We start from the raw sequence: 144,179 nt of genomic DNA on the forward strand, positions 1-144,179 counted from the left end.
TCAAGGACCCCTAAAAATTAAGAGTATGAGTTCTAAGGACCCTCAAATACAAGACTCCATGTAAATCCCTGCATAGGAGAAGACGACTGGGATGTGTACCCCCTTAATTTGGAATGCTGAGAGTGTCTATATCTTTATTCAGAATTGTGACCTCTGGGTCTAATACCCCGTCTTTTTTCATTTTGAACCCTGTAAATGTGTATCTCTTTATTTATTATGGAAATTTCAGGGTCCCATAACCCCCTTTCATTTTGAACACTGTTAATGTATGTATCTTCATTCAGAATGGCAACTTCTGGAACCAATAACCCCTCTTTTTCTCTGTAAATGTGTGTCTCTTTATTCAGAATGGTGACTCCAGAGTCCCATTATCCCTCTTCATTTTGAACACTGTTAATGTACATATCTTTTTCAGAATGGCAACCAAGTTGCTGCGACTGGTTAATGACAAGAAGAAACTTGATTCAGATGGAGGGGGAGGTAAGACTTTTATGGGTTTTTCGATATTTTCATTACTAGGATCAATTGTGAATGTGTTGATTAACATGATTAAGTAATGTCATTTCAGACTCTTAAGAAGTACAACCCGTGAAGAGCTGGGTTAGAATATTGATCTTCAGTAACCCATGCTTGTCGTAAGAGGCGACTAACGGGATCGGGTGGTCAGGCTCGCTGACTTGGTTGACACAGGTCATCGGTTCCCAATTACGTAGATCGATGCTCAGGGCTTGACATTCATCCAAATTCCCGAACAAGACCACAGGACCAGTAACTTTTAAAAATCACTGGTCCTTACAGTTACAGAATCTTACTGGTCCTTGTATAAGGGACTCTTGTTGACAGCTTAAATATCTACTTGACTGTCGGGATAACACTTATCAAAGTTGCACTGGTCCTGTCAGCATTTTCCTAGTCCCGGGCCAGTGGGATAGCGTGAATGTCGAGCCCTGATGCTCATGCTGATTATCACTGGATTGTCTGGTCCAGACTCAATTTTTTACAGACTGCCGCCATATAGCTCGATTCTTTTTCAGAAGAAGCCCTTCTTGGGGTACATATAAGCATTAAAATGTCCATTTTAAAATACCTACGACAGTTGTAACAATATTTCAATAAAATATTTTACCAAACAAAAACTCGTTATGTTTTGTGAGACCACCCCTACAGGGCCCCTCACAGGGCCCCCTACAGCCAAGAGCAGGTAACTCTGGCTGCTTACCTACTTTTCATGCTGTCGTCCAGAACGGTTGTGCATGGTCCAGTAGAAGACACGTCTTTGCCTTATCTACGAAAAGAGAAATGAGTGAGAAAGAGTCGAATTCTGTATGTATGGTTCCTTCTCTTTCGCAAGGGCGTTAGCTGGAATCTTAGTATGACTTTTTTCATTTATGATTTGTTGTAACCTTGCCGGCGTGTTCGCTGTTTCCTGCCATGATCCCCTTGGACATCACTTTACAAGATCTCTCGAGTCAGACAGACGCCTCCCTCTCAGGTTGGGGAGGCGTTCTGGGCAACCTATCAGTCTCAGGCCTGTGGGCACAGAGCGAGGCGCAACTGCACATCAATGTGCTAGAGTTGAGAGCAGTCCGGCTAGTGTTCGAACGCTTCTGGGAGCAGGTTCGAAGCCGTGTGGTTCGTCTCGAGATGGACAACCTAACGGCAATGACCTATATCCTGAAACAGGGCGGTACAGTTTCCCTGTCTCTCCTGCAAGAGGCGTGGCAGTTTCTGCTCTGGTGCGACCAGTTCAACATACGGGTGATGCCTGTTTATCTCCCCAGGGTGGACGACGTTCTAGCAGACGCGCTCCCTCGACGCATCCTGGCCCCGCACGAGTGGATGCTCAATCAGGAGATTATGTCCCAGTTGTTCGGGTCGTTCCAGGTGGATCTGTTTGCTTCTAGAGGGACGAAACCAGATTCCGGTATTTTGCTATCGGATACTGGATCCGAGAGCCATCGCCTCAGATGCTTTCCAGCTCGATTGGACGGGCAGGGTTCTGTGGGCGTTCCCTTCATTACCCCTGATTCCCAAGGTCCTCTCGCAGCTTGCCACCCAACCAGCTCGACTGCTTGTGCTCCTTGCACCTCTTTGGTCGACTCAAAGCTGGTTTCCCGGTACTACTCAGGTTTCTGGCTCAGCCTCCTTTACTATTACCCTTTCGACCGGACCTACTATCCCAGAAGGGAGCGCCCAGAAGGGAGCACCGCACCCGAGTCCCAGGATTCAGTGGGTGGCCTGGCCACTGTCCGGAATTGCCTCCAAGCAAGTGGAATTCCTGCACCAGTTGCAGACACAATTCTCGCTTTGCGGAGGGATTGGACAAACGTTCAATATGAGGATATATGGGCCTGCTATACGTGCTGGTGTGTCGGCAGAGGGATTCTCGATCCCTTTTCTTCAACTGTAGTTAAAGTGCTTGAGTTTTTACAGTCTTGGTTAGAGGCTGGCTTGGTCGCGTCTACTATCCGGGGCTACTCCACGGCAAGCTCTGCCTTCCATGTACCTGCCGAAGGTGCTCTCTTGGGGCAGCACCCTCTTGTGCAGCGCTTTTTAGCAGGCGTGGACAGAATCCGTCCGACTGTCCGCGCATTAGTCCCCAGTGGGACTTGTCAATCGTTCTTGATTGGATGTCCGGTCCTCTCTTTTACGATCTGTCGTCTCTTTCACTCCAGCTGTTAAGTTGGAAGGCTGCCTTTCTTGTGGCGGTAACATCTGGCCGGTGGGTAGGCGATATCGACACGATGTAAGCGGATCCTGCTCTGACTGTCTCTCACAAAGACAGTCAGTATTCGGTTGCCAGACTCTTACCGTCCTACGATCACAGGCGCCTTTCACATAACGGCGCCTATTGAACTGCCAGCTTTCACTCAGCCTCCATCATCCGGTACCTCTCTTAGACATGCTCACATCTTAGATGTCCGTAAGACTCTCAAGGCTTATATCAAACAAAAAAGAAAGAAACGCTATCAGGAAAGATAAGCAGCTGTTCTGCTGTTATGGCGGTGGTAAGGCTGGTCTTCCGGCGAACAAGCAGACCATATCTAGGTGGCTTGTCTCTGCCATTTGTATGAGTTACACTCACAAAGGGTTAACTATTCCTGAGGTTAAAGGCTCATAAGGTTGGGGCAGTGGCTACATCATAGGCATATGCCGTGGCACTGCCGATTGAGGAGATCTGCTAAGCGGCTATTTGGAGCCGACCGAGTATGTTCATCCGCCATTACCAGCTGGACAAACACTCATGGGAACGTGTTCGGTTTGGCCAGACAGTTCTCACCAGTGGGCAGTGTCGTGACTCTCCGGTCGAATTAGGTTTCAAAGTTTCAATTGTTGTTTGCTTCCTGGTGTCGGTTATAAAAATTCCACAATTTTTATTGGTGGCGGTATCATAATGGTGGTGGTTTTTATTGCTTTTATTGGCTCCAGCGTTGCTTTACGCTATATCCACTGTCTTTTCCCCTGCACCACGCTTCGCTGGTTTGAGATTATGAGTGGAATATTTAGGACTTGCCCATACATTCCTTCCCATTTTGATGGTTGGGGGATGGGACTTACGTCTGTCATTATAATTTTGCCAGTAGCATTTAAGCTAGGCTCCATATACCCCGCCTTGCCACGCCCCCGCTTGATTTACATCAGCGGTCAGGTGACTTGGTAAGTGTGTTTTTCTCTTTCTCTTGGTTTCGGCTGTGCCTTCGATTGAACTGGAAGGTATGTTAGCCAGACAGAATACCGCTCCCGACTCGCCACCTTTGGGAGTCTGTCTTATGCTTACATGTACCCCAAGGAGGACTTCTTCAGAAAAAGAATGATACAAACCTGTAGAGGTTATTAATTCTTTGAATAAAGTTCTCCTTGGGGTACGGCCCGCCCACCTCCCCTCATTCTGTCTGATATGTTCAGCATGAAAAGTGAGGTATGAGGTAAGCAGCCAGAGTTACCTGCTCTTGGCTGTAGGGGGCCCTTTAAGGACCCCTGTAGGGGTGGTCTCACTAAACAAAACGAGTTTTTGTTTGGTAAAATATTTTATTGAAATATCGTTACAACTGTCGTAGGTATTTTAAAATGGACATTTTAATGCTTATATGTACCCCAAGGAGGACTTCTTCTGAAAAAGAATGATACAAACCTGTAGAGGTTATGAATTCTTTGAAGAAAGTCCTCCTTGGGGTACGGCTGCCCACCTCCCCTCATTCTGTCTGATACGTTCAGCATGAAAAGTAAGGTATGAGGTAAGCAGCCAGAGTTACCTGCTCTTGGCTGTAGGGGGCCCTGTGAGGACCCCTGTAGGGGTGGTCTCACTAAACAAAACGAGTTTTTGTTTGGTAAAAGATTTTATTGAAATATTGTTACAACTGTCGTAGGTATTTTAAAATGGACATTTTAATGCTTATATGTACTCCAAGGAGGACTTTCTTTAAAGAATTCATAACCTCTACAGGTTTGCATGAATATTGCTGAGTGCGCCGTAAAACTAAACTCACTCACTCACTCAAGATGTACAATACATGTGAATGCAACATTCACATGTAATCTCATCTATGTGTCATTAGCATCACTAAACCATCTGTTTTGAGCTTATAACCCATTTTGTATTGAAAGGTGGGAAGAAGGTACGCGACATTGAAGCTGAAGAAAGGATGGAAGAGATGCATGAGAGGATGAGAGAATATGAGAAGCAAAATGCTCAGCTTAAAGAAAAGGTAATGCTGTAACATCACATCCATAGAAGTGACCATGATACATGATGTAATTAAGTGAATGTTTGAAATATGAGCTTGGAAGTCAAGGGATCCTTGACATAACCTCAGTGTTAAAGGTTAAGGTGGACCTGAGATGCAAGTACTATAGTAACAACCTGCTCAAAACTCTATGGACCTCCGTTGATTGTTGAAGTGTTGCATCGATCTGTTCATGTATATCACACATAGAAATGGTTCAGAATAAAAAAAATGACCTAAAAAAACCCAGAACAATATTTTGGCAGTATGATGTGTCGTTATGTCACTTTTTCCTGATTCTGTCATGTGTTTCAGTTGATGTTGGCCAAACAACAAGCTAATGCCGCCAGTAAAAGGCCAACAGCTTATGATCACGTTCAGTCAAGAATCAATACGGTATGGCAGACAGTTTTGGACTACAATGTATATGTACCAAAACTTGACTATGAAGTATTTATTTTTACAGGTCAGACCATACAAATGATTTTCTATTAACATAAAGCAGCATTACAGATGTTTGAGAAGATTAAACTTTAGTTAATATCCTTAGTTGGAGTGAGTCATGTTCATTAAACAAGTTCTCAATATTGACATAAATATGTGAACAAACCCTATTTATCCTGATGTAATGAACTCATATTTGTCAGATATTGTTTTCCGTGCCATTAAATTCCATCTAAGAGACTGTGGAATTTCCGTAGCATCACTTATAGTTCCCTTACAGGAAGTGCAGGAATATTCAAACAATCTTTCTGGGGCAGTGGGGTAGCCTAGTGGTTAAAGTGTCCGCTGGTCACTGGGTTTGATTCCCCATATGAGTACAATGTGGGAAGCCCATTTCTGGTGTCACCCGCCATGTGCATTTGATTTTTATTTTATGCACAAGCTTCTAAAATGAAAGGGGTTGTGGGGTACCCTAGGGGTGAAAGCATTTGTCGTCACACCAAAGACCCAGGTTGATTCCCCACATGGGTACAATGTGTGAAGCCCATTTCTGGTGTCCCCCACTGTGCCTAAAAGCGGCATAAAACCAAATTCAGCCACTCACTCATTGTATAATGAAGCAAAGGCCAAAGCTCACATGGTGTATGTCATTCTGCTTTGTAAAACCATACTGTACACCCTGTGTGTGACTCATGTAAACAGCGGAAGGTCGCGGGTTCGATCCCCGACCACGTCATACCAAAAGACGTTAAAATATGGTACTTGTTGGTCCCTGCCTGGCGTTCGGCATTAATGGGTACAAGGACTGGTCGGCTCGGAGTCAGTATACTGTGTCTGAGTGGGTTATTCATGCTTCACTGCGGCATGGTATCTCAGTGGGCTAGCACTATAAAACCAGCTTAAGTCTGGGCTAGTACAAGCAGCCGCACATACACATACACACGCATGCACGTCGTCATATGAGCGAAATATTCTCAAACACGACGTTAAACCCAATTTCACCTCTCCTCATGTAAACAGTTAATCATTCACAATGCACAAACAGGATCAGTTTTATTGTGACAAGCAATTATGTCACATTAAATATGACCTCATTAGACCCATACAAGCCGACTGAGTGGATGGCAGAGTCTTCAATGATAAATATTCCCCTGATCTGTTTAGGGTATTGCCAAACAGCAGACCATTCAGATTGACCCCCGAATAACCAAGAATCTCCGAGTAATGGGACCTCCAATGGAGACTGGCCGAAGGTAAGATATTGATCCCCAGTTGGCTCTCATTATCATTTGATTCCAGATAACTGGAATGATTCAGTAAAAAAAGACAGGAAATAGTTTTATGAAAAATTAGGCTGAAGTTATCACCATAGTTGTATAATCAGGGTGTTCTTATGTTAATAGTTTGTACAATTATTATCAATCACTAAGATTTCTGTGCATTTGTTTCATTTTATGGCAGTGTATTTATACAAATTTATGATGTTTGGATAAAACGATTCGTAAAGTTTTCGTTGTGCTGTGAACTAGTTCTCACGCTAGTTGTCCCTTGGGATTCAGACTTAGAATAGGTCCAACATCCTATGCTGGTCATGATCAGTTGGTCAGACTTATTGACTTGGTTATTACATGTCATCATACCCAACTGAGTGGATTATAGCTCACATTGTCATCACCGGATTGTCTGGTCCATACTGAATTATTTCCACACAAATGTCATACAAGTGGAATATTGCTAAGCACTGTGTTTCAGAACAAACTGTAACCACTTTGAGACAACTATCCCTTTGTCTACTTTCTTGACTTTCTTTCATTTGCTTCTGTAGAGGTCCGCACAGCCCCACTGGTCCCAGATATGGTCACAGTGTGTTAGAAGAAACTAGACATGAGAAGAGGAATCTGTAAGTTCTTCACGTTTCTCTATTGCAGAAAGTCACATACTTTGCCCTAAATTATTGAATTTTTTAAACCTGGAGAGATGAATTATTTTAACATGGATAAAATCATTTTGTTTGTTATATATTTTGATGCTGGTGATGTGACTTGATGAGGTGGGAAGCAGCTGTTTCCACTATGCTTTAACTGGGTGTGATGAGAAGTATATGTTAACTGGGTGTGATGAGAAGTATATGTTAACTGGGTGTGATGAGAAGTATATGTTAACTGGGTGTGATGAGAAGTATATGTTACCTGGGTGTGATGAGAAGTATATGTTACCTGGGTGTGATGTGAAGTATATGTTACCTGTGTGTGATGAGAAGTATATGTTACCTGTGTGTGATGAGAAGTATATGTTACCTGTGTGTGATGTGAAGTAAATGTTACCTGTGTGTGATGAGAAGTATATGTTACCTGTGTGTGATGAGAAGTATATGTTACCTGTGTGTGATGTGAAGTATATGTTACCTGTGTGTGATGTGAAGTAAGTGTTACCTTGGTGTGATGTGAAGTATATGTTACCTGTGTGTGATGAGAAGTATATGTTACCTGGGTGTGATGTGAAGTATATGTTACCTGTGTGTGATGTGAAGTAAGTGTTACCTGTGTGTGATGTGAAGTAATTGTTACCTGTGTGTGACGAAATGTAAATGTTACCTGTGTGTGATGAGATGTAAAGGTTACCTGTGTGTGATGAGATGTATATTTTATCTGTGTGTGGCAAGAAGTAAATGTTAACTGTGTGACGAGAAGTAAATGTTACCTGTGTGTGATGACGAAATGTAAATGTTACCTGTGTGTGACGAAATGTAAATGTTACCTGGGTGTGATGAGATGTAAATGTTACCTGGGTGTGACGAGATGTAAATGTTACCTTTGTGTGACGAGATGTAAATGTTACCTGTGTGTGATGTGAAGTATATGTTACCTGTGTGTGATGTGAAGTAAATGTTACCTGTGTGTGATGTGAAGTAATTGTTACCTGTGTGTAATGAAATGTAAATGTTACCTGTGTGTGATGAGATGTAAAGGTTACCTGTGTGTGATAAGATGTATATTTTATCTGTGTGTGGCAAGAAGTAAATGTTAACTGTGTGACGAGAAGTAAATGTTACCTGTGTGTGATGATGAAATGTAAATGTTACCTGTGTGTGACGAAATGTAAATGTTACCTGGGTGTGACGAGATGTAAATGTTACCTGTGTGTGACGAGATGTAAATGTTACCTGTGTGTGATGAGATGTAAATGTTACCTGTGTGTGATGAGATGTAAATGTTACCTGTGTGTGATGAGATGTAAATGTTACCTGTGTGTGATGAGATGTAAATGTTACCTGTGTGTGATGAAATGTAAATGTTACCTGGGTGTGATGAGATGTAAATGTTACCTGGGTGTGATGAGATGTAAATGTTACCTGTGTGTGATAAGATGTAAATGTTACCTATATGTAATGAGAAGTAAATGTCACCTGTATGTGATGAGAAATAAATGTCACCTGTATGTGATGAGTAATTGTTACATATGTTTGATGAGAAGAAGCTGTTGATTCTTACAATTTTAGATAGTCATTCATAGGCCATACAATGAATCCTACTTCCAATGTCAGATGTAAACCTATATCCTCATTTCATGATTACAGGTTTACTGATGCTTCAGAACATTTGTTGTGCTCTTGCTAATGGCAAGGACGATTGTAAAACATGTCGCTAACATACAGTGATGCTACAAACTTTGTTACAGTATATGTAACACTGGCGTCGCCGAAAAATATGACGTCCGAAAACACATAATCTGACTATACTTATTACTGTACTTACAACAGCCATGACTCCAGTCACCATCTTTGCCTCTTCATTTTATTTCAGACAACACTACGTGAATGAGCTACAAGAACGAATCAATGTTTATGAACTTGAAATAGAAAGTCTGAAAGAACAGGTTAGTGGTGTTAACTAGACCAGGAACATGTTGTGACTTGACTAGTTGTGTGTTTGACTGTGCCATTTAGATTAAGTAACAATGGGTTTAACATTATAATGAGATCATTCCATATATGGAATCATTTTTTTGTTGATTTATCATCTAGTATTGTTTGTTTTCTTCAGAATCGTATGAGGGAATCAGAATTCGAAGAAGATATTCTGAAGATCAAACAGCAAATTACTGCTGAACAAAAGTAAGATATGTTTTCCTATCATTGTTAAATATCTTAAAGAACATCCATGGAGCACAGGGGTGAAGTGGTTAGTGTGCTTGCCTCTCACGCCAAAAGCCTGGGTTCAAATCCCGGTGGAGACACCAAAAATTTGTGACCTGGGTCAAGGCACTGTGTCCACATTGCACTCAGTCCACCCAATTGTTTAAAATGGGTACCTGAGAAGCGGATGTACGGACCTATACGGTCACGCGAAGCACTTAGTAGTGGCTATGAAAGTACAATTCAGTCAGGGTAATAATGTAACGCCAGAGAACAGCATTGTGTTGGATCCTAGGTGCAAAAATTAGCATTATTATCATTATTATTAAATGTAGTTATTTTTCCTTATCCTGACTCATGCTTATTGCTTGTCTTCTTCTTCTTGCGAACATAGTGGAACACGTGTATCTCCCAATTGAAGTTCCCTTCAATTAAAAAATCACTAATCAGTACTCACCACGAGTTACCTCCCTTCCACAAGCGCGGGAACGAGGGTGCCACCCGAACCCATGTGCCTCACTCTCTCCTTCTTCGCCCAATGAGCTGGACGTGAGAGAGCCTGTGTCTCCCAACACACTATATCCTTTATTTATATTTAGTTTAGTACCTCTCATATTCAGTTATAGAGGTGTAACTAGTATCCTTATTCAACTTGCATTGATTATTAGTCGTGTTTCTGCTGTTTTATTCACGGTTCGCCGTGTTTGTTCAGCAGTTTACGTTCATGAGAATCTGCACGGGTTGTAAACTACGTTATTCTGATACCGATCCACATTTAAAATGCCCTAGTTGCATTACTCCATGTTCTATTGTTTCTCGTTGTAAATTGTGTATTAATTTACCAATCTCTGCCTTTGATAAATATTTATGTTCCGTTTTGAGACGGAAGGCAGATAAATCTTGCAAACAATCTTCAGTCATGGCTAATAGATTGGAAGCTATTATACCCTGTCAACTGTTGACTGACGACCCGCCACCGGCTGGTGGCATGCCGGAGTTTCCCTCGGGGGATAAGCGTGGGACGCAGTCCGCTATGTCCAAGAAGCGACCTGCATCTCAAGACATTCCGTCTTCTCAGTCTAAGACTAGGAAAGCGTCCACATCATCTCAACGTACGCTTCGAACCCCCAGGTCCACAGCTTCGTCAAAAGGGAAATCTACAAAAACTACAAATAATTTTGCCTCCGATATTCTACCTGTCTCAGAATTATGTTTATATGATGATGACATTCCGATTATCATTCCAGATGTACGTCATAAGAAACGTCCAGTATCTGCTACCGTCACAACAGCGCAGATAAACACGCAACCAGAGATGCCTACGCTGACGCCTGAGTTTACGATTGAGGGTCCGTCACTTTCACAGAGAGGCCACCCTCAGCGCCAGCAGACTGTCCCAGACGACCTGGTTAACCAAATCATGAGACTGATGGAGGACCGTTCACGGTTTACAGAGGCCCCAGAGCCACGGGCCCCAGAGCCCAACACTTAATAAGTCATCACGGGCCCCAGAGCCCGCTTAGCAGCCGTAGTAGGCCCCAGAGCCCACAAACGCAGCGCCTCTGCGAAGGGCAACCCAGCCCGTAGCGATCACTTCGCAAAGGAAGTCCCAGGCCGCCTCTGCGAAGGAGCTAGAGCCTATCCAGTTGCGAGGGACATCGCGGAGAAGGAGCGCTTCGCCGAGCCCACACCCTGTAGAACACAGAGGTCGTTCGCGAGGCAAGCACTCATATGTCGATTCGGACACTGACTCGATACATTCGCGAAGGTCGCGAAGGCTAAGTGGCTCCATATCTACCTCGCCCAGAAGATTTAGAAGAGCTTCGCGAAGTCCCCAGCGTTCGCCGAGCATGTCTCCTCCAAGGTCTCCTTACACTAGCCACTCGTCAGTCCGTTCACCACAGTCCTCTCATAGATCTTCCTACAGATCTAGGACTCCGACATGTGACCCTACATCAGAGATGCTGAGATCAGATACTGGATGGTGAATGAGTTACAACTTGCTTCCCCATCGAAGAACGAGAATTCAACTCAGACTTACCTGATGAAGGATGATGATGTAGACAATATCACCTTACGTCCTATTGATCCGATTGCAGCGGTACCAGCTAATTTGGATACAGCCTGTTCCAAATCTTCAAAAGTCCAATCTACACATTTCCCGGTCTTCAATGCCAAGAAATTTGCTGGACACAATATGGACCCCTTTTTCAAGGCCCAGGATATTGATGACAACTTTAAATTAATCAGCGATGCCAAGTCCAGAAGTTACAAAGTAGACGATCGCAAATTCGCTCAACTAGATACCATCGCCAGGAGGATGTTCTTTGGATTGAATAGATCTAGAACGATTAATGAAACTCTCATCACCAAGTTCAAGAATTCTACAGAGGAGGAAGATAGAATGATCTACTCAGCTCTACTCATGCAGAAAAGAGACCACCAATTTCTTACAGAGCACCTATCAGCACTTACTGAAACTACTACCATGGCTCAAATCCGGCAAGGCTTACTAGCCTCCTGCTCTTGGGATAAGCAATTTACAGAATCTCTATACACTGCTCCATGGTCATCGCCTTACTGTTTGGTGGCAACATAGACAAGGTCTCCAAAGAAGTATCTAAAGACTCGAGAGAGGTTCTTATGATCAGATCCATGGACACCTTAGCTTAAGCGTCATTAAACAGTCAACACAGAGATACTCAGGCAAGTCTAAGTTTTAGGGGCTAAAAAGCACGGGACAAGAAATTAGCTGCAGCTAAAGATCCCAAGGATTCTTTTAAAATTAAGCCCATACAACAAATTTAGGGAGGATCAGCTAGAGCGGATCATCCAGAGGTGCCGATGGATTTAGGACGATGAAATTCAGGTTCGGAGCGACTGGAGTCTTCCACCCCCAGCCGTTCCAGTACAACCGTCTCAAGTGGGTGGACGCCTTCAGCTACACTGGGAAAACTGGGGAATACTACAAGATCCATATGTATCCAACATCCTACAGCACGGATATCTAATACAACTCAAGGCCAAGCCTCCGTTAACAGTCAACCCCAGGGTTCAACGTTCAACCGCACAACTACCTATGTTAAGAGAAACAGTACTTACTCTACTAAACAAACAGGCCTTAGAAGTTCTGGATCAACGAAACATCGTACCAGGTTTCTACTCCCCAGTTTTCCTAGTGCCGAAGAAAAATTCCAAGGAGAAGTTTAAGGTCTCATATACAACATGAGCATCTTCAACAGAGAATATCTATGCAAACCTCCAACGCTTCACATGATACACTTACCTTAACTTCGCAATTAATTCGTCCCAAAAGATTACATGGCCAGCATAGATTTGCAAGACGATATCTACACATTCGATTCATCCCAACTCAAGGAAATATCTAAGATTTATCCTAGATGGGAAACATTACCAATGGAAGGTTCTTCCCTTCGGAATCACATCGGCCCCTTGGGTATTCACAAGAGTGACCAAGCCTATTGTCTCATACCTACATCGTCAAGGTTTTCGCAGCGCTTTTTACCTAGACGACGGTATACAAGTGGATCCAGATCCACAGCGTCTCAGACTACAGCTGAAATTTATAATCAAGCTACTAACACAATTAGGATGGTTAGTAAATCTACTCAAGTAAACCTAGAACCAACGCAAGTTCTGCAATTTCTAGGTATACGATTTCTAACAGCTCAGAATCGTATTGTAGTCCCGGAGGACAGATGGATCAAGATCCAACAACTTATTCCTCAAGCCCTACTCTCTCGTTACCACTACTGACAGTGGCAGAGCCTATTGGGACTACTCACATCAGCTCAAGACTTGACAGTCAGAGGCAGGCTTCACCACGCCCGTTACAAGTCCTCATCAATGCTCATCTCAAGGACCCTCTACCATTCAGTCTACCAGATTATGTCAAACCACATCTACTCTGGTGGACCAAGAGATTGAATGTTTGCGTAGGCGTCTCCTTAGTAGAGGCGGAATCGAACTCACATCTCTACGTAAACGCGTCACTACAAGGTTGGGGAGCCCACCTTGCTGGCAGGACAGCGTCAGGCCTATGGAGCAATCAAGAGAGCAAATGTCACATAAATCTGCTAGAGATGCAAGCAGTCATAAACGCCATAAGTCACTGGAGCAACATACTACAGAGCGCTCAGTTGATGGTTCACAGACAATTCAACAGTGGCGTTTTATGTGAACAAACAAGGTTCAACAAGGTCACAGAACCTACTGACTCGATGTTTCAGACTGTTGATTTAATCGACAATCTAAACATACACGCGTCAGAGCTTGCCACATTCCAGGAGCAAAGAATGTATTAGCAGGCGGCTCTCTCGGCCACCACGTACCGTCGCCGACAGAATGGATGCTCCACACAGAGATATTCAATCAAATAATCATGGAAATAGGATCTCCACTGATAGACCTATTCGCCACTTTCGATTCAACAAGCAACTGACAACACGTGTATCGCCAGTGCCAGACCCACTAGCATGGGCAGCGGGCGCCTAAGCATATCGTGGGAGAGACTCAAGCGTCGCACGCTTTCCACCTCCAGCGTTGATCCCACAAGTCTTACAGAAAATCAGTCAAACGCAGAGCCTCCATCTGATTTTAGTCGCGCCCTACTGGCCAGCAAGAACTTGGTTTCCAGATCTCATTCAAGTAATGGGAAAACCAATTCTTCAGCTCCCACAGCGCCAATCTATTGATACATCTGCACACCAAACAAGTGCGCGAAACACCAGAAGCATTCCAACTTCGCGTTATGGATTGTATCAAGGCATGTCTGAATAAAGAGGTTATTCTGCCAGAGCTGTTAAAGCGGTCACGCTTTCGTAACTCAACTTCGTGGCAATGCGATGACAAATGGCACAGTTTTGTCAATTACGCTGCTAAGAAAGGATTTACAGCCAGATATGCTACACATCCTCAAGTGGCAGATTTCTTATGTTATCTACGGCAAACTAAGAATCTAAAAGGCTCAACCTTGTCCACTTATCTTGCAGCCATAAGTTCTGTCATAACTATGCGAACGGGCGTCAAGTTAACAAAACACCAGAGTTACTTCGCTTTGTTATGGCGTTCGATTGGAGGATCAGAAGCGGAAGTTTCAAGCTCCAGCCTGGGATCTAAATATAGTGCTCCAACACCTCACTAGTGAGGCTTATGAACCATTGCTATCTACATCGTTTGAATCACTGACCCACAAAACCTTATTCCTGTTAGCTAGCTCACGGCGCCAGGATGTCAGAGATTCAGCTTTGGATTCTGAGAGAATGCGGCTTTGATGATATTCATAACATCGCTCATCTGGGACTTCGCTGGGATTTTATAGCGAAAAACCAACTGCCAGGTCAACCAGACAGATTATTTCACGTCCCAGCTCTCTCATCCATACTTGGACCGCATGATACGATGGATCTATCACTATGCCCAGTGAGGGCACTGAAAATATATCTCCAACGATCCAAACAGAGCAGAGGGAAATTCAAGAGATTATTTATCCCTATATCTACAGCTACGCATGAGCGGAAGTCTCGCGTACTCACGATCTCTATCTGGATCAGAACTGTCATACTCACGTGCCTACAAGGCTGCAGGACTCGACCCTCCAAGAGCTTCTAATCCTTACGAAATTAGAGCTGCTAGCCTCAACCTCGCTCTACATGGGAATTGCTTTCGTTGAATACCATAATGGAGGGATGTTTCTGGAGATCCGATATGGTGTTTGCCAACCACTATCTGAGAGATATCACCACCGAGGGCGTCTCAGGTATCCACCATTTCGGTCCCATGGTCCTCTCAAGCTCAACAGTTGACAGTTCCACGGAGAAGATAAGTCTATCTTACAGATTTTATACTTATCTGATAACAGTACTAATAGCTACATGCTATCTATATATTTTGCTTAAGTTTAATTTATTATCTTAAGCTCAGTATTATGGTTTTTATATCATACTATATATAAGCTTACAACTCTTAGGAGTTTTGCTACTATATATATATAGGTTCAGCTTAAGTTTCATCAATCCTTAAGCTCAGTCATATGGTCATATGCATAAATGTATTAGTTAACAAACTCTAAGGAGTTGGTTACTATTATACAGCTTAAGTTATAATTATATCTTAAGCACTATACTATACTATTATAGCTTAAATATATGCATATCTTAAGCTTAATACTTTGGTTAATTTATAAAAGTATCCACTATAAACTCACAGAAGTTTATATTATCACATTAATAGCTTCAGCTTACATTAATGTTGTATATACTTTATCATATTCTATAAATTGTAATAACCTTTATATGGCAGCTGATAAGTTAAACAGCAGGAATTCATCAGTTCAGTGCCTTTATGAAGTTCCCATAGGGTTATTACAATCATCACAGTTCAAATCACTAATTGTTAAAATCCAAAGTATATATATTCCCACCTCCTTTTCATTCATCGGATTCTACAAGCAATAAGCATGAGTCAGGATAAGGAAAAATATGAAATTTTTAGAGTAAAATTAATATTTTATACTTATCCTGACTCATGAGGTAAGCCCTCCCGTCCTCCCCACTTAACACTTTGGATTTCTTCGGAAAAATAAAGTGTCGGGCTCGAAACAAAAGGAGAGAGTGAGGCACATGGGTTCGGGTGGCGCCCTCGTTCCCGAGCTTGTGGAAGGGAGGTAACTCGTGGTGAGTACTGATTAGTGATTTTTTAATTGAAGGGAACTTCAATTGGGAGATACACGTGTTCCACTATGTTCGCAAGAAGAAGAAGACAAGCAATAAGCATGAGTCAGGATAAGTATAAAATATTAATTTTACTCTAAAAATTTCATTTATTTCTATTAGTTCTGAATACTTCTATGACAATGAATTGTTTTTCAGAGTTAACCTACAAGAGAACATTGATATGATCCGACTCCAGCGGCAAGTGAAGGAGAAGTCCACTCGTCTGACGGCCATCCAAGACAAATACTCATCACTGGAGGAGGTGAGGTCTTGTTATACATAGTGTTTAACATTAATAACTTGTGGCAATGGGTAATATTGAAGAACGAGGGATTGCCTGTTTCATATGTAAGCAATAATAATGTTCCTCTTTTCCTCAGAACACTCGCGTGATAAAGATGAACCATGACCAGGTGCTGATGAAAATGGAGGAGCTGAACATGAAGCTAAAGGATGAAGAAAACAAGAGCCTTACTCTGCAGAACGAACTCAAGTACAACTCGGCCAATCAGAGGAAGGTGGTGGAGGTAGGAGGACTCTCGATGTCTGCTGATTACTATTTACATCAGCATACATGACCATGCCAAGTACAGAATTGTACAGAATTGTACAGAATTATATAACATCAGGGGATGGGGTTCCAGTAGTTGCATCTCTTGGGCATGACAGCAACTTATGATTGTGGGTTTGAATCCTGATTGATCTGATTTTGTTTCTAGGTTTGTCTGCACCATGTCATGCCAATGCTTCTGGACTGGGTGAGAATTGATCTTCAGTAACCCATGCTTGTTGTATGAGGCGACTAACGGAATCGAGTGGTCATGCTCACTGACTTGGTTGACACATGTCATCAGTTCCCAATTGTGTAGAACGATGCTCATGCTGTTGATCACTTGATTGTCTGATAAAGACTTGATTATTTACAGACCGCTGCCATATAGCTGGCATTTTGCTGAGTGTGGCGTAAAACTAAACTCACTCACTCACTCAATGCTTCTGGGTTACACATCCGAGACCTGCATCACTCTGGCTTTCATCCCACAAAAAATGATCTGTCGTGGTGCCTTAATGGTGTAGTTTGTTGCTAATACTATTACTCACTGGTTTGCCCCATCCAGACTTTCTCATTTACAGGCCATCATGATATAACTGGAATGTTGCTGAGTGTCGTGGTAGACGGCATCTACTTATGCACTGATAACTTGCATAAGGAATATTCCTTGTTTCTTTGAACAGCTTGAAGAGCAGGTGTCTGACCTGCAGAAGGAAAGCCAAATCTTGAAAGAAGCAAACGAAAAGCTTGTTAGCAGGTAAGGTCATTTACAAACAATCAAGAATACTGACTTTTCTTTCAAAGACATATGCATTGATATCTTTTTGTCGGAAGATTTTGTAATATATGTGTTAGGATAATCTTTAGTCAGATGAAAGCACGAAGATGATTACAACTCCAGTACATTAACATAGACTAGTAGTCATAATGCTAAGATATGGAATGGGGGCCTGCAAGATAAATGATCGTGAAACTCAAACATTACCACAACTGTGATGGATCAAATCTGAGGCCCATTTGACGTTTTGTAACAAAATTTATTATATACCCATGTAAACTTAGGATAGCAATACAGGGGTGCAATACGGATGGCGTGGTCAAATTCCGTATTGCACCCCAGATTCCGTATTGAACCCCTGCTGGTTCTACTTATTAAATAACAGATTAATGAAAGATAAGAGGGTATATAAAAAATATAGAAAGTCATTCTAGTGCATTTGGATGTTTTGTATTGAACTTGAAGATGTCATGGGAGCAGAGAAACGAGTTCGAAGAAACGAACATCTCATTCAATGCAGAACATCCAAATGCACTAGTATGACGTTCTATGTATATAATAAAACCCATATTCTGGCTTAAAGAATGCTTTCTAAAAGAGTCTTAAGGCTATGTTAAGCTGGTATTGTATGTACATTGTTACAGTGCATTTGATCTTGAGAGAGAGCGTGAATGGAGGCAGCGGGAGAACGCCCTTAAAGTGCAGATAGCACAGCTGGAGGCCACACTCAAGGCCGACCTTGGAGAGAAGGGGGGCATCATTGATAAATATGCAATGGAGAGGGGTAAGTTGTTTGTTGTGATTATTTTAGTCAAATCCTGTGCACAAGTATTTCTTAATTAACATACAGTGCTCCTTTGTTTCTGGTTTTTATTGACACATATTTTGAAATGATATGATTAGCATATGAAATATTTCCAAAAGTTAAATAGTGTATGATATAGGAATATGAGGTCTAGCATTTTTTCAGGTTTTATAGAACATGTTTAAGATTGTTGTCTCAACTATCAATCTTTTGCAAAAGTTCTTTACCACTAGCTTCATGTCATACAACATGTGGTTTGTGTGAGGTCCCATCATCATGTTGAGAGGCACCAGGGACATATTTCAACCATGCCATCTGGACCTGAATTACAAGTATATTCTATCTCTGGTATCTACTGAGTTTATTCCTCACAGCAGTAAGCAGTGCCTGTACATGTGTTCCAGATGAGAACGAGAAGCTAGCGCGTGACTTCCAGGAGCTGCAGGTCAAGTACTTCCAGATCAAGGAGCAGTATGATGACCTGGAGGAAAAAATGAAGTTCTTCACCAAGGTATGCAGCCATCTTCAGCAGTTTAGGGACAGTGGCCTGGTGGTTTCAGCTTCACCTTGTCGTACTGAATGGTACTATTGTCCATATGGGTACAATGTGTGAAGCCTAGTTCCGTGGCTAAATTTTACTGAAAGAAGTGTAAAGTCCTACTAACTCAAAGTGCAGGAATTTACTGTGCAGAGTTGCATCTCTTACCCATCTCAGGATCCATCCCAAATCTGTCCCCATGTTGATCCTTTGTCTTGTCAGCACTAGGTCCTTGCTAGTGGCTTCACTTAAATACGTAATGTCTAAGATCACTTTCATCTGTGGGCGGTGGGGTAGCCTAGTTGTTTAAGTGAAGACCCAGATTCGATTCTCCACATGGGTACAATGTGTGAAGCCCTAGCAATATCACAATGGGGGACACCACTAATATATTGCTAAAAGCGGCATAAAACCATGCTCACTCACTCACTCACTCTTTCATCTATTTCTGCAACCAAACCTTCCACATTAATCTGGCATGCAGGAACACATTGTCAGGAAATGACAGCCTAGTACTCTTGCCTCAGGAAGACAGCTGTGACTTGGCCCAACTTATTCACTTATAGTCTGAAATTGTATCTGCCTTGTTTAAGGATTATGTAGAACTTGGACATCAGTAAGCACAATATGTTATACATAGTACCAACTAAGTGAGTTGCTCCATCCTGTGCAGGGAAGTGCTGTAGATTTCACGGAGATGGAGGAGGCCCTGGTATTGGTCAAGCAGAAGAAACAGAAGGCCATGCCACAGCCGGACTTCCTGCAGCAGGTCGACAACGAGATGACCAAAGGTCAGGAACTTACTTTTTATACCTATTGCTAATATGGTGCTTTGGTGGTTTTAGAAATGTTACTATTACATCTATCGAATGTTTGCGTTTCTTTGACGCACTGCGACTTGATTTGCCCATGATTGAACACACAATCAAATTCACTGAAAGAAGCACACGTCTACACAACGTGGCAACAAGTAAGAGAATGACAAGGGCAGGCTGTCAGGTGATCATCAGATCAATCTGCACGCTTATTGAGATGATTGACAGGTCCTGCTATGGAGTGGGGCAGAGGTCAGGGGTCAGAGGCCAGAAAGTTTGATTCAACTTAGCCTACAGCATGTTTCCATACATGGTCGTACAAGAAAAAGGAGAGGTTTATACTGTGAGATAGGATAAAGTATGTAAATATACAATTTATGTTACAATTTCCAATTGTGTCAACACAATGTAATTGTCTATGGTGTATTCTCCAGACTACCACAAGCAGCTGCTGGACCTCCAGGCTGAGTATGCAGAGACAGTCCATGAGCTGGAGAAGACCCGCAACATGCTGATGGTCCAACACAAGATAAACAAGGACTACCAGACAGAGGTAATGATTGGATGCCATCCTGTTGTCAGGGGTTCTATTCGTCGTTTGAACCCCTCTGCTTACATGGCTCAAACAGCACTGTTTCTTGATTGGCAACATGTACCTTGTTTGACAGCTTGTACCTTACTTGAAAACTTGTACTTTGTGTGACAACTTGTTTGTTGTTTGAAAACATGCACTTTGCTTGACAACATGTACCTTGCTTGACAACTTATACCTTGTCTGACAGCATATTCCCAGCTTGGCAATATGTACATTGTTTGACAACATATTCACCACTTGACAACATGTTCCTTGCTTGACAACATGTTCCTCACTTGACAACCTGTACCTTGTTTGACATGTTTCTCACTTGACAACATGTACCTTGCTTGACAACATGTTCCTCACTTGACAACATGTACCTTGCTTGACAACATGTTCCTCACTTGACAACATGTGCCTTGCTTGACAACATGTTCCTCACTTGACAACATGTACCTTGCTTGACATGTTCCTCACTTGACAATATGTTCCTCACTTGACAACATGATGCTCACGTGACAACACGTTGCTCACTTGACAACATGTTGCTCACTTGACAACATGTTCCTCACTTGACAACATGTTCCTCACTTGACAATATGTTCCTAAGCTCACTTGACAACATATTGCTCGCTTGATAACATGTTCCTGATTTGACAACATGTTGCTCACTTGACAACATGTGCCTTGCTTGACATGTTCCTCACCTGACAACATGTTCCTTACTTGACAACATGTTCCTCGCTTGACAACATGTACCTCACTTGACAACATGTGCCCTGCTTGACAACATGTTCCTCACTTGAGAACATGTACCTTGCTTGACAACATGTTCCTCACTTGACAACCTGTACCTTGCTTGACAACATGTTCCTCACTTGACAGCATGTACCTTGCTTGACAACATGTTCCTCACTTTGATAACATGTTCCTCTCTTGACAACATGTTTCTCAATTGACATGTTCCTCACTTGACAACATGTTCCTCACTTGACAACATGTACCTTGCTTGACAACATGTTCCTCACTTGACAACATGTACCTAGCTTGACACCTGTACCTTGCTTGACAACATGCTCTTCGCTTGGTAACATGTACTTTACTAGACAACATGTACCTTGCTTGACAACATGTACCTTGCTTGACAACATGTGCCTCACTTGACAACATGTTCCTGATTTGACAACATGTTCCTCACTTGACAACATGTTCCTTCCTTGACAACATGTACCTTGCTTGACAACATGTGCCTCACTTGACAACATGTTTCTCACTTGACAACATGTTCCTCACTTGACAACATGTACCTTGCTTGACAACATGTTCCTCACTTGACAACATGTGCCTTGCTTGACAACATGTTCCTCACTTGACAACATGTTCCTCACTTGACAACATGTTCCTGATTTGACAACATGTTCCTCACTTGACAACATGTACCTTGCTTGACAACATGTTCCTCACTTGACAACATGTTTCTCACTTGACAACATGTTCCTCACTTGACAACATGTACCTTGCTTGACAACATGTTCCTCACTTGACAACATGTGCCTTGCTTGACAACATGTTCCTCACTTGACAACATGTTCCTCACTTGACAACATGTACCTTGCTTGACAACATGTTCCTCATGTACTTGACAAACATGTTCCCTCACTTGACAACATGTTCATTGCTCACATGTTGACAACATGTCACTTGACAACATCACTTACCTTGCTTGACAACATGTTCCTCACTTGACAACATGTACCTTGCTTGACAACCTGTAACTTGTAACTCTTGACAACATGCTCTTCGCTTGGTAACATACTTTACTAGACAACATGTACCTTGCTTGACAACATGTACCTTACTTGACAACACGCTTGACCATTGGAACCTTGCTTGAAAGCTGTTACCTTGTTTGACAACAAGTACCTCTTACTTCACAACTCTGTACCTTGCTTGACAACATGAACTTTGTTTGACAACTATTACTTTGCTACTGAGAACACAAACTTGGCTTGACAGCTATTACTTTTGCTTCCATAACTTGTAACCTTGCTTGACAACACAAACTCTTTGCTTGACAACTTTCATAACTTGTACCTTGCTTGACAACACAAACTTTGCTTGACAGCTATTACTTTGCTTCTTAACTTGTACCTTGCTTGACTATTCAAACTTTGCTTGACAGCTATTTCTTTGCTTCATAACTTGTACCTTGCTTGACAACACAAACTTTGCTTGACAGCTATTACTTTACTAGACAACATGTTCCTTGCTTGACAACATGTTCCTCACTTGACAACCAGCTATTACACAGCTCGAAGCAGTAACATGTACTTCTAGACGCAATACCTTGCTTGACAACATGTACCTTGCTTGACAACATGTTCCTCATACTTGACAACATGTACCTCGCTTGACACCTGTACCTTGCTTGACAACATGCTCTTCGCTTGGTAACATGTACTTTACTAGACAACATGTACCTTGCTTGACAACATGTACCTTGCTTGACAACATGTTCCTCACTTGACATCATGTTCCTGATTTGACAACATGTTCCTCACTTGACAACATGTTCCTTCCTTGACAACATGTACCTTGCTTGACAACATGTGCCTCACTTGACAACATGTTTCTCACTTGACAACATGTTCCTCACTTGACAACATGTACCTTGCTTGACAACATGTTCCCTCACTTGACAACATGTGCCTTTGATGTAACATGTTCCTCACTTGACAACATGTTCCTCACTTGACAACATGTTCCTTGATTTGACAACATGTTCCTCACTTGACAACATGTTCCTGGATTTGACAACATGTTCCTCACTTGACAACATGTTGTTCTCACCTTGCATGTTCCTGACATGACAACATGTTCCTCAGCCTTGACAACATGTTCCTCACTTGACAACATGTTCCTCCTTGACAACATGTTCCTCGCCCGACAACATGTCTCCTTGGACATGTTCTCACTTGACAACATGTTCCTCACTTGACAACATGTGCCTTGCTTGACAACATGTTCCTCACTTGACAACATGTTCCTCACTTGACAACATGTACCTTGCTTGACAACATGTTCCTCACTTGACAACATGTTTCTCACTTGACAACATGTTGCTCATTTGACAACATGTTCCTCACTTGACACCTGTACCTTGCTTGACAACATGTACCTTGCTTGACAACATGTTCCTCACTTGACAACATGTACCTCGTTTGACACCTGTACCTTGCTTGACAACATGCTCTTCTAGACAAACATGTACCTTGCTTGACAACATGTACCTGACAACATGTACCTTGCTTGACAACATGTACCTTGCTTGACAACATGTTCCTCACTTGACAACATGTACCTTGCTTGACAACATGCTCTTCGCTTGGTAACATGTACTTTTCTAGACAACATGTACCTTGCTTGACAACATGTACCTTGCTTGACAACATGTTCCTCACTTGACAACATGTACCTCGCTTGACACCTGTACCTTGCTTGACAACATGCTCTTCGCTTGGTAACATGTACTTTACTAGACAACATGTACCTTGCTTGACAACATGTACCTTGCTAACATGTACCTTGCTTGACAACATGTACCTTGCTTGACAACATGCTCTTCGCTTGGTAACGTACTATAATTTTTACTAGACAACATGTACCTTGCTTGACAACATGTACCTTACTTGACAACACGCTTGACCATTGGAACCTTGCTTGAAAGCTGTTACCTTGTTTGACAACAAGTACCTCTTACTTCACAACTTGTACCTTGCTTGACAACATGAACTTTGCTTGACAACTAGTACTTTGCTTGAGAACACAAACTTTGCTTGACAGCTATTACTTTGCTTCATAACTTGTACCTTGCTTGACAACACAAACTTTGCTTGACAGTACTATTACTTTGCTTCATAACTTGTACCTTGCTTGACAACACAAACTTTGCTTGACAGCTATTACTTTACTAGACAACATGTTCCTTGCTTGACAACATGTTCCTCACTTGACAACCTGTACCTTGCTTGACAACATGCTCTTCGCTTGGTAACATGTACTTTTCTAGACAACATGTACCTTGCTTGACAACATGTACCTTGCTTGACAACATGTACTTTGCTTGACAACATGCTCTTCGCTTGGTAACATGTACTTTTCTAGACAACATGTACCTTGCTTGACAACATGTACCTTGCTTGACAACATGTACCTTGCTTGACAACCTGTAACTTGCTTGACAACATGCTCTTCGCTTGGTAACGTACTTTACTAGACAACATGTACCTTGCTTGACAACATGTACCTTACTTGACAACACGCTTGACCATTGGAACCTTGCTTGAAAGCTGTTACCTTGTTTGACAACAAGTACCTCTTACTTCACAACTTGTACCTTGCTTGACAACATGAACTTTGCTTGACAACTAGTACTTTGCTTGAGAACACAAACTTTGCTTGACAGCTAACTCTTTGCTTCATAACTTGTACCTTGCTTGACAACACAAACTTTGCTTGACAGCTATTACTTTGCTTCATAACTTGTACCTTGCTTGACAACACAAACTTTGCTTGACAGCTATTACTTTGCTTCTTAACTTGTACCTTGCTTGACTATTCAAACTTTGCTTGACAGCTATTTCTTTGCTTCATAACTTGTACCTTGCTTGACAACACAAACTTTGCTTGACAGCTATTACTTTACTAGACAACATGTTCCTTGCTTGACAACATGTTCCTCACTTGACAACCTGTACCTTGCCTGACAACATGCTCTTCGCTTGGTAACATGTACTTTTCTAGACATGTACCTTGCTTGACAACATGTACCTTGCTTGACAACATGTTCCTCACTTGACAACATGTACCTCGCTTGACACCTGTACCTTGCTTGACAACATGCTCTTCGCTTGGTAACATGTACTTTACTAGACAACATGTACCTTGCTTGACAACATGTACCTTGCTTGACAACATGTACCTTGCTTGACAACCTGTACCTTGCTTGACAACATGCTCTTCGATTGGTAACGTACTTTACTAGACATGTACCTTGCTTGACAACATGTACCTTACTTGACAACACGCTTGACCATTGGAACCTTGCTTGAAAGCTGTTACCTTGTTTGACAACAAGTACCTCTTACTTCACAACTTGTACCTTGCTTGACAACATGAACTTTGCTTGACAACTAGTACTTTGCTTGAGAACACAAACCTTTTGACAACAAAGTGACAGCTATTTCTTTGCTTGACAACATAACTTGTACCTTTGCTTGACAACACAAACTTTGCTTGACAGCTATTACTTTGCTTCATAACTTGTACCTTGCTTGACAACACAAACTTTGCTTGACAGCTATTACTTTGCTTCTTAACTTGTACCTTGCTTGACTATTCAAACTTTGCTTGACAGCTATTACTTTGCTTCATAACTTGTACCTTGCTTGACAACACAAACTTTGCTTGACAGCTATTACTTTGCTTGACAACTTGTACCTTGCTTGACAGCACAAACTTTGCTTGACAGCTATTACTTTGCTTCATAACTTGTACCTTGCTTGACAGCATGATCTTTGCTTGATAACTTGTCAAGGCCATCGACACATGGTTTCAGTGTCAAGTGATCACAAGTTCATAATAGTGTCTGTTTGACTTCTTTCACTTAGAAACTGTTTGCTTGATAAAGACACCCCTGACACAATTACACTGGATATTGTTTTATGTTTTTTCTGTGAAGGCATGTACAGTGACTCTTAAAGCATTATAATGGACTGTATGTCACTTTGTATTTCACTATGTACTCATTGGTCCAAAGTTTCAGTAAGGCTTTTGTATGAATATTGTTATGATTTTCAGGTGGAGATGTCTGCTGGCAAGATGGCAGACGTGAAGAAGGAGTATGAGATGAAACTGGATGAGTATGCTCGACTTCTAGATATACGGCAGGCTAGAATAAAGGTAATGACAGTGATAAGTAACAAGTTTTGTTTCGTACTTCTGGCCTCGCAGGCTGTGGTACTAGATGTAATGAGACTTTAAATGATGTGGAATGTAAGCAAGATCTATTTTAAGTAGCCATGTTAGAATGATCAATCACTATGCAAGGATGCATATAACGTCATTCTCTCCAATCATAGCAATGTGGGGTGGTCTACAATGGTTCCTGCTGATGTCGACCAGAGGTTCCGTGACACAAACTGCACTGATAGACACTGCCACTGGTCTGTTTGTCCACAACCAATGAAAACCCTTGGGAACATGTTTTCTCTCCAACCTATTTCAGTTAAATCATTAGTCCGAATCTAGCTGTTCACTGGTTGGATATTTCAATGGTGAAAATATTTTGATGAATGGTGAACAATTGAGACTTTGTTTAGGCTTTTGTGGATTGTGTGGTAGTGGTGTAAATCAAGGTCAATAGGAATATAGAATGTCATACTAGTGCATTTAGTAATAGTAATAGTCCGCTTATATGGCGCTCATATCCAGGCAAATTGCCTGCTCACGGCGCTACGTACATTACTATCCCCGGTCATAGGACACTATAGTACTTTCCGATACTTTTTTAACTCCCTTGGGAGCATACAGCCATGCTGCCTGTTAGGCGCAATGAACTAAATACTCACATTGCCAGCACATCCTCACGGGTACCCATTTTACAGCTGGGTGAACTGAGACAATGTGGATCTAAGTATCTTGTCCAAGGATGCTACGCAAATGTGCCCACCTCAGGACCAGAACCTAGGTGCCTACACCGGGGATCGAACCTGTACCTTCAGCGTTATAGGCATACGCCTTACCACTGCACTATTGCGCTCCACATTTGGACCTTATGTAATGAACGTGATGTCATGATATCAATTGATGAAATGGAAGGTATCAGTCCTGAATCGGGATCCGAACCATATTTCACCCATTGTATCGGGATACATATTGTGTCGTGAATGAGTGAGTATGGGTTTATGCCACTCTTAGCAATATTCCAGCAATATCACTGCGGAGGACACCAGAAATGGGGCTTTACACATCGTACCCGGGTCTTCAGCGTGACGCACGAATGCTTTAACCACTAGGCTACCCCTCCGCCCTATTGTATTGTTACACCTCTATGTATTGTTACACTTCTATTGTATGTTTTACACGAAATGATTGCTCTTGATTTTACAAGAAATACCGCTCTTTTGACTTTGTTATATGTCATTTCTTTCTGTTTTGAGGTTTTGTGTATAGCATCTTCATGGTTTGTGGATGTATTTCAGAAACTGGAAGCTCAGCTTCGGGATGTAGCTTATGGAACCCGACAATACAAGATTATGCCGCCAACTGAAGATGTGAGTCTTTGCCAACCTATTGCCTTGTAGAAACTCCCAGTCAGAGCTACAACAGACATTGTTTCTTTTGTTGTTGTTGTGCCATATGCCAGGGTGATGTGGTACAAAGCGTTCTCAACAGTAAGGTAACTGTACCTCAACGTACACCTACGACTGTCGTAGCGCGCTAAGGTGGCTTTGTATAACAGCACCCAGGTCCATTGTCAAACTGAAAAATCAAGAAGTTAATGAACAGTGTGCCTTGGTGGCAGGAAACTGAATGTTGTAGTGGTCAAATGTGGCTGTTGATGATTATATGCATTAGTTCATGGCTTTTGTTCTTGTTCAGGAGGAGTCAACAATAGAATTTGATGAGACGATTCATCTGGAGAGGGGACAGAATCTCTTTGAAATACATATCAACAAGGTGAGTCACATGTTTAAACTCTGTAAGTACTGAGACCAGGAATACATACTTGTTTTGTCATGTTACCAACAAACATGTCACAGTGAAACCTTTTGTGGTCAAGCTTATTTAATTTAATCCAGGTTGATGTAACTTTATGGTGCTAGCGGAATCATTTATCAGTACTATGGTTAAGTGATATAATGTAAAAACGTGAACAAAATATAATCAAATCGGGGAAAGTATTTTAATACGAATCTGGAAATATACCTGATATATCCTGACACCGTTTATTTGCCTTCAAGTGGGAAAGGTTCATGATTATATTTCTACATGACAAACTTGAAAGTTGTTTTCTGAAGAGATTTGTTTAAGATTTTGCTTCCTCACTGTATCAGGTGAACCTGTCTAATGATGCGATACGTGCCCTTGGGGATGAAGAACCTTCGATATTCTGCACATGGGAGTTCTTCGAGTTTGAGATTCAGTCCACGCCAGTCGTCAGGGGTCCAAGGTAAGATTTGTTTGTTTGTTGTTTAACATACATAGCAGCGGTCTGTAAATAATCGAGTCTGACCAGACAATCCAGTGATTGACAGCATGAGCATCAATCTACACAACTGGGAAACCAACCAAGTCAGTGAGCTTGACCACCCTATCGTGTGAGTCGCCTCTTCCGTCTAGAATGGGTTGCTGAAGATCAATTCGAACCCGGATCTTCATGGGTCTCGATCATTTGTTATGTATGCTGCAAGCCTGTGGCATTAGTTGACTAACGAATATCTTTCCAATTGGTCCTGATCGGTTGTTTGGTGAACAACTCATGATAATACAATGACTTTCTGTTACAGATCTGAGTACAACTTCACCTCCCAGTATGTTGTCAAAGTGGATGACTTCTTCTTACATTATTTACAAAAGGTAATATTTGATAGTCAGCAATTATGTACCCTTGACTTCAATGCATCATTAACTGCTTGAAAGAGCTGGCAATCACCGTTGTCTGTTCTGTTTAGACAACCATGCCAATAACCAATCTTCACATTGGTACCTCCAGTTTCTATGGAAGAGTAAATGCTGTAAGAAATATAGAGAATTCTTTTTCAGAAGAAGTCTTCCTTGGGGTACATATAAGCATTTAAATGTCCATTTTAGAACCTACGACAGTTGTCACTATATTTTAATAAAAATATTTACAAAACAAAAAACACGTTTTTGTCTTGTGAGACCACCCCTACAGGCAAGAGCAGGTAACTCTAGCCATCAACCTGGCACCTCACTGGGACATGGGCTAAGGACCCACCCTCCAAAACTTCTAAGGGCAAGAAGAGTTCTTCCCTTCGGTAAGCGGGCCAAAACCCTTCTTCCCCTATCCCCTCTACATCTGCACAAACCTATTCTGCATCTGCACCTATAACGTTAACAGATTTGTCCTCCATATTGCAGCAGCAGATGACTTCGGTTCGGTAACTTATCTCGGACGAGATGTCCGGTCTACGGCAAGAGATCGGTATCCGTTCGGTGGTTAGTGTCTGTCCGGGGTCGTCTGCTGGAGGCACCCCTACCTCAGGCCTAGGCACCGGTATGGGTTCTGTCTCCGGGTGGTGCCTAATCCGAGCTTCGGCTCTGGTGACAGCCTCTCTGTCGGTGCAGTTGTGTCTGACCCGAGCCTCGGTTCTGGTACAGTCCAGCTCACTGGCGCCGGTTCTTCAGGTCTCGTACCGTTGGCAACAGGCACCCAAGCTGTGGGTACTCGAGTGCTGGCGCCGCCGGTTACCTCGGTGCCTTCCAGTTTTCCGGGGAATCCTGTTACGGCAGGCACTTCCCTGGGTCCAGGCACCTCGGCTCACATTGATCCGTTGTCCTTGTCTGTGGATCCTGCTTCCATGTCTTCGGAGGTGAATCTTGACACCGAGAGCTCACTCCTGGAGGAGCAGGAGGAGGAAGCCATGGATGAGAACGGGGGTCAGGAGAAGTCGGGGGAAGGTAGCTTCTCGCTTGGCCCGTCCCTGCGGCAGGTACACGATTGTATCGCTACTGTTTTGCCACAGGTGGTCGTCCCCTGAGTCCTGTCCACACTCAGGGATGGCCATATGCCGCAGTGGTAGCGAGGCCTTCCTCCTTTCTCTTGGATTCGTTGCACTCCGGTGCCGACATCTCAGGACTCCGTGCCAAGGTCCAGTCGTTGCTGGACATGGCAGCCATCGAGGTGGTTCCAACAGGCCAGGAAAACCTGGGGTTTTACTCCCCCTTATTTCCTGGTTACCAAGGACTGAGGGTTCAGACCCATTCTCAATCTAAAGGGTCTGAATGACATGATCGAGGTGCTGTCTTTCAAGATGGAGACACTGTGATCTCCCAGTGATCTCGTCTGTAGAGGCAGGAGATTGGCTCACATCAATCGACCTCAAAGACGCATACCCGATGCACCCCGAGATCAGGAAATACCTCCGGAATTCCTGCACCAGTTGCAGACACAATTCTGGCTCCGCGGAGGGATTCGACTAACGTACAGTACGAGGATAGATGGGCCTGTCATGCGCACTGGTGTGGAAACAGAGGGATCCTTGATCCTTTTTCTTCGACTGTAGTCGAGGTGTTGGAGTTTTTACAGTCTCGGCTAGAAGCCGGCCTAGCCGCGTCTACTATCCGAGGCTACTCCACGGCTATTTCAGCCTTCCACATTCCCGCCGAGGGTGCTCTTTTAGGGCAACACCCCTGGTACAGCGTTTCTTAGCAGGCATGTCCATTGTTTTAGATTGGATGTCCAGTCCTCTCTTTTACGATCTGTCGGATTTGTCTCTCCAGCTTTTAAGTTGGAAAACTGCATTTTTGGTGGCGTCACATCATGCTATGTCATCGGATCCGGAACTTAACATTTTTCATAAGGATAGGATAAGCATTCGCTTACCTGACTCCTACCTGACTATGTAATGGCGCCTATCGATCTTCCCGCCTTTACGCTTCCTGCTTCGTCTGGTAACACAAAATGCCAAGTTTACGTGTTAGACGTACGCAAGACACTTAAAGCGTATATTAAGAGAACGGCGTCTCTCCACAAGGAGAAACAGCTGTTTTGCTGCTACCGCAGTGGCAAGGCTGGTCATTCGGCTACTGCACAAACCCTATCGAGATGGATTGTGTCAGCAGTTTGTATGGCTTACTAACATAAAGGCTTATCTCCCCCCGAGGGGTCGAAGGCTTATTAAGTTCGAGCAGTAGCCAACTCCAAGGCGTATGCTGCTGCTCTGCCCATTGAGGAGATCTGCCCTGCTGCTATATGAAGCCGACCGAGTACGTTCATCCGCCATTACCAGTTGGACAAACCCTTGCGTGAGCGTGCTCGGTTTGGCCAGACGGTTCTCTGCATTCGACAGAGTAGCACCTCTCAAGCCGATTGAGCTTTCTAGATGATGTACTCTGTTTTGCACTTGGTGTCGGGTTTTATTCCTTTCCCCCACTTTATGGGTGACGGTATGTGGTGGTGGTTTTTATTCCCGCTCTACTTTGGTATATCGGTGCCTTACTTTTACTCTCCATTTTCCCACGCTTGGCTAGCTGTGTGCTATGGACAGTAGTTTGTTTTGGCGAGTCCCCCGTATTTACACACCTCCAACCCTTTGGTTTGGGGGGTGGGGTTTGTTACTGTGGGTGTGACACCGATAAGCCAATCAGCATGTAGGCTTACACATCCAGGGTCCTCACCCCTAGCCACATCCCCTGCCTTGATTGACATCGGCGGTCATGTGACTAGGTAAGTGTAATTCTCTTTTTCTGTGCGGTTGTAGATTGTTATTTTGATTGGATCACTATGTCAGACAGAATACCACTCCCGGCTCAATTGTCTTTGGGAGTCTGTCTTATGCTTATATGTACTCCAAGGAGGACTTCCTCTGAAAAAGAATTATACAGACCTGTAGAGGTTATGAATTCTTTGAAGAAAGTCCTCCTTGGGGTACATATAAGCATTAAAATGTCATTTTTAAAACCTACGACAGTTGTAACTATATTTTAATAAAAATATTTACAAAACACAAAAACACGTTTTTGTCTTGTGAGACCAACCCTACAGGGCCGCTCAGGGCCCCCTACAGGCAAGAGCAGGTAACTCTAGCAGTCAACCTTGCACTTAACTTTTCATGCTAAATGGCTCAGACAGAATGAGGGGAGACGGGTGGCCGTACCCCAAGGAGGACTTTCTTCAAAGAATTCATAACCTCTACAGGTTTGTATGAATATAATGTAAAGCCATTCAGGGAACAAAACAACAACTAACCCTTTCACCAAAGTATAAATAAATATTTGTGTGTTAATTTATGTCATCAAAGAAAAGGAAAACAACATGCCACCTCAATACCCTCCTATACCTTCCTCAACTCTCCCACAGACCCCTCTACATCACAATAATAACAGGTCTGGTATAGTGTAAGATTGGTCGTCCACAATATTACAGCTGTATGGCTCGTATAGAGTAAGAGGCCATAATGCTTAGTTCCACAATATTGAATGTTATTGCATGTTAAAGTGTAATGTTATAACATCTCTGAATTTTGCAAAATCTAACTTACATTACAAAATCCCAATTGTGCACAAAACAATGAGTTTATTTAATTTGTCTGCCAATGACATTTTGGAATCATAGATAAATCCACAATGTTGATGGTGTGTGTGGAAGAGGGTGTTGTCCTGTCCCCCAAGTAACCCTGCAGGTGTTGTATTGCAGGACTCTTGTACTCTGGAGCTGCACCAATCATTTGGCCAGGACTTCCAGACACTGGCAGTCTGTCAGCTTGTCTTCAGAGACATATTTGACAAGCCCCATGGGCGAATACATGGCACTGCCACATTTACAGGTAAGTGATATTACAGTAAGGTCATGTATTATCTTTATGGATTACATCGGGGGTCGAGTGTTGCTGAAGACCAATTCTAACCAAGATCTTAATGGGTTTAACTGAACCATGGAGCTCAGCTTTCAGTGGAAGCTCCATTAAAAAGTTGTTGGTATGCCACGAAGTGGGAGGGGGATATTGGTTTGAGCTCCGTCCGCCCGAGATGACGGGGACAGATTTTCTCAAAAACTGGTATAGATAGTGAAACCAAGTTTGGTATGTGTTACAATTTGTTTACAGAGATATGGCCCTTGCCATGCGTTTCTTGACTTAGTGCACCGTATCCCCAATGGGAACAGATTTTCTCAGTAACCGTTAAAGATAGAGCAAACAAATATGGTATGTGTTTTCAGGAAATGAATTTCATGGTGGAGTAAAATAACTAGAACCAAATAGGAACAGAACACTGGCGGGGGATATTGATGACCATGTCTTCTTGTTCTGTCGCCATTCATTTGTCTACCTTGTGTAATGTGATGGATAATTGGTCCCAAGTACAGCCTGACTTCAGCAACAGACAATGAAACAATGTGAATATTAAACCAAAACATTTACCCAGGGGTCACCTTAGAAGACACTGCACTTGAACAACCAGATTTCTAACTCTCCTCAATCGTGCCATCAGCAGTGTTATTACTGGTACATAAACAACCATTCGGTCATCACGTAATGTTTAGAGTAATGTAACATTTAAGTCCTCCTCTTTTCCACCAGGTGTTGGTGAAGGTATCAATGGAATTGGGTTCGGAACTGTAGACTACTGGGTGAGACTACGGGTCCCCATGGACCAAGCTCTCCGGCTCTACAAGGTAGGTTCTCAACGACGTCTGAGTGCCATTTGCAGCATCTCTATGCAGTAATGTCATGTAGAATGACATCAACAGACAATGGTTTAAAGGATTGTTTTGGTCTGAAAATTATTAAAGAATTGAAGGAACCTGATTGTAAGATTTATGCCTGCCATACTTCATTTTTCTGAGTATATAGTAGTGTTGGGAATTGGTTGAAATCTCACAATTGATGATTGCTTCATTACCAACGAACAATCATCGAAAAGAATTGGTTAGCATCATTTTTCAGGTTTTCATATCCAGGTTGTTACTGCAGATATGTATGAGATTATGCAACTTGCTACTTTAAAGTGATGACTAATATACCATGACCGTAAACTTCCTGGAGTCTTAGAGAAATATTCAGTCATGACTTTTCAGTTAGTGAAGTGAGTTTTCTAAGAATTAAACAAGTTTGCAGGCCCCGACAACTTCGAAGATATGTTCCATCGTCAAGTGTTTCAAAGACTAAAACAGCAGTTCCAAAATCGTTTGTGTTCGATTATGAGAAAAATGTGATCGATTGCTTGGTCGTTCGTTCGGTCACTGCGACCAATCTTCGATTATTTCAATTAATCGGAACACCACTAGTATATAGCAATTCTGACCCTGTCATCTAAGGCTCCAACATTCATTATGCAGAGTTTCTTCCCTTAGGTGTACAACGATCCTATGATCTTAGTTTATCAGTAATATACTCTTACCCCAGGATTTTTACCGTAGCGGTTAACATCTAGAATCTACAGTAATTTGTGCTTCACACTGACTTAAAACTGTAACATGTAGCATTAATCCCAACTCACCTGCTCACATGTTCCAGGAGAGGACCAAGGCACTTGGTTATATCACCACCAACCAGCACGCTACACAGCACGCTCTACAGGCCCTGGATGAACAGGCAGCTCAACGACCCATGGATAATGTCAATGAGCTGCATATCAAGATATCCAAATGTACTGGTATCAAGTCACGCAGGAAGAGTAAGTTTTGCAAACTTTGTAAAACCATGGCTGTCTCTGTTCAGTTTTGGTTATGAACAGAACTCTTCTTGTTTGTATTGGTTTTATGGTTGAACCAAGTTGTATAGATGAGGAATTTCTGTGAGGTGTAAGCATCGTTGTATTGCTCATCAGTATAATATCCTCAGGGACAAAGATATAGTTGCAGTTGGTTATAGAATAGCCTTGTGGTTAAAGTGTTCACTCATCACGCCAAAGGCCCAGGTTCGATTCACCACATGGGTACAGTGTGTGAAACCCATTTTTGATGTCCCCTGCCATGATATTGCTGGAACATTGCTAAAAGCAGCATAAAACCATACTCACTCACTCACTATACCGTGTGGATTATGTTGATTATATAATTTTGACTATTTGATTAACAGTAAATTGGTAATGACAATCGAAAAGGTAATGATCTGTAGTTTCTCATAGCTTGTCAGTTATTCTCTTGATTCTCTTCTGGGATTATGAATGGAATAGGTCCCCAGAGCAAATGCTTGTTAAAGAAATGACATAAGTGGGGATCTGAAGGTTTTATCTGGACGTGTTGTTTGAACCTTGAAGACATAGACTGGAGATTTCAACCAGTTGTTTGTCTGGTTGAGTAGCCCTTACTGTGGAACTATTAAGTGGTAATTCATGATTTGTTTTAATTGTTTGGTCAAAAGTATTGATATTGACGGCTGAAAAGGTTTTAGTGTGCTATGTAAGGGTAAAATTGTTTCACGAAGACCTTGTTATTTCAGATGTGCAGCCCTCTCCCTACTGTGTGTACAAGTTTTTCGATTTCGATGATCATGACTCAGTGATTCTACCCAGCACAAACAACCCTGAGTTCAATGACCACAAGACATACCCTGTACCCATGACCAGTGATCTGGACCAGTATCTCAGAACTGTGGTATGTTAAGTACCAAGAATGATTATAGTTGTTATTCTTTCATTTCTTCTTTCTCTAGTTCATGGATATTCAGATCTTCAGTACATAATGTCTTGCCACCCATTGGGATTTGGGGTAAGAATAAAGATTCCCAACACTTGACACTTGTTCCAAGAGGTGATTAAATGAATTAGGTGATCTTGTACACGGTGATTTGGTTTATTATGTCATGGTATCCAAATGCGAAATGCGGTATTATACAACAAATGAATCATTGTATTGTTTACACTGTTTTTTTATATGGTAGGTATTCATGATAACATATCTCGTGTCATCACCTTTTCAGGGCATTTATTTTGACATATCTTACAGTATGTACAGCTTGGGGAATTTTGTAAAAGCTCTCATATAAACTCAGAAATCTGTGAAGCTGTCAAATACATGACTGAACTAACTGCCGTTTCATTATTGTATGATGCTGGTTGGATGATATGGTAAGGTAACTGTTATCCATCTTGGGTTGTATGGTCCTCAAAGAGCTGAGAATGAAAGTCGTGTGAACAGGGATCCATTGATTGTAGTGATAATGATGAAGGACTGTGAAGTTGCATTGATGTGTACAATCATGTGACCAGTCATGTGACTTTGTAGCGACAGGGGTCGCTACATTCAGTCTTGTTGTGTCATGACTGGTCACAAATGATGTCGACCGCCTCCGTGGTGTAGTGGTTAGAGCGTCCGCCCAGAGGGCAGAAGGTCGCGGGTTCGATCCCCGACCGCGTCATACCAAAAGACGTTAAAATATGGTTGGTCCCTGCCTTGTGCTCGGCATTAATGGGTACAACAAGGACTGGTCGGCTCGGAGTCAGTATAATGTGTCTGAGTGGGGTATTCATGCTTCACTGCGGCATGGTATCTCAGTGGGCTAGCACTATAAAACCAGCTTAAGTCTGGGCAAGTACAAGCAGCCGCAAGTACACATACACACGCATGCACGTCATCATATGAGCGAAATATTCTCAAGCACGACGTAAAACCCAATTTCACCTCACCTCACCTTACAAATGATGTAAGTTTAAGTAAAGTGAATTTGGACATTACAGATTCCCATTGTTGTTGTTACTGTTGTTGTCCAGAGTTTGATAAATGTTGTTCTCCCCACAGCACCTGTCGGTGTATGTGTTTGACGACACTGACCCCGATGACACAGCCTACATGGGCGTCGCTCAGATCCCCCTCATTCCTCTGGCTCATGACAAGGGTGTATCAGGAGTGTTTGAACTGAAGCGGCCTGACGGCAAGACTAACGGCTGCATCAACATGGAACTACGCTGGCAGTACACCTACATTCCCCCCAAGATGCCCGTCAGGTCACCACGAGCGGTATGCTGGATAATTTGCTTTTACTGATTGGCAAATCATTGGCTTTATCTATTTATGTGATCAAGGGAGGCAGATTACCATGAGCAATGTGCTGGCATAGGTTTTTAATTATTTCACAAATGATTGTTTTTTTCTCTTTATGTGACTCACCAAGTGAGTGAGTGAGTGCTTAAAGATACATCAGCAGCTAGTGCAGCTAGTCGCAATCACTTTTTATAACAAAGCTTCACTATTAAAACAATCACCCTTTATAACAAAGCTTCACTATTAAAACAAGTTGAGGACAATCCAATCCTTTCATACTGCCATAATCTATCTGTCATGCCATGACAGATTAACTATATCATAATATGTAGGAATCATGTCCTTAATGTCTTTAAGTGGTAAATAAGAATATTGTTATCATATCTGCAAGAAGGATTACAATGCCTATACTCTGGTTCTGTCGGGACTGAATCCACTGCTGACTCATGGGTGTCAGATGGTTAGATTGTGGGACCTGGCCACTGCACCCTCCATTGTAGGTTGTTTGCTCATGATATCGACCACATGTCAGGAATATGGCTGACTGCAGAGTAAAACAACGTTCATTTTCTTGTTCACTTCAATGTCTAATTATCTGCAAGCTTCTGGATTGGCATCCTCATGTTCTTTATTGAAATGCATCAGTTACCTCCCTTTGACACGACACACTATGTTTGCATGTTTGTAGCCGGACTACGCTCCTGATGATCCTCCAGAGAAACTTGTGTCTTCCCCTGTCCCCAAGAACCGCATGGCTGCCAAGTTTTCCAAACAAGGCCCTTCAGCCACATCAACTCCCATGCCAAAAGATCGGTTGATGGCGGTGGAATCTCAGATTGTGGAAACTGAACTCTCTACTGTAGCGGCATCACAGGTGAAAACAGACTAGGGTTTTTAATGGAGAACATTTGTCAGTTGTTTTTTATCTCAAGCAGGAGCTAGACATGTGATAATGAAGGACATCCTGTTGATTATTGTCAATACTAAATGAGTATTATACACTACATTCCACCATAATCCCTAAATACAGATAGTAGCTTACTGATGCCGTCACTATTTTAAATGAGGGAATCTCATGAAAGCCATGATCATTAAGAAGGAAACTGATTAGTACTCAGATCAGTCAGTGCTCACTTAATATCTCAGTAAAAGCTACGTTTTTTGCTGGTTTAACACATTCACAGTTTGTGGTATCTGTTAAACACATTACTTCAGTGTCATATGGTTTGCACAAAGTTTTGACTTGGAGTAGGGCTCATTTGACGTATTTGAGCTCTACATGGCCCCATTTAAAAATCCATTTTCATTAAACATGGATACATGCCACCATTACATTGTTTATAAGCCCAATTCAATGGCATGTGTTTATTCCTTGCAAAGTTCTATTCTGTGTATGGCAACATTAGCACTGATTTTGGTTCAGCCCTAGCATGTATTAATACTGTGTAGTGGAATCATTTTACCGTGAAGAGAGTAGGGACAAAGATCTTTATTGTGCTTAATTTCAAACACTGCTCTGTGTTATTTTCTGCCTTGTTAACTAAAGATTTAGGGGATAAGACAAGGACTGATCTATGTACTAATTATGTCATGATATTGCAGTGGGCTGACATGATAAAACTGGCATTCATTCGGGCCTCCACAAACCTTTTTACTCCCATGTGTCAGTTGTTTGATTTGCTGGATACTCAAATGTCACATTTACTCAAGTATCAGTTATTTGGTCATCAGTCAAAATCTTAACAAGTTTTTCCCTGGTTCTTCTGACAGCGAAGCCAGCCGACGCGTGAAGGTCCAGATGAGCATTACCCTCCGTTTCTGTGTCGATGGAGGACCAGGAGCAGGAGACGATGATCCAAGATGCAGTTTCCCAGGCGGTCTCCGGCTTCTTGCCGGGAGTGTCTGAGTCCATCTCCTCCGTACAGGAGCAAACCGGAGGTGAGACTATCATTACATTACCTATTACCCTTGTGGTTGCTGACTATAGAACCATCATGTCGGTCTGGTTTAGCTGATTGAAATGATGCTATATGTCAGAAGTTAAATCACATGTGTAAAACTTAGATCAATAGTGTGGCGCAGGTCCATGGCAGATTGTAGGCTGGTGTGTCTACGAGATGTCAGCAAACATACAAAATGATGAAATGTTTTGATTTTGTATAAATTACACCACCTTATTCCATTCACAATCACCAACCCTATTTTTAAAATAACCCTTCAGTTGGGAACGTCTTAAAGGGGAAAACAAGAACCAACGCAAAATTGATGGAGACAGGTGGATATAAAATTTGCTTGTTAGAGTAGATGGCATAGGGCAATCCCCTTTTGTCTTGAAAGTTTATTAAATGACCAGTGAAACTCTTGAGAGCGGGTGAAATTGAAGTGTGCACCCCCACCCCTGCTCAAGAGTGTGACACCCCACACACACCACACACCCCTTTCTCAAAAAGCTGTATCCGCCCCTGGATGGCATTATAATATGTCTTTCCAGACATGACATCATGTGACAGAGACATCCTACATTTCTGCCATGGATTAGACAATCTGCCACAGATTAGAGTCTGATAAGACCAGGGTGCTGTTGTACAAAACAACCTTAGCGCTAAGACTACCTTAAGTCTATGTTAAGGTATGGGAGTTACGATCACCTTAGAGCTAAGACTACCTTAAATCTATGTTAAGGTATGGGAGTTACAGTCACCTTAGAGCTAAGACTACCTTAAGTCTATGTTAAGGTATGGGAGTTACAGTCACCTTAGCGCTAAGACTACCTTAAGTCTATGTTAAGGTATGGGAGTTACAGTCACCTTAGAGCTAAGACTACCTTAAGTCTATGTTAAGGTATGGGAGCTACAGTCACCTTAGAGCTAAGATCGCTTTGTACAATGACACCCTGAATTCTAAATATGTTTCATCAAGAGAATTCACGTTTGTATCTGTACATCTCTAGTCCTCTGAGTCTGATATAATTCAGCCTGTTGTTGTGATCTATCATTTAGATGTAGAGTAACTTACCGGCATGCTGTGGAAGCTAGTGTTGGAATAGTTGACCAACTTCTGTATGCTAGCTGGTGTTGCCTGTGATGGTTGGAGCATGTAGATATTGTGCCAGGAGAGTTTGTGCTGTAGTGTGTGGCTAGCAAACACTCTGGTCTTGAGCTTTCAGAATATCAAAAACACTCCATTGTCATTCTACCAACATTATTTGACCTGAAACACTTGTCAATGATGCTGTGATATTTCAGCATCTCTTGACTGTCACTTACAAAAAGTATCAACACCTTATTTGGTAGATAATTTAACATTTCAACCAAAATCTGTAAAAGTTTCTATTGACCTCTGCTATTTAACAAATTTGAAACAAGTAACAGGGTATCTAATATGTCCATTTTCTTGGACATTGAATGGATATCATCAAAAGAGAAATTTTCAAAATCTGGTACTTGGGAAAAAAACAATTGTCATAATGTCCATCCTCTCTAGTTCAGTCTATGACTAGATTGTCTAATCTAATTTAAATCAGATCTTAGTTCTCGCTACTGTTTAAACAAATATTTGAGGACATCCATTAAAAGTCACATCATAAGAACTTTTGTCCAACCAATCAGCTGAGTAAACACCAGATCGAAAAAGTGACAGTCTGATCGTGTTGAATGGGTCTTGAAAGGGATTTTGAGTGGGTAACATGGTATATTTCATTGTCTTTCTCTTGCTTCACCCAAATAAGCAGGTGAAATGAAAGAGACTTTCCATAGTCCTTAGGGAGTATTGCCGTACAGTCTGGGCAATCTATTAGACCGTCTAGAATTATTTTTTAATCAAGAACTTTGTCAAAATATTATTCAAAGCTTAGTCTGGAGTCGAAAACCATTTTGAAACTAGTGCTGTAAATGTAAAGCTCAAGAAAGCTGCTTTTGTGAAGTAATTTCATTGGTCAGTCAAAGTTAAGTTAAAGGTCATTCTGATATGACCAGGGCCTGCTTGCACAAAGCGATCTTAGCGCTACGATGATCGTAACTCTCATACTTATGTTTACAATTGTTGTAGCGCTGAGATCGCTTTGTGGAAGTGGATGCAGTAATGGATGACCTCAGATTCTTGTATCAGTGAGGCGCACTAAGATCTGATTTCCAAGATCTATTGATGAGCTGTCAGAACATCTCTACATAAATTTCATCCTTCTTTGAGTCCAGTTATTGAATGCTGAAGAAAATGCATTTGGTCCACAAACATTTGAATATTTGGGAAGTGTGAAGTTCTATGTTGATACTTAATGATATTACTAACAAGACTGTGTAACCATGGTAACAGAGGTAGAGTCTAGAGGTGGTGAGGAGGAGGAAGTGCCACCCACTGAGGTACCGGCACCCAGTGAGGAGGATCTTGAGAGTAAGTTAGGTGTGTTGTGTGTCGTGGTAACTCTCTCCGCCAAGTCTCTCAAGCACATCCATTTTGAGGTGCTGTGTAATTTGACCTTGCATTCTGTGTAATTTGAACTTGCATTCTCTTTTGGAAATGAATAATCTCAAAAATGCTAAAAATGCATGTTGCATGATCTGTTAATACCCTTTCATCCTCAGAAACCAGGCAAACTTCATACAGGCTTGAACGGCCTTTAAGGTCCCTCTTGAAAAGCGTATTTCTTTTAGTGTAACCTTGAAAATAAGCAAATGCATGAAAGACCTTGTATTTGTACAAAATAACATATGTATTAAAAAGTTTGAGTGTGATTTATAGATTGGTCTGCCAAAGACCATGATTAATGTATTTTTTTATGGTGAAAATATTTTTCATTTTCGGTCTTACAACTAATGTATGTATTGACAGACAGGGGCTAATAACCCAGTTAAAAAGGCCTTCAAAATGACATGTGAAAACCATGAGAAATCTTGAAAAGTCCTTGAATGAAGTTGTTTTGTATCTGTACAAACCTTGCCAGCGAAGGTGACATAAAAGGGAGGACCAGATAAAATAGTACTTTATTATCCAAAGAGACCATTACAATCTCTATCTTCTGAGCAGAAAACTACCAACACTGAATATGCATCATGTTGACTACATCATGCAGAATTTCTGTTAATGTTATCAATTTTTGTTTGGAATATTGTTTTGTAAATGATACTAATTTTTAAAAATTGCGACCAGAATCTATGTTTTTGTTTCCAATATATTCAGTTATCTAAAATGTAAATGATCATGAAAAAGGTTCCTGAAAATGTAATCAGTTTTTATTAACACTTGAAAGATACAAGGTATACAGAATCCTAATTTCTTGGTATAATTTTTCTTTCCAAAATTTTAGACTAGTCACATTTAGGCACAGTAGACTAATTTATATATTACTAACTAGAATGATTTTAATATTTTTCATCTCTAAGCATATTGAAGACACATCTACTTCCTCATCTTAATTTGTGTATACAATTATTACCATGGATACTGTTTCATTGTTAATGTCCACCGTGACCTGGTTTTTGAGGATGTATCATCTGCATGATAAAATGATACCCTGTGTGTGAAACCTGTATGAATATAGTTCCTAATGTTTGTGTTTCGGGATTACTTTGAATTCTTAAATCCTAGTGATACCTTCAAAGACGTTGCTGTGCTGTGATGCTTTTAATGCTTAACATTCACTTGATATGGGATACTAGATGTTATCAATGATGATATTTTGTATAACTAATAAGCTCTAAAGTTACGTCCCTTCACGTCTTATAGTCCCCCTAGACTCACAGGATCATCGTGGAGGTCATGTGACCACAGAGGATGACACGAGGGGAGGAGCTTCAGCGAAACCCTCCCCTCCCCATGTCGTCACATGATGATTGGTCGAGTCGGAGGAAGGTAACCAACTGTAGCTGCTTACGTCCCCCGCTTGAGTTAGCAGAAGTCTCATAGTTATCTGCACGCTCAGCCCGTACTCCACCCTCGACTATCCAGGGTATTATCATCATTCTACATTGATTATTATCCACATTGATTATTATCCTGGACCCATTTGCAACTAAAGCGTTTTACCGAAGTATCTTCCCAATATCCATCTTAGTACAAAATGCATCCAGCTAATAAGGACAAATAAAAAAAATGTTGTGGTTCCGATTACACCTCTTTAAGGTAGGATTTTTTACATTTATTTTTTTAAAAACTAATAACACATTTATCAAAGTGTAATTGTTTATTCAATCAAGCTTTCGGACATCATGTTGACTTTCTCTATCAGAATGACTAAAGTCTCTCGGTGCTGGGAACAAACAATGGCATCTGATAGCTTATTTTATTCATATCGCTTAAAAAAAATAGGGTCGGCACCAGAATTCAAGGGTCGGTCGGGTAATGGGAACCACAACATTTTTTTTTTTTAAGGCCTAAGAGGTTTTTAACAGGATGGTTGTTTTTAGTTGCCTTTCAAATTAAACTCAGTATGTAGCTATGGTAATGAATGGGGCCAGGTATCTATCATGATAGAATGAAGGTAATACAATGGATTACTGAGGTTTCACACTCTGCACTCGACCTATAGTTCCCTAGAAGGTCTTTGTCCTTACATTCACCTTTACAGAGTTTTATTTCAGGTTGTCTCAGATTTCAGTGTTCATTGTAGTTTCATCTGGTTTAGTTTGATATAGGTACTGTGTACAGAGAAGATGCTATCAAAATGGGAAACATGTTTGATCAAATGTAATCAGTTTTCACATCTTATTAACAGAATTTTTATACCTTAGTTATTTTTCATCTGTCATTCTTTTGCAGTTTTTAGAATGATTGAATTAAATAAATTGTTTCCCATTTTGCATAACTTCTCAAAGCATTATTTTTTGCAAAGCTGAGGCTGACTTGCTGACTTTGGTTCAGGTTTCGAAATTAATTGGAATATTTCCATCTTTGAATTTGTGTTGATTCCTGAAAACAGAGCACAACAAATTTCTGCTCTGGCACCCGATAAACTCAGCTGTTGACATTTTTATAAAAGTTGCCACATGGTTTTGAAAATTAAATTTCTAACCCTGAATTTTTATTAGGCATTGTCAGGTATACCAATATGACCAGTTCAGCAATATTGTTATTGGGTCCAATATTTTTCATTTGAAATAAGCAACATTTTTAATATTTATCTGATTTGTACCTTATATATATCACTTTAGTTTTGTTGTTCCTCTATTGCTTTTGAAGAAGAATGGGGGTAGTTATATTCATGCTGAGTCATGAATTTTTCTTTTTCTATTTTATTTTTCAGATTATTTCTTCTCTTTCTTGACAATGACATAAATATATCATATTCACTTATCATTTGCACTGCAGTATATTATTTCAAAGGTATCATCTACACACTACTATTGATATCTGATGGTTTAAGTCAGATTATGTTGAGCATCATATCTTCATTCTTGGTGTGATTCCCCACATGGGTACAATGTGTGAAGCCCATTTCTGGTGTCCCCTGCCGGGATATTGCTGGAATATTGCTATAAGCGGCATAAACCATACTCACTCACTCACTCATTCTTGGTGTTGTCACTTTTGTAAAATTTACCTCAGGTCAGACTTTTTTAAATATTTGTGTATCAATCTGCCAATTCCCACATGAAATGTGAAAATACAATTTAGAAAATGAAAAGCTGAGGGTTTTCATACCAATAACCATGAATTATAAAAATGTGTATAAGAAAATATATAATTTCAACTTTATTAATATTCAAGCTCTAAACAGGGCAGTCTATGACAAATTGCAAGAGTAAATTAGAAAAGAAAAAAGTTGTATTTTTCTGACCTGCAGAACTGAATTTTGGGGCCAAAATTAGAAATATTCAAAAAGCAAGTTAAAGCTCTGGCCTCAAATTGTTGAGAAGTGAGTTCATTTTCTCTGTCTCGGGCTTCTTTTATTAACATCCAGGGACTAGATCAATCGGAGGATATGAGCCTTCTATAAGGTTAACTCAGGAATTAGTTTGTGACTAGTACTTGTGTCAAGCTGTGTTATCGATGAATTTTATATCATACAAATTCAAGTCTCTGTGATATCTGTATTTGTGAGTGTTACCATGGCAAATTGCCATGAATGATTCTGTGAATTGCCTGTGGATCTCACGAACTAATTCCTCTAAAATCAGCATCATGCATTGATCTGTATTGATGAAAGAAAGAGGGATAAAGGGGAGAAATCACCTCCATATCAATAAGCTATTTGTCTCTCATGACGTCAGTGTAAACTCCTGTTTTAGGCAAGCGAAAGCCCGTCCCCAGACCCAAGGCACGGACACAATTATCCCGAAGTGGTAGGAAGCATGTGCACGCAGGACAACCCTGTAGTCAATATGATGTTATAAGCGTGGGCATGAATAACACTTCACTTGCTTTCGCTAGCACCTGGATGTCTACATAATGTAACTGACACTTGGCGTCCAATCAGCTGTCAATCAGCTGAAAATCCAAAGCCTCAGAGCATCAGCTGTGTACATATTTCATCATGTTCATTGCCATCATTGTTTTATTGATTGGTTTAGATTTCAATATATGGGCAGAAGTCTTTTCTAAAATTCAGGAACCTCCAATTTTTATCTCACCTGGGTAGATGATCTTGTGTCATGGATGCATGTCAGAATCTGCAATTCAGAGCTAGTCACTTCCATTCAGTGGCATTTCAGAAGCTGGGAAGTACAAAACAGACAGAATTTATGGATAACAACTTCTTTATTACTTAGAGTATTGCGGTACCAGTCTGGGCAACCTATTAGACCGCCTAGAATTATTTTTTAATCAAGAACTTTGTCAAAAATATTATTCAAAGCTTAGTCTGGAGTCTAAAACCATTTTGAAACTAGTGCTGTAAATGTAAAAGCTCGAAAGCTGCTTTTGTGAGTAATTTCATTGGTCAGTCAAAGTTCGCTAAAAGGTCATTCTGATATGACCAGGGCTCAGCTTGCACAAAGCTTATCTTAAGCCACGATGATCGTGAACTCTCATACTTATGTTTATTAATTGTTGTGGAGCTGTGATGCGGCTTTGTGGAAGTGGATGCAGTAATGGATGACCTCAGATTCTTGTATCAGTGAGGGCGACTCAAGATCTGATTTCCAAGATCTATTGATGAGCTGTCAAGAACATCTCTACATAAATTTCATCCTTCTTGAGTCCAGTTATTGAATGCTGAAGAAAATGCATTTGGTCCACAAACATTTGAATATTTGGGAAGTGTGAAGTTCTATGTTGATACTTAATGATATTACTAACAAGACTGTGTAACCATGGTAACAGAGGTAGAGTCTAGAGGTGGTGAGGAGGAGGAAGTGCCACCCACTGAGGTACCTGCACCCCAGTGAGGAGGATCTTGAGAGTAAGTTAGGTGTTGTGTGTCGTAACTCTCTCCGCCAAGTCTCTCAACGCACATCCATTTTGAGGTGCTGTGTAATTTGACCTTGCATTCTGTGTAATTTGAACTTTGCATTCTCTTTTGGAAATGAATAATCTCAAAATGCTAAAATGCATGTTGCATGATCTGTTAATACCCTTTCATCCTCAGAAACCAGGCAAACTTCATACAGGCTTGAACGGTACCTAAGGTCCCTCTTGAAAAGCATATTTCTTTTAGTGTAACCTTGAAAATAAGCAAATGCATGAAAGACCTTGTATTTGTACAAAATAACATATGTATTAAAAGTTTGAGGTGATTTATAGATTGGTCTGCCAAAGACCATGATTAATGTATTTTTTATGGTGAAAATATTTTTCATTTTCGGTCTTACAACTAATGTATGTATTGACAGACAGGGGCTAATAACCCAGTTAAAAAAGGCCTTCAAAATGACATGTGAAACCATGAGAAATCTTGAAAAGTCCTTGAATGAAGTTGTTTTGTATCTGTACAAACCTTGCCAGCTTAAGGTGACATTAAAGGGAGGACCAGATAAAAATAGTACTTTATTATCCAAAGAGACCATTACAATCTCTATATTCTGAGCAGAAAACTACCAACACTGAATATGCATCATGTTGACTACATCATGCAGAATTTCTGTTAATGTTATCAATTTTTTTTGTTTGGAATATTGTTTTGTAAATGATACTACACTTTTTAAAATTGCGACCAGAATCTATGTTTTGTTTCCAATATATTCAGTTATCTAAAATGTAAAATGATCATGAAAAAGGTTCCTGAAAATGTAATCAGTTTTTATTAACACTTGAAAGATACAAGGTATACAGAATCCTAATTTTTGGTATAATTTTTTCTCTTCCAAAATTTTAGACTAGTCACATTTAGGCACAGTTAGACTAATTGACTTGATATTACTAACTAGAATGATTTTAATATTTTTTTCATCTCTAAGCATATTGAAGACACATCTACTTCCTCATCTTAATTTGTGTATACAATTATTACCATGGATACTGTTTCATTGTTAATGTCCACCGTGACCTGGTTTTTGAGGATGTATCATCTGCATGATAAAATGATACCCTGTGTGTGAAACCTGTATGAATATAGTTCCTAATGTTTGTGTTTCGGGATTACTTTGAATTCTTAAATCCTAGTGATACCTTCAAAGACGTTGCTGTGCTGTGATGCTTTTAATGCTTAACATTCACTTGATATGGGATACTAGATGTTATCAATGATGATATTTTGTATAACTAATAAGCTCTAAAGTTACGTCCCTTCACGTCTTATAGTCCCCCTAGACTCACAGGATCATCGTGGAGGTCATGTGACCACAGAGGATGACACCGAGGGGGAGGAGCTTCAGCCGAAACCCTCCCCCTTCCCCCGTAATCGTCACATGATGATTGAATCGGGGTCGGAGGAAGGTAACCAACTGTAGCTGCTTACGTCCCCCGCTTGAGTTAGCAGAAGTCTCATAGTTATCTGCACGCTCAGCCCGTACTCCACCCTCGACTATCCAGGGTATTATCATCATTCTACATTGATTATTATCCACATTGATTATTATCCTGGACCCATTTGCAACTAAAGCGTTTTACCGAAGTATCTTCCCAATATCCATCTTAGTACAAAATGCATCCAGCTAATAAGGACAAATAAAAAAATGTTGTGGTTCCGATTACACTCTTTCTTTAGGGTAGGTAGGTAGGTAGGATTTTTTACATTTTTTTTTACATTTTTAGAAGTTAAGTACAAAACTAATAACACATTTATCAAAGTGTAATTGTTTATTCAATCAACCTTTCGGTCATCATGTTGACTTTCTCTATCAGAATGACCGATGTCTCTGGGTGCTGGGAAAAAACAATGGCATCTGATAGCTTATTTTATTGATATCGCTTAAAAAAATAGGGTCAGCACCAGAATTCAAGGGTCGGTCTGGTAATCGGAACCACAACAACAAAAAATTTAGGCCTAAGAGAGGTTTTAACAGGATGGTTGTTTTAGTTGCCTTTCAAATTAAACTCAGTATGTAGCTATGGTAATGAATGGGGCCAGGTATCTATCATGATAGAATGAAGGTAATACATGGATTACTGAGGTTTCACACTCTGCACTCGACCTATAGTTCCCTAGGTCTTTGTCCTTACATTCACCATTACAGAGTTTTATTTCAGGTTCTCTCAGATTTCAGTGTTCATTGTAGTTTCATCTGGTTTAGTTTGATATAGGTACTGTGTACAGAGAAGATGCTATCAAAATGGGAAACATGTTTGATCAAATGTAATCAGTTTTCACATCTTATTAACAGAATTTTTATACCTTAGTTATTTTTCATCTGTCATTCTTTTGCAGTTTTTAGAATGATTGAATTAAATAAATTGTTTCCCATTTTGCATAACTTCTCAATGCATTATTTTTTGCAAAGCTGAAGCTGACTGGCTGACTTTGGTTCAGGTTTCGAAATTAATTGGAATATTTCCATCTTTGAATTTGTGTTGATTCCTGAAAACAGAGCACAACAAATTTCTGCTCTGGCACCAGATAAACTCAACTGTTGACATTTTTATGTTGCCACATGGTTTTGAAAATTATATTTCTAACCCTGAAATTTTTATTAGGCGATGTCAGGTATACCAATATGACCAGTTCAGCAATATTGTTATTGGGTCCAATATTTTTCATTTGAAATAAGCGTTAATCCTACATCCATCAAGTAGTTGAGTACCCTACTCATTCACAACATTTTTAATGTTTATCTGATTTGTACCTTATATATATCACTTTAGTTTTGTTCTTCCTCCATTGCTTTTGAAGAAGAATGGGGGGTAGTTATATTCATGCTGAGTCATGAATTTTTTCTTTTCTATTTTATTTTTCAGATTATTTCTTCTCTTTCTTGACAATGACATAAATATATCATATTCACTTATCATTTGCACTGCAGTATATTATTTCAAAGATATCATCTACACACAACTATTGATATCTGATGGTTCAAGTCAGATTATGTTGAGCATCATATCTTCATTCTTGATGTGATTCCCACATGGGTACAATGTGTGAAGCCCCATTTCTGGTGTCCCCCTGCCGTGATGTTGCTGGAATAATGCTAAAAGCGGCATAAAACCATACTCACTCACTCACTCATCCACTCATTCTTGGTGTTGTCACTTTTGTAAAATTTACCTCAGGTACGACTTTTTTTAAATATTTGTGTATCAATCTGCCAATTCCCACATGAAATGTGAAAATACTATTTAGAAAATAAGGGTTTCATACCAATACCAATACCAATAACTATGAATTATAAAATGTGCATAAGAAAATATATAATTTCAACTTTATTAATATTCAAGCTCTAAACAGGGCAGTCTATGACAAAGTTGCAAGAGTAAATTAGAAAAGAAAAAGTTGTATTTTTTCTGACCTGCAGAACTGAATTTTTGGGCCAAAATTAGAAATATTCAAAAGCAAGTTAAAGCTCTGGCCTCAAATTGTTGAGAAGTGAGTTCATTTTCTCTGTCTCGGGCTTCTTTTATTAACATCCAGGGACTAGATCAATCGGAGGATATGAGCCTTCTATAAGGTTAACTCAGGAATTAGTTTGTGACTAGTACTTCTTTGATAAAAGGCAACTGTTTTGTGTCAAGCTCGTTATCGATGAATTTTTATATCATACAAATTCAAGTCTCTGTGATATCTGTATTTGTGAGTGTTACCATGGCAAATTGCCATGAATGATTCTGTGAATTGCCTGTGGATCTCACGAACTAATTCCTCTAAAATCAGCATCATGCATTGATCTGTATTGATGAAAGAAAGAGGGATAAAGGGGAGAAATCACCTCCATATCAATAAGCTATTTGTCTCTGATGACGTCAGTGTAAACTCCTGTTTTAGGCAAGCGAAAGCCCGTCCCCAGACCCAAGGCACGGACACAATTATCCCGAAGTGGTAGGAAGCATGTGCACGCAGGCCCACCTGTAGTCAATATGTTATAAACGTGGGCATGAATAACACTTCATGTGCTGCGCTAGCACCTGGATGTCCTACATAATGTAACTGACATCGTCAATCAGCTGTCAATCAGCTGAAAATCAAGCCTCAGAGCATCAGCTGTGTACATATTTCATCATGTTCATTGCCATCATTGTTTATTGATTGGTTTAGATTTCAATATATGGCGTAGTCTTTTCTAAAATTCAGGAACCTCCAATTTTATCTCACCTGGGTAGATGATCTTGTGTCATGGAATGCATGTCAAGAATCTGCAATTCAGACTGGTCACTTCATTCAGTGGCATTTCAGAAGCTGGGAAGTACAAAACAGACAAATTTATGGATAACAACTTCTTTATTACGAGAGTGCGATGGTTTGATACAGATTCTTGTATCATTGTCAAGCAGGAATTTTGTCTATTTCAGACTGGTCATATAAAAATTTATTAAAGTGGTTGCTATGTCAATATTTCATCTATCATGTTTGACAACACAAATCCTTTCAAATTGCTCACCAGATATTTTTACAGTTACACAGATATGAAGCTAAATGTATCTGTCTTTTTACTTAAACTACTGTATTTTGATGTCAAACTAGTACTTTAAGTTTCAACCAAAAGCATTAGAATAGCCAAATATTTATGAATGCCAAGTGATGGTCAGTGTTGCATGGACAGCAGATTATTCTGTATATAAAATGTCATAAGGACCTTGTTATTAATATGTTTGTGCTGACAAAACTATCTGAATTGGCTGCATTTGTTGACATGCACATGGTCAAGTTTCCAGGTGAGCTCCGTAGGGTAAGGGTCCCCAATCTTAAGCTCATTTTTTCGTCATGATCAGACATCGGAAAAGGTTTCACAAAAGTGTATAAGTGTATCCTGTAGAAAAGCCAACCCCTTCTTCAGACTGCTTTTGGGGGTCCTCAAAAAATAAATATACAGTAATTGCAAGCGTTCTATTGAACAAAACAGTTCAACATGGTTTGAAGCATGTTTGATTCAAACCACTGTCAACTCTAACATCAGTAAAAGTGAAAACAATTGACTGCAAATAGTTTTGTTACAATGACTCTTTTCAAAATCTCAGGATTTTTTGTTTTGATAAACAAAGAATGGCATGAAATGATGTTAACATGTATAAGTTAAGTGTGTTAACTGTTATGTGCAAGTTAATACTGCATGTTCAGTGCTTGTATAAACAGCTTTGTACCTGTTATACACTATATATGTGTTTATTCATTGGGAAGTTGGTATGTGTAATAGATCTCAGCTGGCAATAACCCCGTACAGCCATAGCTTCAAGGATACGGCTAACAGACATTGCAGATATTGTGGTGAAGGGGATGTGTTGAAATATATGTACTTTGTTATAGTAATCAAATATTCATTTTGTAGCTTTGGTGTTTCGGTCATGGTCTTTGATGCAACTTGCAATCTGTCAGCTAAGCCACTTGTAGTAAGCCTGTGTCTAGTAAATTTCTGTTCATTTTAGTGAGCTCAGCTAATTATTGCCCATATTATAATAAGGGCATTTGTTATGCGCTGAATTCCGCACCACGGAGGGGCACACACAAAGCACTACAATCTGATAATTATTATCCCGGATAATCCAAGCTGCCTGTGATGCACTAGATGGTTAATAGTGACATGGCTTATCCCACCGGGTACCCATTTTCTGCTGGGTGAACAGAAGCAAGTTTGAACAAACTCACTGGCCTAAGGTGAGACCACGTGTATCACATGTGCTTTGTTGTTGGGCAAGACTGTTAACTGAGACACTTGTAGGAGACCTGTGTCTAATAAATTTCTGTTAGGTTTAGGAAGCTCTGCTAGTTTTGCCCATATAATAACACAAAAAAAAATGAAATAATGTCAAGGAGAAGTGCTGGCAAGCAGACAGTGTGTCGTGCAGGCTGAACTAGGCACTGGATCATGCTTACAATATCAATCTGACACTGGGTGCAGAATAGGTCAATAGGTCAACATCATAGTGCATAAATATTACTGAGCCTGACTTTAGACAAGAAACAAATATGTGTTCAGAACTTTTCAGAATACTAGTATGTGCCAAATACATTTGACACTGCTGATCTGAACTTGGCTCTTAGCATAATAATCACCACATACAAGTGTTAATATGTCAACGTCTATTTACCAGTACTGAACTTACTACTTCAAGCAGAAATTGACTACACTCAGGCTTTGAACAAGTGGCTGGTCACAGACTGCTTTGAAATGTTGCAGGACAAGTTGCAACCCCATGGTTCAATATCTTTCCAGATGAGGTTGTTTCCTTCGTTAATGATTTTGTTTTCGTCAATAAAATTAAACATCTGTTCCTAATACACATCATCAAGCTCACTTCATCCATCATCATCCAATATATGTATGTCTCCTGTCTGGTCAAGGGATGCCCATTCTCTTCCCACAGAGGCACTTGTCATATCTTCTCTGTATATACCTCTGTTCTAATACGGCCCTTTCATGGTGCGAGCGTTCAGGATTCGTGATTGGTTGCAATCAGATTTAGTTGTGCAATCAGCGACGCTATTTCAATAGTGATCATTTGCAAAGCCTCAGTAATTTCCGTATGCTTCGAGAAAACTAGAACCTCCTCCCATGCGCGATGCGCAAACATTTCTTCTAGACAGAACTCAGTCATGAAATGGCTGATCAATGGCGTCTCCATTGCCTCTCGTTGACAACAGACAAGCTAGCCATTAAATGTCTTATGTGTCACATCAACACAAGTCCCCGGCAGAGGAAGGATATTTGTGGCCCCATATTTGCCTGCATTAGTCAAGTTGGATCTAAGTCGATGTAAAACGTGTTCTGATGGATAGAAAGAAGGGAGATAATTTGTGTTGCGATTTTTTTGCGGCTAGGGGATTTTACAAAAAACAGGAAATATGGCGTATTAGAACAGAGGTTCGTCGGAAGATATGACAAATAACCTCTGTGGGAAGAGAACAGGGGATGCCCAGCTGCTGGTGATATAGGAACACCCTACACAACGTGGCATTAGCTTACCACTAACACTGCTGTGTTGACTGTCTACAACAATCAGTGTATAGCTTCATGTATTGTATGAATATTGTCTCTGGTAACATCACTAACCGTACATATGACAACGCTCTTGTATTCAATCACCTTTTGTATATATATTGACTGTTTGCTTTGAGTAGCTGTTCACTAACTGTACTAATGAGAAGATTATAACACAAGATGTCGGCACTAGAACAATAACATTACGGTACTCTGGTGTCTTCAGTTTTGTGAACCTTTCTTTGCAGATGGAGATCGGTGTAATGAAATTGAGTTAAATAAAGGAATGTTAAGTTTTAAAATGTAAAATAGATAATATGTTGTTGGTGTGAACAAACACCGTTTCTGAAACATATTAATTGAACTGATATATGGTAACATACTAAAGTAAATGGCAATTGATATCTGTAATAAATGAAAGCTCTTTTTAAGCGCTGATATTTAAAAGAATTGATATTTATTTATAATAACAGTAATGAACATATTCAATAGGACTTAAATCCACACCCTACAGTGTGCAAAACACTACAATAGTGATATTGTGTTTAATATCTTGAGGATGACTGTCGCTACAAACTATTTGGTTTCTTTCAGATTCCAAAGCTGGAGAGGTAACTCCTAAGGTATGCACTTTTATTTCCTTGTGCTGCCTCTTGTCAATAAGCTTGCTAAGGTTAGATAAGAGTTCTTAATGATACAATATACAATATGCATCTTTGACTTTGACTAATGAGGATAACCCAGTGGTGAAGCCATTGGCTCATAATGCCAAACTTCTGAGTTTGTTTCTATGGTATTGTGATCCTATATCTGGTGTCCCCATCATGACATAACTTGACTGTTATTTTTTAATGAATGCCGTTGGACAGGGATTTTACCATAGAAATATAGCTTCAGCATGTATTTTCATATCACAGTTAATTTGATTTTAGCTCTAAGGATTTCAGATGTAGATATGCCAGAATTGTCTCATTTGTTATCTCCAATATGTTTTGTATATTTTCATTTGTCATCATTTTGAAATCGGCGACTAACAGGATCGGGTGGTCAGGCTTGCTGACTTGGTTGACACATGTCATCGATTCGCAATTGCGCAGATCGATGCTCATGCTGTTGATCACTGGATTGCCTGGTCCAGACTTGATTATTTACAGACCGCCGCCATATAGCTGGAATATTGCTGACTGCGGCATAAAATTTAACTCACTCACTCATTTTGAAATCAACTGGAATGAAACAATGCTAAAGATAGATGCCAATCTAACTGTACTGTCCTTTCATGATATTTGACCAAGTAGTTTTCTCACCAGCACACAATCTGACTTTATCCTCAAACACAGTCCAACATCTTAGTTCCTTAGTACATCCCTTCCAGCTGACAGTCTATTTATGACAGTCCATATATCAGGGTCCTTCTTGTATGAGGCCAAACACTGTTTCAGCTGTTGTTTGGAGTTTCGTGAGCAAGACAAATCCTGTTCTCAGTTTGTGGTAGATGATGTGGGAATTGTTACTCCTCTTCTAACCTGTGAAGATCTGGATTGAGATTGGTCTTCAGCAACCTATGCTTATCATTAGAGGCGACTAACGGGATCTTGTGGTCAGGCTCTGACTTGGTTGACACATCATATAGGTTGAATATTGCTGAGTGCAGCGTTAAACAACCCAAACCAAACTCCTCTTCTGAAAAGAGGCATTGGTGTTAATGTGTCCAGAGTATTTGTCATAAAAGAAAGGAGATATATCATTATGTCATAAAATAGTTATTCACTGTTGATTGTATTTAGATTTCTCACTGCCAGAGTCTGTGTTTTCAGCCTTCGCCAAAGCCAATGGATGACACAATGTTTGAAGATGAAGGTCAGTAAGGTTGATTAGTGCCCTAATGATAGTTATAGATTCTGGGATGATTTGTACATTTGTATACGATATTCTCTCTGAAGCAAATCAGGCACCTTATGCTAAGTTACAGAGGAAAGCCAACTGCAAGCAGAGATTATGAGACGGGTAGCCATTAAGTATCATTTATCTTATGACTAGCAGTTTCAAAATGCATGTAATGTGTGAATAATCATTAGCTAGGTTTTAAAGTGAGTTGTAAGTAAGGTAAAAGGTATCTGACATGCATGAGTTCTAAAATGTTTCTGACATACCCTAATGTTGCACCATTTTGCCATCAAATTGATGCATATTTTGTGTATTCTCAAGATCATACTTGAGCAGGAATATCACAGCACTAAGGTCATGAGTGAAGTCATCTGCTTACTACTCATATCTCATACCTATAAGATGGTTTCATGGTTTCATATCTGTGGATGTTCGACGTGATACTTTTGGAAAATATGTAAGTTTAGAAGACGGACTCAGTTTAGACTGGCTGAACGTGTATGAAATTCCCTGAGCAATTTATGTTTATTATGGTGGTAAGTTTTGGCATCACATGATTTTTCTGCAAATAAGTTGTGTGTGGAAAAGTAATTCCCTTGTGACCTTCCTCATGTCCTCATGTCTACCATCCATTTGGCATCTGTAGATGTCACATGCTGGTAGGATATTTTGAGGTAAGATACTGCTACATTTTGGTCCTACTGAGAGGGTATGTAAGTCCCAAAACTTCCCAAGTCAGTTTAATCATAGAATATTTGTTTTATTATGGCTAAATATCAGTACAGTCGCCAGTGGCTGAAGGGATGGTATAAATCCAGCTAGGGTCCATGCAGGTAGCCAAAGTACTTTAAGTCCCCATGGTCCCTAGAGTGGTGATCTACCTTCAGTTGTTGGCGATCCTCAGCCTTATTTTATATTGTATTGTCCTAATTTGAATTCCTATTTTAGAGATATACGCTAGTTTCATTTCCTATTACTGTGATATACTAGTTGGTTTTACTGTCCTTCGTTGACAGATTTTTAAAATTGCACATTTGTCATGAACTTAACTGTCTTAAGTCACGATATGGCTGAAATACTGCCGCTGTGACTATAAACTTTAACTCACTCACTCACTTACTACATTTTGGTCACTTTTATCAATATGGGTGAATAAGTTGACCATTTGTCTGAGGCACTGCAGTTGTGTCCCTTGGATTTGGATACACTAGAAAAATTATAATGGGTTTTTTTATTCCCGGGTAACTCGATAATGTGGTATGAATGTGTTGGCGTGTGGTCCTGTGCACAAATCTCAGGTCACAGATCGGTGATGTTAAGCATGTCGAGCTCAGAGAGTCCTTGGATGGGTGACTGTGTTGACTCCTAAGAGATTCTAGGACTTCAGTCCTGCCCCACAACGAAGCACATGTGATGCATGTGGTCTCACCTTAGGCAAGTGAGTTTGTTCAAAATTGCCTCTGTTCACCCAGCAGGAAAGTGGGTACCCATTGGATAAAGTCATGTGACTATAACCTTCTAGCGCCTAACAGGCAGCTTGGATTATCTGGGGTAATAATGTGCGGTGTTATTGATTGTAAGCACTGTGAGCATACCTAGTGTGGAGTTAGACGCAATATAAATTATTATTAATGCCCCATGCCTCTGCTCGAACATTTTATTTATTTTTTTTAAATTTGGTAAACATTTTAAGCACCTGTCACTTTGGTCTGTCCTCCCACATTCAGCTGACATGCTGTTATATAATGGGAACAGTGTTGATTCCACATGGCATTAAAACCATCGGACTCATTAATACAGAGTAAGTTTTGTCTTTGCTTGCCTGCAACTGTCACGTCTTCTCCATTTTTTCTTTCTGTGTCACGTCTGCTTCTAATTACTCATGTTCTTGGCCAAAAGAATTTCCTTGACCATTGTAAACACTCCTGCATTGGAAATATGTGTCGACAGGTTCAATTGATGAAGAGATCACGGAAGAACTGGAGAGTCAGGGCAACACACTGACAGAAACACAGCCCGAGGTACACTCCTCGCCACCATCAGAGAAGGTGTCGGAGTCCGAGTCCGAGCCAATAAAGATAGAGTCAGACAGTGAAGGGCTTGTGATGATGAAGTCACTGCCATCCAAGAGGAAAATCAGAGCCTCCAAGCCAGTAAGTACCCTACCATTGATACTGTGACACCATATTGAAACCATGATAGACAGCTTGAACAGTGAGTATCATATTGAAACCATGATACAGCTTGAACAGTGAGTACCATATTGAAACCATGATAGACTGTTTGAAGAGTGAGTACCCTACCATTGACAGAGATGCCAACCTCTATGATCTTATTGTAGTCGCTACAAATTTTAGCCTCAAACTACGCCAATAAGATTGCACATATATTTTTGTCGATTAAGTACATTTTCGCCAAAAAGAGACGACAAGAAGAAATGTAATGCTGATAATTTGGAAATCTGTTATTGGAGGTATTTGAAATTAAAGCTTCACTCTTGATTAGTGTCATATTATCTTTCCCAGAATCCATCATGATTTTGAGTATTTAGTTGACTACTAATTTTATGGTCAAACTACTAATTTTGATCCTTGAAACTACTATTTGCAACACATTGGGGTTGGCATCTCTGTATTGATACCGTTATAGATGGCTTGAACAGTGACTTACCCACATTAGATACCTTGATAGATTGATACCATGCTAGATGGCTTGAATAATGACTTACCCACCTTAGATACCTTGATAGATTGATACCGTGATAGATGGCTGGAACAGTGACTTACCAACCTTAGATACCTTGATAGATTGATACCGTGATAGATGGCTTGAACAGTGACTTACCAACCTTAGATACCTTGATAGATTGATACCATGATGGATGGCTTGAACAGTGACTTACCCACCTTAGATACCTTGATAGATTGATACCGTGATGGATGGCTTGAACAGTGACTTACCCACATTAGATACCTTGATAGATTGATACCGTTGTGGATGCAAGACACAAAAATTCTTTACTCGCACCAATAATTTATTCTGGTATACGTTCAATTTCACTTTGACTTCTTTCTTTGGCTTGGTGAGGTTCAGAAAACTACAATGCAGAAATACAGACTTGCTAAGTAAATTATTCCTAACACTCAATTATTCCTAACACTCAAACTACATGACAAGTCTAAGTAAATTACTTCAAATTAACAGTTACAAGATAAATGAATAAAATGTACAATTAACAAAACCTTCAAATAATATTACCTTATTATGCCTTGAAATATATTACAATAGCAAACAATGCTACTCACATTTGTGTTCATGCCAACTACAACAGCTGAATGTCTCCAACATGGAGGCAGTGACAAGCCATGTGCTCTGATGAAGAGCAACACTCACAATAAGGGGAAGTAATCTGTTATGACAATCATGATAATACTTTTTGGAAAACTAATAACAGTTATAGCCAAGCTAGACTTTCTGAACCTCATCTGAACTAAATTTTACAATGAAAATTACTACACTATTTTAGAACTTTGTACTTTGCAACATAAAAATATAACCTTTTGACAACAAATATCTTTAGTGCATGAAATTATAAACTAATTGGAGTGAACATTTTTTCTGCATCAACACACTCGGCCTCTTAAACAACATTGTTTAACAAACTTCTCACAATGCAGAAACAATGATCCATACAGCCCATAACTTTGGCCATATATTCATACACAATGTCAATTTTCACAAAATTTCACTCATCAGCATATCTTTCACTCGTCTTTGGAAGTAATAGTACTAGTTTGTGTACAGGTCTGCGCAGTTCTGTACTTTGAGTTTTCAGTATCACACTTCTCACAAAGCCCTGTTTGTCTGGCTCAACTTTGATCACTCGTCCCATGGGCCAGCATGATCTGTGTGCATTTTCATCCTTGATGAGTACAATGTCATCTATTTCAATGTTGCGTTTTGGTGTACTCCATTTTTGTCTCTCTTGTAGGGAATACAGGTATTCTTTCCTCCACCTTGTCCAAAAATACATTTGTAGATACTGAATCCTTCTCCATCTCCGGACGATGTAGACATCATCACATTGAAATTTACCTTGTGGAGCCGATGAAAACGTTGGATTTTATCATGAGCAAATGGTTTGGCGTTAGGGGTTCAGGTCAGTGGCGTCACTGGAAACTGTGGTGAGTGGACGGAGTTGACGATGGCTTCTACTCAAGATAGCAGGTGTACGGTATGCTTCACATCCAAACGGTCCCCGAACTCATACAGCATGGGAGATAGAATCTTCGCACAGAACCTATCATGCGTGCCAACAATTCGCTTCCATGTGACTGGCTGATGGCGGTTAAACTTCCAGTCGATGTTGGCTTTGCAGTAGGTGAGAGTGGATGCTGTTTTGATCAAGTTCTGCTAGTGCTTCTTTCAATTCTCTGGCAGCTCCAATGAAGTTGGTGCCATTGTCACACCATATTTCTTTGACAGGTCCACGATGGTAATTGCTATAAAGCGGACGCGCAAGGCATGTATGAATGAGTCTGTGTCCAAAGAGTTGGCCGCTTCGATGTGTATGGCTCTACCGCTAAACATGTGAACAGTGCTCCATAGCGCTTCATCTGTTTCCTACCTTCTTTGATGGTATGCGGGCCAAAGAAATCTACACCTGAGTATGTAAATGCGCGGCTGGATTCACTCTCTGCTGAATGGTAGGTCGGACATCTTCAGTTCACATGGAGGCATTTTCAGTCTTCGACAGGTGACACAATGGGACAGTATGTTTCACGGTAATGCTTCAGCTTCTGATGACCCAATACTTTTCTCGTGAGCTTCAAAGTACATGATTTCGGCCCCACATGGCCAAGCTTCTTGTGTATGTCTTGTATGATCAGGCTTGTGACATGATGTTTGCTGGTAGAAGAATCTGGTGCTTCATTTCATCTGGGATCTGAGACTTGCTGAGTCTGCCACCTACTTTGAGAATCCCATTGTTGATGAATGGATCCAGCTTGTAGACCGAAGCTGTGCTTCGTACTCGGCCTCGCTCAACTGCTGTAAGTACATGGATTTCCTTGTCTAAAACTCTTGGACTGCACAAACTTCATGATGATATTCTCTGCACATTCAAGTTTCTCAACTGTGAAAAGCGGTTTATTGTTATATACCCCGATTCAACTTTACCTTTTCTTTTCCTGATAATGCAGCTTTGATGTTGTTGATGAGTTGGAGATATATGACTACGCCGCTTTAAGACGATACCAACTTGAATAATGTTTAATCAAAGTGTCAAGCCCTTCACATTGCATCTTGGTTGGTGATACACTGCGTGAAGTTGCAACTGTTTCCTCTACAACAGATTCTGCCGGTCCGGGTTGCTTCAGATTCCATTCTGATTCAGATCTCCTGAGGAATTGTGGTCCTTCAAACCAGTCTGATTAAGCCAGTAGTTGTGCTGTGCTAGCTCCTCTGGATGCTATATCCGCTGGGTTCTCATCAGATTCTACATACTTCCAATCTTTTGGCCCAGAGTAGTCCCTTATCAATCTCTCACACGATTAGCAACAAATACTGGGCATCTCTTCTTCTCACTGTTGATATAATGGAGGACAGTCGTTGAGTCTGTGAAGTAGGTCACGCTTATCAATATCTGTATCAAGTTCTTTCAGCATAAGTTGAGCTATTTGAACTGCGACTGTAGCGGCCGCCAACTCGAGACGTGGAATACTCACAGGTTTCACAGGAGTCAGTCTTGATTTCCCCATTAGAAAAGCAACATGGACATTTTGCTCAGCATCAGAAAGCCAAGATAAGCTACACAGCCGCATTCTACCGAAAGCTGGCATCAGAGAACACATGAACCTGTTTAGATACAACTTTACCGAACTCAGCAGGCTTCAGGCATCGTTCAATCTTCAGAGTTTCAAGTATCTTGAGCTCCTTCAACCACTTTTTCCATGAGACTTCATACTTTCCTGGTATATCATCATCCCAGTCCAGATCATTGTTGGCACACAATTCTTGAAGTATCCGGCTTAGCGGAAGAATGATAGGTGTAACGATACCAAGGGGATCATACAGAGATGAAACCGTGGATAGTAGACCACGACGTGTGACTGGTTTCTCAATGAAGTCGGTGGAAAATCCAAATGTGTCTGTATTTACATACCATTTCATCCCAAGAGCACGTTCAATTGGCAGTTCATCATAATCCAGGTCACGGGTTTGAATCTCTTTGGAATGATCACCAACTGGGATTGACTTCAAAACGCTTCTGCTATTTGAAGTGAATTTGGTTAATTTGAAACCCCATCTGCGCATGCGGCTCTCACGCCATAGATTAGCTTTATAGCTGTCTTGTCATTTTCTACAGATTTTAAACAGTCATCAACGTAAAAGTTCTTTCTGATTACATCAGCTACTTAGACTGCCAAACCTTTCTTCTGCCCTGTTGGCTGTGGCTTTCAATGCAAAGTTGGATATGCTGGGAGAGGAGACTGCTCCAAAGATATGTACACCCATTCTATATTCCTGTAAGTCAGCGTTGAGATCACCGTTGGGCCACCACAAAAATCTTAGGCTGTCATGTTGAGTCACTGGCACCTTCACCTGGTAAAACATGGACTCTATGTCTGCCATGAATGCTATCCGTTCAGCTCTGAATCTTGTCAAAACACCTATCAAAGAGTTTGTGAGGTCTGGACCTTGCAGAAGCCTGTTGTTCAATGATGTTCCTTCATACTTGGCGCTGCAGTCGAAAACCACACGGATCTTTGTTGGCTTTTTGGGGTGATAGATTCCATGGTGCGGAAGATACCAAATTCTCTGTGATTCAGCTGACAGTTGACCTTCAGGTATCTTGTAATGCCAAGCCCTTTTCAAGGAGATTATCAACAAAACCTACATAATCCTTGTAGTACTGTTCATTCTGGAGCATTTTCTTTCTTTGCCATTTCGCTCTGCTCTGTGCTTGAGTCCTGTTGTTTGCACATAATGTATCATCTCTGAATGGTAATGGAAGCTCATAGTGACCATTGACATATTTCACCTGTTCCTCTGCTGTCTCCATAAATTTCCTATCTTCTCTTGAATAGCCCTTCTCCCCTGGTACTTTGCCGAGATCCTGCTCACTGAAGTCTCGTTCAAGATCCTAACGATAGTACTCCCGGAGCTAGACATTCCTTCACAGAACTCTTTTCGCAAAGGATGACTCTGTTGCAGACAAGAGTGTTTCTCTCACTATTAAACTTCACATGTAGAGGCCCGTTAATCGTCCAGCCATGCTTATACAACACTGCGAACGGACCATCCCCATCTGATGGAATCACCTTTTGAGGCTGTAAGGCTGAAGGACAGTTACTTCCAATTAGGAGACCAACTTCAAGTTCGGGTAAAATTCAGGTAATTTACTTGCCATATCTTCAAGATCAGAGAATCGCCGAGAAACTTTGGATCAGGAATCTGGTTATGATTAACTGGTATTTCCTTTACAAATGTCCTAGGAAGATAGACTGGATGATTGTCCTGATTGTCAGTTACAGTGAGGCCAGTTACAGCTGAGGTTTCTACCATATCTACACCATGCATAGTCTGTAATTTCAGAGTTGTCGTAGTTGTTGATGCGCCAAGTTGATCTTTGAGTGTCTCGGTGATGAAGCAACCAGTACTCCCATTGTCTAAGAGTGCATAAGTCTTCACCGCTTTACTGTTACCTTGCTGGCGCATGTCACGATGACAGGTAGAATCGACTGTAGCACAGTTTCCACCGAGTCAGACTTGGTACTGTTACAAGAAGATGACACTGTTTCTGTTAAATCCTTTTGGTTGCCGTTGCCTTCTGTTTGATACTTGGTGTCTGTTGAATGTTGACTGCTGTGTCTCATTTGAAAGTTATCGTCATGTAGTGCTGTTGGATGACGTTTTCCACACTTCCTACATATTCTCTTTCTTAGACATCCTTTGACAGCGTGGTTGTATCCGTAGCATCCATAACACATGTGCTTCTTCTCTCAAGTAAGTACGCGTTTCTCGCTCAGTGTCTTTTGCTTGAAGGCTTCACAGTCATCGATGTCATGTGCTTTCCAACAGAAGTGACAGGATACTTTCTTCTTGTGATCAGTGTAGTTCTGTCCGACATTTGTTTGAAAGTGCTAGACCTTGGTTTGCTAGCAATCAGCTTGTCCTTCCTAAATCCTCTGCTAGGAGTATGTCCACGATTACTTTCTGTTTTACTCATTGCTTCTTTACTGAAAATGGGCTCATTCGCTGATTTGGCTGCAAAGTCTATGAACTCCACGAGATCTTTAAATCCAATCATCCTGTTGTTCTGGATCCTACACTTAGTAATGTGATCTCGCCACTTGTTCTGGAGGTATTGAGGCAACTTCTGTACTATAGCCTGCAAGTTGGGTGCATGGTTCAGGACGGTCATATGAGATATATTGTTCATAGCATGTGAACATTTGGTGAGAAAGAATGAGAATTGTTTCAACTTCTGACTATCTTCTTGCCTAATATCTGGCCATGAAAGTACCTGATTGACGTCAGACTCTCTTGCAGAAACCTTGTATGGATCCCCGTATTCTCCAGCAAGCAACTCCCGAGCCTTCATGTATCCCTCCACTGGTGCCATGTACAAACATCCAGCTATCAACTCCTTTGGTTCCCCCTCCAGCTGCTGGTCCAGGTAGTACAACCTGTCTATACTGTTTGTGGTGTGAGGAACTATCCTAGCATCAAATGACATCATGAATGAGCTGTATGCTGTTGGGTCACCCCTAAACTTGGGTACTTCAGGTTGTGGAAGAAACATGGCAGTTGTCATCTGTCTGTGGGTTTGCAGTAGCACATCATTCTGAGTAGGCTGCAATGTTTGCTGAACAGATGAATGCATAGTATTCATAGTCAAAGGTGGGTGAACTTGTGTTGAAGGAGTAAAATAACTTGCATTTGGGTTCAGACCTTGAGGCTTGTATTCTGTCTGAGGTTCTTCATGTTTAACTTCGTGTTTAACAGCACCTACACCCTGACTGGGGACATTGAGGTTAGAATCACCCTGAAGCTCCAAGTCTATATCAGCATAAACCTTCTCTCTTGCCCTAGTCTTAGCTATTTCTATGTTCAACTGAAGCTCCTTCATTTTACGTGTTTCCTCCAACATGTCTTTTTCTGCAAGAAGTTCAGCCAATTTTGCCTTTTCCTTAGCTAGAGCCGATCTCGTTGAACTTGTAGTTTTTCCTGAAGCTTGGGAACCCCTATTTGACAGATTATCACACTTATCTAACAATAGTCTCTCATTTGAAATCCAACCTTCAACTACCTTTCTAAAGCTAGAAATAGAAATATCCTTTTCTTCATAACGTTTTCTCTCACAATCTCTATCTGCCTCAGAATCAAGCTGCTCATAATAGGAAGCAAAGTAAGTGTGATACTGTTTACACAAATCAATCAACTCCACAAAACAAAACTTCACTGAATGTAAATTGTCACTACCACTGTTCAACATTAATCTGGAAAGTTCATTTCTCTTCTTCGTTATGGCTGAAAGCGCTGCAATTTGTCGATTCTTTGACCATTGTAACCTTTCAACTTTCCCTTTCTCAGTCAAAGTTTTAACTCTTCCTGACTCTCTGACAGACTTAGCATTAGTGTGGTTAGCCTCGAACTGGTCAACTGGAGATATACCTTCACCAGAAGTCTCTACAGTTTGCACTCTGTGTTCCACATTATCAGATTGTTCATTCAATGTCAAATTAGATTGTTCTTCCTGCAGATAAAACACATCATCCCCTGCCGTTGCCATCATAGCACATTACACGTTACACTATACTATGATGGTCATTATGCAGGCAACAAATGTTTACAAATATTCACTAAGTCCAATTAGGGTAACACTACTGACGTTATTTGGCATTAAAGTTCTGATGGTCAACGTTCTTCAGCTCCAACATCATATGGCAATGGTAGAAAAAATTCTGAACTGATGTGGATGCAAGACACAAAAATTCTTTACTCGCACCAATAATTTATTCTGGTATACGTTCAATTTCACTTTGACTTCTTTCTTTGGCTTGGTGAGGTTCAGAAAACTACAAAGCAGAAATACAGACTTGCTAAGTAAATTATTCCTAACACTCAATTATTCCTAACACTCAAACTACATGACAAGTCTAAGTAAATTACTTCAAATTAACAGTTACAAGATAAATGAATAAAATGTACAATTAACAAAACCTTCAAATAATATTACCTTATTATGCCTTGAAATATATTACAATAGCAAACAATGCTACTCACATTTGTGTTCATGCCAACTACAACAGCTGAATGTCTCCAACATGGAGGCAGTGACAAGCCATGTGCTCTGATGAGGAGCAACACTCACAATAAGGGGAAGTAATCTGTTATGACAATCATGATAATACTTTTTGGAAAACTAAAAACAGTTATAGCCAAGCTAGACTTTCTGAACCTCATCTGAACTAAATTTTACAATGAAAATTACTACACTATTTTAGAACTTTGTACTTTGCAACATAAAAATATAACCTTTTGACAACAAATATCTTTAGTGTATGAAATTATAAACTAATTGGAGTGAACATTTTTTCTGCATCAACAACCGTTATAGATGGCTTGAACAGTGACTTACCCACATTAGATACCTTGATAGATTGATACCGTGATAGATGGCTTGAACAGTGACTTACCAACCTTAAACACATAGAGATTATTAACCTTGTTGTTTCCGTATCATATATATCATATATATGGAATAAAAATTGTATTATGCGAGCCTTTGGCATATGTCATTCTTAAAATTACTCTTTAAAAAAGAAGCAAATCGTACGTGAATTTATATGAAGATAATCAAGCATTCGCGTAAGAATACTTAGCGGTACACCAAGGTTAATGTCGTTTATGACGGCGGCATATGGTTGTGACTATAGTCTGTTTGGCTCAAAAGCGGACCAATGAATTGCAATCTAACTCGAAAACTAATAAACATAACATACTCAATGAAACTCAATGCTAGATTATTAGAACACAAGTCATGCACACTGTTGCAGTACAGACATGATGTGTTGCAGGGGAACACTGTTACTGTCATCATCTCCAACCTGACCTTGGAGGAGGACTGCGCCATGATGTCCCGCGACAACATCAAGCAGCTGTTTGTGGAGTACAAGTTCCTCGGCCTGGACCCCCAGGAGACAGAGACACCCTTCTCACTGCCCAAACCTAAACCATACCAGCAGATCACGTACAACTTCACCAAAAGTCAGTACTCTCATGTACTCATGTGCCTGTCAGTTTTTATCAGACACAACTCGAGACTGATTAGTCAGTGACAATCCTGTTTGTTTTAAATGATATTTCATATTTGTCTAGCAACAAGATTTAGATCAAGTCTGACATCTGTCCGTGCTGGTTCTTCAAGGCTTTTGTAGAGTTGCATTCCTTGCAGACCAGTCATTGATTTTTCTGGTGGGTCACAGGTCAAAAACTAGTATCCCTCCCCTACATTTTGTTTTATATGTGTATGACTTTCTCTATGTCATGGGACATAGTTTTCTTGATCCTCGAAAAGACAAATGAAAAAGCACTTCATATTTTGTTACAAACTGTCAGAGACAGTTCCATTTCTGGTGACCAACCAAGCCCTCTAATAAATGACCAGTCCCAAGGTTGTAAGGAGGACGTGGTAATTGACCTGTCTACTATTCAGAGCAGTGCTAAACCCAATTCACTGTCTAACAGCATGGTTCTGGTTAATATTGGTCTACAATACTCACTTTGGCTTGAGGCTGTTTCGAGTGGAAAAACTCAATGATGTGATAAATTGTGTGTCACAAAACCCTGATGGCATTGGTATAGGCTCAGAATATCAACCACTGGTTTGTTTGGTCCATACTTCATCATTACCAGGCTACCTTATATGGCAGGAGTATTGCATTAATCTTCAAAGAAACAGCTTGGAAAGGATTTCGTGTACCTGTGCATCTAAGGTAATGTAACTGAGATGAAACCTCTGTTGACAGCTATACAAGTGGACATGGAGAAGAACTACGAGAGGAGGCAGTACCTGGCCAGTATGTTGCTGCCTGATGATCCAGATGGAGGAAGGTCAGTGTGTCTCTCTGCTCAGAGTCCTTGATCTTTTGAATGGCATTTACAAAGTGGATATGTTACTGAAGGTGGTTATATCACCTTCTTTTCTTGTAGTGATAGTTCTGTGTAGATTGTACCACCTTTGTGTTGTGATATACAATGTGTTTATGGTGGTGTAATGTTTCTGAAGGATGAATCCAGGAGACAGTTATGATTATGGTTTAGTCATGAGTGTTAGTGTAAAACAGTGGAGTAGAACTGGATGGTATCTCTTACTGGTAGCATATATATAACAGTGATTGCACAAGAGGGATGTGAAGCCCATTTCTGGTGTCCCCCGCCGTGATGTTGCTGGAATATTGCTAAAAGCGGCGTAAAACCAAACTCAGTCAGTGCACAAGAGGGAAATGGTGTAATGTCATTTTTATCATTTTGTTAAAGTTTGAAAGAACATCTTTATTAAAAAAGTACCAATACTGATAGGTTTTCAAGACATTGTGATCGCCCTGAATAACAGCAAGATTATTGATGTGGCATTAAATAGTATTTACTCACTCTGGACAAGTTGAACGACAACTGATCTGAAACCCTGTATACTGGTGGCAGTGACAAAATATCCTGGAAAATATTAGAAAGAACTTTACAGCGGATTATGTTGAAAGAATTGAGGCCAGGTGTACATGGATGGCTGAAGCATAGTTTGAAACCTTGGTGTAGATCACTTTCTAGATAATGGTCTAGAATCTGCTCAAAAATATTGAAGTTGATCTTTAGTACTATCTAGTCATTGTATTTTACACAGAATGGAATATAGTTATTTTATGGTTATTATATTTATTCTTTCAAGCGATTTTTTAACATTCCACCAATTGGTAACACTTTTGTCGTGCTAAAATGTTGCAAATACTTTTGCACTCCATTGCCTTTAGAAATTAATTGAAACCATGATTATTCTACGCTAAACATTAATTTCACTGTATGCCTACATTTTCTCTGAAACAGATGCATGTTTCTCTGAACTGAACTTCAGGCATGAGTGTCCAAATTTATCTTAACATAGAGTGACATCCCTTTGTTGTAGATGGATTCAATGATCATCGATTCAAATACATTTTGTCGTCATTACTTTTTTCAGTTTGTCAGCACCATACCCATACTGGTTAATTTCATCAAAATGGTAAATGTCTGAGACAAGCATATCTTTGGGCTTTCCTCCTCTATCAAGCTCAGGTGCCGAAGACCTGGGTTCGATTCCCCACATGGGTACAATGTGTTAAGCCCGTTTCTGGTGTCCCCCGCCATGATATTGCTGGAATAGTGCTGAAGGCGGCGTAAAACCAAACTCACTCACTCAGGTGCCATGATATAACCCCCAAAAACTATTCAGAGGTACATTAAACCAAACACTCCCACTCACTTTTAAATTGAACTCTCTATTCAGGATCAGGTTCACTTTGGTCAGTGAACCACCGGAGGACGACCAGGATGCAGACTGTGAGGATGTGGGTGTGGTCTATGTCAGTGTCAAGGACATTCTACTCAAGAAGAAGGATGTCAAGGATACAGATATTGATAGTGAGTATCTCATCAGGAGTCAAATATCACATGGTCATTAAGGATCTAATCTACATGATAAGTATTGGGGGACACTGGTGGCCCGTTTGTCTCAGCAATTTGCTTTGCTGTGTTAGCATAGGGTTTGACATCCCACATTGTTCATGATTATGATGAATGGTTTGTCAGCACCATACTGATTCTAATGGGTTTGACCCGCAATTGTAAATATCTGAGAAATATATCTCTTTGGACCTTCCTTTCCAATTATACCCACGAAGATCTGGGTTAGAATTGATTTTCAGTGAAACATGCTTTACATAAGAGGCAATTTTTAAGATCTCTGTCACATGTATACTTTAGCCTTTGAATCCTGTGGTCATCATTGTACTGGACTTTTCAGTTCTGGACGTGAATGACGAGACAAAGGTGATCGGCCAGATGAACCTGACAGTGGAATGTCTGGCAGCTCTGGAGGCCGTGGAGAGGGAGATGCAGGTGGAGGGCACATACTGAACTCAACCCAGCTGACCTAATGAATGAATGATACTGAAGCTTTGTTCTGAATCATGAATGAATGCCTTGTCCTGACTGAATGATGTACCGTGCATGATTTGATGTCATTGACTTATGGATAGAACACCTGAGTGTCACTGAAAGAAGGGCTGAATACATCTAAGTGTTACTGGAATATTAACGTTGCCTGGACATACCATAATCACTGAAGTATCACTGGTCGAATAAAAGTGCTGTCAGATACTGCATTATTTTAACAAATATGTGATCTGTGTCCTGAGTATTGAATGCGTGTACAGACACATGCAAAAAGTAATCGGACACTTGACGTAATTTCCATAGACTTACATGTTAATTTAGTGTAGCATAAATAATTTTCATGACTTTATTTTCATAAGATCCAAGTCAAAGTTGCACATCTGTGAGGAATCATCTTACCTATAATCACATAATTTCTGTTTAATTTTCGGTTGCTTATTTATCGAATAGAAACAATTTAATCAACATATGTACAGTGCCGTGAACTCCTAACATGGCAGCCTATGGGAGTGTGCATTTTGGAACCATACGCAAGTTGGTAAATGTGATGTCATTAGTTAAATAGTGGTCGGAAAATTGAACGGAAATTATGTGCACAGAGCAGAGATGATTTCAAATTTGCCTGTCAAATTTTACATAGATCCATCCCAAACTCACTTCATGAAAATTATTTATGCTACACTGAATTAACATGTAAGTCTATGGAAATTACGTCAAGTGTCCGAATACTTTTTGCACGGGTCTGTACATTTGCCATAAGACCAGGCCAGTCAGCTGTTGTTTAGTGACAGTAAATTAGTGTGTGCCTTTCTCAGAATATATTGTACATAGTGTCTTATCCTGTTGTCTGTGATACGTAGCCGTACTTTGTGTAAAGATCTATTTATTATTGTCTGTGATACATAGTTACAGCTGTATGAAACTGATACCGTCCTCTGTAATGTTGAGTTCCCTCCAACAGAAACGTTTTTAGAATCATTTTTAACATTACTGCATTTTACATGTAGTCTTAATATCTTAATTTATATGTTCAGTAGTGATGTCGTTAAAGTGTAAAGCTAGTGTAGATATAACTTCAGAATCATACAGATGGATTGTAACAAATAGTGCCCTTAGTTTTGTACAAATAAAGTCAATGTGCCTTTATATAATAAATGTCTTTAGATATTAACTGCGTATTGTTGTGCTTTCTAGACTGCCCAGTTGTCTCAGGTAAAAAACTGTACCATGCAGAGTTGTGTCCCTTTGTCATTGGAGGATATTCTACCTTTAGATTTGATTATTAGATTCTAGCATTTCAAGATCTTGGTTTACAAGTGCAATTAAACGGTACAAAGAAGTATACATCTATGCCAAGATTCAATCACATTATTTCCACACCTAGTTAAATAGCCAAAAGAAATGTTTAATATTACTTGCATATAAGTGTATTATTGTAGATTGTATATGTTTATTTGTGTGAATTAAGAAACAACTGAATGTCAAATAAGCTTCCTTGTGTTTTGAATACATAAACCTGAAGGACCATGGAAGCAAAATAAGCTATTTGGTAGGTGGCAGGTTAAGTGCTTGATGTACCAAATTATCTGAATTCTCAAGATGTAGTAAATAATCTGATTTCTGCATCTGGATAAATAATATACATGGGAAGATCTGATTTGAAGTTATACAGCTATATTGTTGAGGGTATTTTTTTAGGTCCATGGAATCTACACCCACACAAGTGCACTACAGAAGGAACACTTCTGTTCTGTGGCACTTTTCAGAATTTGTGATTTGAAGCAGTAAACAAATGAAGCCAAATTGTATTTTAAAGCAAACAAACTCAAAAGTACAATCCTTGGGCAGTGAATGTTCTATGTATTAGTTAGATCATTTCAAACCGAGATCTGTGCTCGTATACACAACAGTTCTGCCGGAGTTAATTGACAGGTGGGAGACGCGAGAGCTTTGCTCGAGCTTCCTCAACACCTGTCAATCAACTCCGGCAAAACTGTGGTGTATACGAGCACAGATCGAGGATTGGATGAGCTAACTGACTTGTACCACGCCTATTATGTATGGGAAGCGGGAAAATTTTAAAGTTTTAACGACCGTTTCATTCTCAGTCTAGTTGCCAAAATGAGGGCACAGGTAGTGTGGGACGAGGACATAGACGACTTCACACTGTCACAGATCGCATCAGTCATGGAAAATGAATTTCATGCATTTGAGGGACTTTCCCAGCTCACTCTTTCACAAACAGTGAATGAGTACGATGTAGACACTCTAATGGTGGGGGACATATAAAGTACATGTATACGTTTTTCATTTTATTACAGCATTTTGTTCTCATAAATAAAAGAGTTGGTCAATTTCAGCTTGTAAATTCATTTGAAACCATTAAAACTGTAGAAGTTACATTTCCTTGTTGCAAACCTTGACTGACATAAGTTGTGTACAATGTTGAACAATGTTGAGTTCAGTCCTCTTGCCGTGGGGCGTGGCTTTTAGGAGCCAATGGCAGACGAAATCTGCCTTCAAGACAAAACTGTTGTCTTCCAGCACATACACCACGGGTAAGATCAAAGGAACCGACACTCAGGCGTGGTACAAGGAGTAACAACAAACAAACAGTGATCAATATTGAGAGGAAGGATATGTCAGGGTAGAGATTGCGATGTGGTAGAATCAGAGATTCTACCAGTAGAGATTGCGATCACAGCCTCTACTGGTAGAATCTCTGATCCTACTAAAGTACTGTCGGAAATGCTAGAAAAATGCTTTTTAACCTTAATACTTTGATTAAGGTGATAGATGAACTATGTTGTCAATATATCAACTCGCCTATAGTGTACCTAATTTTTATTTCAATCAATTTAACATTTCCATGCATTTAAAGGGCAGTTTACAGGAGAGAATGTGGTACCAAAACAACAACTCAAGATTTTTTCAGAGTTTAACATGAGAAATCTGAAATAGTCTTTAAATTTATGCTAATAATACAGGTGGTGCAAAAATATAAATTAACGTTTCTCTTAAACAAATAAAATGTTGAATGTTTGTGTTACTTGACTTAATTATCATTTCTTCATTGAAGAAAAATTAATGTAAATGTTAAGTCTTAATAAATTAGTTTCCGCCATGCATGCACATGTTTATCACAGCTGCTCACTATGGCCAACGATTTGCAGTCTTCCATTGTTGCAAAGGTTTATAAGTTTTTTGTGCTTGAGAAAGACAGAGGTAAACCTTTCATTAGTTTAGAAAGGGTTTATTACAAAACCTGTAGATCTGTTGGTATGTCTTATCAACAAGTTTACAATATTGTAAACAAATCAGACAAGACAGGGACCGTCTCAAAAGCAAAACTGGGAAGCTATACCAGTGACTTAGTTAAATCTTTGGCCAATGTTCACAACTGGATTAAATTGACCAATCACATCCATATATTTTGCAAAGAAATATACTATTGACATGCAAAACATTTATTAAAACGCTGCACATTTCTACAATCAATCGATAAAATAACACAAGTGATGGGATTCTTTCTTATGCACAATAATGCTAATGATTATTTCAAAAAAACAAACACACACACACACACACACTACCCCTTATTTTTCTAAGTTTTTTATATTTTCATATGTAAAAACACATTTTAGGGCATGTCTCAAAATTTATTCCCCGGTCTACATTAGGTAGATGTTTCTTAAAGTGATATTTGTTATTTAAGCAACTGTAATATCTCTGATTTTTACATAAAAGTCAAAAAGCATATTTCTAGCATTTCGACAGTACTTTAGTAGAGATTTCGATCGAGTCTCTACTGGTAGAATCTCCGATGGGGTGGGGATATAGTAGGTGAAGAATTGACCAAGTGTTGACCAGGTGGGGAAATGACTGGATTCCTGGGAGGGGGTTTACGTCCCAAAAGTCATACATCCCAATTGTCAGACAAATCAATCAGGCGTGACTGTGATTACAACCTAGTCTTACCCACTGATATAATGAACACTCTTTGGAATACAGAACAGTAAATATATTGTGGATGTAGAACTTGGTGTAGACACAGACCTCCTCTGTGCAATCTCTACTAGTAGGATCGGAGATTCCACCAGTAGAGACTCCGATCGCAATCTCTACTGGTAGAACTGGAGATTCTACCATATCGTAATCTCTACCCTGACATAGCTGAGTGTTTCCTTCTTGAATCATTGCCTTGACACAAAACCCACAATGACCTGGAGGGATTACAGGTGGGTCCATGTTGTTTGGTAGCAACAGGTACTGTGCTAATTACTTAGCATACAAGAATGACATTTAGCAAATTCGACTGGAAATCAAACTCAAAATTCACAACTCAGCCAGAAGTTGATCTTGGGGTGTGGTTTTTATTATTACATGAATAAGAGAATAATTTTGGCACAAATATTTGCCTGTTTTCGAAAATGTCTAGGTGTAATTACACTATGAGAGTTTCCTCCTGGCCTAAAGGCAACCCATGCATGTATAATAAGTACTCATCAACCGTCCATAATGACCAGCTCTCCCCTGGAACCAAGATTTACTTCAGCATGTTCAGTGCAAAGAGTGAGAGTGNCGCTTAGTTTTATGCCGCTTTTAACAATATTTCAGCAATATCATGGCGGGGACACCAGAAATGGGCTTCACACATTGTATCCTTTGTGGGCAATCAAACCTGGTCTTCGGCCCGACGAGTTTGTAACGCTTTAACCACTAGGCTACCCCACCGCCCTCAGAGCAAGGAGGAATAGGAGAGCATACAGAATCAGTGGATAAAATGCTGACTAAGCATTTATCCATCATGGTCAAGTATAAATGTAAAACACCCTTTTGACAACACATGTTACATTTATTGACAAGACAGGTACATAGATAATAGATAGATTCATCAGGACACAGATAGATTCACATCATCACTCCACCGCCAGACCATTCCATTCTCTGGAAATAAATAAAAATATTCTTTTGAATTTCACATCATAACAAAAATCATAAACAGTCCAACATCTAACAACATTCAGGAAAGATGACTTATAGTTTACAAAATCTTAAAACTTAATTAAAAGGAGGAAAGTTCTCATCAAAACAATGAGACAAGATGCAACTTTCCCAATCAACTGTCATCCCTGGAATGATGTGTCTACTAAGTTGCATGTCTGGTAAGACTCAAAATGATGACATTAGCTATATCTTATTATCTTCAGAAAAAGCATTTTATAAAGTAATTGAAGTTTTGCATTAAAATAAGAATATAAAATGCAAATAAGAATATAAACCTCCTGAGGCTGGACGAAAGCAAGCCAGTCTGATGCATGGGAAGGAAGCAGCCCCATCACTTGACACTTGTATATTGCCATGGCCAGACACAGGAGGTTGCCAAGCAGGTACACAAACTTCTGAAATGCTGCCTGGTCCCCCTCGATCATTTTAAATGCTGGAAGGTAAAAGTAACATCAGAACCAGGAGACTTCATGATGATAGGACATGTTGTGATGGTATGGTCATGATATAATATGTCTCAACATGTCTTGATGACACGACTTGTCTCAATGGTATGGCCATGATATGACATGTCTCGTTGCTTGCATCACGACACGACATGTCTCGATGGTATGGCCATGATGTGACATGTCTCGTTGGTTGCATCACGACGCGACATGTCTCGATGGTATGGCCATGATATGACATGTCTCGTTGGTTGCATCGCGATATCGGCGACCGACATACGTACATGTCTCGATAGTATGGCCATGATATGACGGTCTCATTGGTTGTGTCATGACACGACACGTCTCGACAGTATGGCCATGATATGACATGTCTTGTTGGTTGTGTCATGATTCGACACTTCTCGATGGTATGGCCATGATATGACATGTCTCATTGGTTGTATCATGACACGACACGTCTCGACAGTATGGCCATGATATAACATGTCTCATTGGTTGTATCACAACACGACACAACACGTCTCATTAGTATGGCCATGATATGACATGTCTTGTTGGTTGTGTCACGACACGACGCGTCTCAATGATATGGCTTTGATATCATATGTCTTGAAAGTATAGAAGTCACAATACTCCGGTATCAATACATGTTGTGATTGCTAATATCCACATGAAGGCCGACGTATCTTCCCGATGTGACCCAACTAACGATTTTACTGCTATCAAACAATTTGTGTTCATATGACTGGTTAATTTAATCTTGCTATTGTATGAACAGTCACACTAGTGACAATAACAAAATATAAAGAAGAAAATATTTCCATTCATTTCAATCAGAACCTTACATCATGTTCAGACAGAGCATGCTGATACATGGTACTCAATCCAGGTGATCAAGGTGAATTAGTTGTATTTCATGGCTAAGTAAAAGAGGTTCAACATGCATTGCAGGAAAAAAAAAGGCCCATTGTCTTACATGTTTCGGCATAACAGCAAGGTGACTGAACTTGTACACTTCCACACTCTGCGAAGACAGTTTATCCTCCAGACGACAGAGGAGATATGTTTCTACACCAAGTTCCATAGTTCTACATCTACAATTTACTTACTGTTCTGTATTCCAAAGAGTGTCTGTATCGGCCGGAAGAACATCATTCCCACCATCATGATTGGGAAGATGGAGATGGAATTGCCAGCCATCCACATGATAAACATGTTCATTGGGACCTGTTTGATTGGACCAAGGGCAATGTCCCAAGACCTCTGAAAACAAATTAAGACTTGGAATGTGATGTTCATTTAAAGAACAATGCTTGTATTCAAATATATCCATACCATTGTTTTCAAAAATAAATATTTTGATGATTATTAACATCTGTGTCAATACACTGACTGGGATAAGCAGTTATCAAGGAAATGTGAGTATGACATTTCAACATTTTCAACACAGATGAATGAATCAAAGGTAGTAATACCTTTACAATGAGCTTTGGGTCGGCATCCTTGGCCTTTTCACTGACACTGACTGTGTCAACATAACCAACAGGTGGTTGTAGTTCTGTGAACTGAACAAGTGCTCGATCGCTTCGTGACCTGAAATATGAAGTACATATATTACACAACGCTTAATACATGTAAACATAACACAAGAAATGTACAACTGACGATCCGGATCTGAACCTTCAGACACAAGTAACAAGTAAATCTTCATTATATCGATCATTCTCCTCATGATTGTGATACTCATGTTGAACAGTGTGATTTTATTCCAGAATATTCAATTCAGTTGACCTACCAGCATAGTCCAACATATAACTAGACGACTTTGCACTACACCACATTAGATAACAACATAATAATAAATATATTTGTCCACATGGTACACGAAACTACATTCTACGACTCATTTTTCTGGATTTCTGTTGCCTCGGAAATCTACTCAAAATTGGATCAAACAAATCATTACTGCCATCAGGATTTAGGATTTGCCAATTTGGCCTAGATATCTTATTATCTACTGCAAAAAAAGGGAATCAACCTAAGAAATTACCAGATCGGTTGTGAAAGACAACTTCGAATTCTACACATGTGAGCCTTTAATGGTAAAGAATAACTCACTTTCCACCACCTAAAAAGTCGATTGCCCACTTGTGCCTTTTCCGAGTAGCCATTTTGTTCTTACTGAAAATGAGACCTGATTGTGTAAAAAAACCACAATGTGGTGATATTTTATATGACACACGTTAACCGAAAAGAGCTAAAACTGTACTATAATAGTATTGTTCATAACATGAAAATACGTAATGCCCTTTGAAAGTTGCATGAATTAAGTAATATTATTTTCCAAGTTCATTTACTCATGCAATAAGTACTCCCTCGTTGACACTCCGTCAGGGGCGCTGTAATCAAGATGGACGAACACGTGCGTGTTGTTTACATGTTTTGGGAACAAAAATACCAATTCTTGTTACTGAAGTTGTATTAGTTGATGTTTATGAAAATGTTGTGCCAGATAATATAACGCTGAACTGATCTTGCGTATCGTGCATTGATTTCTATCTGTACCTTTGAAACTCGCCACTTTTAGACCTACATCATGATATATTTCTGCCAGTCTCCTGTTATGACTTAACGGAAATATGGTGATTTGCAACGCTAGAATTTTGTATTGGCAGTTTAGCTGTTCCGCTAAAATGGCAAACTCACAATGAAAACAAACCAATCACTGATTGTGAGGCCTTGAATTATGTGTGATTTTCATTTTTGTCAAAGTCCCTGTGGTGGTGAACATTCTCTGTGATCCAAGCCATTTCTGAATCTATTCATCAATATTTGGGAAGTGAATGTTTATCTCCTTTAAGTCATTTTTTAGAATAAAATATATGAATGGCAGTAACTTTATTGACATGTGTCATTTTGTTACAGTTTTAGTGGCATATATTCAATTAATCTCTAAATTTGGTATAGTTTAGCATAAATTTGGTATAGATTGTGAGACAACTCTTGTCAATATTGACTAGTGAAATATTATCATGATTATATACCCAGACAATAAGCCTATTGTATTTGTGATCTAAATAGATAGTGGAGCGAGATCTACCAGCTGCCATTGGACTGTTGAAGGACATCAAGGATAAGGCTGGGGATGCTGTACAACATGTCACCACATTATCTACAGAGGGTTAAAGACGGAGAGTTTGACACTTCCAAAAGTGAGTACTTAAAACTGTACATACAATAAATACTAACATTTCTCCTATTTCTGCCAAGGTAACTGATTCCGACATTTGCCAGAAGCAGAGTTAAACCAAACTCACTCTCTCCTACTTCTTCATTTTATTGCAGCAATACCATGTGATTTTGTGTCTTTTCGTGACAAGGTCTCGCAGCGCACCTCATGATCTGATACCCATGAAGATCCAGCTGTCTTTGGCAAACCCATGCTTGTCATAAGAGGCAACCATCAGGCTCGCCTCAGACTAAGCTGATCTGGCTTCCATTAAATGTCATAGTATCCCATTGCATTGGTAATCAATGCTCATGCTGTTGATCCACTGGATTAGTAATGGTCCAGTTCCTTGATTATTTACAGACCACCGCTATATAGCTGGAATATTAACTGGAGTGTGGCGCATCAAACAAACCAACCAATGCCATGATTTAAAATTATTACCTAGTTAAAATACCTTTAAAGCATGCATGAAAGGTGGAAAGAACATATCGACAGGTTTTGTAAGATTGTCTATAACCAGGAAATCATGTGTATGAGTTAAATTTCTCATAGCTTTGACATGGTATCATATATGTAAACTGTGGTTTCAGGGGTGAGTTTCCTGGAAGTGAAGTACCAGATGCCCTGAGTTACTCCTCCTACAAACCTCCACGCTCGCTCCTGTTGAAGAAGACACGGTGGACAGTCAATAGAAAGGGATACGAAGATGTCGAAAGGCTTGTGGAAATCAGGAACGGTGAGGATCAGCAATGATGTTTTTTTAAGCAGTAACCGTCCGCCTGCTTGGTCTTGCGTGTTTGCCTGATGAACAAAGGTCATGGTTCAAAGTCACTGTCTGCATCATAGCAAAATACGCCAAGTAATATGTTTTTGTTGTTGATCATGTATTGCATAGGACTAGGTGACTCAGTTTAGGCGGTGTATTGTGTGTCGGAACGAAGTATACATGTTAAACTGTACATTAGCATCACCGCCATCACTATAAAACTGGCATGTCACAGGTCACTGTACAAACAGACACATGCACTGATAAGTGTTGACATTACGTGAGAACTTTGTATAAAGAATCTCAGCAGAGAATGAATTTTGAATATGCTGGATGTTTAAATTATATATATTTCGGATGTTGCATTTCTATCTGTTGATAGGTATTGAGGAAGATGAGACCTTATAGATCAGAAGTTGAAGTATCAGGACGGATAAACTTATCCAAAACAGCAAATAACAGGAGCTCTAGGTGAGACAGATATCTGCGCCAGATACTGGGAAAAGAAAATGTTTAAATATTTAACTGAATTTTTACATTGTGAAACCAGAATCAGCCTGACAAAACATTCAGAAGGAGCTATGCATCATATATGCATCTTGTTATTTGTTCTGTTTTGTTTTTCAGATGCCAGTGATCCCTTAGATTTAAAAGCCAACCCTGCGTGCGAACCTCGTGGAGCAAGGTGGAGTACGCATCACCAGCTACTGATATTAATGTAACAATCAGTGTTCAACAATTTCCCATAGGCTGGGAACATGAGGAGTGAGTGTAGTTTCATTCCAATTAAGGCAATATTCCCCATGCTCATTTAAGGAGTGATACCAGAAATATGAGCTTGATACACTGTGCCCGCCGTAGAAATTGAACCCAGGTTTTCTGCATTACAGGTTAACCACTAGGCCATTCATTAAGACTCCTTGCCTCTAGGCAGGAGAGACCTATTGTAACTCGCTCAGTTATTATTATTATTATTCACTGCATTTTTGTACCAAACATTACACTCAACTAATGCCCACCAATGCGGCTTAATCACAAAAATCACACAGATGCCATCTGCTGCGTAGATATTCCTTAAGTATCCCCAGGCTCTTGGCCCAAAAAGCAAAAGGGGAGATAATTCAAAAATTAATCCAAGATTCTCAACGCTTGACCCAGCAAATATCTCAAGAACTAATTGTTTCCAACACTTCCTAAATTTCTTGTACAGATGCACAATCCGAATTCCCAACAATTATGCCTGGACGGGTCAAGTCGCATTCAAAACGCACCGGGCTTGGCAAAGCTATTTTGTTTTCAGTTTTTAATACATGTTGTTCAGCACTTTTCTGGTATAGTTTGGCTCCCCAGAAATGTGCAAATTCTGCCAGTATAGGTAGATGATGCCCTGGCGATTCCAGAACACTAAATTAAACTTTGAATGTAGACTGGAAGCAAACAACCAGATAGCCCTTTTTAAAGAGGGAACTATTTGCTTCTCCTGAACTTACTTAAAGGCCATTACCCTGGGTCAAACAAATCGCTGCATCTGAAGATCGGCACAAGCTTCGTCAAAACATCGTGGTTCTTAAACCCGAACTTTTGGACGAAATTTGATATCTAGCCCCCGTGATACAATAGATAGAAAGTAAAGCCAAGGAGACCTCAATCGCTGCTCGCAACTATATTTTGTCATTTACATATCTATATCAATATGTGCAACGCCTTTAGAATATATTGGCACTTCAATATCAGTAGTTCCCTATGCTCAAACATATGACAACATTTCCCTATGACAAGAGTATCGCATCCAATACCGCATCTCGAAAGAAAGTTGTCACAGCTAAATCCCGAGGGATAGTTGGGAAGACACAGACCTCATCCTGAACTCTGCCAGCCCATTCTTGATATTCATGTTGCTGCAGTGATTGCAGTTTGAGGCATATTGCATGCTGTAGTATTTTCAGTATATATGTCCTTCATTCCTTTTGTTCTCAGCTTGATGAAGCCGGGCCAGAAAGTGACTCCAGCTGATGAGGAGAAAAGCCTACTAAATCAAAAGCTTACGTTGCACTTTAAACTGGCACCTGTTCTACATACAGTAAGTCTCTTTTAAGATTGAATATCATAAACTTTCAGCCGAATATTTAAAAAAATTATTCTTACCAGCTTGTATGTCATAATTGATATGCCGCCTAAAACGCAGTAATCATGCCCTGAAAGAAGAGAGAGTGAGTTTAGTTTTACACTGCACTCCAGCAATATTCCAGCTATACTGGTGGCTGCATGTAAATAATCGAAGCTCCGACCGAGACAACTTAGCATTCAACCAGCTTGAGCATCGATCTACTTAACTGGGATACGATGACATGTGTCCAACCAACTCCAGCGAAGTCTGACCACCCAATCCCGCTAGTTACCTCTTACAACAAGCATGGGATACTGAAGATCGAATTCTAACCCAGATCTTCGGATGGTCCCAAACACGTGCATCAATCAATCAATACAAGGTACTAGGGAATAATCAGAATGCTGTCTCACAAAGCATCATTGATGTGCTACAATGGCTCAAGTGGAACTTAGACTCTTATTCTCAGTATTCAAATCAATTTGAAACACATATAATATCTTTCCTCTCTGCTGCTGAATCAGCATTAAGATGTCTGGTTTGTTTCCAGCTGGAGGCACGACAAGCCATAGATCGACATTAACGAAGCGCCAGGCAGATGCGCTATGAAGAGAGCAGTTAACACCTAGCAGTAACATGCTACGGGACCTGAAAAGGACCAGTCTATATGACGGTCCAGAGGAAGTGAAGGCGTACAGTATTCATGTTGAAATTGATAAAATTATCAAGAACTACTTGTATCAAATCCAAGGTCCCTGCTTAACAAATCTGGCCAGTCCTAACTCTTATGTTATCACTGGAAATTAACATGCACTATCATCCCAAAGAGAAACAAAATGAACGAGTCTTTATAAGCAATTTCCGTGAGACTATTAATATTTCCAATGTAAAAACAACATTTCTTTTGTAGGAACATTTCATGGCTGTTTCTTACCCCCTTAATCGGCTGATACGGGTATCTGTGTACACCGTTTCAGTCTTAAAGGACAAGATGAAGCGTGGAACTGTGTGCTTATAACATTTGAACGTTATTAGATTCACTCTGATTGATTGGAACATGCATTACAAACACAAAAGGAATGAATTGAACATAGCTTGCAGCATTCTGTTGTCTCTTTGCTGTTTCGTGAGGTTTGGAGGAGATGACGGTGTAGGGTTGCGAATCAATCAGAACTGTTTCTGAAGGTAAACATGTCTTATTCAGTGCTCTTTGCCGTGTGTTGTCTCTCTCCAGGAGTCTACAGACCTCCACAGAATGTCAGGAAAACAAGAAGGCAAAAGGAAAAGTACTGAGCAGAAAAGTGTAAGCTAGGTTTGCTAAACTGAAATTCTGAAACAGAACCAACTGGAATGAGAGAAGAGCAACCATATGCTTTCGCCTACACAGATTAGAGGAGGACATTTTTATTCACCACTTCCTATTGAGCGTGTAAGATCATTTTATCACCTATATGATCAAAATATATATACTGCACACAGGTATAGGAATGTAAGGACATTGGAAAAATATTTCCTAATCAATCTTTACTTCAGTATATATACAACTTCATTACAAGAGTTAGCCATTATGGATTGGGTGGGAAGATTCGGAGACTCTGGCTGATATCATTCCAATTTGTTCATGCTGGCAGCCCCTTGCTTTCCTTGGGGTGATGAGGTGTAGACTAGTGGTGGAAGTGTTTCTTTGAAGACCCAGGTCTCACCTCCCTTATGTGAAGAACTAGTCCCCAGTCCTCTGTACTGGGATATTCATAAATGCAGCATAAAACCAAAGCACTCACCGTTGATTATTTACGGGCATGTGATGTAGTTATTAGAATTGCTGACTATGGCACAAACAACATTCACTCGAGACCTACGCCATATATACTAGGTCAGTCAGTGTTCAAGCATTATTTCCATATCTGTAATGATACTGTGTGTATTTTTCAGATGTCGAGGCTAGTATAACCAGGTTGTGTGGCTGGAAAAGGAAGGTATGTTTCATACATGATGCATATCCCAAAGTACATGACATTTTCATGATCCCTTTCAGATTCTGCACCCATAATATCAATGTGGAAATTACAGGCGTAATCCCATTCCATGGTGATAAATACCCACAAGATGCTTTCAGGCATCCAATCAAAAATTCACTTAGTAGGGTCTGTTAGAACTTCCTGCTACCAGATGGAATTTTAAAGGCATCGGCAAAATAAATTCAAAATATTCAGTGTAGAAATAGGTCTGACTTTAAACACACGAGAAAAAATTAGTAGATGACATGTGGTTTGCAGACATCTGTGCCAAATTGTTTCGTGAAGGCATTCTTGGACAAATTATTCCTTAAATCCCATGCTTGTCATTAAAACAGCTAATAGGGGTTCAGGTGAGATTAAGAATCTGTTGGTTGAGCATAGACCATCGTATCCCAAATTCAAAACAAGATGATGCTCATGCTAGACTAGATCACTGGATTATCAGGACTTGGGTCAGTTCCCATCCCCCTCCCACCATGCTGAATGTGCCTTTGGTCATAGGTGGTATTAACAATTGACTTTGCATGACTTGACTTACATGTTTTTGAGGCTTTACCTTGAAGGTGTTGAACAATGTCAAACTACTGAGATCAGCAGTGCAGACTTAGTGAGCATTAAGCCTGAAACAGGAACAGAGAAAGAAGTCAGGACCAGGTAAAGTGCATGGCTATCAGAGCAGTACATAGCAACGTACCATATTTGGAAGGATAACATTACATGATCAGAACCAGATAATTTTGTATGATCGGAATCACATTACTCCCTTCTTTTAAATATGGGAGTACTGGAAAAAGAATAAGTGTTGTTAGAACTGAATGGAATTTAATGAATTATCAGTAATCCTGTGTTTAGATTTTCATACTCAACACTTGCTACTTATTGCTACTCTTGTGTAAACGAGTCGACAAACAACAGAAACAATGGCACCAGGCGATCCAAATCTTCTTAAGCTAGTTCTAAGACCATACCATTGCTGTGAGATGGCGTATCTGCCTACATTTTCCCTGAAATTATTTCCTACCATTATCTTGCATATTATATATGCGTGCATAAGCTATTACAACCCTCATCTGGAGCCCTGCATGATTGTACTTAACTTCGCCTGGGTGGAATTCTTCATGGTAGCATGCAGTTTAATTCTTCAGCTTTGGTGATAAACAATAAGCAAAATTAGAACTAAAGCAAAAGGTACAGGCTAATTAGGGTGGCAATATGCTAACATAATATGTGGACATAATGGTCACATGTTCTTAATGGTCACCCATATACTATGGGTGACAGAAACATAAATATCATGATCTATCAGGAGTGGTAGGTTTCGCTTTATATATACTCTTATCTAAATGTGGATAAAGGATATATGCATAATCTGTAATATCAAAAGAAATGTTATAACATGATGCTTTTATACTGGATAAAATGGACAACTGGAGTTACTGATATAAAACTAATTCTTATTTTCTAATGGATTTAGATATTCATCCTCAATAATCTCAGAGAATACTTTCAATAAAATCTCCCACTATCAGAGCATTATGCCATAGATATTATTGGGGATGGAAGGCCTATTAACATAACCGGAATTGGAATTACATCCAGAATTATGAAATCATTTACTCAAAGACCTAAGATATGTATTTTTCAAAACTGGCAAGAAAAATTATCTCATTTCGAGCACATGTGACACTACCCGGAGATTCTATCTATCATTGCAAATGTTAAAAGTATAGAGTAAGTTTGGCATGATTCTGATGCTCATCTCATGAACTCTAATCGAAGAGTGATTGGGAGTAAGTCTAGTGGTTAAGCGTTGACTCGTCCTTTTGGGACAGTTTGAATACCCTGCAGTACAATGAGTGAAGCCATTTTCTGGTGTCCCCATGAGTGATATTACTGGAATATTGCTAAGCAGTAGACTCAAACTCGAATCAGTCTAATAGAGAAGGGTAGATATGTAATGCAGACAGAGAACCTGAGAACATTAATCGATTATGTAATTCAAATGCAATTGAAGATAATTATCAATTTCTTCTTTTTATGCCCTAACTACAATAATCTTTAAAAGGAAACAAGTATATAAGAGAAAATATTATGTCCATCAAAATAGGCTTATGTTTTCATTACTGCTAAACAATTCAAATACTAAAAAGATGAAAACCTGTCATGTATATTTTCAAATGTTGTACATAGAAAGCATATTGTTCCTTGAGCGTCGTAAAAACAAATGGCCTTGCAATGTACTATAGGCCTGAGGCCTTTTAATTACCAAGAATAAAAGAAGATCAGATGAACATATACAAATATTGCCTTATATCATCTTTGCATGCCACTTGGAAATAGGTTACAGTAGTTGGGCTTTGCTATAAGTATACAACACAAGTGTCTCTCATCTGCTGTGCTTGAACTTTTTAATTACATATTGTATCATGAGCATGCTTTAGTTGCCTGGATAATAATGTAGCTATATAAATATCTAATGAAACAATAAATAAATATTGAAAAATGGTCAGTAAGATCATGTGAAAATAACTTTAAATTCTTATTCTACTTTGAAAAACAAAGGAATAATGTTTATCTGAAAAAGATAGAACTTGAACCAGTCTGTCTATATCATGTCATCATCATCGTTATACATATGATGTCATTTTCTCCTGGTGGGAAGAAAAGGAAAGAGTACAATAGTAGAAATTACCACAGAAACACAAGGGTATGAATTAGAGGGCGATAGAGCGGTATTAGAACATGGCAATGCAACCGGAGATGGGGTATACGTCAATGCAATCGTAAATGAGTACATTTTAATTGCCGTCATTTTAATATATTTTTAAACCTTTTCAAAATGTGAAACAAATCATTTTGTCAAAATCTATCGTTTCTTTTCTGCATTATGATCATATCTCATATACCCAGAACGAAACAGACTGAACGAGGCTATTGCATGTCACGTCGCGGTTTCTTGAGCATGAAGCGTGCCGTTTCGCCTTAGTAACAGATGAAATGAGTTCATACACTGTGAAGCGAGCTAAAACTATGTTTTGGATATGTGACAAAACTTGGATGTGATTAAATGAAAATGAGTATCATGCATAGACAACCAGTACTTTAATAATACTTGTTTTGTTTTGTTTCAGGGTAAAAAAGGAAAAGAAAGAAAGGTAAACACAGCAATGCTTTCAGTTTTATAGTTTACCTGTAACGACATTTGTAGACATTGTTGGTTAAAAAACCTGGTGGGAATATTTTAGAAGAGCAAGAAAGCAGTTACCTAACGGCTTTATGCCTCGAATGCTAATAGGATGGCTAGTCAGCCTAATGTTGGTGGAAGAATCATTCTTCAATTTTGCCTGAGTAGGTAGTGAATGAGCATAGTTCTGTGACACCTTTAGCAATATTACAGCAACAGTGGGGACAACATGTAACATTAATGTATGTGGGAATCCCATCTGTCAGCTACATCATGATGGTCAGACAGCCGGCTACCACCACTTTTCCCATCCTGGGGCCTTGAATGCAAGGGTATGGAACTGAAGACAAGGCTCTTCCTTCGGAACCATATGAGATTCAAACCCTCTTCCAGCAGGAGGGGTGGTGGGGTAAGCCTAGTGGTTAAAGTGTTGGATTTGTGCCATGCCGAAGACCGGGTTCAATTCCCCACATGGGTACAATAATGTGAAGCAGTGTCCCCATGGTGATATTGCTGGAATATTGCTAAGCTGTATAAATCATACTCTACTCAGAAGGCCTTGCTCCACAACTCTGTACACAATTGCCACCATGGTATCTGTGGCCTGAATTTTTAAGGAGTATAGGCCTGTATTTGTGTGTTCCCTTGATCATCAGGTGGCTAATGTTTAACCATTTGTGATTCAGAAAAGGTGACCACTGTAAAATGGTCTTAGGTTTGTTCAGGCTCCAAGAAGAGGAAGCGACACCAGTGAACCTTAGGGATGTGATGCTCATATAAAACACTCAAAGACAATGTCACTTTGTTTGTCATCTTCATGCTAAAACTGGTTTGCATATTTAGCATAGATTATACACAAAAAATGTGCATAAGTGGTCATTAGATTGAAATCCTGTCAGAAGGTCTCTGATTGATAAGACCCGTGAAGATCTGGGGTAGAATAGGTCTTCAGCAGCCAGTGCTGCCATAAAAAGTAAGGAGAATAGCAGGATGGTGAATGGTTTTGGCTGACGGTTGACACATGTCGCCGGTTCCAATTCCGCGGATGGAGTGAAAAATTCTCGTTCGAAGGTCACTGTTCACCTTGATTGGCGAACCGGTGAAGTGCGCCGCCGGAAGGACTGCCGGAAATGTTGAGAGATGCGATAAAACTAAACTCACTTGCTCTGATTGATAGGGTTGTTGAACACAAAGTCTCATTAAAATCAGATCTTGGTAACATATTACCATTGCATGTAAAGTCAGAACAGCTTTTTTGTGAATTTTACTGATGATAACTTGTGGCATGTATGCCAGTAACCTCCCAATGGCGGTTTGATGGAGTCTAGCCCTCCTCTTGTGGCGTCAGCAGCGTCGCCTGCGACCGTGATAGCTTCGGCTGCAACTTATTTGAGGGTCCATCATCTGGTAGAAAACAGAGTGCATCGCGTGAGCAAATTCCGCGATGCCTAAATATTGACAGATTGCGCTCCCATCCGATTGACAATGTAACATACTCCGTTCGCCGGGGGAAATGAGTAACGCTGATTCAGTTAGAGTTCAACGGGCTACGTGGTGACCACCTTCGTGCACAATCAATAGACAGACAGACAGACAGACAAATTATTTATTACAGTCTCACTTGTTTTACATCTGTTTCCAGCCGTTAAATGCTGAAGTAACAACCAATCAGCATAGCGTTATGAGAACTTTAATAAAAGTACAATATAAAATCAGGATCTCTACAACGCTGATCATCTTTCTTGCTTTCTTTTACTGTTTGTTGAAGGCGTTGGGGTAGTCTGGTGGTTGTTCGTCCGCCGAGGCCGAGGTTGAATCCCCACATGGGTACAATGCTCCGCAGACTGTGCGACAAGTATGTGCTGAGACAATTACTAAAGAAAAGTACGGACAAACTCATTCAGTCAGTCTTTACCATTTGTACTAATTGGCGTGTGCCTGCGTCATTGCTCCAGCGCGCACAGTGACTTGAGATTCAGGATTCCAGCTGCAAACAGGATTTAACGATGCTTCAGCCAGTGTATTTATCAGTGAATTTTACAATCAATCAATCAGTGGAACGGTGAAGTTTGGTTTCAGCCTTTTTAGCAATGTTAAGCAACATCGCGACTTAAATTGGTCGCTCACTCTTATGTTTGTTTGTTGGGCGGTACTCATTTGGCATGTTTAAGGTAGCTTATCAATTAATGATGTATTATCAAATCATCCTTCCCCGCATAATATGTAAGGTTTTAGATGGTCATATCTAACATATCACACTGCATCATGGAGGTTGATAGGAACAATAAAGGTGGTGTCAAACTGGCGCTAGATATATGTATACCAAGAAAAGTTCAAACAAAAGTCGTGCTGGTGGCGGTGTTCCAGTAGATCGGCATTTGATTGTCCAGGTATTAATCCACCAACCTGAATATGGAAGATGAACTAACGACAAAGGAACACAATCATCCCTCTGGCACTACCAACGTCAGCATCCGCAAGTTCAGGAATAAACTGTATGCTGATTCTTGTTCCTGTGGCTCTTGCTTAAGCCTGGGAAGATACTTGCAAATGCTCTTCACTCAACTTATCAGATATTAAACGAAGTTGGTCGACTTGACAACCTGAGAAATATTCGCCGCCACAGAAGTCTGCATCTTATCCATCCATCCGGTGTGGGCAGCATGGAAGGATTTAGTAGGACTACGCCATCTGCCCCTGGCTAATTCTGCAGGACCTCCTGGGGACTTTCGACTCCAGCGCCAGTAAGTAGGGCGGATATGCACAAAAGACAGATTGGAAATCATGACAGACTTCAGTACCAGTCATTGCCAGGTGTGAGAATAAATCCATGCTGCAAAAGATTTGTTGGTATTTTTAATTACATCCTCTTCGTTGAGGACCTTTTGTCTAGACCCGGTGAGGGCTTTTGCCTGGAGCATTTAGCCTAAGGGGTGGGCCTATTGTCCCTACCACCACCATCGGCGATATGTCATTTTCACCATTTTACCCTAACATATTCTTTTCGGCACACTTTCTTAAGGTATACTGTATACTAAAATTAAATGAATAAGTGAAAGAAGTTTTAGCGATGAATTTAGTCTGCTAGCTGTGTACGCTGAGAATTGAAGCCAGTGAGCTACAACATGCCGACTTGAAACTTTACTACAAATCTACTGTACTAATATGACACTGTAACAATTGTTTGACTTAAAATGAAGTGACAGAATAGGACAGCTTATCTTATACATGTAGGTTTTCAAGTTGTCACAACGCTCAGCGTATGTCAGCTGAAATAAACAAGACTCAATCTTAAAACTACGCTGCCATAGCCAATGTGAGGGCTTTCAGAGGAGTAGCCCTCCCCTTTATATAGTCTCGCTTGATGAAACTGATCAGAAAGAGTAAAATACATATATAGTTGCAGTATGAACATGTACTTTTAAATACTGAAATATTATGTGTTACATATGTAAAGTCTTCTTCGTTTTGTTAAAATGTCATGGCAGGTTTTGGCAGTGTAAAAGTAAGATTCCTTACATGATAAAATACGATAAAACTATCGTAAGTTGTATGGCGCTTGGGACTATCTTGGCCTTAATAGAGCTCAATCTGGGCACTAAGGACACGTTTCACAAAGCGATCGTAACCTTACGACTGTCGTAAGTCTATGTTGAAAGTATGGAGTTACGATACGCCAAGTACTATGGTCACTTTGTTAGACTGGGCTCTGCGGTTGTTGTAAAATATCAAAATCAGGCCACTTATCCCTGCAAACGATGAGGATTTTGCGCCTTCGATTTAGGTGGACAGTTCAAGGTGGGGTGAAATAATTTGCGCATTGTGGGTCCTTGCGCAGGTTGATAAATCATGATATGTCATCGGATAAACCGTGATTGAGAGAAATTGAACCCGGAGAGCCCTATGTGCGCGCCGGGCAATGTGATTTCACATTTGCCTGTCAAATTTTAAAGATCCATCCGCTTCATAATTATTTATGTTACACTGAAATGCATGGGATCGCTCAGACCGACGCATCAAGTGTCCGAATTTTTAAGGTCTGTATTGTAATATAAGCTTCCGCTGGCGCTTCATACGAAGACAAAAGCTGGTTTCGTGCTAGCCCGCACGGATACCGTACGCGGTGAAACTATGAATACCCACCAGACACATTATACTGACTCGAGCCGACCGGTTGTGACCGCCCATTAATGCCGAGGCGTCAGGCAGGGCCAACAAAGTACCATATTTTAACGTCTTTTGGTATGTTGGGTGGGGGTCGAGGCCGCAGATCTTCCTCTCCCAGACAGAACCACTCAACTACTACATTCCGGGGCCGGATGGACAGTTCCTGAAACTCGCTTCATCCAGGGGGATGAGTTCGGGTTAGTTGAGGTTAGGTTGTTTTATGTAAACCATGTATTCTTAGGCATAGCTGTGGGACCGTTCGCACAATTTATGGCGGTGTGTGTGTGTGTGTGGTGATGATTTTAAGGGGGATTCTATAATTTTGTTCTGGGGAGCTAGGAGGTCATATTATGAAATTTGCTGTAAATATGTGTTTAAAGGCTATACGCTTAGAAGAAGTATGGATGGAGAGGATATTATTTTGAACATAAATTTGGGGCGGGGGTCATTCACATTGTACGTGCTTCTCCACCAAAATCATCATCCACACACGCACACACGCGCTGCGAAATTATAGACAGTCCCCTAAGTGGAGCCGTGGCTGCTTGGTGATACGGGCGGAAATCTTTTCGTTTTATTTTCACGCATTTTGTTTCAAGCGGGGATTGGCGGAACTCTTGCCAGAAAAGGTCGTCCATATCGGTAAAGCCGTCTCGCCCAGAGTGAGCATTGCTGGCAAACCCGCTGGTTGAGACTCCAGCCGTCGTCACCTCTACGGAGTGCGCGTCAGGTGTGAACTTCCTCCATCACCTGTATGCATTGCAATCAGAGTCTTATATAAATGCCACTTTCAACACATTTGCGACGAATAAAAATATTGTTGGTAGCTATTTAAAGCAACATTGTGGAGTTCACTGATAACCATCTCAAAGCCGTGATGGTAGTTTTGTTTCAAATCATTTTACCTTGATAAATCATTTGCATTAAAACATGGATTCGAAGCCGAAAGGTGCTCCACCAATGTGAAGCAGATGTTGTCTTGCCAAAAGCAAGATGCGGAAGAAATCGTGCAGGAACCGCATTGACATATTTACTGGCGAAAACTGGCGGCTCAAGGATGATTACCTGTAGGTTACGATTTGTTCGGTATGCTTCTTAATACATTGAACGGACCGTTTTGTGGTTCTTACTCACTGACTCTCTTCGGTCAGGGGTTTTATTTTCGTTCATGATACGCCCATCAACTGAACAAGAAGTATTTGGTATCGACACTTAAAAGGGACATGAATTGTAACCTCAGTCGACAAAGCACAAGAGGCACGATGCGAATACGTCTCCCGTGAACCACGCACAATTTCTTTCGCACCTGTTTTCACAGTTAAGCCTGGTTTTTGCGTGTCTTTTGGTTATCAAAACAAAGGTTGTTTAAACATTTTGTAATGGTTGGGCTTTTGAATGCGTATTGGCTGAAATAGGATAGCACTCGCATACTATTTGTGTAATTATTATTAGCCTAGGCGGGTTTGACAATTTTAACAATAAGCTCAGATCGAAGTGGTCTTGCGGTTTTACCCAACACTCCCCTGATAAATCACTCGCGCCCCAAGAAGGTAACAGACAGCATGGAAAAGACGCAACTGGGTGCGACTCCAGCTTCAGTGTTGGAAGTGATTCCTGAAACTAAAGCAGCGATCAACCCCCCGACTCTCTGTAACCAGTTGAAGGTCTGGAAAAGGAAAAGACATATGTGAGAAACTTTAGTAGCGATATTAAGGTAATGTATAATGAGAGCGATATGTTGTTGTGTACTGGCAACAAAGAATGCAAGTAAAATAGCAACCGTTTTCAAACTGAATTTTTATTCTTGTACTTTTAATGCTTTTTCGAAAGGAACAGATGTTCGGGAAAATACTAGTTTCAGTAATTATTCATTGCTGGACTGCTGATGTTGCTGTCGATACAAAATGAAAATCATTGCACAATTAATAACACGTCACGGTGATAATAAATTCGCATATGTTTGACGATAACAAATGTATCCGCGCATAGGAGTATAGAAATGTAATGGAATCATGACTGGCCCACTGGAACGAGTATAATTTACAAGTGATCAAGATCACTACAACTCCTACCCAGCCATAGATGCGGCATATCTTTGACGCTATTTGATAATTTTATGAAAAATATATATTTCGAGGGTTCCATTCTATTTTTAAAGCCGTGAAGATCCGAGTTAGAATTGGTCTTCAGCAACCAATGCTTGTCGTAAGGGGCGACCCCAACGGGATCGTGTGGTTAGGCTCACTGGACTTGTTGATACGTCATCCCAGTTCGCATAGATCGTTGCTCATGCTGTTGATCGCTGGATTGTCTGGTCCAGACTCGATTATTTACAACAGAAATGGGCTTCACACATTGTGCCCATGTGGGGAATCCTGAACTGGGTCTGCTGGCGTGACGAGCCAACGCTTTTAACTCTACAGGCTACCCCACCACCCCATCTTTAAGAGACCCCATGCTTGTTGGAGTAACGGTGGTGGGGATCAAACTCGTTGACTTCGTTGACGCATTGTGTAGATGGATTTAGCATGATATCACTCCGTGGATTGACATGTGCATACTCGATTATTCATGCGTACCGCTGTCATGTCGCTGAAAATGGGTGCAGGCTAAAACGGAACCACAGCAAGAAGCGGCACCTGGCGAAAACGGCAACAGGCTGGACATAACGGAACCTCGACTTGGCTAAAAACGACTTACAAATCTTATGGCGAAAAACGGCAACAGCTAAAAATCTTATGGGGAAAACTAGTTTGTTATGTAAGATGATAGATTGCAGATAATAAATACACATCTACTATTATGTCGGAACTATGAAAATTTAAGAACAAGGATATTTTTTATATTCAAAGATACGGTATGAAAAACTACTTTATACGGTAACGGCGCATTGAATAACTCAACTATCGGTGATATTCTGAGAACTCATTACAACAGTTCATTTCATAAAGTGTTTCCATGCCGTAATTCATCAAATCTACGTTTATATTCAAAATATAAAGGCAAGTTTTATATATTTGATTTTCAGCGCTTGCTCATTTTAGACGCTAGAGCATATCCAGCACTATACCAGACTTTTATATTTTATTATTCAGATCATTTATCTGTTATTTTGTCACGAGTATTTTTCTTTGTTGTCAAATTATTTCAATTAACGCTCAGCTATTGGAACAATATAATGGAGTTGCGCTCCATATAAGCCACTGAAGCGATTGTCAACCTATCCAGGTTTCTTTGACCGAAATAAAATGCGCTTTAAACCAAATATATCTACTGTGCCGACGGTGATTGGAAGTGGGCATCCCATAGCTGGCGTATCGGATTGCAGAATGTTGTAGATAGTAAATACATCTACTGAATACGACGGTGATTGGAAGGGCATCCCAGTCTGGCGTGAAAAACATCGCAACCTTTGATGTTTTAATTACATTTACCTCAACTGAAACCGCCCAGTGTCTAATCTCTGTGTAAAATGAAATTATTTTTAAAGAAGTAGTCTTGATTTTTCTAACTTGATGAAAACAAACTATAATCTCATTAATTCTAACAGATTTTTTATTTTTGAAAAATGGCGGCGCCCTTTCGGGAACATCCGCCAGTCTACGAGGGATAAATAGTATTTAGGGTTTGTTTTCACCGGAAGGTACTAAATCAAAACTACTTTCTGCTATTAATAAAATATATATTGTATTGATGGCTAACAGGATTTTGCATGACGCTGGCGTATATCATAACAATTTCTCCTCGTGGCGCGGTGGGTGTCAATATAATGCTACTTACAATATTATTGTTACTTCGACCTGACCTCTTCGAGGAAGAAATCGTTATGTTACAAGTTGTGTCGCTGGAGAAATCTTTATGATGTAATCATACTCATATTTTACTACAACAATAGCACTGATTCTTTAACTTCCGTAAAACGATCTGAACTAAATGAACATGAACAGGCTTCCTTTCGCTTCGCACTCACAAAACATAACCGTTGCTGAACTGCGGGGTCATAATGGAAATCTGTGCATGGGGACACCATCGCCGACCCTAGAACAATTTCCGTTTGGTTCGTTGTTCATGATATCACTCCGTGGATTGACATGTGCATACTCGATTATTCATGTACCGCTGTCATATCGCTGAAATGGGTGCAGGCTAAAACGGAACCACAGCAAAACGGCACCTGGCGAAAACGGCACCATTTGGACATAACGGAACCTCGACTTGGCGAAAACGGCTACAAATCTTATGGCGAAAACGGCACCAACTAAAATCTTATGGGGAAAACTAGTTTGTTATAAGATAATCGGATTGCAGATAATAAATACATCTACTATTATGTCGGAACTATCAAAATTTAAGAACAAGGATGTATTTTTATATTCAAGGATACGATGTGAAAACTACTTTATACGGTAACGGCGCATTGAATAACTCAACTATCAGTGATATTCTGAACTCATTACAACAGTTCATTTCTAAAAGTAACCGCTTACAGTAATTATCAAATCTACGTTTATATTCAATGTAAGGCAAGTTTTATATATTTGATTTTCTGCGGCTGCTCATTTCGTTGCTAGGCATATCCAACACTATACCGAACATATTTATTATTCAATCATTTATCTGTTATTTTGTCACAGTATTTTTCTTTTTGTTGTCAAATTATTTCAATTATGTATCCAGCTATTGGAACAATATAATGGAGTTGCGTCTATATAAGCCACTAGGCTTGTTCGCCTATCCAGGTTTCTTTGACGAAATAAAAGTATTGCTTAAACCAAATATATCTACTGTGCCGACAGTGATTGGAAGTGGGCATCCATAGCTGACTATCGGATTGCAGAATGTTTAGATAGTAAATACATCTACTGAGCCGACAGTGATTGGAAAGGGCATCCCAATTTAGCGTGAAAACATCGCAACCTTTGATGTTTTAAGTACATTTACTCAACTGAAACCGCCCAGTGTCAATCTCAGTGTCAAAATGAAATTGTTTTTAAAAAGTAGTCTTGATTTTCTAACTTGATGAAAACAAACTATAATCTCATTAATTCTAACAGATTTTTTATTTTTAAAAATGGCGGCGGCGCCCTTTCGGGAACATCCGCCAGTCTGAGGATAAATGGTATTTAGGTTTGTTTTCACCGAGTTACTAAAATCAAAACTACTTTTCTACTGGTAGTAAAATATGTATTTTATTGATGGCCAATAGGATTTTGCATGACATAGCGTATATCATAACAATTTCTCTCGTGGCAGCGAGGTGGGTGTCAATATAATACTACTTACAATATTATTGTTACTTCGACCACAACCTCACTTCCGAGGAAGAAATCGTTATGTTACAAGTTGTGTCATAGAAAATCTTTATGGTCATCAATCATATGCATATTTTACTACAACTAGTAAGTAGTTTTGATTCTTTAACTTCCGTGAAGCGATCTGAACACAAGTAAGATATCGTTTCAGGCTTCCACAACGCTCGCTTCGCACTCACAAACATAACCCATTTAGCACGAACTGCGGGGTCCTGTGGAAATCTGTGCATGGGGACACCATCGCCCGACCCTAGGAGCAATTTCGTTGGTTTCACATTAATTTTCGACTCGCTGTGCGCATGCGTAGAGCGTGTAAAATATCCTCCGGCCATATCCGGTTTGGTCGTATTAGCGATATTGTAAACACGCTCTAAATAAATGCTGTATAAAATTATTTACGCGTGACAACTGTTCATAGTTGAGTACATACATCAATTTGCCCTATGCTTTTCAATATTTGATGTCCTATTTTGGTGGCATTGCATCAGAGATGTGTTTTACTTGTGAGAAGGGTAGCCGGCGGCTCTCGGCTAGAGAAGGGGATGTGCAGGAAGGACGGTGGACGGGTGGTGGTGAGATGTGTTTATACAAGAGCTTGTTAACAAACGTTAAGCTATTTATTTAACTGATTCCGGTCCCTTCCATTCATAAATGAATTGAGATTAGTTAAATTCGACATAAAACCATATATTTGTTTTGATTTTTGCTTCCTTTAGAGTGCGTTTTACACTATCGGTAAAGCTTACGACCAAACCGGATATGGCCTGAGGATATTTTTACACGCTCTGCGCATGCGCACAGCGAGTCTAAAATTAATGTGAAACCAACGATTGACGACAAAGCAACGATTCGGCATGTCTCTTCGTTGATGTCGATAAATCATCAAAATGATGAGCGTGCTACATTTTTCTATACAACTAACTGAAAATCGTTCCTCATATGACGTCACTGCAGTGCTCTGGCGACAGAGTTACGTAACCTGTCTGTGGTTTCGTTGGCGGGCGAGAGGGAAGCAGGCGACTTTTTGGCCACTTTTAATCGCTCGGTATTAATTAACCACAAGTTTTTAAAGAATAAATTTGGTGTTCCGCATAAGACTAACCACAAATCTTTCATATGTAATGGTTAAAGAGTAACAAAAACAAAGTTTAGTGGTTCTTTTAAGCAATGACCAGCCTTCAACAAATGCAAACTACCAGTACACATGTTGAAAAGACCGAGCCAGGCCCTTCATTTCAGGGCTGGGGTGTCAACAGCTATTCACAAACACAACCACTAACCATGAATAGGCCATTGTTGTTGACTCCCAATTCTACATCTATTGTATTGACATGGGTTTTACGATATACTGTACGCATATATTGTCTACAGACATACACGCTCATGTAACGAGGTTGCTAGCGCTCCGAGCTGCCATCGAGCTAGAGCAACACTTGACTCAGATATGCCAGGTTTTGTTATAGAGGTACATATAGATAATGACATGATGAGAAGAGGTTAATGTTAAAGTAATGTGTAAGGGGGCGGTGGGGTAGTATAGTGGGTAAAGCGTTGGCTCGTCACGCCGAACACTTGGGTTCGATTCCCCACATGGGCACAATGTGTGAAGCCCATTTTCTGGTGTCCCCGCCGTGATATTGTTGGAATATTGCTAAAAGCGGCGTAAACCATACTCACTCACTCACTCACTCACTCACTAAAGTAATGTGCAATCATTTGTGTTATGTTTTAATACTGTGAAATTAGATATTGCTAAACATTTCTGCTTGAAGTTTACATGATATACGGCTTATCCATTGGACTAGAGGCTGGTCACATGACCGCGAAACTGACGTTCTTAGGCGAATGAAGAACGAACTTTGACGTCGCAAGCTCCGACTTTCACACAGTTTGGCCCCACACTATGAAGGTTCAAACTCACACAAAGTAAAGTTCAATTCTTAAGTGAAGCACAGCTAAAGGGAACCTCTTATATTGAGCCCCAAGGGCTGGCAGTAGCACTTGACCTAAGTTATAAATCTCAATTTTCATTTCCTTTCTGTAGTTTTTCTTATGCACTAAATTTTGTATTCTTTTAATGGTCAGTTAGGTTTTGTGTGTAGAAAAAGGTGACAGTAAAATGAACATGGCAATGTAAGCCTCGTTTTGGAAATGCGAAGGGTTTTGACTGAGTGGGGTCTAATCCAAAGTGTAAGGTTCCCATTTGAACAGTCCGGATTCACACAAGTCTGGATATGGAGAAATATACCGTCGTCCGAATTAACAAGAGTCTGGATATGGAGAAATATACCTTCGTCCGGATTAACAAAAGTCTGATATGGAGAAATGTACCTTCGTCCGGATTAACAAAGTCTGGATATGGAGAAATGTACCTTCGTCCGGATTAACAAAAGTCTGGATATGGAGAAATGTACCTTCGTCCGGATTAACAAAAGTCTGGATATGGAGAAATGTACCTTCGTCCGGATTAACAAAAGTCTGGATATGGAGAAATGTACCTTCGTCCGGATTAACAAAAGTCTGGATATGGAGAAATATACCTTCGTCCGGATTAACAAAGAAATGTACCTTCGTATACAGAGAGGATTTTATAAATATTAAAGACGTTACAGAATTGGGACAACTGACAGCCCTGGCTTACATTCGGTTCCTGCCATTATTATATATTTGTGTGTAAAGCCATTTTAACTAAGAAGTCACGTGTGAAGGAGCGAGATATGTCGAGGGACGAGATCCGACATGGTAGACAACTGTCCATGTTATGTCTGATTCATAACAAGCACTCGACATTCTTCCACTGTCAGTAGAATTCAATTTACGTATTGAGGTTGAGTTCGCTCCCTTCAGTGAGCACGACAAACGAATTCCACCCGAGACAATCAGTGCACACGTCTACATGAATAATATCCTCGGCGATCAGGACCAGCGACGTGAGCACTATGTCCCGAGGCGTCAGACTGTGAGTGACGGATTGACAACCGATTACATCTGATTATCATACTTGAATGACGGAAACACGCGATGACAGGTGGTTCAATTTAGGCGACTTGGGTATGTGTTATGATGAAAAGTTACACTCGGTGTGATGTTATGTCGTGCTGCAGTGTATAAGACGTGCCAGGACTGGGACAGTTGACAGTCACGGCCTACATTAGGTTTCTGCCATTTAAACTTATTTATTCTGGAACCAAGTGTGTATGTCTGTGTTGTATGATTTATATCGTCCCAGGATTCTACTCACTGTGGTGAGGTGAGATGAATATAGGCTCTAAAACATTGGCGGATCCGCGTGTGTGTGTGTGTGCGTGCGCGCGCGCGCGTGCGTGCGTGCGTGTGTGTGTGTGTGTGTGTGTGTGTGTGTGGTTCGAACACCACCCCCTAGGCAGGTAAACAACATGTACCATATTCAGTAACGTGGCCGGTAATTAGTGTTCATATTGGTAACCGCGCCGCCATTCTGCTCGCATTCTAATATACAGTATACCCTGGTTATCCACCGTTTAAAATGTGGCATTATATCCAGGGTGGCTTTATAACCAGGTAGGACAGTTAGCGGCCCTATGCAATCAACAAGGTGATTGAGCTGATGTCTCCTGTAATGAGCCTTGAATGACTGGATAATCCCAGCATCTAGGGGCTGCAGGTGACTTGTTGGTGGCAGGAAGTGTATGGTCACATGTGTTGACTATTTCAAACATTAATGAGTTTGTTCAATTAATGTGGGTCATGTCAGTTAGCCAATTAAGAAGAAGAAGAAAAATATTTTATTAATAAGCAGTACATGATGACACGATTAAAACGTTTACACAGCATCCGGCCATTTGGTCTATGATACACACATCACAGTAAAACATTTAGGATTGATAAAAATGTATATTGCACATACATCCACATGCAACATCATACCGATTCTCTCTCTCACACACACACACACACACACACACACACACACACTCACACTCACTCACTCTTCACTCACTCACTCACCCACTCACCACTCACCTCACCCACCCACTCACTCACTCACTCACTCACTCACTCACTCACTCACCACTCACTCACTCACTCACTCACTCACTCACTCACTCACTCACTCACTCACTCACTCACTCACTCACTCACTCACTCACTCACTCACTCACTCACTCACTCACTCACTCACTCACTCACTCACTCACTCACTCACTCACTCACTCACTCACTCACCCTTCTATCCTCATACCCACCTACACTCACAACCCAGACCCACCCAGACCCCGTACAAAGAGATATATAGTCTCCTCCTATACAAACGGTTGACAAGAGCGGCAAGAAGTTTAACCATTGCTGTATGTTAGAGCATAAACACAGCCTGCTGAACGACAGGCAGCAGCGAGAAAGCAGAGTCTAGCTGATTCAACTGCATGAGGAAACTGTAACGTAAATCTGAATAAAAGGGCAACTGATCAAAATATGAATCTCATCCTCCACTGAGTGGGAGTCACAGGACTTAAGGTATGTATGCTACATGCAGCCAGTGTAATTGGCATTATAACCAGGGAGAAAAACATTGGCAAGTGGCATTATATCCATTTAGGCATTATAACCAGGGTAATATTTAGGCAGGAAATACGTTCTGGCAAAAACATGGCATTATATCCAGAGTGGCATTATAACCAGGGGCATTACAAGCACATGGGTACAACATTCTCCACATGGGTACAACATTCTCCACATGGGTAAACATTCCCCACATGGGTACTATGTGAAGCCCATTTCTTGTGTCCTCCGCCGTGATATTGGTGGAATATTGTTATAACATAAAACCATCCCCATTCTCTTACTCGGTAGTTCAGCAGATTCACACTATTGCAGGCCACTGCCCGATATTGAATACAGTAGAGCAGAAATACGCTATTTTACGAGCGCTTCATAGCCATGTTACGAATCACACCATATAATGCATGATAACATTGTATCAGGGATTCGCAGTATCTGTGCTCAGTGCGTGGACTTTGTGCGGACGAGCTGTATCTCTTCTAATGGCGGTTGCAGTCTAAACCTATCTAAACCTCAAGCTATCACCATTGAGGGGACAATATACCTCTCAGTTGATATCATCATGTTTGATTTTCAAATAACAATATCTCAAGTTATTGATAGCATATCTTTACTTCCATTGATTCTGCAGGAAAATATTTCTGCATGGTTTTCTTTCAAGAAATATAATTTGATTTAAAAGTTTGAAAATTTTAATGATCGCGAGATACACAACTACCTTAAGTGTTATGTTGTAGAACATTTGTAAGCAAAATTACCCAGCCACAATTATAAGCAAGTGTTGCTCAAATGGACATGATCAAATTTAATGACAGTTCTTTTAATTTACAGCTATAAAGGATCGGAATACTTCTTTTGTTTCATGGGAACGCCTCCGTGGTGTAGTGGTTAGAGCGTCCGCCCGGAGAGCGGAAGGTCGCGGGTTCGATCCCTGACCGCGTCATGCCAAGACGTTAAAATATGGTACTTGTTGGTCCCTGCCTGGCGCTCGGCATTAATGGGTACAACAAGGACTGGTCGGCTCAGAGTCAGTATAATGTGTCTGAGTGGGGTATTCATGCTTCACTGCGGCATGGTATCTCAGTGGGCTAGCACTACAAAACCAGCTTCAGTCTGGGCTAGTACAAGCAGCCGCACATACACATACACACGCATGCACGTCGTCATATGAGCGAAATATTCTCAAGCACGACGTTAAACCCCATTTCACCTCACCTTCACCTTTGTTTCATGGAGGGAGCGTTTTCTGATAACTCACCGCTCCCTTACCCGTTCACCGTCAGTCGGAGTTTCTTTCCTGGAAATGTGACATGTCATCGTATCCCAATTGCGTAGATCGATGCTTATGATGTTGATCACTGGATTGTCGGGTCCAGACTCGATTTACATACAGCTATCGTATAGCATATGCATGAGTGCGTGCGTGTCTGTACACATACATACACACACATGCACACAATCACGCGCGCGCACTTCTTTGATAAAAAGACGTTATAATCTGTCAGCTTGTCACAGCAGGTATCAAACGCTGTAACAACTGGGCTACCCGATCACTTAAGTGACGTCACGTCCAGTTGGCTTGCAACTAGCAAACAGGAAGCGGTGGGCTATATTTAGTCAGACAGCAGGTCATCAATAGGTTACACTGCACTACACCACACTATATTCCACGGCAACAATACCCTGTGCAATAACAGTCTAACCTCGTTACAGTGATATAAAAAAGTTATCACAGAAGTAAAATTATCATTGCTGATTTCCCAGGTCACTACAGCCCCGGTAGTGAAGTGTTGTGGGTTAAACGTTGTGTCACACATAACCAGGAACTAAATCGACTAACATTATAAAGAGCAGTGGAGGTAAACAACATCCTAGTCCCAGTCACATTATCCAGCCGTCCAATCAGATGGTCACGTCGTTGCTAGCTCGCATGTCAGGGGTTACTTTCACAACCACGACTCCAAACCGCGTGCAGAGGAAGTATGTTAACCTAAAGGCTGTATACATACAGGTGAATGGGAAGGAGAGAGCTAGATGTGTGTCAAAATGGCGAGCGATCGCTACCCAACATTTAAACTGGTGTTACTCGGAGAACCAGGAGTGGGGAAATCTTCTCTGTTCTTCCGAGCGAAGGATAATACTTTTCATAAAGGGAATAGGTCCACAATAGGAGTTGACAGCTGCACACGAATCGTTGAGACGAAAAGAGAGAAAGTCAAGGTGGGTACTACACTTAACCCTGTGTTGTGTTAGTGTCAATGGAAATGAATATGATGTGTTTCAGTTTTTATGAATACTTCAGTAATGGGTAGGCGAAGGAGGTACTTTAAAATTAATTATAACATATCCATTGTTTTCATTACCCTAACCAATTTTTTAATCTATAATTGTTTGTAACATTCCCCAGGGACTCATATTTATGGTGACCCTCCCTTGATTTCACCCGAACCACTCCCCCACAACAAATGACGGGTCTACTACTTATTACCCCATGGTCCCAGACAGTTTAAAACCAGAAAGAATAAACAAATTATTATTATTTTTTTTTTTATTCCATTTCAGGTCTCACATAAAATACATATGGCAAAGAGGACAACATCCAAATATATATGTATATAGCTTCAGTGATGTTTTGCAAGGCTCTATATGACATAAAAGACAGTATTGCAAACATATACACACACGCGCACACATACATATATACATATACATACATATGCACATACATACACGCATGTATACATATATATAAATATAACATCATGAGATTACAACAATTATGTAGATACTTAAGATGTCATTAAAGTTTCTGTGGAGGGAATATGAAATTGGAGGGGTAAGGTTGAATAGTATGGTTGTAGTGAGTAGGGTCTGGAGGTCTCAGCTTATATTTTAAGTAGAATTTAATGTTTAGCACATAGTAAGGTATATAAATGTTTCCATTTCCTTATAAAGGACCAGAAAGAATATTAATGTTGTCGATGTTTACTAACGGTGACAATGTCATGGATATCTGATCTGTGGCTGTCATCCTTTCTGTACTCACAAAGCCTCACGGAAAGACGAACAGCTGACAACAAGTATAGATAGTGTGGCATGATCGTACTTTCAGTGTCAGATAACTCGATTAAATTCCCGACCTTCACGTCAGCTTTGGTGATGATAAAGGGAGTTCGGTGACATGTGATATCTTTTACCTTGTGATCCAGGCGTTTAAGCTGGGATGTACGGCGGATGAATAACGTGAGATATGTACGACCGTATGCCACAGAGTACGTACTTCCAACTGATAAATAATTTCACCTAATTACACAAACTACATGTAATATCTGTCTAAGGAAGAGAGTTTTTATGGATGTCAACTTCTTTATTATGACGAACACAACGTTTCGGAGTGATGAAGGAGTAAGGATATACTCCGAAACCTTGTGTCCCTCATAATAAAGAATAATAAAAAAACTCTCTTCCTCGTGTGTATCCCTTCTAAATGTCTTTCAAAGACCTAATACCTGTCTGTTTTAATTGTTAGCGAGCTAAGGTATGTGTGTGACCTATTTATCCTTCTACATACTAGTTCTTAGCATATGCAGCTGAATCGTCAAATTCTTCACCAATGATGACACCTGGATAATATCCAGAGGTTCAAATCCGACTTTCAATTAGTTCATGTTCTCAAATTAGGTCCTTTACACTGGTGTGTAGTTCCTGTTATACTTTACTGTTATTTCCTTGAAGAAAGGGGCGGCGGGGTAGCCTAGTGGTCAAAGCGTTCGCTCATCACGCCGAGGACCGGTCCAACTCCCTACATGTTCCCCGCCGTGATATTGCTTGAATGTTGCTGAAAGCGGGGTAAAACCAAACTCACTCACTCACTCTCTCACTTCGGGCTCTGCGATGAAATAAGTACACGGTTTTAGCTGACATGTCCTATTGTCTTGTTCTATGACTGACCTGTAAACGAAGTCTGAAGAAAATTGAAGGTCGGGTCATGCAGGCTTTTTCATATGCATATACACGCCTGTATTCTCTATACGGTCCGGGTGTCGGTGGACGTTCTTTTTAAGTCAACGCTCGACTTGTGTCTTGACTTAGTCTGTCTCCCAGTCCCTGAACCACATTATTTTCCCTACTGCCTAGACCTCCCCAATGCAATGCTAAATGAAGCAAGTCTAGATTTCTTCAGGTTCAAGATTTCCCAAATCACGAGGGTTCCTTTTCAATTTAAATGGGTTTATTTGTTACTGTCAAAATTATATAGTCAGGGACAAAGCGTTAGTTAGTCTCTCTCACGGTCCCTGAACCACATTATTTTCCCTACTGCCTAGCCCTCTCTGCAGTAATAAAGCCCTAAATAAAGCAAGTCTAGATTTTCCCCCGATTCCGAATCTCTGGTCTCCATGGGGCTCCTTTTCAATTTAAATGGGCTTGTTTGTTACTGTCGAACTTATATATATTCAGAGACTAAGCATTAGTCTAGTCTTGACTGTGTGCATCGTGCATGGAGGAGTTACGGCTGCTAGACAACACTTTATTAAGGCGAATCCGGATTTGAACCCTTTCAACCTACTTGAACGTTGAAATAGGGAAGTCTTTGTAACGTTAAACGCCGAGCATTTGGCTCATTGGTTAATACTTATGTGTGTGGTGATGGTGATTTAAACACACCGGTATCTGATTCCAAACCTTGTGACAAAAGGATTAGTAAACAAAGTGTCATTCACCCAGTAAATAACTAATACATATGACCTTGACACCGGGGACACGGGGTGTGCTGTCGGTGAGTGTGCTCATATGCTCTGCTGAGAATGGGGACTTCCATTACGTGTTCAACTCCGAGGCGGGGTAATAAGAATCTAATACCACCAGTTGCTTGCCATCTATATCAGGGGTCCATTGTCCAGAACATTATAAAAAACACTGTCAAGAACATTTTCCAAGAATATTGTCCAGTGTGAGAAATGTATGCACAACGTTGTCCAGTACACTATCCAAAGCCATTGCCCTGAATATTTTCCAGAAAAGTATCAGAACATTATCCAGAACTAATAATATCAAGAAATAACATATGTTATATTTGGGATTACACTTTCTTAGTAAAGTACAGATTCTAGTACTTTTTGGGTTGAGTCCCGTCCGGGATTCGAACCCGCACCCTTAGAGTCAGGCACCTAATCGCCAACACCCAAAGCCAGACGCCTAGACCGCTCAGCCACCGAGGCTTCCACGAAAACGGAATTCGGACAACTGGTAGTCTAGACTGCGGACTTTGTGTACCCTTCTGATAAGTGTTAACTGGCACGGCTCCACGGCCGAAAGCTATAAAATACACAAAGCCATTTTAGAAAGTGGTCAAATGTACCATATGTTATATTTGGGATTACACTTTCTTAGTAAAGTACAGATTCTAGTACTTTTGGGGTTGAGTCCCATTCGGGATTCGAACCCGCACCCTTAGAGTCCTTGTCCAGAACATTATGCTGAATATTTTCCTGAAAAGTATCAGAACATTGTCCAGAACTTTATCCAAAACATTGTCTAGAACATTATACAGAACATTGACAAAATCCTATATCGTATTAATGTTGATGAGCCATGAATGTTGACTGATGTCGCAAAAAGATTCAATGACGTTCCTAAAAAATACCGAAGATATGTGTATCTACGTGGACGTTGTTCCATTCAACCATTGCATTCAAGAAATTGACTGAACGCACCTGTTTGTCTAGTATAAGTAAACTTATACTGAGCAGTGTAACGAAAAATACTTAGTCTAAGTTTACTTAGACTGCTGTTTGTGAGGATAATGTGTAACTGATTCCTGTAAGTGTGTGAATAGAGGCTGCAGATGGTTTTGTCATCCTTTGTCGTCATATGCATGTAGAGACGTCATCATTGATATGGAGACGGCGTCATATGCATGTAGAGACGTCATCATTGATATAGAGACGGCGTCATATGCATGTCGACGTCATCATTGATATAGAGACGGCGTCATATGCATGTAGAGACGTCATCATTGATATAGAGACGGCGTCATATGCATGTAGAGACGTCATCATTGGTATGGAGACGGCGTCATATGCATGTAGAGACGTCATCATTGATATAGAGACGGCGTCATATGCATGTCGACGTCATCATTGATATAGAGACGGCGTCATATGCATGTAGAGACGTCATCATTGATATGGAGACGGCGTCATATGCATGTAGAGACGTCATCATTGATATAGAGACGGCGTCATATGCATGTCGACGTCATCATTGATATAGAGACGGCTTCATATGCATGTAGAGACGTCATCATTGATATAGAGACGGCGTCATATGCATGTCGACGTCATCATTGATATAGAGTCGGCGTCATATGCATGTAGAGACGTCATCACTGATATAGAGACGGCGTCATATGCATGTCGACGTCATCATTGATATGGATACGGCAATAAAATTAGAAGGGTCGGTCGGGCGATGAGAAACACAAAAAATAAAAATGCTGCCGTTAGAAATAATTACAGGGTTGGTAGCACCTTTAGAATGTAAGGACGTACGTCACAATTTCCCTCACGTGCACTTTCATAGTGAAGGAACTTTTGCAAGTGTTTTTCCAAATTGGGTCTCGAACCCGCGACTCTCGTGGTTGAAGTCCCGCTCTCTTCCGATCGAGGTACGGGCCCTCGTGATCGAGTATTCAAAACTTCGGGTCATACTTGCCGTGTCGCCATGGAGGCACACGTGTACTAAAGTACTGTCGGAAATGCTAGAAAAATGCTTTTTAGCCTTAATACTTTGATAAAGGTGATAAATGTACTATGTTGTCAATATATACTGTATGCCTATAGTGTACCTAATTTTTATTTCAATCGATTTAACATTTCCATGCATTTAAAGGACAGTTTACAGTAGAGAATATGGTACCAAAACAACAACTCAAGATTTTTTTCAGTGTTTGACATGAGAAATCTGAAATAGTCTTTAAATTTATGTTGATAATACAGGTGGTCCAAAAATATAAATTAACGTTTTTCTTAAATAAATAAAATGTTGAATGTTTGTGTTACTTGACTTAATTATCGTTTCTTCATTGAAGAAAAATTGATATAAATGTTAAGTCTTAATAAATTAGTTTCCCGTCATGCATGCACATCTTTATCACAGCGTTCACTATAGCCAACGATTTGCAGTCGATTGTTGCAAAGGTTTTAAGTTTTTTGCGCTTGAGAGAGACAGAGGTAAACCTTTCATCAGTTTAGAAAGGGTTTATTACAGAACCTGTAGAGCTGTTGGTATGTCTTACCAACAAGTTTACAATATTGTAAACAAATCAGACAAGACAGGGACCGTCTCAAAAGCAAAACCGGGACGTAAAACCAAACTTTATGAGAAGAAGATTCCACCAACATGTAGGAGTATCAGAGAGGAAATTCAGGACAGTATCAACGTCTCCAGAACCACCCTCATCATTGCCCTTCATTAGATGGGGTTCAAGTACAAAGCCCGCGGTGATGACAGAGCTGTCTTCAGGGAGAAGTACTCTATTGTGTCCATGAGATCCTCTTACTTGAGAACTGTGGCAGAGAACCGTGCCCTTGGCTTCCAGATAGTTTACCTGGATGAAACTTGGGTAAACAAGAACCATTCTATGGACTATATGTGGTTACCCAAAGACCGACAGAGAGCCCCCGTGGTACCATCTGGGAAGGGAAACCGGATGATTTTACTTCATGCAGGAAGCCGAGACACAGGTTTGATCGACGGTTGCGAGTTGGTCTCTGAGGCAAAGAAATCAAGTGGAGATTACCATCAGGAGATGAACGGAGATGTTTTCATGGATTGGATGGAACATCAGCTTTTGCCCAATCTTTATCGGCCCACTGTCATAGAGATGGACAATGCCAGCTACCATAATGTGCGGGAACCATGTAGCATCACACCGACAATGAGTACCCTAAAGCAGGCGATGCAGGATTTCCTCCCATCCTGTGGTGTTCACTACAGACCGGCAGAAACAAAGATACAGTTGATGGAGTAGATCCGCATGAACAGGAAGCCCATTCAGTACAAGTCTCTCACAAGTGAAGGAGTTGATCCATGCATCGGTTAGCAGGATAACCCCTGAAGTGTGGCAGAAGGCAGAGGACCACGTCATTGACATTGAACGCCAATACCGTCAACGTGACGGAGTGGACATCAGTGTTGTGACACCTGTTGTGATCCCCGTGCATGAGGACACGGATTCAGACTCGTCACATTCGGATTAAGTGTTCTACTGGTCTTCATTCCAATGTCTGTTATAGCTGAATAAAATTTGTACTTGCATCGAGTTTAAGTCTCGTTCACACAGTTGGTTTTATACACATCGGGCCATCATAAGTTTACTTTGTTTATTTGATTATTTCCATACAGTGACTCTTCAGCAAACAAACAACAAGATAAAAAGTTATCATTGCTCATCCGTTTCTACTTGACATAGCCAGATCTCATCGCTGACAATACATCTGTTCTAGAGAAGCTATACCAGTGACTTTGTTAAATCTTTGGCCAATGTTCACAACTGGATTAAAGTGACCGAATTACATCCATATTTTTGCAAAGAAATATACTGTTGACATGCAAAACATTTATTAAAACGTTGCACATTTCTACAATCAATCGATAAGATAACACAAGTGATGGGATTCTTTCTCATGCACAATAATTCGTATGTTTATTTCAAAACAAACACACACACACAAACACACACACACGTCCATGCGTGCGTGCGTGTTGTTGGTGTGCGAAATGTGGATATCACATAATCCCTTACATAACCAATCTTCATTATGAAGAAAAAAATGTATTGAGATGACCCCTCACCCGAGCTTGTGCTCAGGTGTCAATTTCACCTGTCAATACCGTGCATGCTGATGACATAACACGGGCAGTTAATGTTTGAATCAAATAACGTTCCACTACCCCTTATTTTTCTAAGTTTTTGATATTTTAATATGTGAAAACACATTTTAGGGCATGTCCCGGATGTAGCGGTCTTGGGCTTGGTGGGTAACTCTAGGACGGCCGCTTCTGGGGCGGAATTGGTCTGCAGGAAACAATTTCCAAATGCGAGATATGGTACTCTGGTGAACGTTGAAATGTTGGGCAACTGCAGACTGCGACTCCCCAGCTTCAAGGTGGTCTATGGCGATTTTTCGATTGACGGCACTCAGTCGTGGCCTGATGATTTCCTCTTTTCCAGGCAAAAACGAATGACAAACTTAAACACAACGTTTACCTTTTTAGAAAATGATCGATACCCCATGGTTTTCCGCTTACTTGCACGTGCTTTTTGCTTTGCATGTTTTCTTGGTGACGTATTAGCGAATTTTTCTTCAAACACTTCTAAAACAAGGGGACAAGTTCAAATTGCCGCGTTTTGGCGCTGAAGCCCAAAGATGACGTTTTGGAAAGAAAGAGTAGATTTGTGTTGTTTTTGCCGCAGCTACATGAGTCCAATATTCTCAAAATCACATATGAGTTGTTGTTTTTTTAAGAGTATAGATGATGATCTGATAAATGAAACCACACTTTCACGGCACTGCTTAGATAGGTGTAGACATGCTCACACGGGGGTGAGTATGTGTCTCGTTTAATGAGCCGTCCAAAGTGATGCCACACACATCTAGTATCTGTTTCTCGACTGATATGATCATTTTGAAACAAAAGTTAAGAATACAAACCACTGCCACTCTGTTATGGAAGTTGACGGAGAGAATCCGCACGTTAAGAAATTTAATTACTAGTATGTAATACAAAAAAATGGTGAAAAAAATTATCAAGTTGATTCAGCTTTACGTGACTGAAATACGGATGTCTCTAAATGGTTTCTCTGTGAATACACTATTTTGGGGCAGTACAGCACACCTTGTCCCTTAGACTAAGGCTTAGTCTCTGAATATATATAATTTTGATAGTAACAAACAAGCCCATTTATATTGAAAAGGAGCCCCAGGGAGACCAGAGATTCAGAACCTGAACCTGAGGAAATCTAGACTTGCTTTATTTAGGGCTTTAGCACTGCAGAGAGGGCTTGGCAGTAGGGAAATTAATGTGGTTCACTGACTGTGAGACAGACTACTTGTCACTGGAAACTTTATTGAATAACCGCCGTAAAGCGTTCACTGTGTAAATTAGAGTTCGACGTGAAATCGTTCACATGATTTTCTTAAATCGTTCACTAACTGTTTGTTGAGTCTACCTGTTATGAGTTAAATCCTCATCAACCAGTCGTTGTAGACAGCATAGGCCCACATTACACGCTGTATTGTCAAGCAGCTTTCAACTTATTTTCCAGCTTTCGCTGTGGGACACGGCTGGAGTCGAGCGGTTCAGGACGTTGACCCGCAACTACTATCGCAACGCACACGCAGTCGTCCTCATGTACGACGTCAACAACCCACACACACTCTCCTACCTCGCCAAATGGTCCCAGGACAGTGCAGACTTCGCCCCCACAGGTGAGTCATGCACCCATGCCAACTTTCCCCCCACAGGTGAGTGATGCGCCCATGCCTACTTTCCCCCAACAGGTGAGTGATGCACCCATGCCTCCCCCCCCTCCCAGGTGTGTGATGAACCCATGCCTACTTTCCTCCCACGGGTGAGTCATGCACCCATGCCTACTTTCCTCCCACAGGTGAGTCATGCACCCATGCCTACTCCCCCCCACACAGGTGAGTGATGCACCCATTCCTACTTTCCTCCCACAGGTGAGTGATGCACCCATGCCTACTTTTCCCCACAGGTGAGTCATGCACCCATGCCAACTTTTCCGCCACAGGTGAGTGATGCGCCCATGCCTACTTTTTCCCCACAGGTGAGTGATGCACCAATGCCTACTTTTCCCCCACAGGTGAGTCATGCACCCATGCCTACTCCCCCCCACAGGTGAGTGATGCACCCATGCCTACTTTTCCCCACAGGTGAGTGATGCATCCATGCCAACTTTTCCCCACAGGTGAGTGATGCACCCATGCCTACTTTTTCCCAACAGGTGAGTGATGTACCCATGCCTACTTTCCCCCAACAGGTGAGTGATGCACCCATGCCTACTTTCCCCCACAGGTGAATGATGCACCCATGCCTACTTTTTCCCCACAGGTGAGTGATGCACCCATGCCTACTTCCCCCCCCACAGGTGAGTGATGTACCCATGCCTACTTTTTCCCCACAGGTGAGTGATGTACCCAAGCCAACTTTCCACCACAGGTGCGTGATGCACCCATGCCTACTTTTCCCCAACAGGTGAGTGATTTACCCATGCCTACTTCCCCCCCCACAGGTGAGTGATTAACCTATGCCTACTTTCCCCCACAGGTGAGTGATTAACCTATGCCTACTTTTCCCCCACAGGTGAGTGATGCGACCATGCCTACTTTCCCCCACAGGTGAGTGATGTACCCATGCCTACTTCCCCCCCACAGGTGAGTGATGCACACATGCCTACTTTTTCCCCACAGGTGCGTGATGCACCCATGCCTACTTTTCCCCCACAGGTGAGTGATGCACCCATGCCTACTTTCCCCACAGGTCAGTGATGCACCCATGCCTACTTTCACCCCACAGGTGAGCGATGAACCTACTGTTACTTTCCCTAATTTAGGATCTATCTAATTCATTATGAAATATGACATGCCGTGAAACGGAAGCGAAGGTTTGGTGTATTTTAACCTTCGCGTAATCTCATATATCTTTCGGGGCTTAATTTAGACATCTAGACATTTTGCATCCGTTTCGATTTAAAATAGCCAAAAGAGCAAACGAGTTAATGTTGTCCGATATACCGGTTCTTAGCGTTCAGTGTCCTACTGCTGACCGCGTGACTCTGACCCTGTCAGAAGAGGTATCAAGCAGGATATTATTTTTCGTATTTTTCGTACCGGTAAATTGGATCTGGAGGTAGGCGACCGCAGGTTGGATGGTTGCACGTCAGCGTCGTCTGACGTCGTGGGTCGTTGCCACGTTTGCAATGCTTTACTTGGTCTAGACTCTCAAGTGGATTATTTTACGGATGCCATTATGAAAGACCCGTGAAGATTTGGTTTTAGAATTGGTCTTCAGCAATCCATGCTTGTTGTAAGAGGCGACTAACGGGATCGGGAGGTAAGGCTCGCTGACCTTGTCCCAATTTGCAAATGTCCCAATTGCGTAGATCGATGCTCATAATGTTGATCACTGGATTGTCTGGTCCCGACTCAGTTATTTACAGACCGCCGCCATATAGCTGCAATATTTCTGAGTGCGGCCTTAAACAACAAACATGACGGTGATATGTTCTTTATATCAACCACCAATTTGTTCGATATTTACAGTCCATCGTAAAATAACTAGAATGTATTTTTACATTTTCGTGAAGAAATAACTAAATCCTATCCCAAACTACCAACATACACGCTGCCATGTCTTCTTCAGCTCTGAAGTTCCTAATAGGCAACAAGACCGACCTCGAAAGTTACGTGGACAAAAGCAGTGTCCATAACTTCGGTATGAGCCACAACTGCGACAGCGCCTACCTCATCTCAGCCAAGACAGGTAGGACGTCAGCGAGACAGTGAGAGGGTTGGTAGGACTTTAAAGATGTTAATGACCCCACAGAGGTCAATACTGACCCTCTACCGTGGGCCTTTAATGCCCGACAATCCTCTAACACTGGAGTGAGTGAGTTTAGTTTTACGTCGCTTTTAGCTAGCTATCTAACAGATAACCTATATAGGTAGGTAGAGTTTCAATGTTTGTGTGCGTGCGTGAAGACACATATACCTGCCTCTGACAAGTTTTATTCGGTCACACACTGAACTACATGTAGATGTTTGTTGCAGGCGATGGTGTAGGAGAGGCAATGTCGTCGATGGGGGTCAAGCTGTTGAAGGGATACCGGGAAAGTAGTCTGACACAGTCATGGCTTCAAGAAGACAATCTTCCGAAACCTGTTAAGAAAAGCAGCTGTTGTTCATAACGCCTGGCAGTGGTGTGGTGGAGGGGACAAGAGAATTGTTACATGTGGATCGTGATCGTTATTCGAGAACATGTTGACAGTGTGTAATTAGTCCTAGGCCAAATGTTAGAAAAGTCCCTATCTTTTAGGATCTCTCAGCAGCAGTAAAAGCGTTATCCAGTAATTGGTATGACAACTCCCACCCTCCAGAGATTCTTGTCAATGTGGAACAAGACACAGAATGTATCAGGTTGCTGAAAACAAACAAGGATTACCCGGCTGTTGAAACAGTGTCCGCATGTTCATAGACCAACTGCATGAGTAATAACCGCATGGTTTAATGGACGGTGACAAGCACTGATGTTCAACATGGTCAGGATATGCAGTATGGGTGATAAGGCCTGGTGTATCAAATTACCTGATAATGATGTTATCTCTACATTTGGCCTAGGAGTATAATGCCATCAAAACAAAGGGAGACTCATTAATGACTCCTGTGGGTGACAACCATGATGGCAAAGAAGATGTCGTATCGGAGGAACCAAATGCTTTTCAAGATCAAGGGGAGCAGATTTTTAGTTTGAGATCAACATGTCTACTGTTTACTAGCTCAGTTAGTTTATGTCAACATAAGCAGGTTCTCCATGACTATTCAGTCCACAGCCAAAAATCATGGAGTGCTGAAGTTTATATTTTTCCGAGTGAGTGAGTATGGTTTTACATCGCATTGTGCAATTTTCCATCAACATCACGGCTGGGGACACCAAAAATGGGTTTCACTTTTTGTACCCATGTGGGGAATCGAACCTGGGTCTTCGGCGTGAAGAGCGAATTCCTTAAGCACTACGCTACCCCACTGCCCCATGTATATTTTTCCGAAGAGCTGCATAAACAAATGTACATTCTGCGGACTATGGTGTAACATTCAGTATTTCAGAAAGACTCTTATTGAACCTAGCAACTACAATGATTGAGGTTGGGTGTTCGCAAGTATTAACAGTATTCCATCAATGACACTGCCCGGGATGCCTAAAATGGGCAACTCTCAGCATATTAAAGTGAACATAATAACCACTTGGCTGCACACAGCCTCCCTCCTCTAAGAGTAGGGGAGGGTGTGAAGTGTTTCTGTTTGACGATGGACATGACTGCCTTTGGAACTGAAGGTTCTGTCTCCGTTATCCTCACATGAAATAAACTACCAGTGAGGATTCGGGATACAATTGATCTTCAGAAACCCATGCTTGTCGTAAGAGGCGACTAACGGGATCGGGTGGTCAGGCTCACCGACATGGCTGACACATGTCATCATATCCCAATTGCGTAGATCGATGCTCATGTCAAGCACCTGATTGTCTGGTTCAGACTCGACTATGTAGGCGCTGTCATATAGCTGGAAAATGGCTGACTGTGGCGTTAAACAACAAACAAACAAAACAGGAAATAATCAGGGCCCTGTTCCTCAAAGCGATCGTAGCGCTAAGGTGATCGTAATTCCCATACTTTAACATAGACTTACGACTGTCGTAGCGCTACGATCGCTTTGAGGAACGGGGCCCAGAACACGAAGTCATCATCTAAAAGGTTACTTCTTATCAATTGGCATCATGGAGACAGTTGAAGCTGTCATGTTCCAACCGTCGCATCTTATTTCCTGTGATATGTACATATGTGTCTGTGATATGTCCATTTGTTATTTACAAGTATTAGAGTTTGAGAAAAATATACTTCATGGACGGGATCAACGCAGGGGCGGATCCAGAGGGGGCGCACAAACTCCCCCGAAACAATTTTCCCTGATTCCCTGAGAAGCATTTCCCCCTAACCTTTGGACTTCATGGTTTATGTGCACCCCCTTCACCAAAATCCTGGATCCGCCCCTGCAATGAATGTACATCCTTGTCATGTTCCAGTGGAAAAAATAAATAAAACATGCAACAAAAATCAAGTATTTATCACTATTATTATTTGTTCAGTTTATCTTATTCTTCTCCAGGTGGGACACACCAATTTAGAGCACTCCCCAACTTACGCAGAAAAGCTTATGGACAATTGATAATTGGATTTTTCCAAAATCAAAACCTTATTATGCTGAAAACTGTCGTTGAAATACATCTCAGATATACCTGTTTGTATAGTCCCATACAGCCTCTGAAACAAATATGCTTACACGCATCGAGTATACAGTATACATGTGATACCCACATGTTCATTGGTGTGGTGCCTGGCGCTCTGCATTAATGGGTACAACTAGGACTGGTCGGCCCCGGAGTCAGTATAATGTGTCTGAGTGGGGTATTCATGAGTGGGGTATTCATGTGGGGTATTCATATGCTTCACTGCGGCATGGTATCACAGTGGGCTAGCACTATAAAACCAGCTTAAGTCTGGGCTAGTACAAGCAGCCGCACATACACATACACACACACGCATGCACGTCGTCATATGAGCGAAATATTCTCAAGCACGACGTTAAACCCAATTTCACCTCACCTCATGGGTGTGGTCCGTTTTGGTGATTCTTCTTTTGATGTGTTATTCGATCCTTCCAAAACGCAACAAAAAATATTGAAAACACCATCAGCCTTCACTATATGACGAAAACGCATATCAATTTAGTTTGCTTCCTATTTGGATAAAAAAAAACTTGCGTTTCTTATGCATGTGAGTATATATCCATGAACGCTCATGCAAGTCTATATGTCCAAATTACTTCTGTTTCTGAAATTGAAGGAAGTTTCTTGGTTCCTTTTTATATTTTATTAAGTTAATTTAAGAGAGAGAATTGTTTCTCTGTACAATATATTCGTTTCAGAGACAGATGTCAGTCTACTCTTTAAATGACCATCTTCTGTTTTATTATTAATCACAACAAAATCAAGACCGGTGTGAGTGAGTGAGTGAGTAAACACTGCCATGAAGGTAAGTACTTTGTAAAACCCACGAGTGCTGACAAATCTTGATGCAGTATCAGGTTGAACCACGATTGAATCTACAATCATATACTGGACAAGCTCAAGGGAGGCAACTCTGCACAGCAAACTGTGGCGACTTGGACAATTGGACAACGCATGTTCGCCTTCACCACAGGAAGCCAAGAAAAGACCTAATATTGTAAAGGTGTCAGTGCAGATAAACTATCAACAGCAAATGTTTTCTCATTTTCACAAATTTAGTAATAAGTTTATGACACACAGAATGCAACTTAGCAAATGCACCCAAAGTACTCTGTCCCAATACAGTACTCCGACACTACAGGCTCTCATTATGCCTGGGGTTCTCAAACTCGCCTTCAGCAAAATCCACGACCCTACTTTTGGAATCACGGTGCCGACGTGTGTTTCGGTGTTTCTGATTGGCACTGGTCACTACGATGGTCTGGTGTTATCTAATCATATTTGGCAAAATGTATTAATCTCAGGCAAAAATGTAAAAGTAGCCAGACTTGTTATGTGGGCGCTCTCATATTCGTCATAGATTATAAACAGGCTTTAATTAACAGTTTTTATATGAGAATTGGTGCAACATCAAAATAATATAATCGATACACGTCAAAATCTGAATCATTAATACAACAAATACATCATGTATGGCATGGTGCAAATCTTGCTGGTGATGCGTGAAGTGAATCGTCATGTTACTACTACATATTATCTTAACAAGAGTATTTTTGTGTTACAAGACCTAGTGATTTCATCCATAGACTTATTTCAGCAACACAAACATTATTCTTCATGTTCATGTTTATTATCATTATCATCACCATGTACATCATCATCTTCCACCAACACAGCGAGCTGGTATGTACAAGTTACATCCAGTTGTAGGAATTCCGCAACTTACACAAGCACTGGGCTGTTGTGAGTGTCTCATTGAAATACAAAATCATGGCAAACATGATTCAGTATATGTTTCCTGAACCAAAGGGCTTGAATGTGATACTGGGAATGCTTCAATCTGATTGGCTTCATCCAAGCAAGCTTGAAGCTGATTGGCTGTTCCTTCTCTTATCTCCATCAGCAGGCTAGATGAATCCCATGTTACCTGCTCATCAGTACCTAGTCCACGCGAGGTCCCGGGCGTTATCACCTGTTTTTGGGTGGTGTCAAGCAATTACCATCAGGATATTTCTCCTTGAAATTTTTGACGACATCTGGATCCTTCAACCTCACACCTTCCACCTGGTTGCCAAGGGTGATCCTACAAACAAGCAGCATGACAAATGGATCATGGAAAGGATTAAATAACACATTCATGTTACATCTCCATGTTGATTCAGATTGGAACTTTATTTCTGTCATATCAGCTTGGACATAACCTGAGACTTTTGTTTGTTTGTTGATAATAACACTGCAGTCAGCAATATTTCAGCTATATGGTGGTGGTCTGTGAACAATCAAGTTTGGACCAGACAATCCAGTGATCAACATCTTGAGCACCAATCTATCACTTGGGATACAATAACATGTGTCGACCAAGGCAGCAAATCTGACCACCCAATTCTCTTACAAGAAGGATGGGTTGCCGAAGACCAATTCTGAAAACAGACCTTCACTGGTTCCAATCTTTAGAACAACAGTGACTTCTAAAACAGTTTTCACCTGACATCGATAATAAAGTTTAAATATTCAAACCATCTCATCAAATATAGAGTGACTGAGTGAGTTTAGTTTCATGCCACACTCCGCAATATTCCAGCTATAGGGCACGGTCTGTAAATATTTGAGTCTGGAACAGACAATCCAGGGATCAAAAGCAGGAGCATCGATCTATGCAATTGGGAACCGATGACGTGTCAACCAAGTCAGCGAGCCTGACCACCTGATCCCGTTAGTGGCCTCTTATGACAAGCATGGGTTACTTTAGATCAATTCTAACCTGGATCTTCACGGGTAGCATCAAATCTGGACTTCAGTAGGCATGTTATACATCCTTAAACTAAACATACATATTTTTGTGTTAAAGCTTTGACTTTAATAAACAATTGTGACTTGAGGTTTGACTATGCAGGTGTACCACCTACCAGTTGGGTTGTACATTGTGGGGTCGGCCAAATAGCTCACACTTCCTGGTACCCGGGGAGAGCCTCTCTATGATACCATAAATCTCATCAGGCTTGTGACTTGTTGCTCGAACCTACAGACAGACAACTCTCTTGTAGACAACACTTCCTAGTAACGGGGACAGTCTCTCTATGATACAAAAAATCTCATCAAGCTTGTGACTTGTTGCTCGAATCTAAACAGACAACTCTCTTTGTAGAAAACACTTCCTGGTATCGAGCACTAACCTCTATGATGCCATAAATCTCACTTGAATAGTGACTGGCTCATACCTTAACAGACAAACAGCTTCTTTGTACAAAAACACTTCCTGGTATCAAGCAGTCTCTTAACAATCTCATCAGACTTGCAGCTGGACGTTAATCTCTACAGTCTACTCTGTCAACATAACACTTCCTGGTCCCAGACAATTGCCTCTCTGATAACGATGTTAACTGCAACCAATATCAGACAAAGCTTATCATAGTCATGAGAACTTGGAACTTAAGGCTGTTGATGTCTCATCTCTCTACAGATTCAATTCAGCTGACAGCTATCATCATATTGTTCAATTTACAACCAGTCACAGACAAATGTTGTCCTCATGACATGAGGTTCCTGTTTGAACACCCTGCGAGCTGGCTCAACATCATACATGACCAGCGTCTACTCACCTCAGCCACGATGACATCACAGTCAAGGCCCTTGTTGACACCTTTAGGATTTCCTTTCACTCCGACCTGAACAAACATGGGACAGGGCAGTCAGTATTGTTTATGGTTGTCCATTGGAATGTTCCAGCCATACATATCGGCTCACACGAGTGAGTTGAGTTTGTTTTACACGCTTTAGCAATATTCCTTTATCACAGAGGTGGCACCACAAACAAACACACTGTACCCAAGTGGGGATCGGACTTAGGGCAGTCAGTATAACCACTAGGTTTATTCACATGTTGGAACCAGTCCATCTCCAGGATGTTTCTCCCTTTTATGACCCAGGAAGATCCGAGTTAGAATTGGTCTTCAGCCATACTACAATATCGGCATCTTCGCTGTCTGAAATCTACAAACAAATGATTCAGGGATGTGATTAAGCTGAGAAAAGGGTGATAATATTAAGTGAAATAAAACTACTGTATTGATATGAATTTTTACATCCGATATTATTATATCGGGCATCTTATCATCCAATCACACCCTGGGTAAATATTCATGGGTGTTTATACAGCTCCACAGATAGGTTCAATATAGTAAGTTAGCTAGGTTGGAGTAACCTAGTGGTTAAAGCATTCACACGCCACGCTGAGGACCCAGGTTCTATTCTAGTGATTAAAGCATTTCACGCTGAGGACCCAGGTTCATTCTAGTGGTCAAAGCATTCACATTCACGCTGAGGACCCAGGTTCTATTCTAGTGGTGGCATTCAAAGCATTCACACGCCATTCGCTGAGGACCCAGGTTCTATTCTAGTGGTTAAAGCATTCACTGCGTCACGCTGAGGACCCAGGTTCTATTCTAGTGGTTAAAGCATTCACACGCCACGCTGAGGACCCAGGTTCTATTCTAGTGGTTAAAGCATTCACACGCTGCATTCACACGTCAAGCCTGAGGACACGGCTGTGGTTAAAGCACCTGAGGGAGGTTCTATTCTAGTGGTTAAAGCATTCACACGTCACGCTGAGGACCCAGGTTCTATTCTAGTGGTTAAAGCATTCACACGTCACGCTGAGGACCCAGGTTCTATTCTAGTGGTTAAAGCATTCACACGTCACGCTGAGGACCCGGGTTCTATTCTAGTGGTTAAAGCATTCACGCACGGCCAGGTTCTATTCTGAGGAGCATTCCAGGTTCTATTCTAGTGGTTAAAGCATTCACACGCCACGCTGAGGACCCAGGTTCTATTCTAGTGGTTAAAGCATTCACACGCACGCACCCAGGCTGGAGGACACGCCAGGTTCTATTCTAGTGGTTAAAGCATTCACACGCCACGCTGAGGACCCAGGTTCTATTCTAGTGGTTAAAGCATTCACACGTCACGCTGAGGACCCAGGTTCTATTCTAGTGGTTAAAGCATTCACACGTCACGCTGAGGACCCGGGTTCTATTCTAGTGGTTAAAGCATTCACACGTCACGCTGAGGACCCAGGTTCTATTCTAGTGGTTAAAGCATTCACACGTCACGCTGAGGACCCAGGTTCTATTCTAGTGGTTAAAGCATTCACACGTCACGCTGAGGACCCAGGTTCTATTCTAGTGGTTAAAGCATTCACACGTCACGCTGAGGACCCAGGTTCTATTCTGTCCTTAAAGCATTCACTATCGAGCTGAGGAACATTCACACTAGTCACGCTGAGGACCGGGTTCTGACTACTGGCCACCGATGAGGACCGGGTTCTATCTCTGGTGGTTAAAGATTCATTCTGCGTCAGCTAGGACCCGGGTTCTATTCTAGTGGTTAAAAATCTAATGAAATAATTTAGAAAAAGCATTCACACATGTCATAAAAAATATGGCTGAGGATAGATTCTACAGGTTCTATTCTAGTGGTTAAAGTATTCACCTGTTTTACACGCCAGCACTGTTGCTGGATATAGGTTCTATTCCCAAGATCACAGGACTTGGAGTGTGAACCCATTACTGGTATCCTCTGCCATGCTATATTACTGGTAATGCTCTATGATGTTTGAAAAACCAGTAATGAAAACCATAATCAATCAATAACACAAAACTTTAAATACTAAGTTTTATAATTGCTCAAATTAATCGGTTTTATCTGTACCCACCAGACAGTGTTCTTTGCCGTGGTTGAGCCAGTGGCCTGTACGACCAGTACGGATGATACGCTGTAGTTGATTGGTCTTCACCCAGATCACCTCATCACATCGCTTGTAGCTGAAAAATCACATAGCAACAGTTATATATAGTCCATGAATTCCCTATTATTTCTGCTTCTTTTTTTCTAATCCTGATCATATATAGTTAATGAGACTATTTGTATCATTTAAACTGATTTTCATCTCATTATATACAGCTCCTGTCATACACCATTGAGTCAAACTTTGGTGTGTCAAACTTACGGCCCCTCTGCATATTCCAAATTTAGTGAAAATATATTTGTTGAGTTGAATCTCAGATACCTGAGAGTATTTATGTAGGTCCCTTCAACACTGACACAACAGTGTCTGGCTGTAAGCTGCCTTCATGGTGCAGGGCTATATCACCTGGAGTCAGTCATAATCATACCAGGACTCCAACTATCCCCCATCCCTCACAGACATGTATTCAAACTCATTTAAACACATGCATGTCTTGCCAACTAACAGAAGTTTCAAATAACCCTCATCCTGTCCCCCAAATAACCTTGACCCCAGCCTATCCTGCATTGACTCACTCTCCTACCCTGCCCTGACCACCAGCCTACCCTGCCCTGACCCCCAGCCCACCCCTGCCCTGACCCTCAGCCCACCCTGCAATGACCCCAGCCCACCCTGCCCCTGACCCTCAGCCCACCTTGTCATGACCCCAATCCTACCCTGCCCTGACCCCCAGCCCACCTTGCCCTGACCCCCAGCCCACTGTGCAATGTCCCTCACCTACCCTGCCCTGACCCTCAGCCCACCTTGCCCCCCAATCCTACACTGCCCTGACCTGAGCCTATCCTGCATTGCCCACCCCCACCCCACCCCACACACACAGACATCCCGGTCTAACCTGCCCTGACCCATCCCATGGGTCTCCATTACATTGTGTCCTGTGTACAACTCACCCCCACAAGTCCAGACATTCTCTCCCCAGCTCCATGGCTCTGTAACAAAAGACACAGAAGCGATTAATGTGTTTGAACTGACAATGTCCACAATGTTATATCAACAATAACTAAGAAAAAGCTAGGTTAATTTCTAAAAAAACATAAATACACTATTCAGTATGGTTCATTATCAGGAACCTTTGTGTACAATGTCAGGATTTGTCGATCAGAAAGTTGACGGTAACCTACCTTCCAGTGACCCACAGGAAGATGAAGCCCTCGTCCTGCAGGCCGGGGATATCAAGGCGCCTCATCTCGTCGTCACTCATCGTTCCGTACGGTAGCTCCATGTGAATATCCCATGGAGGATCGGCCATCACAACGGCACACTTGCCCAACGTCGTCATGTCAAAGATTCTCAGGTCACACTGAATCCACTGTGATACAAGGGCAGAGAGTGGTTAGATTTGAAGCAAATGACTTTTATAGTCAACTTCTTGTACCTCTCCCTCTGTCTCTCTTATCTCTAACCCTTATGGCAATTACACAACTCACACGAAAGAAGAAGCATATTTGCCCACAATATTTGACTAGTTCTACTTTTGGCAAAGAATATTGTTTTGAACAAGTCAGTATTCAGAAAAATTACTCAGGTCAGCTTCAGAAATATATAATTTATTATTAATGAGAGTCAGAATTATCTGGGGGGTTTTTCCCCTGAAACAGAATTTCAGATGCAGTCAATGATTGTCGCCCAGCCCATCCTTGATGCTCTACAGACCTGTGGTGGGTACATGTACACGTCACTCCCCGGTCCGGACTTAGACATGGCCGCCTCCTTCTTCATCAGTGCCATCTCATTCTGGTTGTCTGGGTAGTCAATCTCGTAGTGGACGTACTGTAAACAGGATCATGTGTATAGCATGGTGCACACCTGCAGCAGAGGGCAGTCTTCAGTGCAACAGTCCGATATCCTCCATACCTTAGAGGTATCCATAATGACTGCACAACTTACAAGTATCCATGACAATAACATACCTTACACATTTGACATGATACCTTGCAGGCATCCTCAATAATATACCTTGCACTTGATCACAAGGACAACACACCTGACAGGTGTACATAACCATACCATACCATACCTTGCAGGTACCCATAACGATAACATATCTTGCAGGTATCCATCATGTAAAACATATCTTCCAGATGTAATGATAACATATCCTGCAGGTATAATGACAGCATATCCTGCAGGTGTAATGACAACATTTCCTGCAGATATAATGACAACATATCCTGCAGGTGTAATGACAACATACCTTGCAGGTGTAATGACAACATACCTTGCAGGTGTAATGACAACATACCCTGCAGGTAATGATGACAACATATCCTGCAGGTGTAATGACAACATATCCTGCAGGTGTAATGACAACATATCCTGCAGGTGTAATGACAACATACCTTGCAGGTGTAATGACAACATATCCTGCAGGTGTAATGACAACATATCCTGCAGGTGTAATGACAACATACCTGGCAGGTGTAATGACAACATATCCTGCAGGTGTAATGACAACATACCTTGCAGGTGTAAGGATAACATATCCTGCAGGTGTAATGACAACATACCCTTGCAGGTGTAATGACAACATATCCTGCAGGTGTAATGACACCATACCTTGCAGGTGTAATGAAAACATATCCTGCAGGTGTAATGACAACATACCTTGCAGGTGTAATGATAACATATCCTGCAGGTGTAATGACAACATATCCTGCAGGTGTAATGACAACATACCTGGCAGGTGTAATGACAACATATCCTGCAGGGTGTAATGACAACATACCTTGCAAGTGTATTATGCAGGGCTCCAGATAAGGGAGCGTATTGGCATGTATGCGGATAAAAAATATGCACGATCACGGTGGGAAATAATTTAGAAAACAGCAGATATGAACCACAGCAATGGTGTATGGTCTTAGAATCATTTACAGACGTATTTATCTGAAAAGTATTGTTTTATTGTTTATTGACCTGTTTACACAAGAGTAGCAATGTTGTTGTGCATATATGAAACGAAACACAAGATTACTGATAGTTCATTAATTTCCTTTCAGTACTTTCAATGTACACTTAAGGTTTTCCAGTACTCATATATTGAACAAGTTAGAGAGCACATTACTCTCTGATGTTGAAAAATTATCTGGAGCTCTGTGTAATGACAACATACCTTGCATGACAACATACCTGGCAGGTGTAATGACAACATTTCCTGCAGGTATAATGACAACATACCTTGCAGGTGTAATGACAACATACCTTGCAGGTATAATGACAACATATCCTGCAGGTGTAATGACAACATTTCCTGCAGATATAATGACAACATATCCAGCAGGTGTAATGACAACATACCTTGCAGGTATAACAGCAATATATCCTGCATGTGTAATGACAACATACCTTACAGGTATCCATATGGAAGCAGGTGTTGAGGAAGGAACAGTCTCCCAGAGATTCTACAACACAGAAAACATCAATCATTTACACAGGGCTCCAGATAATTTTTCAACATCAGGAGTACATCACATATGCACCACAACATTGCTAGTCTTGTGTAAACAGGTCAATAAACAATAAAACGATACTTTTTCAGATAAATACGTCTGTAAATGATTCTAAGACCATACACCATTGCTGTGGTGCATATCTGCTACGTTTTCTAAATTATTTCCTACCGTAACGTGCATATGTTTTATCCGTACATACGCGTCGATACGACCTTTATCTGGAGCCCTGTTAGCACATCCTCCACACAGATTCTTTTTTGTTACTACTTTAAAATATCACTCACAGTAGCCTGATATCTTGTGTGGCATTAGTTCACAGTGAAGTATTTCTCCTTGTTTTAGATCTACTGAATGTCAAACACAGAAGAAAAGTACAAAGAGATATCTGTAGCTTTATTATTCAGTGTAATGTAATATACACATTGATTACTCAGTCTAAATGTGTAAGAAGAAGGGTGAGGTAAACTGGGGTTAAGCCTTACATTCCTGATTATTATATTACATAGGAACGTGTACACATGGGAGCATGTCGTTTCCTGACCATGCTAATCACACTTTAACCACTAGGCTACCCCATTGTCCCTGTCGGTGAAGAAACAAGCATGGACATGGTGCTGACAAATGAAGGACTATAATCTGTGTGAATCTGGGATCTAAAGACAGCTGATTCTGGCATGACATAAGGGAGGTAACTCTGTACATACTTTGCAATATGAATTGAATGAGGTGACTCTCCATCTGTGGAGATGGCCCCTGTATTGCCAGGCTACTCACCATCGGTGTGTTTGTGTATGATCTTGCGAAAGTGCAGCTTTTTGCAAGGTGTTGGGTTCTGGCCGACCTTTACACACTCCTCTCGCGTTCCGTACTGGCAGAACTCTTGTAACTGGACCCCTGCAATGTTTCATATGAGTAGACCGTAACAACAACAACAACAACATGTTTCAACTAGGCAGCTCACGTCGCCCGCATCATCACGACCATACAATTCACATGTTGGCATGCTATCAATAATTCCTGTACAGATGAAGGAGCGTTGACCTAAGGATTTCAACTTCTTTATTCTTTCAGTGTGCTTGCAACTTTATCATGCATGTAGGTTGTACCTTTAAAACTTGCTTGATGCAGGTACAAGCACCTATACTGAAATGTTACACTGACTGAATAAAGGACCTGTTGCCATTGATACTACAGACTCAAAACTGCTAATTAACACTATACTGACACTTAGCACTAAACTGACACTTAACACTAAACTGATGATTAACATTACACTTAACACTGCCACTTAACACTATACTGCCACTTAACACTAAACTGACACTTAACACTAAACTGGCACTTAACACTATACTGACACTTAACACTAAACTGCCACTAACACCATACTTACACTTAACACTAAACTGACACTTAACACTCAACTGACACATAACACTAAACTGACACTTAACACTAAACTGACACTAACACCATACTGACACTTAACACTAAACTGACACTTAACACTATACTGACACTTAACACTATACTGACACTTAACACTAAACTGACACTCAACACTAAACTGATGATTAACACTATACTGCCACTTGACACAAATTGCCAATTAACACTAAATGAGCACTTAATACTAAACTGCCACTCACACTATACTGACACTTAACACTACACTGCCACTTAAAACTAAGCTGGCACTTAATACTAAACTCACACTTAACACTAAACTGACACTTAACACTATACTGCCACTAAACACTAAACTGACACTTAACACTACAGATACTCAACACTATACTGCCACTTAACACTACACTGCCATTTAACACTAAACTGCCACTTAACACTTTACTGACACTTAACACTAAACTGACACTTAACACTATACTGACACATAACACTAAACTGACACTAACATTATACTGATTAACACTATACTGACACTTAACACTACTACTGCCACTTAACACTACTGCCACTTAAAACTAAACTGATGACTTAACAATATATTGACACGTAACACTAAACTGACACTAACATTATACTGACACTTAACACTAAACTGACACTTAACACTATACTGACACTTAACACTAAACTGCCACTTAAAACTAGACTGATGATTAACACTATACTGACACTTAACACTAAACTGATGATTAACACTACACTGACACTTAACACTATACTGACACTTAACACTATACTGACACTTGACACTAACTGTCACTTAACACTAAACTGGCACTTAACACTATACTGACACTTAGGTGAGGTGAGGTGAAATTGGGCTTAACGTCGTGCTTGAGAATATTTTGCTCATATGACAACGTGCATGTGTGTGTATGTGTATGTGCAGCTGCTTGTACTAGCCCAGACTGAAGCTGGTTTTATAGTGCTAGCTCACTGAGATACCATGGCGCAGTGAAGCATGAATACCCCACTCAGACACATTATACTGACTCCGAGCCGACCAGTCCTTGTTGTACTCATCAATGCCAAGCGCCAGGCAGGGACCAACAAGTACCATATTTTAACGTCTTTTGGTATGACACGGTCGGGGATCGAACCCGCGACCTTCTGCTCTCCGGGCGGATGCTCTAACCACTACACCATGGAGGCGGTCTACTGACACTTAACACTAAACTGGCACTTAATACTCAACTGACACTTAACACTATACTGACACTAAACTGGCACTTAACACTAAGCTGACACTTAACACCAAACTGACATTTAACAATCCACACTAAACTTCCCCTTAAAACTTAACAGCTGCTTACAGATACTGGTACTCTTTTAGAGGAAGTGAGCTTTTATTTCTTGGTCTACAGATTATATTTTGCTTAATATCGCAAAAATGACGGTTTAGTTCCCTTACTGTTTCATTTGTTAAATGTAAGACCATAATACTGAAATAAAAATCAGCAAATACTGTGAACATGTTTGAACGGTCAATTTTTGCTATGGCATCCACATTACGATAGACAAAAACAAATTTAGGCAACATTCCTGTCACTAGTACCACTATCCAGCCTTCAACAGACATTCCAGTTCATCAGTCATGACCCACTGTTAAATTTAAAACCCAACTGTATCCATGAAAACCATTACCTCCACGAGACCGGAACTTGTCCACCATGTATTGTTCCTGTAATGAAATAGAAGATTCTCAATGCATGGTTCATACATAACTTTAACGAGTGAGAGAGTTTTGTAAAATGCCACATTTACTATTATTTCAGTAGTATCTTGGTGTGTGAGCACAATGTGGGAAGAAAACCGGAAGTGCAGCAGGTCTAGGAGAATATGATAACCAAGAACAAATTATGTATTTTTATACTAAAGGATTTGACCTAAAATCAATTTTGTTTGGAAACCAAAGCTGTTCCTCGATAGTAAACAAAGAACTTTTAATTTCAGTGCACTCGTTTATAAATTTAACAGGCTGATTAGATCCAAAATAATTTCTTCATATCACATATACTGTTTAACAATGATTGGCGTTATTTCTCGTTTTTGCATTTATATGTCAATAATTTCGTGCTTTCAAGTTTACACAGATTCCCGAACGTTGGTTGGTTGAGAGAGCGATCATGTGATCTAAATTTCAAGGTTCATTACTCTTGAACCCCTCTAATCGTTCATACTTGTGTAAACACAAATTATGTATTGCGTTTTCGCTTCGGTTTCAAGGACCCCCAATAATTGGTGATACCAATTTTTGCGAACGAACCTGTTTCAAGTCACCCCAAGTTTGGCAATGTCACTACCAAACGGATTGAAACATTGTTCCTTTTCACAGGAGTTTAATGTGGGAAGTTTTGCGGGTTCATCCGGAATATGTTTTTCTGCCCCGAGGTCTGTTTAACAACTGCTCAATAAATTTCACAATAAACAATCACAAATAACCAAGAATACAACAAGATCTGTTTCCTATTGTTATACGAAGTCGGTCAGTGTATTATTAATTACGAAGTCAAACAAGGTATTTACTAGTGAAAAGGTACAATGCCAGTTTGTTAAAATGGTATTGTTATTGCTTCTGATATTTGTTTCTGTTTGATAATGTTATTGATTATACTTATTAAAGCAGTTTCAAACCTCATAAGAATTTGTTGTTATATTTTAAAGATCGAATACTTTGAGAACTATTTCTTCAAGGGTTGGGATACATGTGTAAAAGAAAAATCGGAAGTGTATACAAACATCGCTGCAATAACCATGAAACGTTCTTGAACCGAATGGCATTACAACATTTTACAGGTATTAAAACACACTAAACAATGATCATACTAAAGGATTGGGTGGAAAACTTATGTGTATACTTCAAATTGCGAAATTAGTAAACAAAGAATGTCAGTTAATTTGTTTGCACTCGTTTATAAATTGAACGATGTCTGATTTGATTCAAAATAATTTCTTCATATCGTTCAATACTGTTTGAACACCGCTTTGACATCGTTCATTTTTCAGTGCAAACACACGTTTTGCATTTATATGTCATTCACATTGTACATTCATCATGACATGTTTACTCTTCCTTCCATTGTAACCCGGAGCGGTATTCACATAAGCTTATGCTTGTTTACCAATCTGGTTCCTTTCTTTGGAAATAAATATGTTTAAATCAACCAAGAAACAAAAACAGAACACACTGATACTATTTCACTCAGTTTAATTTTAAGGATTTACCTCATTTCCATTTCAAACATGTATTTTCACTCTCATCATGACCAATAACATGACCATTATCTTTATGTTTATGAACAAACTTGTACCCCTCAAAGAACTATCCACTGTCATGACAACAGCATGTCATGTTTCAGGTTATGGTTGCTACCTATCCAACAAACCAAGTGAATTCTGATGAGGTAGCTATTATCCACTACCGACATATGAAAGATCATATGTGCTCAAAACATGTTTCTAATACTCATAAATGTAAAACATTATCTATCAGTGAAATTATTATAACTACAGCAACAGTAACTATTCCAGGATTCCTGTACCTTGGCTGTGGGTTTGCTCAGCAGCTGTAGAATCTCCTCGTTCACCTTCTTCTCTTCCCTCTCCTTAGCAGACTGCATAGACAACAGGCTCTGCAACATAAACACCAACACTTAACTGACTGACTGACTGAGTTTGGTTTTATGCCGCTTTTAGCAATATTCCAGCAATATCATGGCGGGGGACACCAGAAATGGGCTTCACTCATTGTACCCATGTGGGGATTCGAACCCGGGTCTTCGGCGCGACGAGCCAACGCTTTAACCACTAGACTACCCCACGCCCCCAACACTTAACACACAGACATGGTTACAGCAGGTGAGAGAGTGAGCGTGGTTTAATGTTGGAATATATTCCACCAATATCATGGCAGTCTATGAATAATTATGTTTGTGACAGGTTAACCAGAGGTTGACAGCATAATCCCAGTGTCACACAATAGACAGCACACACACAACCAACAGCGGATACGAGAGATCGACTTCCCATTTCGACTGAGGAACAACTGTGTCGTCTTCACTGAAATAATATACAGACCCAAGTTATAAGAGTCTCAGGAATATATACAGGGTAAGTTTGATGTTCCTCACAACATCTACAAGAGTGACATGCATGATACAATTTACACTTTTTGTCATAAATATATTGCAGATTGTTCCATTTTATAACATATCAAAGCTATTGGCATATCAATAAATAATTCAAGATTTCATATGCTTGAAGCCACATGGGAGACATCGTTAACTTCACTTATTCTGACAAATCTTTTTTTGTGCAAATACTATCATTTATTGTTAGCAACATTTTCATTTATCCTACCTCACAATCATAAATGTTGTTTCTATGATTGGATGAACCAATCAATGTACCCGTGTTAGTAGTGTTTTGGAGCGTAGTAACATTTTCTCAAAAATGTTACCCGCTGGGAATGCCGAACTGTGGGAATTCATTTGGTACATTGTGTTAGTAGACATAAACAAACATAAAAGGTACATCAACCTATATCCCCTCATGAGTGAGTAGTTTAGTTTCACGCCCGCTTTTAGCAATATTCCAGCAATATCACGGCGGGGGACACCAGAAATGGGCCTAACACGTTGTACCCATTTGAGAAATCGCACCCGGGTTTTCGGCGTGACGAGCAAACACTTTATCCACTTGGCTACCCCACCGCCCCTGCCCCCCTTGTGACCAGTGAACAACTTATAATATGAACACAAAGAGTCCCACCTGTCTCTCTTCCGTTTCTTCGTCTTTCCATCCTGACCCTCTGAAAATGCAGACAACTGAAAAGGAAGTAGATTAGCATCAGTGTCTTCTCAGAATGTTCAACAAATTTTCATTCCATTGCCTTTCAGGTGAATATATGCAATCATAACCTAAACTCTTGATGTAAGCCCAAGGCTAGCACGGCGAGTGGACTGTCAAACCTACTACACCTTCACGTGCAGTACTCATAATACTAGAAAGTTGGGTAGATATATTCTGACCCTGACATGGCATATGACAAGAAATTCTTGGCTGGATTTCTTTATCTAAACTAAAACATTATTCATGATTCAACACAAGCGCAGTTACCTATCTTGGTTCCCTATCTACAAGGCATTCAGAGACAGAGAGATGGAACATGTAAGCCCCTGTTAGACTATAGTGAGTGAGTGAGTGAGTGAGTTTGGTTTTTGGCTTTTAGCAATATTCCAGCAATACGGAGGGACACCAGAAATGAGCTTCACACAATGTACCCATGTGGGGAGAACCCGGTCTTGATGGCGCGGACAGCTTTAACCACTAGGCTACCCCCATCGCCCTGTTAGACTATAGAGTAAGGTCATAAGGCTGCATATGCTTTGTGGATAGAGACCTTGATTATTTGTCACAAGTCATTCAACAACCTAAACTACACAACTCTGAAGTCAATGTTACCTCTTGTTCATCAGGACAAGCAAGCATGGAAAAGTGTTTTTACGTTGAGCCTGTTTGGACTAATGAACTTCATGTGTCATTGTTTTACACTGCATTGTAAAGAAAGACAGAGGATGAATACACAGAGAGCATACACTATGATACAGAGACTGCTACCCACCTTTGCCAGATCCAGCGAGTTGATCTTTAGTGGTTGACAACTAGATTTTGATCTTTAGTGGAAATTCTGAAACAAAAATATAGTTGATATGATAATTATGTGTAATTGCTTGTACATGATGAAACAAAATTGATTAAATGAATTGTTTTCCGATTTTTCAGTTCAATCTCATGGTCTGAAAACTTTTATCATGATCATGTTAGTTATAACGCTGATCAATAAACATGATGACTATGTTTTTGCCAACATATTCATATTGGAACCAGCAATGATGTATACAACCATGGTAACCAGTGGTGCCTTAATGGTAGCCATACAAACTGACCACACACTACTTAACTACCAACACCATTATGATTATTAAAATTTACATGATTAGTGAGTGTGTTTAGTTTTCGCCGCACTCAGCAATATTCCAGCTATATGGCGGCTGTCTGTAAATAATTGAATCTGGACCAGACAATCCAGTGATCAACAGCATGAGCATCTGTCAACCAAGTCAGTGCAAGCCTGACCACCCGATCCTGTTAGTCGCCTCTTACAACAAACATGGGTTACTGAAGATCAATTCTAACCCGGATCTTCATGGGTCTCAAGATTAGTAACATAATATATGAACATTGACGGATTGAGTGACAAAGACAACAATCAAATCAGTTTTGACTCTGGCTATCAAAGGAAAGCATCTCTGTGGTTACTATCTAACAATTTTACATAAACTAGTCCAGAGTATCTTCTGATTCATTTTTTTCTGTCTTTACATGATAAAATGTTTCCATGGTTTGCTATTGGACTTACTAGACCAAGAGAAGTTTTCCTGGAATCAGGCTTTAAACACTTGGCTTAAGTCGCAGACTGAAACTAACATCTCCCACTCACTTGATCATCTGTTGAGCAGCAAATTTCTGTAACAATTCCTCAATGCAAGACAGCTGTGTCTCTCTCTTCCCAACATCTTGGTTGTGAGATCTGTTATCATGCGTGAATCAGAGGGGATCTCGAGGTTGAAGTCACATAAGACCAGCAGCAGGTTCCGTTCCACATCAGGGTCAACAGAGTCTGGCTTCTTGGCAGCTGCTTCAGCTGCTGTTTGTGAGGGTGGAGACGGACTGACACTCCTGGTTGTTGATGGAGTTTGAGAGGTACTGGCAGTCGCACTCACCTGGGACGAGCTTGATGAAGACTCTGAAACCATTCATTATGACAAGTTGTCATGGATCCTTTAGTTTGTAGTAGGGCTAGCTAAAAGATTGATAATCAAAAATATCGTCAATGGGAAGAATTATCAATGATTATCGACATGAAAATGGAGTCATCAATAGGGCTGGGACGATTCACCGATACATCACCATACATTAAAGTTTGATACAGAGAAAAATACGCAAGTATGATAGAGTTAATTGTTTGCTTATCACAATAGTGTTATTGTTATACACAAATACCTTGAAACAAATAATTTGGCATCTTTATACTGTGTCATTCTTTCGAGGTGTATGTATCGTAATACGTATCGTATCGCAGGTAAAATATTGCGATATGTATTGTATCGTGACATAGTGTATCGTCCCAGTCCTATTCATCAATATTATCATCATAAAAACTATTGTTATGAAACATAGTTTATATTTACACACACAATACACAAAGCTACGTCTTTATTTATAAACTGCATCTAGATTATGTAATATATGTTCATGAAGTTGTTTTGTTTGTAATCCATGTATGAAAATGTCACCACTTGCCAGTGATGATTTCTTTCAAACATTTTTCTTTTTTGCTCAATGTTACTTCTCCGAAAATTATCGATAATCGATCTAAATTTAGTAAATCATGGTTTAATAAATGGTTATCGATCTCTATTATCTATATCAAGAAACATTCCTAGTTTGTAGGGTAACTTTTGGTTATTTTGTCCCTTGATATTTTGTTGTTATCATGGAGTCATTCAGGCTATGAATCTAGTATGATGAGCACTAAAATACAAGATGTACCCTGGAAGTAAACATATTTAAGTTAACTGTGCTAGTAAGATTGCAGTTTGCTATACCACGACAATTGGGGGTGTCCACAGAAAATGTGCATACATCAATAATCATGGTACTGAACATTATCGATGATGTCCATCGAATTCATAAACTTAACCATATTCAGTGACCATGCTGATTTCAGTAATCATGGTAATATTATCTTGTTCCATCGGCATACTTCTGTCATACCAAGATCAGGACCTCAAGATTAGTAGAATAATTTTATAACTTGACAAAGTTACTCAGCCCATGTACCTGAGGATCACAGTGAGCCACTAATCAAACTTCCCATCATGATGTTATTTACACAGTGAGGCCATACCTGCGGGTGTTGTTACGGTGCTAGCTGCTGAGGCACTTGTTGATGCAGGTGACTTCAATTCAGCAACCAAACCTTCTCGTTCTCTCTTCCTCTGCTGAAGCTTCGCTCGGAGAGAGTTATGTCGGCTTTTCACAGCCTGGATATCATCCCAAGTATCTGACATGATGATATATTCTAATGTCTGCTGATATAAACAAAGGTTTCCCACCGTAATGTTAACATGTATGGACGTTCATGTTATTGTCTCCACAAAATCCGCCATTTCCAAATGAGTAGTTATTTTCTTACCAATTATTTCAGTCAGAAACACCCACAGCACGAACAGTCTGCAATTATTTTCCTAAGGTGTTAACAAAACAAAATAACTAATAATCCCAGTTCTTTAAATAGATTAAACTATAGATAGGTGAACTATGCATTAGAAAAAAATATTTTGAAAAATGATTACTCCATGCTTAGACTGGGTTCCGTATACTAATATCTTAAGACGCACAGTTATTTGCGCGCACAATTAATAGATCCAGTTATGTCTGTCAATGGGAGATAACTCTTGTTGACAAAAAGAGACCACCCGTCATAAATGAAGTGTCGTACAAATTCTCGGTATTCATTGCCGGATGACAAAAATATCAAACCTCCATCGGACTTGAGATAGTTCACATTTGTGCAGTCTCACTGCCCTTTGAGAAGCTAAAGTGCGTTTTACAGCATTATACTAATCCACACGTTATAAAGTCATCAAAAGATTCAGGCTGTATTTTCTCTGAGAACTTATCAAAGGCAAAGATAGTTCATATGAATAAACTCGTATAGTGCAAAGTCGTCTAGTTATATGCTGGACTAAGGCAAAGACAGCATTCAACTAAAACCCGTTATTGATTTTATTTAATGCTTTAGCTGGAAAAGTACTGCCAAATATGCCTAGATTTCGGTAGTGAGGAGAAGAAGTAAAAAACAATGTTTTCCATTAAGATTCATTTGTGATAAGAGAACCCGTCTTTTACAACTGTTACAATTTTATGATATCACCATTGGTGAAGAAATTCTCTTATATTCTAAATGGTTTGATAGAGGTCTCACCTAAGTACGTGACTTTATAAATCCTGAAGGAAACTACCTATCATTTGAGCAATTCCAATACACTTTTGCACTTGATGTCAACTTCCTTCATTATTAACGGTTAATCTAGGCTATAAAGAAATACCAAGTTAAGAGTGAAAATAAGTAAACCAACATCTTACAACATGCCCAACTGGATGATAATCTTGTTGTCAGGAAACTGCTGTCAATTAAGAAAAGTGCAAAGTGTTATTATTTTATCTTGAATGCATGTGATACCTTAAATGTAAATATAAATGGGAGCAACGTGTTCTCTCTGAATTAGACTGGGACAAAATATTTTTAAAACCACTTAAGACTACTTCAGATACCAAGCTGAGATGTTTTCAGTTACGAATTATTCACAGTAACTCATTTTTATTTTAAAATAACTTAACTGACAGTAATTTATGTTCTTTTGTCAATGTTGGGTTGAAACAATAACTTCCAAACATTTTAGCATACTTTGTGAAAACAAGTTCAATGCTTCTGGTTCTTAAACACTTTTCAGCATACTGTTATGAAAAGTTTAGTGCATATCCCTAATTTGAAGTTAAATGTCAGTGTAAACGGTTTTTTAAACATCAGAGTCCATAACATCATAGCTTTAATATGAACCTCAGTATCAGAATTAATAGGTATAACAATTGCGTTTTCAACTCTGGTATAATCGTGCTTGTTTCTTTTCAAGATGACTATTTTCCTTATATGATTTGGGCAAACTCTGAAGATCCTTGGTACAGATATATTTTCTTCACACTGTCGGTTTCACACTGCACACACACGCGCGCGAACGCACGCACGCAAACACACACATATTTAATCAAGAACATCATGGCGAGAGGATGTACGCGTGTGCGTGTGCGTGTGCGTGTGCGGGACAGTTTGTACCAGTCCGGACTAATACCCATTTACAATATATTTCTAACCCATGGAGTGTACATGCGGCACGCTGACACAGACAAAGTACAGGGAGCTTGTTTTATCCCCACAGTTGTGAGCACCAGGCAGGGTAACAACATACACCATCTTTTAAATGGGCACTGATCCAAATCTATTCTTGTCCATCCTACATCCTACTGGCCTTCCGCTATTCAAGGTGGGGCACTAACCATTAGACCAAACTGGTTGAACACCTGAATGGATTATTTAAATAATTGAATGTTATTACTAATCCTTTGCTCAAAACACTTACTACGATGCTCAATCTGGTTGAATCTCCAATATAAGAAAGGCGAAAGATTATTGTTTACTCTCCTGGGGCGGTGGGGTAGCCTAGTGGTTATATGCTCTTACTCCCCTTTTCCTCACAACGATTTGGGCGGATTTCTGTCATGTTGAATCCACGGTCTCAGGAAAGTGAATTTGATTTATATTCATCGGTTGACGTGATGGCATGAATGTTAATAATATATACACGTGGATTGGTTGGTCAGTGACTGACACATGGATTGGTTTGTCAGTGGCTGACATGTGGATTGGTTGGTCAGTGGCTTACGTGTGGATTGGTTGGTCAGTGGCTGACGTGTGGATTGGTTTGTCAGTGTATTACAATGACATTGGGATAGGGTGACCACTGACACGGCCATTGGTTCGTCAGTGACTGACCCTGTTATTGTACGTGCCTGTTATACCTAGATTTCCTGCTGCAATAGTTCCCATCAAAACTAGGATTTTAGTTGCTGTGGCTTCTATATATATATATATATTTAGAAAATTGAAGTCATGATAATAGCTCGACTTTAGTTCCAAATGCAAGGGGAACGAACATAGGGATGCGAAAATATCCCTTGAGTATCGAGCGACGGTGATGTTTGGAAAATGCCCAACTAATTATATCAGACGAGCTTGGCGGTCATTAGGAGCTTCCGTGGCTCACCGGCAACCTGATCCGCCATTGCGACTTCAAAAACCAACATGATTAAGGAACGAGAACGCCCTGCTTTGATTTGTTTACTGCTGCATCAGCCAGTTTGAGTAACTTGCCACGCCAACGACGCCCAACCTGTGAAAACCGCCACAGGATAACGGTAGTTTGTAAACGGGATTTTGACATTGAAATGTTTAACACAACAAGGTGTAATTGCACCATGTCTGGTAGACATCAATCCTTGTCGTCCAGGAATGTAGACTATCTTGTTCTGTTCCCACAATCGTGTATTATAACACGTTTGGGGTAATAACCTCACAGGATATACAGTGGAGGGGAGGGGAAATTTACTTCCGTAATATATTTGATCTGTCGGCTCAATGCATGTATAATCCGACCATTTAGTGGACACAAAATTTCTGGTTTTATCTGAAATTCTTGTTTGCAAATTAAAATCTTCATAATTTGACAATTTCGTTTTCCACTGCTCCAATCTAGATCCCTGTAAACCAAGCAGACAAATATAACTGAAGGTTATATACTTGTGTATAAAACCCTATACCACTCCTATATCTCCTGTATATCCCGGGGACAGAGTGGCCAGCATCTGTATATCCCGGGGACAGAGCGGCCAGCATCTGTATATCCCTGGGACAGAGTGGCCAGCATCTGTATATCCCGGGGACAGAGTGGCTAGCATCTGTATATCCCGGGGACATAGTGGCTAGCATCTGTATATCCCGGGGACAGAGAGGTTAGCATCTGTATATCCCGGGGACAGAGTGGCCAGCATCTGTATATCCCGGGGACAGAGCGGCCAGCATCTGTATATCCCGGGGACAGAGCGGCCAGCATCTGTATATCCTGGGACAGAGCGGCCAGCATCCTCAGTATATCCCGGGGACAGAGCGGCCAGCATCTGTATATCCTGGGACAGAGCGGCTAGCATCTGTATATCCTGGGACAGAGTGGCCAGCATCTGTATATCCTGGGGACAGAGTGGCCAGCATCTGTATATCCTGGGTTAGCATCTGTATATCCTGGGACAGAGTGGCCAGCATCTGTATATCCAGGGGACAGAGTGGGGCCAGCATCTGTATATCCTGGGACAGAGCGGCCAGCATCTGTATATCCAGGGACAGAGCTGCTAGCATCTGTATATCCTGGGCAGAGTGGCTAGCATCTGTATATCCTGGGACAGAGCTGCTAGCATCTGTATATCCTGGGACAGAGCGGCTAGCATCTGTATATCCTGGGACAGAGTGGCCAGCATCTGTATATCCTGGGACAGAGCGGCCAGCATCTGTATATCCCGGGATCAGAGCGGCTAGCATCTGTATATCCCTGGGGACAGAGTGGCCAGCATCTGTATATCCGGGGACAGAGTGGCTAGCAACTGTATATCCGGGGACAGAGTGGCCAGCATCTGTATATCCCGGGGACAGAGAGGCCAGCATCTGTATATCCCGGGGACAGAGCGGCTAGCATCTGTATATCCGGGGACAGAGTGGCCAGCATCTGTATATCCCGGGGACAGAGTGGCCAGCATCTGTATATCCCGGGGACAGAGTGGCCAGCATCTGTATATCCCGGGGACAGAGTGGCCAGCATCTGTATATCTGGGACAGAGGGAGCATCAGATATCCCTGGGCAGAGTGGCATCTGTATATCCCGGGGACAGAGTGGCCAGCATCTGTATATCCCGGGGACAGAGGGGCTAGCATCTGTATATCCCGGGGACAGAGCGGCTAGCATCTGTAAATTGCTGGTTCGCTTGATGCCCTTCTAAGGGGGTTGATCGGTGGTCATGCACTCAGACACTGGTTTGTAGTAGTCCAGACTCGACTATATTTATAGGTCTCCCTGATTATACCACGGAACGGCGTCAAATAACATTCAATCAGCTAATTTTTTCGGATACTTTTCTTTGCCATGAAACTTTTATCCATTGTTGTTAATGTGAGAAATAAAATGTTAGATTAGCAGTTTAGAAGTTTTTGAGTAACAAATCATGGCAAAAGATTACCCAAAATATAACTTGTGGATAAAGTATTATTCAAAGAAAACTCAGTTGGATACTTTGGGGAGGCGGATTCAAATTTGACACTTCATTTGACATATTGTGGAGAAGCTCGATTGTTCTGGAAGATAATTCTCTACCTACACACGAAGCTATTATAGTATTGTTACTTGAAGATGTAAGAGGAAATGAGATACAGCGATGCTTTTTTTCGGAGAGATCACTGGCATAAATATAGAAATTGTTCAGGGGAGTGTAATTAAGTGGCAAACAAAACCATAGAGGTCGAGAAAAAAACACTCTGTAATTTAAGATTTGTGCATTTTCTTTATGGTAAATAAACAAGTGTAAGTAGAAAGGCCATCACTTATAAGAGAATATTATACAGCTTTTGGAGAAAAGTGGGTGTGTGTGGGGGTGGTGCACACTATTGAGAAAAGGAGGGGTGCACACTTCATATTGACCCGAGTTTCAATGGTCATTTAACAAACTTCCAACACAAAAAAGCGCACATACACACACACTCACTCTCTCTCTCTCTCTCTCTCTCTCTCTCTCTCTCTCTCTCTCTCTCTCTCTCTCTCTCTCTCTCTCTCTCTCTCTCTCTCTCTCTCTCTCTCGATCTCGATCGATCGATCGATCGATCGATCGATCGATCCGCCTATGAAAATGACGAAGTGCTACGATCGTTTTGTGGATATGGTTCCAAGCTGATAGACGATGCCTGTTAGGAGAAACCTTCTGGTTCTATAAATAGTTGAGTCTGGACGAAACAAACCAGGATGTTACGAACAAATCTCCGTGCATTGAAGGCACGCAATCAACCATGTCGTGGAGGTTTACTATAACAGGTAGTCCAATTTTGTCACGATGTACGGCCAGCATGGGTCCCTGGGACCTATCACAGAGGAGTGATAATGGAACGTAGCAACTTATCTTGATTCTAAATATTATCGTTATATAACATTGATATGACAGGTAAAGATCCAGGTTAGAGTTGGTCTTTAGTCAGCCCGTGCATCTTAAAGGCGACTAACGAGATCACTGGATTGCCTGGTCCAGACTCGATTATTTACAGACCGCCGCCACATAGCTGGAATATTGCTGAGTGCGGCGTTAGACAACAACAAATACCACATAGATAAGACCTGTTTTCATCATTAGTTTTAGCTGACGGACAAAAGAAAGTATACACCTATGTTTCGTGGAGGCTGAAAACAGAACAAACCAAGAAGTGGTTACTCGTGGCATGTATTTGATATGTTATGCATTAGAGTGAGTGTGAGTGAGTGACTTTAGTTGTACGCCGCACTCAGCAATATTCCAGCTATACGGCAGCGGTCTGTAAATAATCGATTCTGGACCAGACAATCCAGTGATCAACAGCATGAGCATCGATCTACGCAATTGGGAACCGATGACATGTGTCAACCAAGTCAGCGAGCCTGACCACCCGACCCCGTTAGTCGCCTCTTACGACAAGCATGGGTTACAGAAGGCACATTCTAACCCGGTCGTTATGCTTGGGATAGGGGATAGATATCACAGGTGACATCACATGCTTTGGATTAATGAGTATCTCACAACATATACTAGTACTAACGTTTTGATAACGTTTTTAACTGTATGATCAAATTCAACTTTAAAGTGCTTTACTGTCTTTTGAGACACATATTTTTACATTACAATTCTAACAGGTTTTTAAGCGTTTTCCCGTAATTTATGTATGGACTTGTACTTTTAAAAATTTTAAGCCTCGCATGTGAATGACGCAAAAGTGAAAAACGTAACATTTTTATTAAAATCGTAGATTAGATTGTGTATTTTTCCCAGAAAGGTTGTACAGCGACAAGTAAATGTCATTGCAATCATTATAAGATATTTCTGAATATGGTTTTTGAAGACAGTGTCATTTGGTATATTCTTTTTTATATTACTGATACGATTCCAGATATTCAGATGCCATAAACCTACTCCAAGATCTTTACGACGTGATATAAATGTTAAAGTGTATGGACTTTACTTCCTAAACCTTTGCGGGGGAAATATAGGCTGAAAGTTAACCTTCACAACCTACTGCCCTGAACGAGTTAGTAAATTGTGTTTTTCTCAACATAAGAGTTGAGGTTAAGACAAGAAAACATTAGGGGAGGAAAAATTGACATGCTTCAACAAATACATGATATTCCGAAATGTGAGAGACTGTGGACAAATTCCTTACCAAAAACATGAACCATGGCAGCATGGTAAAACAGAGAAACGTCCAAGAAATTCCACAACATAGAAATATATACGTGTTTATTTCTATATCCACTGGCACCAGCCTGCGTTGTTGTAATCGGAGAGGCATCTATTTGATACATGTACAAATATAGGCGACCTCTGCACAGGCGATGACGAGAGCTGACAGGATTTTGACACTCGTTTGTGGATATTTTGGCAGGAGATTGGCGGTGGTTGCAATCAGTCCTGAAAAACCGGAACAGATTGGTGATTAACTCATACACGAGAATCTAGCCTCAACAAGGATCCTTCAACACTGCTCGAGTTTAGTTTCAAACACCGAAAAGGGTGTGTACGTTGCCGTCATTTGACCACTGATGAAAAGTCATTATTTGTAGTCTGAAAAAAACCAAAACATTCAATTATACATTAGAACCAGTACGCCATATACCTCATACACTTGGGATGTTCACTGTAGAAACATATCAAACCATATTTGCTGTTTTTTCATTTGATGTGTCATAGCTGAATGACCGACCTCGTACGTGTAATGCGCATGTGCATTTTCGCGATACACAATGGTGACTGGTCGATCAAAGCCATATGACGTCACAGTGTTAATTGCTAAGAACAATACACTTTGACGTCCCGATGATTGCATGACGTCATCCGAACAATAGACTGCCTTCATTAAAGTTTCTCTGTATGGGGTTTTATCGGGTTACGTCGTCAGCTGAGATGACGTCATTCAAATCATATTGTGACGTAAAGTCCGAATGTCGTCACAAATGAGCTGTTCTAGATGCTACCATGGGTGACAGCCGAAACGGCCGGCTGATGACATTTCACTGCTGTACCCGTACTCTATGTCAATGAGTGCAGACAGAAAAACGTGTGTGGACCTTTTGGTTTACTTTTGTGTTTACAATGTCGATACACATCATGTGTTGGCCAATTTCCGGGTGTTATTGAGTATTTGAAGCACGGGAATATTTCATTTGACGCCGTCGGTTCCAAATGAATTCCCGTGCTTCAAATACTCAATAACACCCGGAAATTCGCCAACACATGATGTTTATCTCCTAAAAGTAAACCGAAAGGTCCACACACGTTTTTTGTGTCTGCTCTCATTGACATCGAGTACGAATACAGCAGTGAAATGTCATCAGCCGGCCGTTTCGGCTGTCTCCCATGGTAGCATCTGGAACTGCTCATTTGTGACGTCATTCGGGACTTTACGTCACAATATGATTTTAATGACGTCATCACAGCTGACGACGTAACAATACAATGGTGTGAGCGATGTTTGTATGTATTAATACGCAGAGAATTTCCGGGAATCAAATACCATTTGATCACGTTTTTCAACCAATCAGATTAAAGAACACAGTGACTTTTGGTTTACAATCCATATTGTCTTCATTTTCTCCCGTAAGTGGCAATGTGTAATAGAGTCAAACACCGGTGTCTGGAAGTTGAAGGGACATACTTAATATTTCGAGTTATCCTAACTTCGGGACAACTGCAAAATGATAATTAATTAGTTCTTTTTAAGGTGAGGTCAAATAGCCTCTTGATAGGTAAAATCTGCTGCAAGGCTATGTTGTTTATCGGCCAGCATTTCACGGGGAGTTGAAAACCAGACATGGAATTCGTGTGAACAAACTTGTGGGCGAGGTCTACTCAAGGCGAGCTGGTTATCGAGGCTATCAAATGACGGGACTTAGCGACGTGACTGGTCGAGATTGTGCTCCTAATAGTCACGTTACACTTCATCTTCTAATCAAAACAAGAGAGGGATGTGTTGGATAGTTTTGATATCCAAGAAGTGGTTACTCGTGGCATGTATTTGATATGTTATGCATTAGAGTGAGTGTGAGTGAGTGAGTTTTGTACGCCGCACTCAGCAATATTCCAGCTATATGGCGGTAGTCTGTAAATAATCGATTCTGGACCAGACAATCCAGTGATCAACAGCATCAGCATCGATCTGCGCAATTTGGGAACCGATGACATGAGTCAACCAAGTCAGCGAGCCTGACCACCCGATCCCCTTAGTCGCCTCTTACGACAAGCATGGGTTACTGAAGACCAATTCTAACCCGGACCTTCAGGGGTATACACAGCATGGACTGTTCATAGTGACTACATATGTATAGTCATCGGTTCCCAATTGCGTAGTTCGATGCTCATGCTGTTGATCACTGGATTGTCTGGTCCAGACTCGATTATTTACAGACTATCGCCATATAGCTGGAATATTGCTGAGTGCGGCGTAAAACTAAACTCACTCACTCACGTATATATTACCTCCTTAAACTATATCCCTTCTATGTGCTCTCAACCAAAGATTCATAAACTAAGGTTCATAATAACTGGGCCATACATACCCTCCACAAGGACCTTATAAATACACTGTACATATACACTTGATACAGCTGAAGACCTCTGACTTTGTTGGAATACATGCAGACAAAGACGCATTGTGATATGAATAGAAGTGTGATAAGAATTTTTTTTATTAATGTTACATTCAATAAATATTCATCCTTATTGTCGTAGCCCCCAGAGCGCCTTTTAAAAAGGGGCCCAGGACAATATGCTAATGTTGGTGAAAGTGTCTTTGTAGAGTCAGCTTGCTGTCAGATTTGCGTTCCTAAGTCCCGCCTGGATGTACTGGGTGTGGGTTCCAACCCCCGAATTTCTTTCCTGGTAGTCATTGGTCTGACAGCACCATTACGTGTTTGTAAATGGATTACCTGTGAATTGTTTTACGTCTGAAATCTGAATTCATCTTATGCTTCTTCTTATTCCAGAATAGGAAAGAATCATTTGTCAACAGGTATTTATCAGACACGAGTGTCAGAGGGTGTTGCACTCCCTCCGCACCCCCGGAGTTTAATTCACAACCATCATTCTCCGGCAGTCATCATGTTCTGAGGCCCGAAGGCCACAGGTAAGATGTTACAATACCTGATGACAATTACACTCAGCCATGCAACGTTGTGTAATGGAAATGGAAAATTGAAATAATAAGGCC

The 144,179-nt window shown here is 40.6% G+C and overlaps 4 protein-coding genes, 2 long non-coding RNA genes and 1 other non-coding gene across 7 annotated transcripts; 2 read left to right on the plus strand and 5 right to left on the minus strand.

Moving 5' to 3' along the window:
* Positions 1–416: 416 nt before the first annotated feature.
* LOC124283493 (protein fantom-like) lies at positions 417–70,537 on the plus strand. The gene is made up of 36 exons (XM_046719558.1): positions 417–480; positions 4,606–4,706; positions 5,040–5,120; positions 6,333–6,421; positions 6,994–7,068; positions 8,972–9,044; positions 9,212–9,282; positions 16,194–16,299; positions 16,418–16,564; positions 17,274–17,347; positions 18,013–18,152; positions 18,578–18,684; positions 19,385–19,502; positions 19,961–20,079; positions 25,963–26,064; positions 27,366–27,437; positions 27,766–27,843; positions 28,221–28,336; positions 28,674–28,743; positions 32,546–32,675; positions 33,429–33,523; positions 34,365–34,524; positions 35,292–35,446; positions 36,590–36,808; positions 37,521–37,710; positions 38,636–38,770; positions 41,144–41,221; positions 47,504–47,638; positions 50,118–50,171; positions 53,860–53,888; positions 55,083–55,125; positions 57,103–57,305; positions 66,237–66,426; positions 67,188–67,272; positions 68,699–68,832; positions 69,215–70,537. Exons 1-36 carry the CDS (start codon positions 417–419, stop codon positions 69,325–69,327), a joined length of 3,951 nt encoding a protein of 1,316 aa, XP_046575514.1. The 3' UTR covers positions 69,328–70,537.
* LOC124283468 lies at positions 58,169–58,778 on the minus strand. Its single transcript, XR_006900352.1, has 2 exons — positions 58,458–58,778; positions 58,169–58,249 (listed from the first exon to the last, which is right to left on the minus strand). It is a non-coding gene; the product is annotated as an uncharacterized LOC124283468 (long non-coding RNA).
* Positions 65,154–65,577, minus strand: LOC124283467. Its single transcript, XR_006900351.1, has 2 exons — positions 65,443–65,577; positions 65,154–65,234 (listed from the first exon to the last, which is right to left on the minus strand). It is a non-coding gene; the product is annotated as an uncharacterized LOC124283467 (long non-coding RNA).
* Positions 70,538–74,200: 3,663 nt separating the features above from the next.
* Positions 74,201–77,076, minus strand: LOC124283494 (ER membrane protein complex subunit 4-like). Its single transcript, XM_046719560.1, has 5 exons — positions 76,941–77,076; positions 76,298–76,415; positions 75,932–76,085; positions 74,649–74,806; positions 74,201–74,313 (listed from the first exon to the last, which is right to left on the minus strand). The coding sequence occupies exons 1-5, from the start codon at positions 76,991–76,993 to the stop codon at positions 74,278–74,280; spliced, it is 519 nt and encodes a 172-aa protein (XP_046575516.1). The 5' UTR covers positions 76,994–77,076; the 3' UTR covers positions 74,201–74,277.
* Positions 77,077–102,024: 24,948 nt separating this feature from the next.
* LOC124283469 (ras-related protein Rab-1A-like) lies at positions 102,025–114,459 on the plus strand. Its single transcript, XM_046719530.1, has 5 exons — positions 102,025–102,367; positions 110,478–110,640; positions 112,595–112,714; positions 113,002–113,217; positions 113,569–114,459. Exons 1-4 carry the CDS (start codon positions 102,182–102,184, stop codon positions 113,136–113,138), a joined length of 606 nt encoding a protein of 201 aa, XP_046575486.1. The 5' UTR covers positions 102,025–102,181; the 3' UTR covers positions 113,139–113,217; positions 113,569–114,459.
* Positions 114,460–116,842: 2,383 nt separating this feature from the next.
* On the minus strand, positions 116,843–134,212 carry LOC124283470 (N6-adenosine-methyltransferase subunit METTL3-like). Its single transcript, XM_046719531.1, is given in 17 exon segments — positions 116,843–117,317; positions 118,141–118,253; positions 118,834–118,899; positions 120,945–121,053; positions 121,928–121,966; positions 122,159–122,346; positions 122,691–122,807; positions 124,380–124,435; positions 125,261–125,380; positions 127,601–127,637; positions 129,499–129,645; positions 130,000–130,015; positions 130,715–130,782; positions 131,580–131,631; positions 132,459–132,526; positions 132,529–132,764; positions 133,929–134,212. Coding segments are annotated over 17 exon segments (1,710 nt in total). The 5' UTR covers positions 134,092–134,212; the 3' UTR covers positions 116,843–117,202.
* Positions 134,213–143,987: 9,775 nt separating this feature from the next.
* On the minus strand, positions 143,988–144,119 carry LOC124283499. Its single transcript, XR_006900355.1, has one exon. It is a non-coding gene; the product is annotated as a U8 small nucleolar RNA (small nucleolar RNA).
* Positions 144,120–144,179: the final 60 nt, after the last annotated feature.

Source organism: Haliotis rubra, unplaced genomic scaffold, assembly GCF_003918875.1.
Source record: "Haliotis rubra isolate DU_JTF1 unplaced genomic scaffold, ASM391887v1 Scf317, whole genome shotgun sequence".
Classification (NCBI taxonomy): Eukaryota; Metazoa; Mollusca; class Gastropoda; order Lepetellida; family Haliotidae; genus Haliotis; species Haliotis rubra.

Coding starts and splice junctions, on each gene's coding strand:
- LOC124283493 (XM_046719558.1), top strand. CDS start 417: ATGGCAACCAAGTTGCTGCGACTGGTTAATGACAAGAAGAAACTTGAT. Junction 36,809..37,520: donor CCGTCAGGTCACCACGAGCG/GTATGCTGGATA, acceptor GCATGTTTGTAG/CCGGACTACGCTCCTGATGA. Junction 37,711..38,635: donor TGTAGCGGCATCACAGGTGA/AAACAGACTAGG, acceptor GGTCCAGATGAG/CATTACCCTCCGTTTCTGTG.
- LOC124283494 (XM_046719560.1), bottom strand. CDS start 76,993: ATGGCTACTCGGAAAAGGCACAAGTGGGCAATCGACTTTTTAGGTGGT. Junction 76,416..76,940: donor GACTTTTTAGGTGGTGGAAA/GTGAGTTATTCT, acceptor TTCATATTTCAG/GTCACGAAGCGATCGAGCAC. Junction 74,807..75,931: donor ACTCTTTGGAATACAGAACA/GTAAGTAAATTG, acceptor TTTACCTTCCAG/CATTTAAAATGATCGAGGGG.
- LOC124283469 (XM_046719530.1), top strand. CDS start 102,182: ATGTGTGTCAAAATGGCGAGCGATCGCTACCCAACATTTAAACTGGTG. Junction 110,641..112,594: donor TGCAGACTTCGCCCCCACAG/GTGAGTCATGCA, acceptor TGTCTTCTTCAG/CTCTGAAGTTCCTAATAGGC. Junction 112,715..113,001: donor CCTCATCTCAGCCAAGACAG/GTAGGACGTCAG, acceptor TGTTTGTTGCAG/GCGATGGTGTAGGAGAGGCA.